Raw genomic sequence first — 119,733 nt, 5'->3', positions numbered from 1 at the left:
ACTACCTGCTAGCCCGGAACCGAGTATTCAGATCGTCACAAATGCCAGATTATGTGGCCACGGACACTCGAGCAGGTTCTATGAGGGAAATTGTCGTCATTTTTCTGGGACATTTTATGGCATTTCAGAAATGCACCAATGTTTGGCATAGTGGTTTTTCCCAGAAATAGTAAGCAGACGAGTTTCCAAAACAATTTTAACCTGTCAATCGGATTTATTCCACAGAAATAAAAGTCACAGCCATTCAGCAAAGGTTCCTGATCACATGAAACGAAACACTCGGCATATTCCTCAGCCTTACAGCAAGAAGTCGTAATGAAGTTTACATCGACAGTCAAATGGCGAGAACTAAACCCTTCAATGAAAACAGCGCATCATCAACTGCGAAACGATTTCAAGGTGTTTCAGATATAACTATTTTTACTGCTCGTCATAAACAGTCCTGGATCTCGAGTAATTTTGGATTTGCTGACTGGAAAGCCATTCTTCATGTGTCCTACTATGCTCACTATAAAGTAATTCTCGTGTTTGTCATCCTCCAAATATTTTAAACGCGCTAGAAAAATGTTAACGAACAGCATATCGTTTGCTGCGTGGGATGTTTACTTTTCTGTTTTCTCTGGTCAATTTCGACCCCATGATGCTGTTTCAATGCTCATGCTTTTTTAAAGGCAAGTTAAGTTTGGAATATTTTTCTTTCGATTCTTTTGACATTTCTTCGTTTGAATTTGGCGCAGCATAACTGCCCTGACCGGAAGACGAGCCTTTCCACGTAAGACCTCGCTATCATTTCATGATGTCAAAGCAAAATGGCCACTCGCTGAAGGAAATGCGGTCCGAATCAATTATAGGAATTCTACACTGTAAATTCAAAAGATCCGTTTCAAACCCAAAAGGCCGATTCAGCTCTATGGCTCTAAAGCTGTTTTGACCCTTTGTGGGGCCATTTTGTCAAATGGGGCTATATCGACCCCAATAAAAACCATTTCAACCCCACCAAACACCAATTTAACAGATTACATGGATGAGGGTCTGAATGGGGTTTAGTGTTTAGTGTTATTTGTCCATATTTTTTAGTGTTTACTGTTAAATTGGCCGTTTTTTTAATGTTTACTGTTCTTGAAAAAATACTGTTTAGTGTTTGAAAGGAGACCCCAAAGTTTTTTTAAGGATTTTCAAATTTTATCTGCTCTTTTAAATTCTGCAAGAAAATCAAGGAAATGCACTCGCGAACAGTGAGCCAAAGCTGAAATGCTCTTGTCCTTAGAACCGTTAATGCGCCTTACTAGACCCTCAGTACTAGATGTACTTAAGGGGATACGTTTGGTAATCCACACAATAGTTCCTGAAAAGTATCGCTTCTGGAAATCCAACCAAAGTAGTGTTTGCAAAAGACCAATTGCAATTGAAATTGGGCCCCAAGGCAAAGTACTGGCGTTAGACCATGATTTCGACTCTCGATAGTCTCGTAGAACTGCTTTTACACCGACCAGTCGATGTAAATGTTCGGAGGGAGGTATTCAAGGATGCGCAGGACCTATGCTTTACTAATGGCGTAGTCTTCGTTGCAGAGAGAGGCTCATCAGCAATCCGTTTCATTGAATTGAAAGGCGAAGTACTTTTCAAACCCGGAAGCCTAAAATCGCGAGCTGATTTGCTCTCGCAGCTTATTCGTTTCAGATTGTCACTTGAGGGTACAGGCCCAGTTCTACAGAAGCGGTTGACAACACATCTGAGATCTTTAGCTGCACAAGTCGAGAACTGAATAAACAAATTGTCCAGATTAAGTCACCTTTAAATAAATCAACTTCCATCTGTGCGGCAAGTAAGGATATCCTCTTGTGTGCAGATGATGAGCAGAGAAGCATAATGCAGCTGGAGTTAGAGTACAATGGAGTGGCTATCATCGGTAGTAGGCTGAGACAGATAAACTACTCCAATGACGTGACAAGTGTTGAATCTCTCTATGTTCTGCGGCAATCAGCATACTTGGCTTGGCTCTCGAAAGAGGTATGGAACAGCTACGAGATAACGTTAAGAATGTAAACGAGGACTATCTTGGTGACATTGACCTGCGTACGCTGCTAACAACTCAGGTGGAGAACCTTCATGCAGTCTCCCACTTCAATAACGAGACTTTCACCGCTCTTCAGTATGCTCAAGACTTTGGAACAATTTCAAAGGAATCTTTAAAGAGAACAACGAAGTGGGGTGCGAAGTACTTCACACTTGAGAAGTCTTATTATCCAGTGCCTAAATCCAGTGTAGAGTTATGGGACGTAGATTTGATGAAACCTCCTCTAGCTGATAACGTTGACCCCAACATTGAGGCAGCCATGAAGGAATTGGTTGACAGGTATCGACCTGTCAAGGACGGTAAGAAGCGAATCAACAAAAGACAAAGCGGGAGCCCTGCCGCCAGCTGTATATTCCAGTGCGCCATCGTGTACTAGAGTAACATTCCAAGAGGATGTTTAAGATAATCCAGGGACAGACAATAAAGAACGAGTCGCCCAGGATACAAATATTCCACGAGCAACAAACGAAGTACCGAGAATCACCTTTGTTGACGAAAGCATGCTCGGAGTTGTCGTAGTTGGTGACATGACAGACCTCCCCGAGCAACAGGATGAATTCGACACCGACTCGGAGAGCGATGCGGATAATGATACAGACATAACGTTCAGCAGATTTGGTCGCACCATCCGCGCTCATTTCCCGCCTTGATCTCTAGAAACAGTTGAGACAATCGCGACTATTCAGATATGGAATATAATCAAATGTTTTTGGCCAGGATGGAGTGACATTTCTGTCATTTTTGTTGACCATTATACATTGTGAGCACTGTAGCCGATCTTATTGGTAAAAGAATATTCTGTTATTGCATTCATTACTAGTCAAATTTAAACACTCATATATGTTAACTCTCATTTTCATTGTAATTTTCGTATTTATCTCTTTTTGTTTACAGTGCAGATAAACCAACTGGGACCATCTCACAAAGCCAACCAATCATACCGAGGTATTCATACAACAGATGGCAATCCGTAAATTTGCTTAATTTTACTGTTTATTTCGATGTTCTATCCCATTGGCTGTTTGATTTGAATATAGTAATCTGATTTGTTACTAATATATTCTCTCTAAGTGGTCAAGGTTGGTGAATCCTCGTTGTAAAAGCGCTTTAAGAATAGAATTGTTATGAGTTATACAAGCCAAATCTGCGGTAGTCTTCAAATATCGTCGGTCATAAGTCTGTGCACATCTTTGGCAGTCTTAGTGGACATCTTCGGCAGTCTTTGGACATCTTCAGCAGTGTTCGGACATCTTCGGCAGCCTTCAGACATCTACGACAGCTTTCGGAAATCTTCGGCAGCTTTCGGATATCTTTCTCACTCTTCGGAAGTCTTGAAATAATCCCGAATTGTTGAAAAATGGCCAAAAAAACCTCTTTGAAACAATAAACATAGGCCCAACATAGATATTCCCCCTTTTAGGGTGTGGTTTGTTTGTTTATGGGAAAAAAAATAATGTTACAAAGAATTTTTTTATGGTTAAGAATATATGAAAGTCATATATTTGAAAGTCATATATATAGTCATATATTTAACGAATTTTTTTATGTTAGTGTTAAAATGGCTGAAAATTAACTGTTTAATGTTATACAGTCCAAAAAATAAGTTTTTAGTGTTATCGAAGTACCCCCATTCAGACCCTCATGGATATGTACCTTCAATTTACTGCCAGTGTCATCAAGCATGCGTGCTTTGCCAGCAAGGTACAAAACAAAAACGCTAATTGCAAATGATAGCGATTTGTTCATTAGGTAACTGGATGCCCTTTGGCAGACAAAAAAAGATAATGTAATGTCCATATAGGTATGCTGTCTGAAGGTCTCAAACACTGATTGATCAAGACACCTTTCCCAACAACCTTTGTTGTTCATAGTTAATCACGTTGCGGCCTTTCAGTGTAACAACTGTCCTCTTCTTTTGAGGCTTTGAGTGCTCAATTGAATGTCGTAAGGTGACTCATCTTTCACATTTTTCCTTTTCCACAGATAATAGCTGATTCATGATGTCTCTCTGTGAAGGCATGATTTTATGTAACAATCCATTCCAAAGCATTATAAACAGCAGTTTGGCTTTGTTCTAATTGTTCAACTTTTATTTAAAGCTCTTTCGGGAAGCCTTGAAAAAAAAGTGCGTGGTAAACCCGAATGAATTTTGGCTAGTTTCTAGGTCAACGATTTCAGGGAAATACAAGGAAGAATGACTGTAAGGACGAGGCATCGTCGTTTTGATGAATTTATTTTTTTAATTGACTTATTAAGGCTCATCGATTACTGGACACTCAGATTACCTTTCAAGAGTGTCGCATGCACTTTTGTCCTTTTTTCCGAACTTTCCTGCAAAAGCTTTATTTCCCAGAAATATGTAATAAAAACAGCAAAGCAATATTGTGTATAGGTAACTCGTGGACTAGGGTGTCACTGGGATGCAAACGCACGGGAATAAGAGGGGACCAACGACTGTCCCCTGACGAATGGAGAGCACTGACACTCAGAACGATATCCACTGAAAATTGATCACCCGGCTGAAAAGTTGCTGGTGAAGAAGATTACCATATTTCACTTCTTCGTTTTTGTGTTTTGACCGCGAGAGTCTAATATCAGATCAGATGGTAAACTTCACTCGGGGACTCCAGTTTTAATGATAAGCAAATTTCGTTTAAGAGGTGTGTTGTTTCTCGACGACTAGGCCATTAGCATCTGTGAATTTAAGGAACGAGTCCGCCGCATAAGATATGAGTTCATCGGAAAGGGAGTAAAAGTCGTGGATAAGAATGTGAAACTCGAGTGCATGCGTAGACGCCAACAAGTTTTGTTTGGGATTGCCGGTAGATTGATTATGGTTGTGAGTTTTGCCGTTGGTTTCTGTCACGTCTCTCCTCTTTCACTGGCTAGTGCTTCGTTTCTGTTTCGCCGTTCTACATTTAGAGTCATTTCTCGTGAAACTCGCGTTCCCCATTGCAGTTATTACAATTTCGATTTGACCGGGGAATTGTATTTCAAAGAATTGTTCTTGTTTAGAGCCTTTAGGGGTCAGAAGCTTGTGCCTTGTTGGTCAGCGGCATGACCGCGTTGACAACCTTGTTGATAAGTTGTGAAAATCATGAAAAACTTTAGGAGCTTAAAATTCACGCTTTATCTCTGCGTGGGTTCCCTTAATTCGATCGAGTTCATAGAATATGTATAATTGAGGGGTTGTTAGAAACCTGGCTGAAATTTTAACTGGCCATGAACGCGCCAAAGTGCGCGAGGCTACTTTGACATTCCAATACAAATACTTGTCCTTTTACGCCTTCTTATGCGAAGATGGGCAAATAATCAATTTGCTGAGTTGAGAACAGATTTTCCTCAGCAACCGATCGAACTATCGAAAAAGCCTCACACGGTATCAAGTTGCTGTCCGTCAACTGCTGATTGAAACTGTGCAGTTTCTTTGGCCATGTGTGAACAGTAAGAGAGGCGACTCAGTTCATTTAACATAGTTAGTTTTCGTTGAAGGGATAGCACCCGCTTATAATTAAACCAAGTATTTGAAATGATTAGTTCTTTACTTTGAAATTTTATAAGTTTTACGATGATATATAATTTTTAAGGGTTTAGTCGAAAGCGACGCGTAAGAGAACGGTTTTTACGGAATACACCCCTCAAAGTCCACAGAACTTTACAGACCTAATTTTTCTCGTATATCCAGGGAGTGCAAACGAAATTAGAGCCGCGGAGTGTTTTATCGAACGTAAAGACATGCACTCGCTTCCCAATTCCTCGCTGGAGTATATAAACTAATTCGAAAAATAAAGCGACTATGAATATACTATAGTTACACTGTTACTGTTAATACTGTGAGCTTTCGGTTCTATGAAGTGATACATATGAATCATTATAACGTCGCTCTCTCCGTCCCCTCTCAACACTTGTGGTAGCATCAGCATGTCCAAGTCGTGTACTTGTTAGGTTCTATGCAGTAAGTTTCAATCATGTTCCATTCATTATTTTACTTGACGGTACAGCTTGAGCTCAAATGAAGCGAGCCCGAATTCGGCAACCAAGTCATTGACCCCATGGAAATCTGCAATAATTTATTGGCGAAAACTTCCTGACTGAGTTTTTGTTTTCCCTGATCGCTTAGAGCTAAGATTTCTTTAGCTCTTTTTTCCTCTATATCATATGGAGGGAAAAGCAGAGGAGCTAAAAAATTAGCTAAATGAACAGTCACTTACAAGCGGGTGAGTTTTTTTTTTTAAAAGCTGGTTCAGATTTTTAATTTGAGAGTGCGACCCTTCCATTTCCGTACAAATTCTTATACAAGTCGCCCACTACGCAAATTTAAGGAGGCTCATTGTGCGAGTTTGTACTATCTGAGGCCTACCAGTCTGAAAATTCCTTGAGATTCAGAACTGATCGATATCGTGACAAGCTTCTGAAATAGACAGAGTTCTTAAAGACCTTTAAAACGTTGGACGCTTGAAATCGAGCTGCTTTTGGGACGGTTCTTGGTAAAAATTTATCATTTTGATGGTTGACAGTTAATTTTTAGGTCGTTTTACAACTGATGGTTGCACCCTATTGAGATCATCTTGCGACTGCGCAGTTCAGAATGGACTACCCAAATTGGTCTTATTGTCAGGTTTTAGATACAACTTAAATATAAATATTACGAGAGTTGTGGTTGGCAAAACCGACTAATGCATAAATGATTAGAGCAACTGAAGCAATTTCACGTAATGGTACACTTCGCGGAGGTGGAGGGTTGCAGTCAGAACCCCTCACCTATCGCCATCAAAAGTTGGGAGAAAGGAAAAAGAATTTGTTGTTTCAGAAAAAATGTACCCAAAAACTTTTTGATAAATTTTGTCTTCTACTTAAAACTTTTATTCCTACTCGGCTCCTCCATTCAATTTTATCAAGTTGCTTCTAAGATGACCGTAGGTTTTTGTTAAATTTTTCAAGTCGGCTAAGACGTGGCTGTTACCAAAATAACGACATTAAAAAGGTGGGGCACCGTACTCGTTTATAAGAAAATCACGATTTACATCATTAGCGAGCTCTCCGTCAAAGAATATTCCCCGTTTTGTTAAATCATTCGCGCTACTCACGCGTGAAAATCATGCGCGATAAAGATGTAGAATGTAATACAAAGGAATCATTTTGAGGTTTAATTCAAGGATCAGTCGGTTTTTCGCGAGTTTTGCGTTTTACTTGTTTTATAAAACGCAGAAAACCTTTTCAATCTCTATTACCTGATGTCTTACATCATTGAGAATTTACTCTGAAGTAAACTGCTACCTTCAGGCTCGGCAATCTTTTGCATCATCCATACCCATCGTTACGTACGTTTGAACTACAATAGATTCCTCCGCTGAGTTGTTTCTAGAAGCATTTTCTCTCTTGTCTCGTTATCCTTTTTAAAAGTGTTTTTTTTTTCGCTCTTTGCATTCTGGTAAGTAGTGATCGGTATTCGTCGATCTAAATTCTTAAGAGCTAATGTCAGCATGCATTAGACAAACAGTGGCAAGTCACCCAAAATTTTCTTTCACTCCTACTTTCATATTTTGTAGCCCAATATGTCCTAATAATTGTGGTGTACTTTGTTTGTGAAAATATATTTTACTCTTCGAGAAATGATTTTTTTCGTTCGACCGCTCAAATATGCAAATTTTCACCGTGAATATTACCCGAGTTGTGTGACCTCATGTAACGAATATACTTGACCTCCGGTATTTCTGTCAACATAGTCCTTTGTTTTGTCTTCTAAAATTAATCCCCTGTCATTATTGAAGCTGGCAAAGAAATATTTATTTTTTTGGTGAATATTTTTGTCCGACATACTTTTTCTTTGTCGAATAGTCAAAACAAAGACAATTTTAACAATGACCGATATGACAGAATCTACTGAGCTTCAGGCTTTTGTGTATTTGTGTTGTTCTGTCTTGAGACGAACTGAAAGTCCAGCAAAATTTACTTGCTAGCGACTATGAAATCTACATGATGTGCCTACTTGTCGCCGCCGTTTACTTGCATAAACCACTACAATTCTTACCTTGTTTATTTATGATTTGACTAGCTGTTTCGATAATCACGTTATGTTCTACCTTATTCTAGCCAGATTTGAGTTCCAGTTTATATGTCTTCTCAGTCCATCTTACTATATCAGTTGCGTTACCAGAGTGACACATATAAATTAAAAAACGAATCAAACTTCGATATACCATGAAATGGGTTTTTATTCCTCTTTGCATGATATCTAGAAAAACCTTTCAGGAATTACTGCATTCAGAAAATTAAAATGTCCAGATCCATCAAGGATTCTCTTGCCGATGTTAGTTAAAGAAAATTTACAAAGTCAATATGATTGACAAGCTACATACTGATTTAGCTAATTGATCTGTGGGATAAGCGTCTCATCCTACATGCTAACATGAAGATTTGCTGTTCATTTAAATCTTTCGCTGGTGGAACTTGTGGCTTTAGTTATCGAGAAGACCGAAGTTGCATATATCAAGTCGTTCCCTTGCATAGGTGTAAAAAAGACATTTCAAGTTTTGCGGAGTTGCAAATTTTCAGATCCAGAAAATGAAGTTGATCTTATTTTGTTGCGTGCCGGCATCTTCGAGACGCTAAAAGATATCGATGATTTTACAATTTGCCCCACTCATAGATGTTGGGTGGAGTCGTGGTTCCAATAGTAGATGTGGAGTGCCTAAAGTAGTGTCCGGCCATTGTAAAGGTAGAGTTAAGTCGATTCCAAAAGCCGATAGTGAAATTGGCAAGCGTGTACCACAAATAGTACTCAAGATGTCTGGAAAATGCATACAGCCTGGCTCCGGTAAGTAGGCTACTTACCACCGTGAGCAAAATTACGCGTCCCCTAGAAGGTACGACAAGCACCCTCACCCATTTCCGATGGCCTTCTTCCCCCCCCCCCCCCCCCCCCCCGGTCAGCACCTAAAAACAAAGATTTACCCCCTAGTGAAAAAAATAATAATAATAATTTGCCCCAGTCGCCCCCGCCTCAAAAATCTAATGGTCCGTCCCTAAGGTACCTTTTACATAATTCCAAGAGTTTCGTTCCGGAACGAAATGAATTTTATACCGCGTTTATATGCAAGATAATTTAGCTTGTGAAACAAGTATTCATGTCATTTTCTGTAGGCGACTTGGGCAACTTGCCAGAATACTTCAAATTTGTGCAATGGATACTGACATCCTTTCTTAACAGCTCCGAATCTTTCATTTTCGCCACTTTGATTGGTTTCCTTGTTATTGCATCAGTGAAAGATTGTACCAATTACAAAAGTAGCAATAAACCGAATATTCGAGGTGTTTAATGGGACGATAAGTTGACAAACGAATAAAGGGGGTAAGTTCCCACAGAAACTATGGTGCTGCGTCGGTGGGAGAGTATAACAGGCTAATTTAGTACAATTAACTGAGTTGATAACGTAGATCGGCCACCGTAAAAAGTTTAAGCGTTGGCGTTTCGAGTGTTAGCCCTTCGATTGACCAAAAAGGCTAACACTCGAAACGTCAGCTTTTAATCTCTTTACGGTGGCCGATCTACGTTATCAACTCGGTTGATAATGCTTGAGTATCCTGATAAGATGACAAGCCTGTTGTATTACATTACTTTGTTGTTCTCCTTTGGAATCTGTTTGAAATAATTTATGGAGAATTTAATCTAAAATTAAATTCATTCTATTCATGATCACTGAATGTAAGTTTATATATTATGTTCTTTTCTAGAAATACAAATGAACAGCCCTACTTACAGTCTAAAGCGAGCATCTTCAAGGCCTATAAAATCTCCTTCTGATATTTCCTCTAATTGGTTGTAGGAAAAATCCCTACAACCATCAAATCATCAAAATAAAGCGTTAGTATAGAGCTGTTTGGTGATGCTGGGCAGAATATTATTTTTTCTTTATTAGTTCGCCATGACGCCATTTTGCTATATGAAGACAGCGAAGCGCAAAAAAGATGAGACGGTATTTCACTGCAGACCAGGGGAGGTACGCACAGATAACGGAGCAACAAAATGGCTGAGCAAAGCGATCCAAAATTTGATTATTTTTCCATTTTCTTAGGCTTCCCCTTTTGACTCCATTAACTCCCATGATTGACCGGAACAGAATTTCTCCTTACAATTTGAATACATTATGTAGCAGTCAAAAGCTGAGAATAAAGAAAAATATTAATTAGGGGATTATTAGTTGATCGGATACCAAATCCTCCAAACTAACATCATAAGAATTGTGTAGAAGTCAGCAAGGAGAATTAATAATGAGATGTTGGGGGTTAAGAAACGAATTTTTAAGTGCACCAGAATATTTTGTAGGTCACGAATAACACCTTAATGATGTCATTACAAGTGACGGAGCCAGGAGAGGTATGCTAATCAAACAAAAAATAAGTAGTTCCTTCACTAGCGATTCCACCGCTCGTTTACCGGCCTTACGGCCTACTCTGCAAACAAATACTAAAGCCATCATCTTGACCAAATCCTTTCTCATGCCCGCCTTCATCTATGGAAATATTTATTTTTCAATTAGATGCTCTACGAGCGTAAAGTAAGGTAACTTGCATCCTCGGAGACCTGGGGGCTGTGAGTCGATTTCAAGTCAGGGCGGAAGAGCCCCTGGGGACATTGTCTTACAAGACTAGTTCCAAACGGTCGAAGTCGTTCTTGCATCTGATTGGTGCCGGAAAATCTTTGTGTTTTTCTGCCCGATCAGAGTGAAGTATGCTTTAGAGTCCTTTCGTGTGTTTTAACACGGAGATGTACAAGAAGCTCAGTTGCTCGCCTTGGTTGTTTAGGCCGTGCGACGTAGGTATCACAGGAGAACGTATTTAAAAGTTTGCGAGGTTCGTACAAAACAATGGTTGCAGGCGTTAATATGTCACTTTAAACGTTAGACGAGATGTAAGCTTAAATCGTTCTAGATTTCTCTTGTAATTTGCTGTGAGTGAAACTTTGCCAATCCCGTGAAGTTATTTCGTCGCACGGGCCACGCAGGTATGTCAAGCAACTGGCGCTTACGCTTGCGTACTTTCTGTGCGCGTCAAAATCAAATCTCCTTCGACTAGTTGTTTAGGGAAGGTTCAGGGTTTTTTTACGATGAGTGTGAATAATCCGAGTGAAAATGTTTCAGACCGTTTTCGAGTATGCTCTTTCGTTTTTATCAAAATTAAGAGAAAAAGAAACCTTAAAGGCGAGTTTATGAAAATATTTAAGGAAGTTTTCAATCAAAAAGTTCTACCAGACGATGGCCATCCGCGTGCAATTTTCGACACTTGTCGCTATAGAATTGAAACATCATGGAAACGTAATTGTAACTGGGAGGTGACAGACTTCAAAAAAAAAAAAACGGTATGCCTTTGTCATGGCAGCAGCTGAAAAGATTACGCTTTTTCCAAACACCGTCGGTAATTGTCCGAAGACATCTCTCCTTCCCACAATGTTCCCGATAGTAAGTTTTTGTTCAGATTTTAATTCGCTATCTGGAAACACAGCTAAGCTCTCTCTAAGCGCTTGCTGGAGGTCGTCCGCGAACTTAACGTTTTCTGCAATCTTGGCCATAGTATTGTGAAAGACTTTACTATTGTGTAGGGGTTAGATTTTGGCGCGCACAGAAAGCTACGTAAGCCTAAGCGCCAATTGCTTGACATACCTGCGTGGCCCGTGCGACAAAATAACTTCACGGGATTGGCAAAGTTTCACTCACAGCAAATTATACGAGAAATCTCAAACGATTAGAGCTTACATCTCGTCTAACGTTTAAAGCGATATATTAACGCCTGCCACCATTATGTTTTATACGAACCTCGCAAACTTTAAATACGTTCTCTTGTGATACCTGCAAAAGTATTCAGTATAATTTCTGGTAAGATTTTCGCGGACAATCTGATCGATTTCTCTTACATTGTGTGCTGAGACTGAAACTTTTCACCTCGAGCAAAGCATCGTCGCACGGCCTAAACAAACAAGGCGAGCAACTGAGCTTCTTGTACATCTCCGTGTTAAACACATGAAAGAACTCCAAAGCATACTTTCATTCTGATTGGGCAGAAAAACACAAAGATTTTCTGGCACCAATCAGATGCCAGAACAACTGCAACCGTTTGGAACTTGTCTTGTAAGACAATGTCCCCAGGGGCTCTTCTGCCCTTACTTGAAATCGACTCACAGCCCCTTAGTCTCCATGGATGGTTAACTTGTAGAAATCTTGCAAAAGAAAGAAGGAAACTTTGGCTTTTTGAGGCAATTGGCACTCAGGAAGATAATGAAGATAATGACGAGTGTAATAATTTGAACGATTTAACGAATGACGAGTAGTTAATGTCATAAATAACAATAGACTACGTTTGTGTGATGGTTCGCTCTGTCAAAAACTAGGCGAGTTTTTTTGAAACACACACCTCAGGCCGTTCCGTAAAACAATGCCAGCCAAGTGGCATTGGTGTACAGTGCATATCTTATCGAGAAACTAAAATGTTAATAAAACCATCTCGAATTTAAACCACAAATACTCTAAGTTGCATCAACTTTCCAATACTTGGTGACCTCTCGTGAGTGGATTTCATCTTAAGTTTGTAAACTGTAGACTTCATGTGAGATTCGGTCTTTGTGAGAACTTTTATCTGTTAACCAACACAATACTTCACATGAACGTACAGTAGTAAGCCCATTTTCAAGAGTTCGACTTAGTCTCAACATTGCCCTCGATGTCAGTTTCCCACGCCGTGCGCTATGATTTTTCTTCAAAACACTTAAAAACATGAAAAGCACACTTACTTAATTAAAGGCAAATGTTTTCATCGGAGAGACCACCAGATATGACTCGTCCTTTTATCATAAGCAAGTTGTTCTCATAAGAGTCTCATGAGAAATTTCATGCCAACTCTTTGGAGAAGTTGTTAGTTGTCAAGCAAACAAAAAAGTTGAACCCTTAAGTTTTTCACCAATAATGAATATTGTTACATACCACTGTTTAGGGTCACCATAATTTAAACCAAACATTTCTTATATGTATAAATTACGATCCACTAATTAGGTTTTTCATGAAGAAAAGTATTTTAGTGACCGTTTATAATTGATAATACTGGATTTGACCACTGTTATTCCGCTTTAGAAAGTGAGATTAACAGGATTCTGTACCAAAATTACAATCTCTGGGGTTGTAATGAGCCTGGTTTCACGCGAGATTTTATTTCTAAAACTTTGTTGAAATTCTGAAATGCTCCAAAAAATACTTAAAAGGCTATCCTAGATGCGAGTACTTATACACTGTCTAGAAAATTACGTCGCATACTCGTATTTAAAAAGCTCTGTCCTTTGGGGATAGCCCTCTGACATACTTCTGTGCGCTACAAAATGTTCTTGAACTTTTCAACCTGCAGCTTAACATGGTGGCGAAATTCCATTGAGTGTTAATTGGTGCCTCCTAAACGACGTCCCAAATGGTGACAGAAACGACAACGCAAATAACTACTTCAGGAAATCATTTGATTGAAATAAATTGCGATCACTGCGCAAAGACCGATGAAATTAACTTTATAGCTGGTTTGAAGGCTTGGAGACATTCTGTATGTGCGTCAAACTAAGTATACCGCAGGAGAGAGATTATGGTGAACTCGCCCCATTGCAAGTTGGCCCCTTATTACCCTTTTTGAGTTCGCCGCCCAACGTAAAACAAGTTCACACCCACCTCTATCAGTTCGCTCCCAAATCTTTTGATTTGTTTCCCTACCACAAAACCGTATTTTTTTCATGTCCAAGTCGTTGTATTTTTTGCGACCAAGATGATTTTTTCACATGCAAATCCAAGCCGTGTTAAAAACGCACGACTTGTGTATGAGTAATGCAAACCCGCTGCGTTACTCCAGTCTTAATCTAACGAGTTTCACATAATTTTCTCCTTTTTTGCGCGGCAAAATTTAAGGAGTAGTTATCTTGCCTTACCTTCGAACTTCTCACTAGCCCAAAAACTTCAACAGCATTACAAACGAGTTTAATGAGTTGGGGCGAACCGGTAAAGGTGGGGACGACCTCGTTTTACATTAGGGTGAAAAACCTCACTAAAAGATAAAGGAAACGTTTCTCCCTTAATAATTGATTCCATTTTAATAAGTTCGTACACTTAACTCGACGATAGCACTGTTAGATACTGTTACATTGCAACTGCAGTGGTTGATCTTCGTTTAATTGCTCTCTTAGAGCCTCATTACAAAAACAGTGGCCTCAGTCTCCCAACTATTACGTCCATGTAAATGCACACTTTCTTCAAACCAATGATCTCGTCATCAAATTTTTCGGCGATTGCTCGGCCTTTTGTTTTAGCCAGGAAAGATCCGAGGACAGCAAGTCCGTTTTCCATTTTCTTGATCCTTTTAGATAAACGTCAAAGTTTTTTTTTACACATGCCCTGTCCCTAATGAGCGCCCTGTTTCAAAAAAGCACTGCACTTCATATCCTTCTCCTGCATGAACTACTCCAACTTGCTTCAGTGTTCCGCATCAACTGTGCCACGAATAACAATATCATAGGCGCTTTCACTTCACACTAGGATTCTTGGTAAAGAAGGTCATCAAATGTCACGATCTCACTTACGAAGTGAGAGACGACAAGTGAAGGCAGCGATAACGACCACGCAGGAGAACGAAGTTCGTTCGCACTTCATTCTTGTTTTGTGACCAGGTGCTGAGTGCTAAAATGCTGATGCAAAGGCGTGAGTAAGCTTTCCTGAACATATGCACCTCCAATAAGTCGATCGGGCTTTGCAAACGCACAGTTCTCCGGACTTCTTCACGGCCGGTCGCCACAATGAGAGTCACTGAGTCAAATGGCTATCTACAGGACGCATGACAATTGGCAATATCGAAAAATATTCTTTCTAGACAATTAGCAAGTTTATCTCCATACCTGAATTGAAGCCGAGCACAATTTCGCAAATCCTCTTTCAAGACTTTTACTTCCCTCCACCGGTCTCATTCCTGGGTTGTGGGAATTACGGGTAGTAGATTGCGGGTGTCAAAGGCTTTTGAACATTGAGTGAGTGCAGTTTTTCCATCTCCCCCACGACTAAAAGTTCCTCTGAACAAGGCAAAGTAATGACTACTCTGAGCCAATCTTCTCCAATCGAATGCTTGAAGAGGAGGACTTCATAATAGATTTCCCATATCAAAAATGAAATTACTTTAAAAGAACACTTGTCTTGCCATAGTTTCCAATTCTCCGCGAATTCTCCTTTTCACATCTTGAAAACCACGGAGGCATAATGTAGTGAAAAATCGTGGGCAGCGAAACCTCTGACGAAGGTTTATTTGAATTTGAACCGGAGCTTTCAACGCTATAAGACATTTGTACTCAGTTTTTTTTAAAAATAGATTTTGAACTATTCCACCAAGAGATACAACTAGGCAACATTACGTCAAAGAGGGTAAACCACACAAAGAAGTTCACCGATCAAGGTTTTAGTTTCATTGCCGGATTTGATACCGAAAAAAGAAAAAATGCATCACACTGGTCACCTACATAGGTAATAAAAGCTAAATAAAGTCGAGCACATGACAGCTTAAAGTTGATTCAGTTATTTTGTGTCCGTTTGAATGTTTGGTACAAAGCGCTAGAAGAAAACGGTGCATGATGAAAGATTCTCGAGTTCTATTTAACCTTGAAAAATAACTTTGAACTGGCTAATACTTACCATTTTGAGTTTGTGTAAATTAGAAAGTTTTTACTGATACACCGGCTATCTTTGGATTATATTTTTTTCATAATGAAGGTCTAATTTCGACCTCCCACTAAAAGATCGCCTATTTATTCCTCAATAAATCTCCATAGATGTTAAGGCTTTAATAGCGCCTGGTTAGATTGACATTAGATTTACATTCTTCCAAGAAATAACTAGGCAAATTAAACTCCTGTTGAGTCTCTCTTGGCTCGTTCCAATTCCAGTTGATGCTCATTACTGGTTTCAAAAGATAATTGGCTGATATTTTCCCTGTGTCCGTTAGTCAGTCAGCTCAGAGGTAATTCCTCCGCCCCGCCCCCTCACCACCGCGAGGTAAGACTCTTCGGTTAAGCGCTTGCATGATCAATTACGTCTCCATTCCGTCACCGAGAGCGACAATCTTACTGTCTAAGAGGCTATTTATCTTGAGTATCCCGTCATGATGCTCGACTAAAGGCGTTCACGAAGTCATATCATTTCTCTCAGTGACGCCGTACTTTCCACAAACTAGAGTGCCTGGTGCATGTTATGGAAATCATTGAGGAACAAAAGTTGGGGTCACATGATGAGCCGCAATTGCCATGAGAAAGTTAAATTATGGTTAAAAAAACATCTGAAAAAATGTGCAATTTTGCTAAAGGAAACACTAGAATCAAGAGTATGATACCAAGCTGGTGTGAACTTTCAAGATCTGAGCGAAATAGTCAAATCTGCTGTTACTTTAAATGAAAAGGCCCTGTATTATGATAGACGGATCAAAATAAACCAAAAGAGACTAATGAACTGTTAAAAATTTGGAAATCAAACGATATATAACACGGAACTGACCAATTAAAGGACCAAACTTGTTCAAATAACACGTGACCATGCATGTGCTTCATTTCGTTTGATGACTTACGCCCACGTTTATAAAACGTTTATCTTAGAAGACGACGTTATTTCTTTCGACAATCTCATTTACCGGCGCATCACGCTCAATGACGGGTAAATTTTCACACTGACCTCACCTTTACCGTATGCACGATGAAAGAGAGGCTAGTATTTTGTTTTCTTTTGCTTTGTTTTTCCTATGACAGAAAGAAATGATGGTTTCCAATTTCGCGGGCTTAGATCTACGTCGCTTAATGGTTTTCACTAGGCATGCACGGCCTCCTCGCTGTCATTCCTGTAGGCAACACCTCATGGGTTGGGGAGGAGTCAGCTCAGCATCGATGCACCCTTTCTTCCTCCCATTTCATCCAGACACTTACCTGGGTAAGGTGTAGACCTTGATCTACTTTTGGTCTCATCAAACAATTATAAAATCAAAGTGTAACAGTCTTACTTACAGCGTCAGATGATAATCGCGGGGGAGGTAAATTCCGCTAAAAACTTCTGAAGATAGATTCTTTAATTGGTTGTGAGACAAGTCCCTATAATCAACAATAACGACAACAAAATGTAAGCTACGAACCATGGGATAACGTTCCACATAATGAATAAAAGTGTTTGACTACATCTTGATTTGATTCGACTAGTTAGGGCTATTTTTATATCATGGAATATATCTTCATTGCATACAATTTAACTTGGCTTTAATCGCATTGAAGCTGTGTATTGATGCAAATTTATCCTAGGGCTGAATAATATTGTTTAGCTGGTATTTTCTGAAGGAGGTAACATCTACTAATCTAACTAAAAGTAACAATTTCAAAATCACGAGACGGACGATTTTTAATTAATTGGGTGGAGTTGAAATGAAATTTTAAATTTAGGGAAGTATTAAAAAGAATGTTAGATTAACTGCATGTGTGTGCTATCCTTTAACCTCTGAACGGTCCTTAATTTAAACATTTTACGCAGTAGAAAAAATCCTTCATTTCAAAATTATATCCAACTGCACAAAGTAGAGTACAAATATGGCGTGAATAGAGCACAAGTGAATCACAAATATCCTGCGATATTGTACAGTTTGTTATTTTGTACTAGAAAAATGACCTGTCTAACCGGTCTGCTGCACGCGTTTCGCTTCTCTAACCGCTTTACTTTTCCTGCATTAGGAAAAATGAGCAGAAACACTTGGCAGAAAAAAAAGTTAGATAATAAATAATTTATTGGACATTTTGGTGTGTAGTATTGTTAAGTATTTTTACTCGTTGCGCATGTTTTATACATTTGTAATAATGTGCTTGATACTGGTGCTGCATGAAAAGATTTATGTACCTCCCATCTACTACCGGACGGGCGATTTCACGGGCGAATTAAACACAATAAACGGTAAGGTAAAAGTTTAACCTTCTACCTGAAAAACTGACCTTCTACCTGATTGATTTATCACAACGTAACAACAGTTTTGGGAAGACAGTGGAAACACGCATGACCGGTCCAAAGGTCAATCACAATGTCGCAACGCAACGATAACTAAGTAGTGTCACGAATCAGCTTTTGAATGATACGCCCCGCCTGTATTATCTGCATGCCTCACATGCGAACGCGTGGTTCTAAATACTCCTATCGTACAACGCAAATGAAGATATTCACGCTCCCCGTTCAGACACCCATAGCCTGATTATCACTGAGTGCGAAGTTGTCCGCCCAGTTCTCTCCTCTACCCGTCCAAAATACTTCGCACGAATTCGTGTTCAGGGTGTGTTACTCGGGATGTGATTGGATAAGTCAATTGTGCGAAATTATACTTATTGCAACAACATAGAATTTCGACACGAGATGAGGACGAATCTTGTTCATACTCATTGCTTTTCCTTGGTTTTTTAATGAGCCTGGTTATTTGATAACGCTGCGTTAAGAGTATCGGATGTCTATCACTGAATGGTAAGGCAGAATTTTCTAGCCACCCACCAACTCTTACCGTTCCTTGTTCATCGATCGATCATCGATCGTTGATCATCGGATCCAACCTTGATAAGGAACTTTTACTTTTGATTTTAGCGTTCCATTCCTTACGGCTGAGACTTAATTCCTGAATTTTATCTGTTGTTATTCTTGTAAGACACGCTTTTCCGTTTCTCGTAGTTCCGCTCCTGGGGCGATGACTATTTTCAACTTGTTCTCCATGAAAGTCCTTCTCATATAATTTATCAATCTGACTGCCCTTTCTCAGTCGGAGAACTTTTACACGCCGTCGCTGCGGCTAAAATTCTTTCTGACTGCAGTCGTGCGCACGATAGCCTTAACTTGAGGTTCTCCTACCTGAATATCGAGACTTTCTCCGCCTACAAATGGAAATTTCTCTCCCATAGGAATACAGGCCATCTGAGACAATTAGATTTGATTAGTTCCTCGTCATTTCCTCGGCACCTCCCTGAGCCGTGATCGGCTGGAGTATTCTTGGCGTTATTGTTTCGAGAATGTGGAAGCTATATTCCTAAAACTTGTGAGTTTGACTGAAGAGCAGCGTGAGGCTGGAGAGTAAAATGTTCACCGAAGCACAAATTAATACTGCGAAATCAAATTTGTTGGTTCTTTTTTTGATAACTTTGGAAACGGCTGAGTAATCCCAGAGGCAAAGAAGTATGTGTGAACGCTCACCGAACCACAGTTTAAGACTGCGAAATAAATTTTTGTCTTTTTGTCTTTTTTTATCTTATTAGTAGAAACGGGTACTAATCACAATGGCAAAGGAGCATGTGTGTATGCAACATATAGAGAAAGATCAGTTTGCGCAGTGGCGTGTACGTAGTCGTCGTTATATCGCCGGCTCAAGCTGCCTCTGTTTCAGTTCTATTCGCTCTGTGCAGTTGTTTAAATCGCTCCCTATTTTGTCAGGATAATTTTACTTCCTGTGTATTTCGTGTTCTAAACATTTACGAATGCCAAAAATCTCGGATGGAGTAGATATCCATCGCACAAGCTATCAGTCGGCGTTTAGGGTCCAAAATAGACTTTTTCCAATCCCGCCATCCCGCCGCTATTGATCATTCCATCCCACCATCCCACCACTATTGTTCATTCCATCCCACCATCCCACCGCTATTGTTCATTCCATCCCACCATGGCCATCCCACCGCTATTGTTCATTCCATCCCACAGCTATTGTTCATTCCATCCCGCCGCTATTGTTCATCCCATCCCACCATTCCACCGCAATGAACATTTCATCCCGATCCTGCCTGGTTAAACGCAAGTTGCTCGAGTTCACCGCCGATGGACAAATTAAAGCCTTTACAGCATTGATAATATACTCACATTATGCTGAAAAGAAAAGATTTTAAAAACACTCGGTGTGATGAAGTGGGACAAAAACTCCATCCACGGAAGAACCAACAGAAAAGCTACCGTGTTACATAGACAAAATTCTTCAGCCAACAACAGAAGTCATATCTCAAAGATACAACAGATTTCATCGACTTAATAGAAAAGACAAAACTTCCGAAAGAATTGATACTCGTTTCAATGGAAGTTACGGGTTTATACACAAAAGAACGCCCCAACATCCACCCCCATTCCAAAGTGCTTACTAGAGAGTTAATTTAGAGAAAGCGCTAAGGTTGATTTTGCAGGAAGACTCATCTCGTGCAAACGCACGGAGCCGCCATGGGCCCCAAAATGGCAGGAGCTTTTGCAACTATGTTCATGGATAAAACAAAAACAGATATGTCATCAATCAGTTCTTTGAACAAGCAAATAAACCCCACCAATAATCAAATTAACAACCGAAATATTTGTTTCAGAGGCTTCTTTCTGTAAGGGTGAAAGATTCAACAGGGAGTCAGTTCTCGACATGAGAACCCACTTCAAACAAAGAGATACATCCCAGTACACATTCTATACAACGTGTCACCCACTGGGAGCAAAGAAAGGCTTCGTTAAAGGCGGAACGTTACGACTCCCTTGGACTCCTTTTTCAAAAATAAATTTGAAGAGAACGTTAAACAGTTCAAAGTATACCTGGCTGAGAGAGACTACCCGAAAAAGGTTTTTGACAACCCACTCTCAGAAGAGAAATTTAAACTGGACGTAAACGGGCCCTCCTCCAACAGGGAAAAACAAGTAATAAAATCTTACCCTTTATAATAACACAATACTATTCAACAGTTCCACACCTTAAAGAAATCATCCCAACAAGTGGTAGTTAGTACAGCAACAATCGTTGCTAAGAGAAATCCTCAAATAACCGCCGTTACTACCATACAGAACGGGGCGTTCACTCAGAAATACTCATGAGAACAAAAATATAACCATTGAGATTCGTATAAACACTAGTGCAGAGAAAACTGGACGTACTACGGAATCATTCAGGCCTGTCAACCTCAATTTACACGGAAGCATTAATCAAGCACATTTCTAAAGTAAATAAATATTTTTATGATCCCGCCTATACGCGTCCTATCCTCTATTCCGCCTTCGAAAAGGATCGTATCCTGGTATTGCCTTCCTATTTTGATCCCGCATCACGCATTTACAGATCTCGGTTCCCACATCCTGCCTCGATTTTAAGCCTTATCCCACATCCCGCAAAACCTGTGTTGACCTTGAGCGTTGAGTTCAACCCACCATCTTGGAATCTTATCTTCTAAAAGAAGGCATAGCGACTTTGTTCGTCGGAGATCTTACACACCATACTCCACTTTCAACCTCACTCGCCTTCGTTCAGCAGCTAGTGGCGACATTAGTTCGAGTCACGACTTAAACAACAAATAGTTGTACTTTGAAGATGGAACCATGGCAGCCATTCCAATCTTGCTCAGATTAAGTGCGTATCCAGTCTTCATCAGACAACAACAACAGCTACTCATCTGACTGTGTGCACGCTGAATGCTCGCTCTATTGCCACCAAATCTGCATTATTTGTTGATTCCGTCTATTAATGTAATGCTGACTTATTTGTAGTCACTGAAACCTTGTTATCGGATAACGATTCTGTAATTTGCAATGCGATGACTTCACCTGCCTTCAAGCTATTTATAGTTGCCCCGAAAGGGCCCGTGAAATCATGGGTACTCTTCTTCCTTTTATTTATTTTAACAGCTTTATTGGGTATGACTCATTCAATAATAATAAAATAATACAATGTACGATAACAAATGAAAATACAGGATACAGCAAGAACAATGAAGGAGAGAGCAAAGCAGACAAAAACAGTCGCGGACCTATTAGGCCTGATGTGAACGGGACACAAAGAGCCGTGTGAATGAAATAAAAGAAGGAAAAAAAATCATGAACATTGTGATCGGTAGCACCATTCAGACATTTGAACAAGAAAACGAGGAAATTTGACATTTAAAAGAAATAAAACGAGATTAAAAAAATAAGCTGCTTTTTGGTCGGTTTTTCGCGAACTCTAATTTCGTCTAAGAACGTCTTTTGAATTTTCCGACTATTTCGTCTCTACCAAATCATTACGACTTAGACTTTTCATAATAAATCGTCGACCGTCCTTTAAGAACCAATCCTGTGACTATTATCGATTTTGTTGAAGAATTTTCAGACTTCTTGGAACGTATCATTTTATCTCTTGATCCTCTTTTCTTAAGTTTCGATATCTGGGTTGATGATCACAATAACACGGCGGCTTGTCATTTCTTTGATTTATTGGAGTCGATATCATTAACTCAACGTGTTTCGGAATCAACTCATGAACTGGGCCACGTACTGGACCTGATAATTACGCGGAACTCGGATAACTTTATCAGGGGTCAACGTACGCTTATTTTCGGATAATCTGACACTGCTCTTCAAACTGAAAGCAACTCGACCACCATTAAAGTTAACCATGTTTCACTTAGGAAGTTGCGATAAATTGATATGGACGCATTTCTTACGATGAAAAGTATCGAACACTAGGTAAGGGACATCCGTTCATGGATGTTGAACGATAATCTTAAACTGAACGACAACAAGACCGAGTTCCTCATTATTGGAACACCACAATAGGGGAGAATTGGATAACTGTCGGTGCTCGTGTTGGTGACTCGAACATCAAATCTGTGCCCATCGCTAGCGGTAAAATCTCTGTGTCTGGTTTGACTCCAGGCTGTCTATGCCATCACACGTCACAAATATACGCAGCTTTTCATTTGACGTCTACGATATTCACCTCATTAGGAAATATCTCTCACAACAATCAACTGAGGCCTTCATGAGTGCGTTCATTACAACCCGAATAGTCTACTGCAACAGCCTTCTGTATGTATCACCGGTTTGTTTTAATACCTAAACTGCAGCGGATAAAGAATGCTTGGGCTAGACTGATTTTTAGAGAACAAAAATTTTGCCATCTAACATCGTTTATTTTTTAATTACGTTGGCTACCGATAAGAAACAGATATGAGTTTGAAATGGTTCTAACTACTTTTATGGCTCGTAAAATTAAAAAATTTTGGGCTCCTTCTTACCTAGCTATGATCTCAGAATTTCTAATAGCAGATTCCTTGTTATTAGAGTCTGAAGCTAGCCTGTAGGTTCAAAATTTTTACCATTCTGTTTAAATTCTTGAATGCACCTCCTCTGAATAAAGGGGGTGCAAATACAATCGAAATCGCACTTTTTTAGATGGGCACTTTTAATCAGAGCGTTTTATTGTAATTAAAATTTTTCTGTCAGTTATAATGATGTCTTTGTGGTAACCTTTGCTTGATATTCCCTTCTCTTCATAGCTTTATTTGATTGTAATATTTTAACTCTTAAACTGTGATGCGCAATTGAAAATGTTATGGAATTTGCGCATCTAGATTCATCATCATTATCATTATCATTATTATTATCCTTATCATCGTTAAAAACGCCCCAGTATTATCATTGCCATGGTGTAGCTTTGTTAATCAGATATTCCAGGAGTAAGTGTTGCCACGCTCATGTCTGAATGCTATCCAAAGGAGGAGCAATACTCCCAGACAAAATCGCTTCCTGCCATCTTGGAATCGAGTAGTAGTACAAGTTAAAGACGATTATTGACTTTTTTCTTGATATGATGTCAAATCCGCTGGACTGAATAAACTGTGTTGCCTTTGTGTAAACTCCACTCGCTACCCAGCGCCCTAGAGTGTCTTTCCAATTCGGGATGGAACGTCTGTTTTGGGTGAAAAACTTACATATCATTTAATCCAGCGCGACGGTACCACAGCTCAAATAATCAACGCAACTAAAGAAGTTTCTTGTGTTTACAATCAAGCCGCACTTTCGCATTACCGGAAAGGGGTTTAAAGGGCCAGAGCAGGATAAACTTCGACACCGTAAGCAATGCAGAAAGAAGAAAACATTTTCGCTATCTATTTCTGTTAAGAGAACCAAGCCAAAATAAAAGATGGGGAAATACTCAAACATACCCTTCAAATATTCTTATGAACAAACTAGAGTTGAGCTATCGATGGAACAGTGGCTGACACTGTAAAAAGATGCTTTCGTGCTTCGTTTCAAAATCTATATATTACAACAGCTGATTCGGACGGTTTCTCTTTTTGAAAATTCTGATAAAAAGCTCCACCACAGACATGTTCTATCGACTGGAATCGTTCGTACGCGGCATTTTGCAAAAGCGTTCTATCGGTTTGAAAGAAACCTCGATACAACGTGCTTATTTATTCACGTATTTTGCAAAAAGAGCAAGTCTTCGAAGCGACCGAAAGAAAAGAAAAGCAAGAAAGGGGAAGAAAACCAATCTACTAAAAGAAAAACCGAAAGTTGCCTATTCAGTGGCTTTGATGTTAGCATTTCTCTCGGCTGAGAATGAAAATCGACAACTGGAAGATTTGCCACTGGCCGATTTTGGCTGTTTACCTGAAAGACTTCTTCTGTCTGTAAGGACAAAGTCAATAAATCAGAATTTTGTAAATCGAAAATTACGACTATCGTCGTTTTTGTAATCATGATTCAACGCATTTTTCCATCTTAAGAGTCAGCGCCAACGTACTCTACGATTGTTATTCAAGGATTGTCGATTCATTTATTTTCATTCATTAATGAAGTGGGCTTTTCTTCCCAGTAAAGGGCTGTTGTGTTTATGTGATAAACAAAATAATACATGATTGCCTGTAGATATGGAGTTTCTCTTCTCTTGTTCAACTCGACATCTCACTCATTCGTTGCGCTCACTCGTGAACTATCGAGTTAAATATTCGAAGAGAAATTCCATATCTACGCGCGCCCATGTATTATTCTCTATTAACCCAAGGCCGAATAGCATTGTTTATTCGCATTTTCTGAGGTTGATACTATCTGCACATCCAAGTCGAGGTAATGATTTCAAAACCATGAGACACAATTTTTCGATTACTTGGCTGGAATGAAAATGAAATCTAAAATTTGAAGAAGTAATAAACAGATTGTTAAAATAAACTTTATGTGCTATCATTTGACCCCTGCATGGTCCGTCATTCAAACATCTGAAGCTGTTTACCGATTTGAAATGTCTCATAAGGATAATCGTCGCTCGTGATTACAATCGATTCATTGTTTATTCAGCTTCATTTATTGAATTGAATTGATAATCTTAACGAAATACTTAAAATCATCATAAAAAGATATATCCTTTCAACTCCTCTAGACACACATTTTAACACTTACTTTGAGGAACCCCTAAGGACAATCATTTTTTCTGATTAAACAGTAACAACACGGCGAAAAAACTATTTCGTTACCGTCAGCTATAATACAAACTTTATGAAACAAGAGACTTTATGTGATCTTATTAAGCAGTTATAGGCGGTCAGAAAACGGTGGCTCGAGCTATTGGATGTTTGGCTCCATAGTTAACCACATTTAATTTCAGTTTATTGATTTCTGATTTTTTGCTTTGCTTTTCATTGACGTTGATTTGTAGTATAGGAGTCTTACTTACAGCGTCAACGTCCCCAAGTAGGAAACCCTAATGCCAGCGAACACTCCTGGTGGTAAATCCTGTAACTGGTTGTTGGACAAGTCCCTGGAATAAATAAGTCATTTTAACAAAGTGTGAACTCTGCTGTATACGACATGTGTGTTTTCCTACATCTTGAAAGCTCCCAACACTTGTTCAAAATATTAACATTAACGTTTGTATTTGCCTCACATTAGTGGATAATTAGATCAAGTTACTCTACCCTTAGATTCTAATGCAAAACAACATTGTTCGATTAATCTGCCAACATTTCACACCATCTGGTTTTCTGAGCAGTGGTACAAATTTTAAAGATGGCGAATACTTTGATCAGATTAATTGCTAGTCGATAATTAAAACTCACAAATTGAAAGAAATGGGGGAACACATTTTAAACCACCTGTTGTCATATTCCTTTCATCTCGCTGGTGATAATAAGTTTATTGAAACGCCAAGTGACCAGAGAGAATCTTTCAGTCAAAACGATGAAGAGTAACGCTGATATTAGCACATGCCTGTGATGTGAAATTCTTTCGGAAATCTCAACAAAGATTTATTATCACACTTAATATTAACTGAATTTTCATTTGAGCCACGAGCACTAATTTTTTACTGAGTGCCATCCATACAAGAATAGCGGTTGCACTGGGCGTTTTTAGTGCCGGTTGTCTAGTTATGGTCCTGAGCAGTAGTGTAGACACTAAATGACTGTAAATATATGAAAATCATATATGTGAACTGCGAATAAACAAATGAATACGGAAGCGATCCTCGCATTAATGAACACTACTCAAGCGGTAGTGAAATTAAGGTTCAAGTACCGTACAGGCCTGAATTTTTTTGAGGCCTTTTTTATTCAATTACATAGATGAGTTTACTTTATATTAAATTGATGAGCAAACACTATGGAGTTCTGTTAAGTCTTCCATCGATAGAATTTTACAACAATAGTGGATGGGCGACGCTCATTCAAATTCTGAAACATATGCTCAAAACTTTTGAATCTTGATGATCACGTTTATCATCCTTCATGCCAACGAATGTTTCAGGAGCTGACTCCTCACTTAGACTCTGTTTGTTTGTAAAGCGTCTTAATGTAGTTCTGCTTCATATGATCATTAGTCTGAACGTGTTTGTACAATATCCCTCTGCCTTCCTTTTTTTAAGTTTATGTTGCCGGAATTTTAACTCAAGATTTCACTGGTTGCCAATGGACCGCATGCAACGCGCATTTTGTTGTTGTCGTTGTTTTTTTTTTTTCTTTTTTAATTTTGCAATAATTTTATAACGTACTTGATACTCGTGCTGCGTGAAAGCTTTATGCATCTCCCATCTATTACGGGCGATTTTACAGGCGAATTGAACAAGAAAAACGGTTAAGCAAAAATAAAACCTTCGACCTAGTTTATTTAACAAAACGTAGCAATAGTTTGAGAAGACAGTAAAAATACGCATGATCGGTCTAAAAGTCAATCACGATATCGTAACGCAATAGTGACTAACGCAGAAGCGTTACGCGAAAGTGTCGCAAATCAGCTCCGAGCCAGACAACACCTTTGCTGGTCGCAGCTGGTTATTAGCAGGTTTGCAGCCATTGGCAAAGTGCTTCATTCTTCTTCGAATGAAACCCTCTGGCCGTATTCTCTGCATGCCTCACAAGTGGACGCGTGAATTCTAAAAACTGCTGTCCTGCAATTAACGCAAATGAAGACATTCGCGCGCCCAGTTCAAACACCCATTGACTGATTCTCACTGAGTGTGTAGTTGTCCGCCGAGCTCTCTCCTCTCCCCGTCCATAGTACCTCGCACGAAATGGTGTTCAGGGCGCCACTACCCTATGTGATTAGATAAGTCAGTTGTGCGAAAACATATATTCATTACAACAACGTAGATTTTCGACACGATATGAGAGTGAAACTCGTTCATGCTTATTGCTTTTCCTTGGTTTTTAATAAGATGTTAATTGAAATCGCTCCGTCAAGACTTCCGAATGTCTAATACTGAATGGTAAGGCGGAATTTCAAGCCTCCCACCGACTCTCACCGTTCTTTGATCATCGATCGATCATTGCTTTTGATCATCGGATCCAACCTAGATAGGGAACTTTTACTTTTATTTTTAGTGGTCCATTCCTTACGGCGTATACTTAATTCTTGAATGTTGTCTGTAGGTTACTCTTTATAAAAAGATTAGCTTTTCAGTTTCTCGTATTTCGGCTGCTGTGGTGGTGACTATTTTCAACTTGTTCTCAATGAAAGTTCCTGTCATATAATTTATCAGTCTGACTGCCCTTTCTCAGTCGGAGAACCTTGACACGCCGTCGATGTGGCTAAACTTCTTGACTGTAGTCGTTCGCACAATAGCCTGGTAGTTACTCTACTCTTCAGAGATTCTCATGCAAAATAACATCGTTCAATTAATTTGCCAACATTTCATGACACACTATCTGGTTTTCTAAGCAGTGGTACAAATGTTAAAAGATGGCGAAAACTTTGATCAGATTAATTGCTTGTCGATGATTAAAACTCGCAAATTGAAAGAAATGGAGGACTCTTTTTAAATCACCTCTGTTGTTATATTCCTTTAATCTCGCTGATGATTAGACCGAATAGTTTATTGAAACCAGAAGTGACCAGAGAGAATCTTTCAGTCGAAACAATGAAGAGTAACGTTGATATTAACGCATGAATGTAATGTGAAATTCTTTCAGAACTCTCAGCAAAGATTTATTAACACACTAAATATTAACTGAATTTTCATTTGAGCCACGAGCACTAATTTTCTATTGAGTGACATCCATTCAAGAATAGCGGTTGTACTGGGCGTTTTTAACGCTGGTTGTCTGTATGTGGTCTTGAGTAATATTGTAGAGACTAAATGACTGTAGGTTTATGAAAATCACATATGTGCACAGCGGATAAAGAAATTAATATGGAAGCGATCCTCCTGGTAATGTTTACCATTTACGCAGTAGTGAAAATAGGGCCTGAAAAAAATTCAGCAGTGGTAAAAATAAGGTTCAAATCCCGTACAGGCTTGAATTTTTTCAGGCCCTATTTTCACTTCTGCTTAAGAAGTATTCCTTACTGCGAGAATCGCTTTCCTATTCATTTCCTTATCCGCAGTTCACCTATATGATTTTCATATAATTTACGGTCATTTATTCATGACTTCACGGGTTTATTTGCAATTGGAACCAACATAATGACCAGCTCCCGGTTAACCTCTTAGCTCAGTTGGTAGAGCGCTGCACCGATATCGCAGAGGTCACGGGCTAAAATCCCATAAAGGTCTAATTTTTTTTCAAGCAAATTCCAAGCTTTGGAATTCACTTTTATACCATACGCTAACTAGCTTTCGGAGATGAAGCGTTCATTACACTGTAGCTATGAAGCAACTGAAATAATAACAAAGAAAATGCAAATTTGCCCTTAGTTCTTCCTCAGAAAGTTTTCGTGAACACAAACAAAACAGAACAAAAAAAAAAGGGAAACTTAGCTTTCTTTAAATTCTCTTCGCTATTCTAGAGATGTCAATTTTAGGGCAACACGAGACCATTCCTGACTTGCTTTGCGTCTTAAGAGAAGCAAACAACGTTCGCGCTCTGAATTTGGCCTTACCATTCAAGACTTTCACACTGCGACCAACCTGCATAGTACACCGTTTGAAGGGAATGCCATTCTTGCACCCCAAGGTCAGTTATGTTACTGAGTGAAATTGGTTCAAGAAAGACTCTCAAACAGGGATCAAATGTTATTATTTGTGGAGCATACAATGAGTTATTGAGAACTTTTTCCTTCTGAAAAATGTTCTTGTTCGTCAAACGAGTCCAATTTAACTTTAGCAGACTCGCTTAAATAATTTATATGACAGCTATCGTACTCTTCACACTTTGTGTTTTGTTCGTTTACGGAATTTACAACCTATGCAATCACTATAATATTAACAAACGGTTCATATTTTCAAATTTTAAACAAAGCCGAAGGCTATTTTAGCAGACCAAGTTCAAAATGGTCGTCTGAACAACGAAATTCTAGTTCTACCGTCTCTAAATATGCTGCCGAATTGGAGTGAAATTTTCCCGAAATTACCTTAGGACTATTATATCTACCCCACATGTAACACAGATATCATATTTTTCATCAATTTATCGTGCTGTGGTTCTTCCTACTTGACAGCAAATTGGTACACAAATTTATTCTTGGGTCATAATAACAAAAACAATAAATAATAACTAAACAAGCGAACGCCAATCGAAAACGAGAAAAAACAACAACAACAACGTGCATGTTAATAACAAGGTCTTTCTTTTTCTTTTCTTCTTTATATTATTTTGTGGTATTTAAATTCAATTTTGTTTTTAACCTTCACAAAGAATTCTTATTCGGAGCTGAGGACAGCTCCTTCTGAGGAGGGAAAATATGTTAAAAGACAAAATTGGCTTTTAGCAAGAATTTTCATCATAGGTGTTTTTTGACTTATTTGAACGTTGAAAATGAATGGAAATAATATATTAGCATAAACCATTCAGTAAACATTGTAAAAGGCCAGTTGATCATTTCTTATTGCTTTTGGAGGTCCTATGTTACACGTAGACTTTAGTTGCCTTTTCCTTATCGTGATCGTGAATTTGACACGGACACAGATGTTTTTGCGTAAACTAACTTATACGACTGGCACGTAGCTCTTTTAGGGGCGGTACCTTGGGTACGCCCTTTCTTCTCCGAATTTTATGTTTATTCTACTGTTATGCAGCAGCCTTCAAGAACTATTTTCTCTTAAGATATCTCTTCAAGTATGATTTTAATTCTGTTAGTAAGTTTATTATAATTTTTATATTGTCAATCTTGTTTTCGTTTTGCCTGAACTTGACCGTAAGACCAAGAAATTTAAGTTAGAAAGACATTTTGTAAAGCATAAACATCGCGAAGGTATCTATTTTGTATGCGAACTCCGTTCTGGGTAGTTTAGCGTGATTCGCTAGTTAAGTGTAAAAGCATGACGAAGGTTAGAGACTGACAGCTCAGTAAGTGTCACCTTTATAAGCGGTGACCCACACTTTCCTAGAAAGATCAGAGCTAGTCCCCGTTGTATTAACTTGCGTAATAAAAGAGAGAATAAAAGAAATAGTCAACTGAACGACGAGTGTTGGGAAATTACTTCTAACAACTTTGTCGATTTGAAACACAATAAATTTGAAAAACACGAAGGAATTTCTTAGATCGCTTTCGATATCGCTGGTCTTCGATTAATAGTATCCCTCACAATTTGATGTGACATATTTTTGCAAATTATGGAAACTCTCCGCAACAGGACACATGATTGTGATATCTTTTTCTCCGAGCAGTAAACACGCACTCTAATTTCTGTTCTACTTCAGTTCTCATTTTGTCAAAACACCGACATTTACCTCTCACTAGTGAGGCTCTATATTCCTTCGACTACATAGTTTTCCTTTCCGGTTGCGGTTACCCATTTCTATGGTCTTTCTTCGTAGAAAAGTTTAAAACCTTTCTCAAGTACGACTTATGCCAAAGAATACAATTTCCGAGTCTAATCTTTCCGCCATAAATTTGATCGTGGATGGTGGTACATGTTTGCCCGTCTTGCAAATTCTTCTATTATGTGTTTGGTTGTGCCCTACACACGGCAGGAAATGTCGTCATAATACCTCTTCCAAACAAGAGGTTTAGTTGTGCTCTGATTGATAATACTTTTTTTCTATTTTTGTCATGAAGAATATATTGGCAAAAGCTACGGTCACTGCCGCTCCGTGGGTTTGTGAGAAACAGTGTTGTGTTCTCGGATAATAGGGAGTTTAAGAAAATCACGACGGAAACGGCAATGGCAATGTCACTCAACGAAAGGTTTAATGAGCAGAAAAATGGCTGTGCACGTCCGCTATAAACCTTTGTAAGTTTCTTTTCGTCCTCTGCAAAACAACAACGTAAAATATCCAAACTTTGCGTAGTCTGGAGAACTTTAACGACAACGGCTTATTTTTTAAATTTCCATTACTAATTTAGCGCTGTGTTCCATATTCAGTTTCGAGATAGTTTTGACAACAAGAAACAAACTAAATTATTTTAGAGTATTGCGAAATTCGTAGGTAAAATGTGAGTTCATTTTTTTAACTGACGTTACAAAATTCACGTGTCAAAGGTGAGGAGCGATTGGAAAAACTAAAGTAAATCCTGAAGTGTTTTCTGTCTCATTTCGCGAGATTGCTCCGAAATCACTAAATATACAAGAGCATAGTTCTGTTACTCGTTTTCTTGTTACTCCATTACTCCTTGCCCCGTTACTCTGTTTAGTAACACCCCCATCACAGAGGGAAGCTTAGGGAAGCTGTTCTTTTTTAAAGAAGGCAAGTACTTTAATCAGACTCATTGCCTGACGAAAATTAAAACGCTCGAATTTAAAGAAATAAAGCAGATATTTTTAGATATCCCTTTGTTAGAATCCTTTTAAACTCGCTGGTCGTATGTTCAAAACGCAAACTGGCCAATGTTAAAGTCGAATATGAATAAATTCATTTTTGAACGGCTTCCTCTGAGTTGCCGTCCTGACCGCTTAAAGTACTACTGCTTATTGCTCGTTTTCCTTAAGGACCATTCAATCGCAAGGTCGAAAATGCACCTGTAGGTGACCACGTCAGGCGATATTGTTTCTGTGCAACAAATTTTGCCCAAGTTTAGGATCCTTGGGTATTTACGCGATAAGAGATTGGAAGACAAAAACAACGTGGTATGGGGATAGAGAGAGGTGATTAATTGTCACTGGAAAAGCGTCGCGCTGTTTTTAAAGTTTAAGATGTTAAGATCACTTTCTTTATCGTCTACTTTAACTTGTTCATTTTATGACTGAATATTTCCAAAAAAAATAAACATATTAACACAGCTCTTTGGCAGCAGAAGTAGTTTTATGGCTGGTATGGGAGCAAAAAAAAATTATAATCTCTTGTACGGGAGCACATAAGCGCAAAAAGTGTGGTATTCAAAAAGACAAGAAATGAGTCGTAAAATTTTTGGCTTGCCCAGTTTTTGAACTTCGAATGTTGATAATGTTAAAGAGGGTTTCTTATATAGCTTGCGCAACGTCAGTGCATGAAAGTGTCATTTTAAAAAGGACGCGAAATAGATTGAAACATTATTTTGGGTCGATCGGAAACGGTGCGGAAGTTTTTGTATATTAAATGTCGTTTATGAATTTATAAACAAAAACATGCAACTAGAGGGCGAATCAATTATCTTAATTACTTGCTCATGTGTGTACCTTCATGGAAACGACATCAGAGATCAAGGGACAAGAGTACTTTAATGAAAAACTATTTTCCTCCGATTCGATAACGTAAATTAGCGATTTGCTCTGACGAAGGGCTGACGCTTGAAACGTTAGCTTTGAAACTATATACGGTAACCAATTTACGTTATCAAATCAGTTGATTATACCAAATTACCTATTTATTTAATTTACTCCACTGGTAACCTAAATTGCCTAGCTTTCAAATATATAAGAGACTCGCACTGTCCGTATGGTGCTTGTTAATTTGAGCTTCACGTACAAATGAATCAGCTATGAGTTTTTCCTTTAACTTCAAACCATTTGCCGATCTAATGGCTGAAAAGATCTGATGAAATGTACATTCATCAGGATTATCCTTATGCCATTCATCTTTTCGATGAAGCAGTGACCATTTAAACAAGATAACTCTTATCAACTAATAGATCAGTAAACCTCCTCAAACAATTCGGTTTGAACGTTTTAACCAATTCCACATCCACGAGGAATATCCGTGGCGAACAATTGCTTAACAAGTTTTGACCAGTTTTTTTTTGGCTCAAACGATTACCATAGCAACACTTCAGTCTACTACAATGTCATGTAGTTTTAGCTTTCCGTGTATATCACCCAAAAACGAGTTCGGTGAACCCAAGATTTGATTATTAGTACCAGTCAGCATATCATGACTTAGCCCTTAGAAACTTTTAAAAAATATTAGTGGAATAAATTTGGACCCACCATAAATTATCGAAAAGCTATGATAGTGCTGAAACTACCTTACAAGCTTTTTTTGTTTTCAAAGACTTAAACAAACCTACCTCGTTATGTGCTAATTGCAGTTTAGCATGAAGAAAAGGTGTGATCAATAAACTCGCTTTTGAGTGACAAGCTCATACAGTTAAAATTAAGGTTGTTTTTAAAATACCGCATAGTTAAAATTGTGAATTTCTGCGGCACGGAAATAAAATGTCCCACCTCATTAAATCTTGGGTTTATAAAAAATGGGAAATTTTCTTAAAGCCTCCGATTTTCTTTCCCTTGGCCTCGATCAAAGGGAGCGTGTACACTTGAAATGATTAATTATATACTAAAGATAATTTTCGAAAATACCAGAGCTTAATTTGACCAACGCTTTTGCTGTTTACCAAAACCAGCAAATAAAAAATAAATAAATATGCAATGGTAATGATGCTCACGGGAACACCCCAAATGTTTTTTTGGCTATCTTGGAGGATAGTAAATACATGTAACATCAATTTTTCCTCCACAGCAAGGATCAGAAGCAAGTGTTTATATTCTTATAGTAATTTCAATGCTGCGCTCAGAAGTAATTCTGTCTCACTTTGTGTAACAGCTCTAAGTGACTTCTTTCCCATGAATATAGAGGTTAGCTCCGAAGGCTTAAACTGGGTCCGATCTACTACTTGGCTCTTAGCAATAAACTGATATGCTTCTCATGCAGAGCACTTTGTATAAAGCTGATCTAAGATATATCGACGATTCTCTGTTTAGTTCGAGTATTTTTACACTGCAATGGTAAGTGTTCTTTGAGTACGATATGAAATAATGAACTTAAGAAATTTACTGAAGTCCAAATTTTCAGCTGATCTCAATATCGTTTTCTTTTACTTATCTCGCCGTGTAACTTTCCAAGCTGCTTTATTTAAGGCATTAAGTTTTTTCTACCTAAAAGTTTTACAGAGCCGGAAGAGAGCTTTGAAAATATAGTAACGATGGACGAAATTTTTCCAAGCTTATCATGGATGATCTATTTCCCATGTGAGGGTCATTTCGCCCGTCAGTGTTTATGTTCTACGTTCGAATCGAGCAAAAGAATAAATACTCTGATATTGATGGTCCGACATAGATACCTTATCAAAGTTTACTCATCACTCAGAAATTACATATCACATGGAGGTTATCTCTGGAAATACTTTGGTTATGTCCAAGAGAAATGATAGATTGACACTGATTTCGTTACTAGATTCAACGGGTTTTCTTTGTCAGGTTGTAGTTGCTGGTGTTGTTGTTTTTGTTGTCCTTTCACCAACTTAACATTTGCAGGTGGGCTCTAAGGTCTAACTTAATATTTTCATGATCAAGCTCAATGTGTAGACCTTTACGTGGAATAGCGGACATAATAATTTTTAAAGTGAATTTTGCCAAATCAAAATGCATGAAATTAGCTAATTTGCGAAATTCATGCAATTTGATTTGCGAAACACACCCGAAGAACCTCACTGAATGAAACATTATTTTCCATCCGTTAATCTTCAATATATCAAAATACAAAATAAGTTGACAAAGTCAATATGACTTACAGTTTTATCAGATTAGAATTTCTGCTGAAAACTTCTTTCGGCAAATGCTTCAATTTGTTGTTTGAGAGCGTGCTGCAACAAAAAAGAAAGTCAGTTTTAACTCAAATTGTGAAAGGATAATCAGCAGCTAGCAGAAAAACCGTCATCTGTTTTTACCGAATGAGTGTTCAAAAAAAGAAAGCGGTAGAGAAAATCTTGATCGAAAGTAAAACAAAGTCAATATCTTAAACTCCTGCGTAAATCTGACTGAAATTAACATGTACAACATTTTCAAATACATTGAATATGCTTTCACTGGTTTTTTTTACATTCTAAGGTAAATCAGTTGGCTCTTCTTTCATTTCAACACTCTGAATGCAGATAGAAAGGGAAAATCACCCGACGCATCTGGTTAAACAGTTATGGAATGTAATTCTTGTTATTTCTTATGAAATTTCTTATAAAATTACAAACGACCATAAAATTATTTTGTCTTTAGTATAACCTTCTCGTACTTTAGGCAATCATTGTGCCACTTCCAAATTCGAACAAAGGCCAAATTTCAGGCTTAATCGTTTACATGAAAAAATTACGCATGTCTGATTGGCTGAAAACGATTGCATTTTTTTATATAAATTCTTATTGGCGCTGCCAAAATTTCGTCCTTCTTAACGTACTTCTGTGGTGAGTTTTTCATATGTAAGCATTAACAAGACTAACCAGTAACGACATGATTTCGAATCCAATTTGGTGTAAATAAGCGCAATTGTAAATCTGTCAAAGACGGACTCGTGCAATTTTGTTGTTTTTGAAAATTTTTAGTATTTATTAGCATCAAATTGCACTCGAAATCATGTCGTTACCTAAACTTATATGATGTATTAAGAACTTACAGTTTTCCTGTAGCTCGGGGAATTTTCTCTGGAATTGACTTAAGCTGTTTCGTTCCACAGTCGGCCGATACTAAGTTCTTCATGTTACCTTTAAGGACTTTGCATTGGCACTGTTGAGGGCACTCTGACAAAAAAAAAGGCTTCCATGAAAAATTGATATTTGAATCATATCTGTTTGTTCGAATCAAATTGATGATGGCACGTTACAAAGTATACCATCCGTTTAGCTAAGCATTGTTCAAAATGATCCAAAACTAAAATGCTCTCTCGTCGAAATGGGAGACATCTTTCACATCACATTTTTAATTTCTATTCAACCGTTGGTGAAAAACAGCTCTTTATAGTCACGAAGATGATTTTTATCTGCCATGTATAAAAATGATCTATAATACTTAATTATTGGGATTTGTTGTTCTTTGGTATTTTCCGTTTGATCTGTTCGAAGATAAGGAGAGTAGCAAAGTCAGTCCAGTGTAAATTTTGTTAAATTTTTTCATGTTTACGACTTAGATTCAAATAGACCGAACCTACTACGGCCACGGTCGCATTAGAGCTTTTTGTTTGTTTAAGCGAAAAATCTTTCAACAAGTAGCGTAAAATAAGTGCTACCCCCAATTTTAAAACCTTGCCAACTTTTTGCGGATCGCCAAAATTTCGCCAATCTTCAAAGAAGCCGATGTCCTGCCTTGCAGGCTTCCAATTTTTAGCTCACCGAACAATCTTGTTTTTTAACCATTAAGCTGTCATTGTACGCAAGACATGTCTAGATAAAATTTAAGCGGGAAATATACACTGGTCCGCTGGTGTAGTCTGGCGCGCGCGATGGCAGGACATTTGACCCTCAGTTTTCGTTTGAAGGAAGCGAGGAAATTGAGCGACGTTTTTATTTGAATGTCTGACTCGTACCCAGGGCCCGGTCACTGGCGGCAATCTGGAGAACAATCGGCTTTAATTCCCCTTTCCAATGGAATCATCGAAGCCAACACAAGTGGTGCAAGCTGCAACCAAAAAGATCGGCAGGAAAAAAGAAAGCGAAATACGATACATGGTCCCAATCTCGAACCATGACTCCACCGTACGCGGAGACCTCGACTAAGGACGGTTTTGGAAGCGAGCTCTATTTAATAGAAGTCTTCGTCTTCTACGTCTAAGAGCTGATACTAGCCGCATAGAAGCCCGCTGATTATGTACCACCAAGATAAAAAACGCAACGTTGTTTTGCAGAGAAAGAAAGCTACGAAGATAATCATTCGATGACGATCCATTCTTGCCCAGTAATTCGAGCGAGAATTTTTCTTTATGCTTTCCTAGAGGGAGATGGGTTCGTGATTAACGAATGTGTCAATCAATGAAGTTTTGATCAAAGGATACTAGTTTGATGCGACCGCCTCCAAAAATTGAAAATTGCAAAAATTTTTGCCAATGTTTGGTTGGCAAAAAATTGGCAAATAGTTGAATTTGCTCTTGTTCGACCCGGCCCTTTAATTCTTAATTTCAAATAGATTCAAATAGACCGACCTACTAATCCTCTATTTCCTTATGTGACGTATACGGCAAACGACTTAAAGATGGCTATCCTAACCGAAAAACAGCTCTTACTTTTCTATACACTGATTTTATTGCGTGCATTGCCTCTCGCGTGGTCGAAGTAATGGAAAATGCCTTTAGGTTAGCAATGGTACCGTCAACTAATCACTTTTCAAATGAAAATTGACAGCAGGTGTTTGCATCACTTTCTGGTCGCTACAATTGAGCTCAGGGGAAAACCGCACTGACGTCACTTGCGACTATTGCTAGTTGTTTATTTATCCATTCTGAACGATTTTGCGATTATTCAATAGTTTGAACAGCACAGTTTTTGATGGCATCACAGCAAAAGTTGTTAAATGCAGATCGATTGCAGACAGTATTATTTTCAACACGCTTTGTCACGTGAGAAAGGGAAAATCAGTTCGCCATTTTTGATGTTATTTGGATTAGTTTCTCAGCATGATCAACTGATGATAAAAGATTTATATACAACATTTCAATTTTTTTCCTTTTTTAAATTGATATAAATCAATTAATAATGGTCAGAAATCGATGAAAACCAAACAGTAACAAAATATGAGGAATACATCATTTGACACCTGGTTTGATTCTCTCTCTAACGTGGAGAAAGATTAAGACATGATATATTTCTTTAACAAAACCGCACTACGGAGTTCTTCCTAATTGGTTTACCAGTCCCCCTCATAATGGTAACAGATTGCATATCTGACTTCCAGTACAATTTCAAACACGAGGCTCTTTCTATTCTTTCTTTGGCTGCTAAGTTAGATGTAACGGCTGCTACATCTTCGTTTCCCAAGACTTCTTTCACAATGTTTATGAGTAAAACACTGCACCAGAATGTATTCAATAAATAATCTGCCTAGAGCAAGGCGAGCGTAATCTATTTGTGACAAGATGGTACCTTAGACAAGAAAATCCATGTTGTTTGTTGAAAGACAAAACAGTGGCTATTAAAAAGACGCAATTCTTGTAAACAAGTCGTCTCTTTGTTATGGTACATTGAATGAACGCCACTCTCTTAGATGCAGCGCTTTTCAATATCCTTGCTCTTTTAGGTGGCGCTTTTTCTTGGGCAGCGGTCCATCGAGTCAGTTAACAATTTTTTTAAAGCAAAAGCATGAAAACTAACCTTTTAATAATTTGAAAAATAGATGCTTAGTTATTTTGCGTTTCACTTCATAAATATGACTTTCAGGTTACCCTTGAATAACATTGTAGAAGTTTTATTCTAAAACCAAAAATCCTAAAATTGACTCAAGACAAACAGTAAGGTTTACCTAAAGCACACACAACAACTGAGATCCCCTTGAAGTAAAGAAGTAACTTGAGACTTACTCTCGACAACAAGACTGATGTTTTTCCTCTTCAACTGGCCATGGTCGTTCACTTCGCAACTGTAATTTGTATTTCTTTCTTCTTCGGTGGCATTAATTTGAAGTCGCACACTAGTGCTGTTTTGCACAACAGCGTCATTCTTTCTCCAAACAATGTGAGGAGCTGGTCCACCTTTCGCCGGGCACCACAGAGATGACAAATGGTTGAGCAGGACAAACTGAGTCTTAGCAACGTTTTCTAGGTCGGTGGGAACTAAGCACAAACATGAATATATGTTATTCGCCAGCCGGGAGGTTCGTATTGGGATAAACTGTGCCCGAGGTCTGGAGTACCGCCTGAGACAATAGGCCAAGGGCGGTACTCACCTTAGGCTAGTGAATAATATTTTTATCTTTTTCCGAAAACTTAACGAAGTTCTTTCCAAAAGAACCCCAATGATATAGGGTTTTATTTACAGCAAGATCTTCATAAACTGAACAATTTTGGAGCGAGTAAATGGTAGTTAAAATAGAGGTGATACAAATTAAAGAGAGAAGCTTCACGTAACATTTTCATTTGCGTAATGATAAAGGTCATTTAAAAGGCTTCCAACAAACTTTGAAACGTTATTTTTACAAGCATCTGTCACAATCTGACTCCCGTCAATTAGAGAGCGCGTAAGTAAAAAAAGCGCATATGCACCTTTGAAACACCAACCGAACTAGTTTGGCAAGGACTGTCACGACAATGTTTTCTTCAAAAACTGTCAATGATCTTACGGAAAGTATTTTTCACTCTTATCGACGATTAATTACTGTACAAAGATTTATCTCTGTTCAGTAAGTAAATGGCAAGGAGAGTAATTGTGAGTAAATTTAAATTTTTTATTCTGAAGTTGTGAGAGTTTGCCTGTTTGTTTGCTGCAATTGCTGCTGTGGCGTGTGTAAATCTGGTCTTTTCTTCATAAAAACTTAATTCGAATAAGACACTTCAACTAGACACAAGGGGGTTTAATGCAGCTTTTTCTCGTTGAATTACTTCAGTTTCTGTTGTGCGATATACGGTACAAATATCCAAATTGAATGGACTTGGAAAGACTCACCAAGAGCGTATTTGTTATAGAATTGAAAATTTCGCTCGCCCTTTCACTACGAACAAATTGTTTGAGAGAATTCAGATATTAAATGAATAAAAGTTCCATCGATTAATTCAATCGAAACCAAATACCTCACGTTTTAACTTTCTGGGTTCTTTTTGTGAAGGATTAAAATTAATTAAAGACGGTTTTTAGGCCGCTTATCAACCAATTTAATGACACTCTTGCATATACAAATTCATTTCGAAACCAATTTTTTTTGTCAACCAAAGTGATTTGAGAGAATGAAAAGTGATGATTAATGAGTTATTCATCGGCTTGAGGTAGTAACCGACGTCTTTGCGTAAAAATTCCTCTCAGCCGGAAAAACGAGATAAATTTATGAATAATGGCAGCGAAGGTGGGGATGTACTCAGCGACTGACGAAAGCGTTACCGTGCCCGTGGGCAGAGGTAGGAAAATACGGACAGCGTTAAGTACCAATTAGATTGCAGGATTCGTTACCGTGCCCACTTAAAAAAAATAATAAGACACATCATCCAGAATAAATTATACCGATAAGAAAATCAAAACATTTGAACCTAAAAATACTCACCTGTTGCATTTAGTACTTTTCCCTCATAACTGCTCCATTGCCAGTGTCTACGGTGAGGTGAAAATCTTAACCACACGTTATGTCCACTGGATCGTACAGTAACGTCACGAATGTATCTTCTACAAAATACACCCAAAAGATTTCCAGACTGATTATACCCATCACGGATCTCAAGATATTCCTCATCAGCACAAGGTGCTCCAGGTAAGTCAGAGTCCATAAATAGCTCCAATTCTATTTCCACATATTGCCCTTTTTCTACTTGAAGACGCTGGGTTGTGTGAAAGTCTGGGATATCTCGGGAGTATACTTCCGCGATTATTGCAACTGTAACAAAGAACATAATTTCACAGGGGAATAACTATACATACTTTGCACAGTTAGTTCATTAATGACTGTCTACCTCATTTTTTTAAGCCTCCGTTATCGTGTGATTAAACGACAATGTAAACTCATTAATAAATATGATAAACTTTGAGGTTAGCTTCATAAGAAAATTTTCCCTGTACTTTTCTGGCACACTTGAAATATGAAGAGGATTTATTATTCATAAATCAGTGAGCATATCAACCCTTCAAGTTAGTAATTTAAGAACTGATTCATGCTGTGCCACTTGAGTCAAATGTCACTGGTCATCTATGTGGTAAGCATGGATTTCACACATAATCTTCGCAAAAAACAGTGTTCTTGCTTAGGACTGTTATGAATGGCCCTTGGTTATGCTTGGATAGCTTACGTTCGAATAGTAGACTGCAATACTCGTCGTAAAATTGCATAGTTTACTTGAAAATTTACCAAAACTCTTCGGAAAGTACGTATTTTCATAAATATGGATGGTAACCTTCGCCTTTATAACTAATTCAGGGGCATATAAATTCCTCAAACCTAACACAATATCATTATTTTGCTCAGTCGTAATAATCAAAATAGATAAGCAGCTAAAAGGCATTAACACCGTAAAAAAAAATGAGAAATTATCAAGGTATACAATATAAGTTTTGTATTTAGAGCCAATGAATTTCACTGAACCTTCCTACAACTGTTCTGCGTATAAATAATGTTACTGATTTCCCTTAGTTCTGCCCGTATTTTTCAGTGAACTTTCTGACAGAATACTCGCCTCCAACAGTACTAATTTTTAACCCATTCTGCCAGTAGAATTGATCTAACCTTAATCGCGGCAAAACAGAATAATCTTTGCCTTAAAACTTCCTCATAAATTTTCTCACAACCAAAACTACTGTAGTGTGTCTCATGCTCGCTCGTGAAAACTACATGTCTTACACAAGCGCAACCGACTTACCCAAAACAAAAATGAAAGTCCACATGTTAGACATCTTTCCTAGGAAGAAAAGCAAATGAGTGTTAAAATAAATTCAAAGCTATTTTATATGTAAGCCTCTACTTGGCACCTCAGCATATCTATACGTTGTATACGTTGCGATTCAGTATCATCATCGGCTTCGACCTTATTTTTTTTGTCTCGTAATTGAACCACAATATTTATGCCTTAACGACTAAGCGTTGCCACGGCCGCTGTGGCTATATCAAACGCAGAATGTTTACTCTATTTTACTATTTTACTTAACTTAAAATTGAACGTGCAGGTTAGTTAATATTCCTGCAATAAAAATTGTTTCGTTCAAATTTTTAACGCTGTTTCCGAACATTTCTTATAATTAAGAGACTTATAGCAACATCCGGCATATTTCCATTGACTGCTATTTTATCATTGTGTCACACCTACCCCAATTCTAGTAATATTCCATACAGCGTTATTTATGAAAAAGTTGCGTCGGTAAATGAAATAAAAATTCGTCGTCATCACAATTTTATCAAGAAGTCAGTTACTCATATAACGACACAAAACGTTATGTTCTCTTATCCTCATTTTCTTTTCCTTTTATTTTTCTCCGGCAGTGTAGCATAAGACTCTACTTAAATTACTTTCATTAATCGCTTACACAAAAAAGCGACAAGATTACCTGAATAGTGTTTGTTTCATTTCTCCGCTGGAGTGTTTTATGTTGTAGTCGCATTTACCAACACAAACATTTTATTCACGTATACATCAATAAAACCCTAACAGATGTTTCAAGCTGGTGGGGTTATACGTAAGTTGCTAAAGTGGAGGCTCGACATATATTTATCTCAGGTAGCCTCTGAAGAAGACTTTCTCAATGTGCTTAACAAATCTGGACTGGAAAAAAAAGATAAAAACAAAAACAGTGTTCGCACTAGTTGTGGCAAAATAATAACGTAAGTCACTTTTTTTAAGGAGAAAATCTTTCACAAAATGAAGTCAGCCTCTGGTCCCTCCTGTCATTTCCTCTTTGTTTAACAATTAGCATTTCAAATGTCTCATTCTTATTTTGGAAAGGAAGTTTTAACACCCGCCAATACTTCATAGTACTCGTGAATCAAAACATTTATACCTTCAACTTTGCAAACTGAAAATCGATTGCAAGACTCGATGTCTTAAGCTAAGCACTGTTCTCATGCAAGACTAACGTGTAATATAATTGTAAGTTATCTTAAAGAAACAGTAATATTATATTAAAAACAGTCTCGGTAAACAAACTTGTCGTCCTCTTTCCAAAAACTAACATCATGAAAAATAGTTTTAGTTATAGTGGCGCAACCCTTTGGAATAGTTTACCCTGTAACATTACAGAGTCTAGTTTATTAAACCAATTTAAACGCCTTCTCTATCATAATTTTCAAACACAGCATTCATGGAAATCAGGTTTGTAAGTGGCACATTGTTGTAAGTTAATATAATGTTAGGATTAGGATTTTAAGGTTCTTAGGACATTAGTCATTGTAATGGAATTTTTTGTACCGTGTATAAATAATGATAAAATAAATAAATGAAGATGACGAGAAAAAAAAAGGGAACGAACTAAGTGACCTTAATGACTACAAAAAACGTTTTAACCTCAACGAGAGCGAATTCAAAGATAACACAGTGAAAAAACATGTTTACAATGTTACATATCATTCTTTTGTGCATCTGTGTATTCACGCGCTCGTCTGTATTTTAACCCCTGTTTATTAGTCCTTTTGTCCCTGTAAATTTGCTGAAAATTATTATTAGGCTACCTTATCTAAATCTATATTGAGGAAAATAAGCACCCGAGCAGCATTTGTTACAATTGAAGATCTGAACCTAAGAACCCGCGCGGAATCTAAACCCGCGCAATTTAATTATTTCCCTATAGAAAATTAAAATCACAGAAAAAAGTGATCATTTTAATAACAACAAAATTTAAGTCGTTGAAAATTGACTTGTCAATAAAAAAATTCATTTAAGTGTACGCATGCGCCTCTGTTTGTGTTCAGCTAAATGCAAGGAAAAAAATGAGAAACTTTAGAGGGAATTGTTTGTCTCAGCTGGTTATTTTGCTCCAAGTTTGACTGGTGTGAAGGCTCTCCGAGTTGTTCTTTACTCCTTACTCATTAGAAATAGTATTAAATTGTGAATCTTTCCCAAAATGCCACAGTGCTATCTGCAAAACGGGACCATCTCAATTATGAGAGGACGCGCGGACAAACCGCAAAGACACAAAGAAAGTGAGAGAAGCTCTGCCATAAGCAGCCGAGACTTGAGAATTTTAATCAGAACTTTTCGAGGGAAAATTGGACTCTAAAAAACCGTGAATTGTTTGGCTGAATAGCTATCACTTTATTTGATAGAGGGTGGGGGGGGACGGGGGAGGGGGGAGGGGGGAGGGGGAGAGGGCCAAAGAATACTTGGAAATAACAGTTGACGAGAGTAGGGGTCTAAAGGTATAGTCAAGAGGTTCTCTTAAAGGATCTTTCCCTGTTAACAACCAATTTCATGTCAAGTGACCGGTTTATTTCTGAAAATGCTGAAGTCAACCTAAGTCAAAACAATATAAATATACAATTGCAAAACGAAAATTCCTTTGTTATTTAGATAAAAGAAAAAGAACCTGATTAGTCCACCTTATATCATAAAAGTGGACTTCTGTTTGCTGCTAAAAATATCATGCGATTGTCTCCCGGCCTACTATTGAGGGATGCATGCTTATATAACGTCGCCAAATTTGCCAACGCAAAAATCATTCTATTCTCAAATCAGTTGATAAAAAAGCCCACACAGATGTTTAAAGCTGCGCAAGTAATAAACGTAGAGGTTGTCTCATTTTAAATTCACTTTAGGTAATTTATACATCCCTAACGCTTTTTTAAATTTACTTATTTGGGCTAAATAGTTAAGTCTATAAGACCAGGATTAAAATAGTCAGATACCTACATAATGCCATACAAAATAATTTTAAGAAAGTCGAACATGTGAACATTTCAAAGAACTCAAAATAAAATTCAACCCAGTCATCAGTTTGTAGCCACGGTAAATAATTACTGTGGCTGTGATATATATTGCACATTTCCATTCCGCATCATCTTAATTAAAACTCAGATATATAACTATTTTTCATTTTTCATGATTTAACAGTTCAGTTTGTTGTTAACTAATCCTCCAAGTTCGTTAATACTATCAGGCGGCCGTTATCCTTGGAATTAAATATTCAAAACTGTAGTAAACAAAATTAAACAATCATCTTTTACTTCCATATGTTTAGTTAGAATTTGAATAACAAAGGTACTTTTCCATTATAATCTTATCTTTGGGAGAAACCATTGAACGATGTCAACGAAGCCGATGTTATTTTACTTTTCTGTTGATTTACTTATTGCAAAAAAAGTTGAATGGTTTATTCCATTAAATTTCCAAGACTAAAGAAACAAAAACTGAAGCTGGTATTCCTGCACAGTAAACAAGCAATACTTATAAAGTAGATTATTAAAAAATGGACAGTTGCTGTATCATTGTTATTCTAATTTTTATGTGTAAGGAAGATAAAATTCAGCTACTTCAATATATGTAAACAAAGTGTCTTCAAGATAATTTATTGTGTGGGAGTTTGGTTGTTTTGTGAAAAAATTAATTGCAACTTCACTTCAAAAAAAAGGAAGTAAAGTAAGTGAGAGGATGTGCTCATACCATCAGACATATCCCTCTCCCCTGAAAATTACACTCAGTTAAATTTAGTATGAGCCAGAAGACCCATGCAACCAGAATTCTACTGGTCTCCGAGGCCTGATACAACTTAAAGCGCAGTGGAACCTCGATTTAACGAACTTCGATATAACGAAGTCCTCGATATAACGAACGATAGTCTTCAGCCCGACCAAAGTTACAGTAAAATGTATAGGAAAGAACCTCGATACAAGGAAATCCTTGTAGAACGAAAACAATCCAGAAGCCCAAACGTATAATATACCCCGATATAATTTACAAATGTCAACACGTGACAAAAGACAAATGCAAAACAGACCAACAAGAATCAAAATCCTCTAATTCTATAACAATAGGACGTCACAGTTAACAGCTCATTACAAATGCCGACGGCGGTAAGGTAACGGCGCAGTTCGTAATTTCGTTCGTATACAGATACGAGAATTTCTTGAAGCCACTAAGTATGTCGGATGGTATATATTATTACTTAATGGCCGTTACGTACATTTGCGTCAGTATAATAGAAAATTCTAAGATAGCCAGTAACGCAATGACAAAACAACGAGATTTGTGATTATCATAAATCCCGCGAATGCCGACACTGACACTATTGACACATCTACAGATCCGCTTTATCCTCTCTGTCTCTTATTAGTTACAATAAGGCTTCTTGTAGTTAAACTTGTAAGAGGCAGGAATTACCTCTTTAATACTCTTGTTTCTCTGTTTGCCAGTGACTTCCACCGAAATTTGTCCTCCGTGCTTTTAAAAGAAGGTGCTGTAGCTATGTAAAGACCTGTACAGCGTACTGTAGCTTCATGTAGATATTAACGCACAAATGTTAATTACAGTAATCGTTCCGATCCCGAAATGCCCGACTTCACACCACCGAAAAAAAAATTTAACCATACCTCGATTTAACGAACATTTTGGTTGTTTTTCCGCAAATTCGTCAAATCGAGATTTTCGATATAACAAACCCTAATCTGCGTGTAGCCGTACCCCCCAAAAAAAACAAACAAACAAACAAAAACAAAAAACAAAAAGAAAGTGATAAGGAAGTTAAGGAACCGTCGCACTAGGCATCTTGTTTTCGGCGGGAAATTGGAACCGGTAAGGACTTTCTGGTAACATTACTAGAAACCACTGTTCAACCGACCGCGGTATTTGCAACGGCCGCCAAGGTATGCATAGCTATTCTCGATCGGCTGCATTTCTATAGCATGACGTAAATACTACATTCAGAACGAGGGATGATTTGAAGGTGTGATTTGAATCCAAATGGCTGAGATGGATTTCTTAGTTGAGATCCTGTTAAGAAACGGTGTAAGAAACTGGATAACGGTTGGGAGGCAGCGCACACCGCGCACCTACAACGAAATATTAGAACAATTGGAGGCGAAATAAGTCAGAGGATATTGGAAGATGACATGTTATTTAAAAACACTTTGACTTTGTTGACGAACACTGATTGATTGATTCCGAAAGACACACTAAGAAAGACTAAAACTCACAGACTCACTCAACCTACTTACACGTGTCTATTCCATAACAAAAACCACCACAAACTAGCTTCCTGTGCCATAGTTCGCTAATTTATTGTTCAAATCGCATGCCACACATAAACAATAGCGAGTTTAAGAAACGACGACGGCGATGCCGTGGACAACGTCGGTTAAAAAGTGAACCTTTATTTTACCTACGAATCTCGCGTTACTCTAAAGTCGTTTAGTTTGTTTTTCACTGTCAAATCTATCCGAAACTAAATAAGGAACAGGGCGTTAAATTAGAAATAGAAAATTAAAAAATTAGCCGTCGTCGGTCACGTTCTCCAAAAAACGCAGAGTTTGCTGATTTCACGTTGTAGTTTTGCAGAGGACGCAGAGAAATTTAGAAAAATTTATAACGCACCTACAAAGCCATTGTTCTATTCATTAAACCTTATGTTTAGTAATGTTCCCGTTGCCGTTGCAGTTGTGGTTTTTGCAGGCCCAGCCGATCACGTGGAGCAGTCAGAGCCTCAAGAGCGCGCTGCCTGCCAGGCTTCTTCTTTAACTGAAAGGCGAGGTCAGCACTCTGCAGTCCTCCGTGTTATAAAACGAAACTGGAACGTTCAAAGGGCCATTTAAGTCAGTTTTCCAGGCGACTCTCTTCAATGGACACGTGAAGAAAGATGGCATGTTAACTTTACACAAGCCGCCTCGGACACAACAGCTTGAATCCATCTTCTAAGTTTTTACGAGTACTGAGTCCGCTTTTATGGGATAAAAATGACGTACATGTAAGATATGAGATAAAGGTCTGATTATTTATTTCTACAGCTGACTATACTCTTTCTTCCCCATTTTAGTGAGAGTTATTCAAGGTCTGATGCTCATGACCATTTCAGGAATTTCCACAATTTTAAAAGGAATAATCAAAGATATAATCTTTTTCTCTGAGTTGTTAAACCTACTTCAAACCTCTACAGCTGGTTCCAAATACATGTCAGTAATCTATTTCTCACCAACTGACATTGTGTCAGTTGCTATAAAGAAAGCCGCAATTACATGAGAGAAATGATCTCAGTTTATATCCCTATTAGCAAATGGAGACATTAACTAGTTGTTCAGTTATTTCAGAAGTCATAATTTCGAAAGGAATAAATTTCAGATGAAATTCAAGCAGAGAAATGATCCTCACAGGTAGACTGTAATTTATTGTTAATAAGAAACTGCAGAAAAAAAACTTGAAAAAATTCAGGCTTTGAAATGATTTGAACCCGCAGAGCCTTCAAGATACTAGTTGGCTACTCCTAGCAACTGAGGTACAGAGACACTCATTGAGAGGCAAGTTTTAAGGCGTTCTCCTTTCCCATTAACAATTCTAATCATAATTTTTTTTAAATTAATTTAATTTGAGCTGCAGATGAAAATTAGGCAAAGAAATGGTCGTTGCAGGTGGACTGTAATTTAAGCAATTGCAGAAAAGAAGCCAGCAACACCTCCTACATACTAGTTGAGTGCAGTAGCACTAATTGAGCTATGAGGCCAAAATTCAAAACAAAAACTATGGAAATCTCATTTGTCTTCAAATGCTAAAAAGAAAAGATTTGGACAGGGGTTATAAATAGTGGTGCCCAGCATCACTACTGAAAGCTTGATCTGGTAATGATCAAATTACATAAAACAACTGTGTACTCTATGATACGTGGTTTCCATTACAACAACACAAGAGAAATGTACTTGTAACAGTAAGAAACAACAGTAATAAGAGTTTCCTTCAATAAGACAACCACCAACACTGACATGTAAATGGTATGGGTAACATCCACTATTAGTTTTATCAAATGAGTTAACAAAACCAAAGCATAGTTGTTTTTTTAGAAACTAAACTCCCTTATCCTGTAGATCAACAGCATAGTGTGCCAACCTGTGGGACCTTGTATCTGTGACAATTCAGTGATGATACACAGGAAACAATAGCTTATGGATGATCAATCAAAAGTGTGACCTACCTTGCTTTGGTAAGTAATATTTCCTACAGTAAGTTTGCAGAATGCACTTGTGGTGCCACAGGCAGCATTTGTTACCTAAAAAAATTATAATTTACATTAAAACTTAACAACAGTGACCTTTCACACTTTGTGTGGTCTTGCAGTGTATTTTGAGAAGCAGAGATTTTGCATTCTTATTTTCTTTTCTATCAAATAAAGAAGAGACCACATCACACACTTACTCTAGGGAAGATTCTTGGCTGAGTCCAGTTTAACAAAAAGAGCTGCTGTCACTAACATTTCCTCACCAATAATGGCTTGGTCAGGCTGTACACAAAAAACAAAACTAATAAACAAGCAAATAATACACAGTCAAGATCTTTGCCTCTTGGTCTGCCTAAACAAATGGTCGGTCCTGCTTACATATGTAAAGGACCAAGGTGCAGTTCTTGCTAAACTGGTCCTGTTTTTTTGAGCATGGCCAGTCAGTAAAAAAATAAGTTCTCCCACTGACTACTGTACTTCCAAAGTGTTCCAAAGTTGTTAGACGTGCTGAACATTACAGACAGAAAATGGTGAAAAGTTGTTTCTGAGCCTTGAAAACACACAGAAGGAACCAACTCACACACCCATTCTCAAAAGTACAGGTCCACAACTTCTGCTTTCCATTTACTGTTCTTTGACTGCACCGCACTGATTTGGTTTTTCTATTCAACTTGTCCTCATAAATGAAAACAACCCTTTTGTTTGGCTGACTGTGAACTTACCAGTGAGAGATCCTCTGGTTTGGCAGTCAGTGTGAACCATGTGCATCTCAAGTTGATCTGGCCACTCTTCACATTCTCTAGTGGAAGCCACTGTATTCAAAACTTACATAATTACAGGTTAGAATAAACTGAGTGAATTTAACCCTTTAACTCTCAAGATCTGATCATCAATTCTCCCCTCTGGCTACTACACATTTCCTTGTAAATTGATTATGAGAATTAGGTTTCAATCAAGGTAATACTGTAAATTGTACCTGATGAGTTTGAGTGTTCTCATTACCTGTTTGCTGTATAATGTATGGATACTATAGAGAGAAGTTACATGGTAATCACTTCTATGAGTTTTAATCTGAGTGTTTAAACCAATAATTCATCACAATGGCCAATCAGGACAGGGAGAATTATTAAAATGAACCTGTGAATGTAAAGTCAGTTAAAAGAAAAAAACAAGTGAAGTATCCAAAGTAGAGGAAAGTGTCACTGATCAAATCACTATAAGTTTTATCTCTTTGCATGTGTTTGGCTCAGAGGGGAGCACATGTTTTCAAGACCAATCACAGACCATAAGAACAAGTATTAACCCAGTGCAATCCTGGGTTGCTTTAATTCAACAATCAATTAAAAATTGCTCTAGATGCTATATCAAATCACACGGTGTTAAAAAAGGTTCCTAACACTGGTTATTGAATATGACATACAACTCTTTAATAAGTGAAAGATTTGCAACTTACCAATTCAACATTGCATTTTTGGACAACTGTACCAATGTCAGCCTCAACACTAAGGAGATAAAACATCATTTGTCAACATCAAAACAGTCACATACATGTAAAAACTGGAGATATGAGTTGCTTTCTACTAATTCATACTTGGATGATTACTTACTGTATGTTCCAAGAGATTCATCATCACATACTTAAAGTCTTCATCAAAGACACCAATTTATATTTTCTGACCATGTGAGTTTTCTGCAAAGGCCTTCACATAAACAATCAGAAACAAAACAATCAGAATTGAAATATTCCATATATTCATTCCATATCCGATTCACTGTGTTGTCCTTTGTCTTTGTGTGGAATGTCTTGGCTCCCACTGGCAACAGAAAGAAATATCATCATGAGCTATGGTGCACATACAGTAAGATACTCATTGGTGTTCTAAAACAATGATCTTATCCCAATGAATTCATCTCCTCATGGGGGCAAAGAAAATAAGAAATCCAAAAAAATGACTTAATAATTAATAAATTTATGCCTCACTGATTGCTGATTCTATTTAATTGAGATTAAACCATCAAAAAAGTTTACACAGGAGTAGAATTTTCAGAGGAGTTCAGACTTTAAGTATGATTCACCTTCCATGAAACTGGGGTAAAAAAATTTCCAGCGACACAAGCACCAAAAGACACTTGGATAAATATTACCGCTGGTCATTAAGGGCTCTTTCATGTCTTTAGCTCATACAGTAATCTCCATAAGCTTTGACACATACCTCTAAGAATAACATTTGAATCTCAGTAGAACCTTTAGATATGATAACAATGTCTTTCTTGATTAAGTCTATTTAGCTTCCAGGACTTCAATGCAAAGGACACCCTGGAGTGACAAGAGAAAGCAAAATCAATTGTCAAAAACCTTTAAAAACTTCACTTATGTGTACACTTGGTGTAGTCAGTGCAACTGAGTTATTTAAATTTAAATAATCATTTTAAACATGTCTTGTGGCACAATAAAAGACAATTTGCAGAAAGAAAATTTTATTGATAAGCACAAGTCACTCACATCAGGCAAGGGGTATTTCAGTTCATATGGATCAATGTTAGTCAAAGGAACTGTGATCCTGTTTGGGAGAACCACAAATCCCACCACAACATCATATAATACTTGATGGATCATGTCACTGAAAAAAAAGGGATAGGGAAGTTACGGAACCTCACATCACTCTAATCCAGATCAGTTTAATTTATAAATCATGTCTACTTTACTACAACTAATGATTCATCATATATTAAGTACATCTACTGTTGCCCATGCAAGTTTTCTGAAGGGTGAAGCATACCTCAGACTAGGAATATCAAGAATATTTTCCATGTTTGTTAAGTCAAAGTCTATGTCCTGTAAAGAATAAAACAAATTAAAACAAAATTTACAATAAGCTGAATCATACACCCAATTTGATTGGATCTTACTTTCAAACAAACAGGAGGATAATAAATGAGAATTCCAGTTTCAAACAACTCATGCAGGTAAAAAATGTTCTGTTTGTAATAAATACAATATACCTGAAGATCTTCAATGCTAACACTGATACCCTTGACAGATAACGCAAAGTCTCAGTCCCCAGCATAACTAAAAGCAATGACAATAAATAAAACAAAAATTAGAAAATTTTGAAAAAAAAAATTTCTATCTTTTCTAAATTCTGAGATCTAAATATAAATTTTCACTCTTTGTGCTATATATTTCATATCAATTTTGCACTGAGAATTTGGTAAAACCAGAAAATATAATGTTAAAAATAAGGCAATCTAAAATCATGGACAAAAATTTAATGCAACAGAGCTAAATATAAACTAAGCATCTGTCTAAGCATATTCATGCATAGTATACTGTTTTTGAGTCCTTATTCATTTTTCAATGCTGTTTAATGACTGTTTTTTTTTTTTTCAGATAACATTAGCATTAACGCAATGTACAATTTATAGTGTAAAATTAAACACAACAAAATTGATAAGGGAGGGGAGGGAGAAGAAGGTGGTTTCAAACCTCAGGCAATCATGTTTTAAAAAGTGAAGCCAGCATAATATTAAGCCTGTGAATGCACTTTCTCAAGACATTTTACCCACAATAATTATTTCTGGGCATTGACATCTGGTTTTCTAGTTTTGTGCAACTGAAAACCATGCATTGCCAAGTAACTTTGAGAGATTCACAGTTACAGTTAATATTAATTCACATTTTAATGACCCATCACAACACAATGTAACATCAGTACAGCTGTAAACACATACCACTCAGAAAAAATACTACACAATAAATTGACACATTTGATGCCTGTGCTTGTGCAACTTTGTAAGGGGTTTTAGGAGGGATTATAAATGGAGGGCTTATAAATGGAGGGTCATACAAACACAATGTATATCTAACAGAGTTTAAATTAACCAGAACAGGAAAAGCAAAGGCTATAGCAGCACTGATCAAAATATGTATTGCATTAATAAGTAATTTCAATACATTTTGAACAAAAAAACCTAACAACACAAACAAAACTAGAACATAACAAAAAGGGAGTTCAGACTTTGATTTCCTTGAAGCTTGTCTTTGCTTCTTCAATTAAAATAATAATGTCTAATTTACAACAGTGTGGCTTCCTGCTTATCACTAAAACAAGAAAAACTAGAGAGGTGCGTATATCCAAGAGGGGGAGGGGAGGCTTACAATCAAATGTATTTTTTGTTCACAGGTAGATAGGCCTATAACCAAGGGCCCAGCTAATAAGGGGCAGTTTACAGCATCCCCTTCCCCTCCTCCCACTAAAGAATTTTTGTTTTAACCTGCATGTCAAGCAGCTTCCTTAAAAAAGTTAAAAAACATCCCGCATGTTGTCCATTGCATCCAAACTTTTGCTGCTTTAGTCATCTCAGCAGTATTATGAATTCAATCTGCCATTAAAATATCAGCATTTACATGTAATAATATCTCATGCAATGTAAATGGATTAATTTGGCCACTGCTTACCCTGTCATATGATTATATATCTGGTTTTTATAGCCATTGGGCTGAGGGAAAACACAAACAAACTTAAGAAAAAAAATAAAATGAAAGCAGTTAAGGGAGAAAAAATGACAGGACTTAAATGTTGATTTTACATGAACATCCTGATTTGATTCTGGTTGGATGATGAATGCAGATTCTATCTGTAGCACTTGTGGCAACCAAAAATCTAATTCGTAAGATTTCAAGCGGTGTTGCTCCAAAATGCAGTTAAGGAGGTATTTGGGACTATTTTACAGATCGAGATTGAAATGTAACAAACCAAAGTTGACCATTAACACAAATCTTTTTAATCTTGCAAGCAATCCACAAACCACAAAGCACAATCAATCTCACAATCAGTCAATCAATCAATTGAATGATCATAAACTGAAACAATAATGCAACGAAGTTCTATCAATCGAACAAAATGTTGCAAAATATATAAACAGAAATTGAGTATAAAAAGCTGGGCCTTAATGCTGATATTAACAATATTAAAATGATAATAAACAATACAAATAAACCAATACAAACTACATTAAAGTACAAAAAGTTATAAGAATTTGGTAGCTGGTAACAGCCTATCATCCTTATCTAAATGGTGGCAGGTGCATTGGAAACAATTCTGGCCTTAAAAATCTCGAATCAATTGAATATATGTCATTCCAACAAAATATCTGTTTGAATACTTTCACCCAATGCTGGAAAACTAAATTAGAAAAAACAAAGTTACAAAGGTACTCGTACATCAGTCCCGCTTGTGCCAAAGGTTTAAAACAAAAAGATGAAAGTTCACTAAGTTCACTGAGCCCCCAAAAAAACCTTAATGCAGTTCAATCAATTTTTAATGTCCTGATTCAGAGTTCAAATGCATAAAAATATGTTAAGTAAATTAATGACTTTTAAAAGAAAGATACTGAATGCTCTTCTTTCCCTCAGTTTCATCTCTTTCACAGGAAATAAGTCATGCCAATTCATAAGTTCTCTTGGAATGAAGATGCAAAGGCGACTATAATCTTCAAGCAAAGTGTTTCTGTTTGAAAGGCTGTTATTTGTTCTAAATAATTGCAAATTCTTCATTTTAAAAGAAGTTTTACAAAGTAAAGTTCATTCAGTTTTATCAAATTCATTTCCTACACCATACAGTTTATAAATAACAAACATTCTTAAATGAGAAATTGGTCTAGAGAACAGAAACATGCTTTGGGATTTTGAACTGATTATGATGAAATTTGTTGAAAAAGATACTGAGGTGAGATATTCCAAAAGCCAGAGAAATTAACATTTAAGCCTTTTAATTTAAAATTTGAGGGGAGAACGTTTAATGCCTGCAGAACACAGCTAAAAATAACTTTAAAGAACACAATCAGAAATTTGAATTTTGTAAAAGGGATTAACGTTCTATTAATTTTAAGATCTTATTTTAATGCTCAACAACCAGTGATAAGCAATCATTGTTGAAATAAATCACTATGATAAAATACTAAACTCGTTAAGAAAAAGAAAATTAATAAAAAATAGAAAAAAGGGTTTGCCCTTCTTGACCATAAATATGTTTAAATGAAGCTTTAAATGGCTGTGCAAGTCCTATAAATACATTTTGTATCTGCGTCAATCTATATTAACACTAGAGGATATTTAATATTATCGATTTCTCGCCTTACTTCGTGATCGATATTGAAGAATGTAACATTACATGGACCAGTCGCTATATTTCGAAGGAAGGATTTTGAATTTCTAAAGTAATCACCTAAATTTCGTGCTGTTCGTTGTGACTGACGAAAACAAAACGAAAAAACATCGAAGGGTTGGTGTAATTGCTAGCCTAGGGTAGTTCATTTGAGTTGTCCAACGGGGTTTAGTCCATGGACTGAAGGACATTGTTCTGTCCATCACCCCAGTCCTCGGTGATCGGTGCTTTCAAATATGTTAAAAAATTAGTACGTAATGCTCCTTTGTAGTAAGATACATTTCATCGACACTGAATCGGTTGAAAGTTCTTTGAAGATCTCTCACCTGTCGAGCGGTTCCTGGTAAACATTAGAATTTCATCTTGGTAGAAAGACGTTACTAAACACATCCAATGTACAAAGTGAAGATGAGACGAATTTTTTAGAACAGGTCATCATCAGACGTTATCAAATGTAACTCAACTGTCGAAATAACCCGACTATTCTGAGCGACATCGATTCTTCCAGTTCTAAATTCACGGCAGCTCACGCGCCATTTTGAGTGTAGCTTTTAAGAAACTGGGTCGAGATCTAGTCTAGACCAATCAGAAAGAAGACCACTGTTTTTGTATAATAAGGTTTGAAGTAAGTGATTAAGCAATTAAAGGAAGATGAACCACCTTCGATCTGAATGTGCAGGTACACTAACAGTACTATCGCTGAAACAGAATAGTGCCGCTAATTGGTATAGGGGCGCTTATTGTAATGAGGGTGTTTCACACTCGACAGGGGTGATTATAAGAACAGCGGCGCTCATTAACAAAAACGAGTTCGAGGGAGGCGCTTATTGGAGGGGGTGCTTACAGACATACATACATCTTTATTTAACAATGCAGGTTATGAAAATTGGCAAGAACGAAGTCCTGATGTGGACCTACCTAACTACAGCTAATTAAATATTGTCACATTAGGTAAGAATAAAAATATAAGTGAACGAGATATAAATTTCTTCTTAAATACAATAATGATTAGATAAATTTAGATGTAATCATTATAAATAATAGATAAATATCTAAAAATATAGGAAATCATCATTTTTCATTGAAACAAAGAAGAAAACTCTGGCAAAATTTATGCTATATAGTAGATGTTTCTTCGCATTCAGCTTAATCTTAAAATATCTTAAAATTGCACAGTCTTTGACATGATGCAGAAGAAGGTTCCATGCCAACGCAGCCCTGTGTTTACAAGAAGACCTGCCAATTTCAGATCTTGGTCTTGGCTCTTCTATATTTAAAGAATTCCTTAAACTGTAATTGGGTTTTGCCTTAGAGAGGAGAATATTCAGTTCCTCTGTATTTGAACCATGATAGGATTGGTAGGTCACAACCAGCAGCCTCTTTACATAATATGGAGGGAGGTGCTTATTAGAGAGGGTACTTATTAGGAAGGGTGCTTACTAGAGGGGGTACTTATTAGAGGGGGTGCTTATTAGAGGGGGTGATTATTAGAGGGGGTGATTATTAGAGGGGGTGATTATCAGAGGGGATGCTTATTAGAAAGGGGGTGCTTTAACCCTTTCACTCCCAAGATCTAATTAGTAATTCTCCTTACTATCTGCCATACAATTCTTATGATGTTAGTTCAGAGAATTTGGTATTGGATCAACTAATAATCCCATGATTGATATTCTCCTCTATTCTCATCACCTGCCTGCTTGATATTGTATTGACACTGTAAGGAGAAATTCTGTCTTGGTCACTTGTGGGAGTGAAAGGGTTAATGGCATGAGGGCATCAAATCAAATCATTATGGTGCTGATCAGTGGTACCTGTTTAAACAGTAAGAAAAGCTATTGATTTTAACAGTTGACTCAAAAGTTCATGCTTAAGTATTACTCACTTGTTTAGGTGTAGCATCCTTTGTAATAATTCTTTGAAACATTGTCATTTCATCAGTCATCCACTTTGTTCCTACATTTCTTAATGGCCATTTCTTGCTCTTCCTGTTTCTGCAACACGTCCTGAGCTGATTTATACATGTCCTAAAGGGAATCCAACTGTTTTTCATCTTCTGTGAAAGTATCATAAGGGCAATTCTGTCTGTTGTGGTTCTTCAAGCTCACAGTGTTAATCAATCAACTTTCCAGAATAGTGAGTGATTCCAATGGTACTTATTTACTATGCTCTGTAACTTGTCTGTAGAACCTCAGTAATTTGTGAAATATTAAACAAAAAAAAACCAGTCACCACAGAGCTAGCAATGTTTACCAGTGATGCCCTTGGTTATCTGAAGTGAGAATCCTTATCCACAACTTGTGATGTTTTGGACACAGGCATTAGCCAGTTGGCTTTTTACAAAGCGCAAGCTAGGAGTTAAACTAAGGGCAACCAAAAACAAATCCAGTGAACAACAGAGTAAAGAGTTGAACCCAGGAATGCAAGAGTACAAGTCCAGCGCCCTAACCTCTCCAACACAATGTCTCCAATAATGCTGGCAAAATTCATGTGAATGTCACATGTACAATAATATTAAACATATTTCAAGATACAAGATGTAGTAAAATTAATGTCCAAGGAGAACAATAAAGATCATTGAAACTATTTAGCAACTGGGCTTGAACTGAGTCTAATTGAGCACTAGAATTAAAACACCTATCATTCAAAATGAGACCGTCCATGTGTCAGAAAAGTCAAGTTACATGCATTATATTTTACTCTTACTACCTTTTCTTATTGCTGGGTTCTTCTCCTAGTTTTACATTAATTGAAAAAAGAATTGTATCTACTTGTCATTCTCAACAGTGATTTTCCTTTACTTAATAGTCACAGACAGATCGTGTCACCAAAAATTTTAGAACAGATTACCCAAGAATTTTTATTTTTGCCTTTATGAAGTAGCTTCCTTAGAAAAAGTTCAAACAAATCGAGCATGTTGTCCATTGCACCCAAACTTTTGCTGCTTAAGTCATCACAGCATCATTATCGTTATCACTTCAATCTGCCTTTAAAAACATCAGCATTTAATTATCTCATGCCATGAAAAAAAATTCACTCAAATGACTGGATTAATTTGGCCACTGCTTACCCTAATTAATAAAATTAACTAACCCCCATTTTTCTTGCCTTGATGAGCCCAGAAGAAAACTACACGCAGTTCAACCAATTCTTAGTGTCTTGATTTAGAGTAAAAATGCATAAAAAACATTAAGGTGATTCCTAAGTTTATCAACGCATATCCTGTGATGTGCATTAAAATCATGTAATCAGGGGAAAGAGCACATGTGCATTCTGAGAACATGGTACTGTTTTTCAATCCATGGACCAGGTTAAAGAGGTATGAAGGTCTTTAGCTCTTATACGAGCATGGTGACCTATATTTTTTATTGCATAATTTTGGTGTACCATTTATTCCCTTTAAATTGGGGATTTTAAACAAAATGCTTCGAAGGGGAAAAAAGATAAGGCTAAAAGCATGCACATAGCTCTTTATTTGAGCATGCAAATTATGATCTTGAAAGGAACAACTCATTTAAATTTGCCTCATTTTCCCATAAATTATTTATCAAATTGTTCCATATGCTCCAAACTTTCTACCTATTGTATCAAGTTGTTTTCAAGGGTTACTTAAAAAACCCTAGCTTCCACCTGCAGCATAATGTACCGTGAACTGATTAAATGACACACATCGTTACTGCCAGTACAGGTATAAATGGGGTATGTTTGGCCACTTATATCTCCTAAACAAGCACAGCGACTTATCTTTTCCAAAATTTATGTATCATTTCAAACAGACATTTGCAAGGAACTTTTAAGGAAAGTTTAAGGAAAATTGTTCAATAAATTGTTTTTCAGAGGAATCACCTAAACTAACTTAATGTCTTTTAAAAGAAAGATACTGAATGCTCTTCTTTTTTCCAGTTTCAATTTGTTCATATGAAATAAATCAAGCCAGTTCCGAAGTTCTCTTGCAAAGCAAAGCAAAGGTGACTACAATCTTCAAGCAAAGTGCTTCTGTTATAGTTTAAAAGGCACTCAATGACAGAGACAATCTGTTACTTGTTCTAATTTATTACAAATTCTTCATTTTAAAAGAAGTTTAACAAATTAAAGTTCATTTAGTTTCTTTTCAAATTCATTTTCTACACCACACAGTTTATAATAGCACTTATTCTTAAGTTTCCTTGTCTACAACAAAGTGTTCCAAAAGACAATGAAACATGCTTTGGGATAACTGATTATGATGAGACTTGCAAAAGATACTTTGTTGAGGTATTATGAAAGCAAAAGAAATTACAATTTCTGCCTTTTAATTTAACAATCCCAGGGAAGACTGCTTGATGCCTGCAGAGCACAACTGAAACTTAGGTTTCTCAATGTCTAACTTAGCTAAATTAAAAATCCAATGAGACAAATGGGCCAATTTACATTTAAATGCTATTGGAGTCAACTTTGAAGAACCCAATCAAAAGTTTGAATTTTGTAAAATGGATTCACAGTCTATTATTTTTAGCTCTTATATTAAGAACCTGTGATAAGCAGTCATTCTCGAATTAAATCACCATGATAGAATCTTAAATTTATTTAGCATAGAAATTATCAGAAAAAGCGAAAAGAAAAAAGGTGTTGCTCTTCTAGACCATAAATATGTTTACAATGCGGCTTAAAATGGGTGTGCAAAACCTTTAAAAATAATCTCCTTCCAAACATAGCCATGCCAACTGATTTACATGGAAAATATATTTTGTATCTGCGTCAATTTATATTCTGAAGGACATTTAAAATTATCGATTTCTCTCCTTACTTCGTGACCGATATTGAAGAATGTGACATGACTTGGATCACGCTATATTTCGAGGAGAGGATTTTGAATGTTAAAATAATCGCCTAAATTTCGTGGTGTTTGTTGTGACTCACGAAAAAAAAACAAAAAAAAATCGAAGGGTTGGTTCATGTTAGGGTAGTTCATTTGAGTTGTTCAACGGGGTTAAGTCCATGCATTTTTTTGTCCATCACCCTATTCCTTGGTGATCTGTGCAACATTTGTTAGAAGATGAGTAAGTAACGTTCCTCTGTAATAAGGTAAATTTCATTGACACTGAATCGGTTAAAAGTTCTTTGAAGATCTCTCACCTTTCGAAGGGTTCCTAGTAAACATTAGAATTTCATCATGGTAGAAAGACGTTACTTAACACATCCGATGTACAAGGTGAAGATCAGACGAGTTTTTAGAACAGGTCTTCATCATTCGTCATCATCCGTCATCAAATGTACCACAATATTGTCGAAACAAACCGACTCTTCAGTGCGACATTGATTCAGTTCTAAATTCACGGCAACTCGTCCGCCATTTTCAACGTGGCTGCTAAGAAACTGGGTCTAAAGCAAGTCTAGGCCAATCAGAAAGAAGACGCCGTGTTCAAAGACTGTCCGGGTGCTTAACTGTTGCGAATCTGGATTTTGATTTTGAAATCGGGAATTCGGAATTTTCGGTAAAACATGAAATCCAAAAACGATTTTCAACGTTGAGAAATCCATTCTCAAAGTGGATCTCAATTAAGAGATCCAGCTCCGGGAAATCCAAAAAGGATCTCCTCTAAGAGGGGTCTCACTGAGGTTAACTGTTGGCTATAAAAAGAAAAAAAGGACAGATATTTCAGCGTCGAAATCCGTTTTCGCTCTTCCTTTCTTACAAAAAAATCCGTTATCTCTATTTCAAAATTTAATCCGGATTTACCAATCGAAAGCACCCAGAACTTTAGAGCAGTTTTCCCAATATTCCACAAGTTTACGCGCTTATTTTGGAATCTTCTGAATAGAAATAAGATTATTTTTATAAGGCCAACAGCTTTTAGGCTTTTCGATCATCTTATTAAGGCCATCCTCGGCAGTAAGTTTCTTCAAAATTGGTTAATCCACGCCCAGCCTACGTGTAGTCGTACTTGGCGAGGGTAGGGTACGGCTACACATAGGCTACTCCATGTCTCCACTTTCTGGGAAATTTTCTCACTGACAATAACACTTGAAATAGTCAAGAGAAAATAATGGCCTTTATTCTCTCTTGAAACATTTAAATTATTCTTATGATTCACTTTCAACAAAATGCATTTGAGTCGACCACGAGATCATGAAGTAATAATGTTTTTTTTATAACTCAAAATCTTTTTTTTTTTAATTCTGACAATAGGTCAAGAGCCTCAGTTGAGAACAATAGCTGAGTAAGTCCATGAAGAAGTTCCTTAAATATGGCTCAAATGAGTTTGTGAATGAGCAGTCTTTCAAACTTCTTCTTTGCCATTGCTAAATTGACCACGACGTTTTCCCAGAAACCATCTATATGCCCTGGAAAAAAAATTAATTTTATTAGCAAGTTTCGTAGCCAACTGGCATGTACATTGACAGGAGCCCACTGACAGTGACATGTACCTCCTTTTTTACTGTATTAATGCGCGTTGATAAAACAGGATTGCAGTTTTATTTCTTCCTTTTCCCCTTTTTTAACAGCAAACATTTTTTCCCAACAATTTTTACGACAGTGTTGCAGACAGACAGCAAAAAAAAAAAAAAGAAAAAGAAAAAAAGTTTCGTTAGCAAATTTTCTATTTTTATTTTTTATTCATTAATTTTTTTTCGGGTGTACAGGATAGTGGGATTTTGGTCTTGTCGTTTTGAATTGCTGTTATAGACCGAGACAAAAACTTCGAAACTGAGGAATTGAGCTCATGTTCAGTCATCTTGACCTCGCACTTTCTCAACAAAGTATATCTACAAATCCTGGTCATTAAAGTTTTCTAATTTTTTCGTCAATATTTCGGAAACAAGTTTTGTCTTTCCCTCCCCTATGGTATGTTTTTGGTATTCACGTGAGACGTGGGTGATCTGATCAATTAACCAATCGCGTTTTTTAGAGACCTTGAACTTGACAATGGGGGATTAACATAGACACCCTTTCGAAGTTCAGTTGAGTTTTTGGAAGCATGAACGTGTGTCATGTTACTTGTCATCAATCTAGAACCTGTTGGCCCATTACTTACCTAATACACAGTCTGATTACGTGCCCGATTGTCGATATAGTTTGTGAAGAGTTTCCTGTTGGAATTAACTTTGAATAAAGCGACAGGTAGGGGAGTGGTGTGGACAGGGACCTGCCTCTTCCCCACCCCCCACCCCCCTTGTGCTGTTTTTCTTTCCGCTATACTCTTTCCCTAATCCTCGACTTAAGAGCCTGAAAAGTCAGAAGCCATTGTCGCTTTAGCAATTGTTATAGCTTTTCTTCGTCGTGGGAAAAAAAATCAAGTATGAAAAAAGCTCTGCGATATTGATTTTTCTTGTACATAACGTAATGATTCGATTTAGTGCCCTGGGCGCTTATTTACTCTTGATACCTAAAGGATGGCGCTTTTTCGAAACGGGGCGCTATTATGGAACACGGCACTTATTTAATTTTTTGAGAACCGGCAAATTGTTCCAAACAAATCTTTGATGTTTATTTGAAAAGGACCAAGAAGACTGTTGAACGGAAATGCTGTCCCTGGATCTTTCCTGGCCAGAACGAATAGCCAAGAAATCGTCGTCGCAAAATTTGAAGGCGTGATCATTCGTTTGAAGGAACTGTACACACATCAGAATTACTTATAATAATATCTACATGCATGCGCATCTCTACGAAATATCAACTGCAGCTTTTAAAATTTTATGAGTTTCTTTTGAAAAGGTGTTAAAGTCCGGGCAGGATTTCACCGAAGCCGGGAGGGAGTTAAAACGCTTAGCGGCACAGCCTTGAAATGTGCCTGACTCCAGTGGTATTTTAAGGTTAATAGTTCGCTGGAAAGTAACGTGTTGTACAGTTTCAAGCCTCAGATTCCTGGGCCAATGTTCATCATACAGGGCTTTGTGCGCTGCTTTAAGTAAATGCCAGTCCCGATGCTCACTCATTGGTAACCAGCCTAATTTAAATAGAGTATTCACAGAGTTCACATAGTGACCTGTGACAAAGCTGGCAGCGGAAAACTGAATATGCTGAAGCTTTTTAAGCAGATTTTCACTGAGCGAGTAAAATAAAATAAGTCACTAAAGTCTAAGCGTGATAGAACTAACGATTCGGCAAGGTGCTTTCTTAACTTATAATTAGTAAAGTTCTTGACTTTTTTAAGCGTGGCTAAGGTACCATAACATGAAGCAGCTAAATGTTTGATACGGTCGTCCTATTTGAGGTTACTGTGGATGTTAACCCCGAGCAACGTTGTAGATTCGACTCGCTTAAGAGAGTTGTCTCCGACAGTGAGATTAAGTGCGCAATCTGCTGATTTGTGATGGGATGACATTTGCTGGGTGGAGAGAACCATGAATTTGGTCTTATTAGGGTTCAAGGCAAGGTTGGAGCCCTTAGACCATGATCCAAGTTTGGTAAGGGATTCGTTTAAATCGCACGTCGTTGATTCCAATTCCCTTACTGCACAGTGGGTGCAGAGGGATGTGTCATCAGCGTATTAACATCAAGATGTGGATAGATCGAGGTTGTCTCAGAGGTCTGATACATACAAATTGAAGATCATCGGCCCGAGGATCGATCCTTGAGGTATACCGAACTGTGACAATTTGTGGTGTGATTTAGTGTCATCAATTTGTACGAATTGTGTTCGACCAGATGAATAACTGATGGGTCATTTTAAATAATTTTTGGAGAACCTGAGGTTGTAGAATTTCTTTAGCGTCGTCTTGAAACAGGCCGTATCAAAAGCCTTAGAAAAATCTGCACGAACCATCAAGGTGACCTCTTTCCTTTTCATAGCGCGCTTTATATCATCTCTTATTCCAAGAAGGGCGGTAGTGGTAGAGTGCCCTTCACGGAAACTGGAAATGTTATCATGAAGAAGAGAGTCGCTATTTGCGAACTCCGACATCTGCCAGCCGACCAATCTTTGGAACACCTTAGACAACACCGGTAATATCGAGATTGGTCTTAGTTTGTCATTGGTCGTTGGGTTGTCTACCTTGGGTATGAGCGACACTCTAGCGATCTTCCAAAGCTTTGGGAAGTACGCTTCAGTTATACAACCGTTTATGATCCTGGCAAGGGGGCCTGCCAAGTGGTCAGCCACCAGCTTTATAAATGTAGTTGGAATCTGATCAGGTCCCGTGGAACAATCGGTTTGAAGTAAGCAATTAAAGCAAGATGAACCACCTTCGAATGTGCAGGTGCCTATTAGAGGGGGCGCTTATTAGAGGGGGTGCTTATTATATTAGAGAAGGTGCTTATTAGAGAGGGTACTTATTAGAAAGGGGGTGCCTATCACAGAGGGGGCACTTTTAGCACGAGGGCGCCAAATCGAATCATTACGGTACTGATCACTTGGTACCTGTTTTTAAAAACAGTAAGAAAAGCTATTGATTTTGAAAGTTAACTCATAAGTTCATGCTAACCTATTACTTACTTGTTTAGCCGTAGCATCCTCCGTAGTAATTCTTTGAAACATTTTCATTTCATCAGTCATACAGTCCACTAATTGTTCCTACATTTCTTAATGGCCATTTCTTGCTCTTCCCGTTTCCGCAACACGTCTTGAGTTCAAGAGGGAATCCAACTGTTTTACATCTTCTGCGAAAATATCATCAATAATTAATTCTTTTATGATGAACAGTCATAGGGGACACTCTGTCTGTTTTGGTTCTTCAAGCTCACAGTGTTAATCAATCAACTTTTCAGAAAAGTGAGTGATTCCATCGGTTCTTCTTTACTACGCTCTGTAATTTGTCTGTAGAACCTAAGTAACTTGTGAAATCTTGAAATTTAAGATGCAAAGGGAAAAAAACAGTCACCACAGAGGTAGCAATGTTTACCAGCGATGCCCTCATTATCTGAAGTGAGAATACTTATTGAAAACTTGTGATATTTTGGACACAGGCAAGCCAGGTGGCTTTTTACAAAGCGCAGCCTAAGAGTTAAACTAGGGGCAACTAAAAACAAATCCAGTTAGCAACAGGGTGAAGAGCTGAACTCAGGACCACAAGAGTACAAGTCAAGCACCCCAACCACTCAGCCACAATGTCTCCAATAATGCTGACAAAATTCATGTGAATGTCACATTTACAATAATATTTCACAATCCATATATTTTAAGATACAAGGTGAAGTAAAATGAAGGCTCAAGGAGATCTACAAAGATCATTTGCAGACTATTTTAGAAACTATTTAACAACTTGGCTTGAACTGAGCCAATTGAGCACTAGGATTAAAAAACCTGTCATTCAAAATGAGACCATCAATGTGTCAGAAAAGTTATGATGCATGTATTATATTTTACTCTATCTTTTCTCATTGCTTGGTTCTTCTCCTAGTTTCACATTTATTAAAAAAAAAAAAAAAGAATAGTATCCACTTGTCATTCTCAACAGTGATTTTGCTTTATTTAATCACAGACAGATCACATTACTAAAATATTTATGGCAGATTACCCAAGAATTTTTATTTTTGCCTACATGAAGTAGTTTCCTTTAAAAAGTTCAAACTAATCTAGCACGTTGTCCATTGCACCCAAACTTTTGCTGCTTAGGTCATCTCAGCATTATTATCATTATCACTTCAATCTGCCTTCAAAAACATCAGCATTTAATTATCTCATACCATGAAAAAAAAAAAAATTCACCCAAATGACTGGATTAATTTGGCCACTGCTTACCTGGTATATAATTATATACCTGGTTTTCATAGCTAATTGGGCCAAGGGAAAAAAACAACCAAACTTAAGAAAAAATATAAAATGGAAACAGTTAAGAAGAAAAAAAAAAGGACTTAAATGTTGATTTAACATAAAATCCTGATTTGATTCTGGTTGGATGATGAATGGCGATTTTATCACCTTTACACTTTCCTCAACTGTTGAAAATTTTCAAAAAGGTTTTTTTCCTGCTCTGCATCAGTTATATTGACCAACATCCCTTCAACCCTTTGAACAAAAACTTGTTGAAGGACTAAAACTTAAAAGAACAACAAGAAATGAAGAAAGTGAATTTCTGTCAAGAGGCTTTTGCATACATGTTAATGTCAGTTTTACGTGAAGGAAGCTGTGTTACCAATTCCTTAGAGCAACTTCAAGCTCTTCACCCTGTTACTTAAAGGATTTGTTCGCAGTTGCTGTGAGTTCAACTACACTAGCTACAATTTGGACATTGTCAACAACATGCCTACCTGGAAATTAACTAACCCCATTTTTCTTGCCTTGATGAGCCCAGAAGAAAACTCCATGCAACTCAACCAATTGTTAGTGTCTTGATTCAGAGTTAAAATGCATGAAAATGTTAGGGTGATTCCTCACTTTATCACCGCGTATCCTGTATTGCACACAAAAATCATGTAATCTGGGAAATGAGCACACACAAGTTCCGAGAACATGGTAATGTTTTTAAATCCATGGACCAGGTAAAGAGGCACGACCATCTTTAGCTCTATGAGTAAGCACAGTGACCTATACTTTTTATTGCATAAATTTCATGTACCATTTATCCCCTTTAAATTGGGGATTTAAAAAAAAAATCTCCAAAGGGTAAAAAAGATAAACCTTAAAGCATGTACAAATTAGCCCTTTACTTGAGGATTCAAATTATGATCTTGAAAGGAACGACTCAAGGAACATTTTGAGTCTATGTCATTTAAATTTACTTGATTTTCCTACTATTTATATACGAAATTGTTCCATATGCTCCAAACTTTCTATGTACCGTATCAAGTTGTTTTCAAGGGTTACTTTAAAAACCTTAGCTTCCACCTGCAGCAAAATGTACTGTGAACTGATGAAATGACACTCGTTGATTTAAGTGCCACTGTACAGGCATAAATGGGGTATGTTTGGCCCGTTATTTAATCTCCTAAACAAGCACATTGACTTATCTTTTTTTTAAATTAATGTATTTTTCTAAAGAGACATTTGTAAGGAACATTTAAGGAAAGTTTAAGGAAAATTATTCAACAATTTTTTTCAGAGAAAACTAAATTTATGTCTTTTAAAAGAAAGGTACTTAATGCTCTTCTGTTTTCCAGTTTTAACTCATTCATGAAAAAGAAAAGCAAAGGTGACTACAATCTTCAATCAAAGTGCTTCTGTTATAGTTTAAAAGGCACTCAGTAACAGAGTAAATCTGTTACCTGTTCTAATTTACCCTGGTGAAAAACCTCACAGGATCTTTGAGGATCTTCAAGGATTGACAAAGACCTGCCAAAGATCCTTAAGGACAAGGATCTTTAAAAGATCTTTAAAGGATCTGTAAAAGATCCTCAAAGATCTTTGTAAGCAAAAACGCTTGTTAAGATCCTCAAGGATTTGATAAAGATCCTCAAAGGATATTACAAAGATCCTCATAAGGATCCTCGCAAAGTTCTTTTCAAGGATCCTTCAAGATCCTCAAGGATTTATCAAGGATCTTTCAAAGACCCTCAAAAGATCCTTTCAAGGATCCTTTCAAGATCTTTGTAAGGATCCTGAAGGATTTAATCAGGATCTTGCAAGGATCCTAGTCAAGATCTTTGCAGGATCTTTTTGAGGATCTTTCAAGATCCTCAAGGATTTAATGAGGATCTTTTAAAGATCTTCCAAAGATCCTTTCAAGGATCCTATTAAGATCTTTGCAAGGATCCTTAAGGATTTGATCAGGATCTTACAAGGATCCTACTCAAGATCTTTGCAAGATCTTTTCAAGGATCCTTCAAGATCCTCAAGGATTTAATGAGGATCTTTTAAAGACCTACAAAAGATCCTTTCAAGGATCCTGTAAAGATCTTTGCCAGGATCCTTAGGAATTTGATCAGGATCTTACAAGGATCCTTAAGTCAAGATCTTGGCAGGATCTTTTCAAGGATCCTTCAGGATCCTCAAGGATTTAATGAGGATCTTTTAAAGACCTTCAAAAGAACCTTTCAGGGATCCTGCTAAGATCTTTGCTAAGATCCTTAAGAATTTGATCAGGAGTTACAAGGATCCTAGTCAAGATCTTTGCACGATCTGTTCTACAATCCTTCAAGATCCTCAAGGAATTGAAAAGGATCTTCCAAATATCTTTAAAAGATTCATTTCATGATTTTGTACAGCTCTTTGCAAGGATCCTTTTTGAATTTGATGTGGATAATTTAAACACAACAAGGAATTTTCGCAGAAAATTATTGTGCAATAAGTGTAATGATTAGGTTACCGCATAGCAACGCCATGGTTGAGGCTTTAGGGAAACTTTGTGATAACTTACATGACAGTAAATAGAGTTTTGCATTATGGGATAGGAATTTATACGCGCCGAGATTTTTAACGGTCGCATAAAAACATAAGAAGCTCGTTGTTACGGCAAATATCATCGACAGTGGTCGGAACTAAGGGGAAAATGTACACAGAAATAAAAGTAAAGGAAAGGCGTTTTCTGGAGTTCAGAAACAAGCGAAAAGAGAGACAGAAACAACCGCAATCGTCAATCAAACTCCAAGCAGGTCTCGCGATTGCTCTGACTCTGAGGCTGAATGAAAAGAATTCATTGGTACTTCTGGAAAGAAAATGAAGATGCCATCCTCGCCTATTGATTCTTGCTCTGAGCTCTTGGAGAGTGAGGATGCAAATGATGTGTTACAGGGACAAGGATAAAGGCTTATCGATCTAGAGAGATTCTCCTCGACGCTCACTGAAGGACATGTTTCTGAAGAAGGTGTGAATTTACTTGGTTCTGTGTAACCAACGTAAAAAGCTCTTTTAGAGGTTGTCATATGAATTCCCGAAAACACTTATTTTGTACCTCAGGATGTATTAGTTCAATTAATCTAAAGTTTTCAGAGCTGTATCCTCTTACTGAGTTGAGTTGGATAAGCTGACAGTTTCTCCATAAGCTGAATTTTAAGAATGGCTGCCTGTCAGGATCGAGAATTGTCCGTCAACGACCATTTTGGTGAATTGCTCATATTTTGCTCAAAGATACCCTTTGATAAACTATTTTCAAAAATCATGTTTTTAAGTTTCAGCGATTATTAAATTTTCATAAATTTGCGAAAATCTGAAAACGCGGTTTTCAGGCTTCCGGAGCTCAGGCTCCGCATGACGCACAGTCAAAAATTAACTGCAAAAACCAAGCCCCGTTTAAGGATGAAAATGGAATCAATCAACACCAAACTCCACACGATATTAGGACAGCTATTCTCATTCAATTCTAGTGAGTGATTTTTTTTGGGCACATCGATTTTGGGATTACTTAAGCTTTTGAAAGAACATCCTCACAGACCGCGTAAACTGGCAGCGAAAAACGGGTGATATTTCACGCGAAAAAAATGTACCTGGTACCACATATTTTAGATTTTCAACAACATATTCGTGAAATATTGCTATTTTCCATTCATTGTGGAAAGTGTGATGCTCGGAATCGCATTGCTTCCCTTCGAAAATGGCAGAAGTGTTTGTGACTTGAGCGAGCAAAATGATGCAAAGTGTGTAAACAAACAACAAGGTAATTTAATCATATCGAGTTGCTAAATCTCCCAATTAAATCCGGCCTCTGCTGTGTCGGTTTGTAGCTCGGAAAATGTAAAGTGACAAGTAAATTATTCCGTAAGATATTCGAAAAGGTACTACAAAATATTTTTTGGCTAAAAATCTACAAGTGAAGTACATATTACATTAGCACCAACTCACATTCAAGTAATGCAAAAGATACATTCGAGAGAAGCTACTTAGTAGATTAGTACTTGATTCCACGCTGATAAATCAGATTTTTTTTTATCTTTTACTTTGAGAACTCATTTTCTGTAGGTTTAAATACATGGAAAGGCGACTTTTGACCTTCAAAGTAATTAAATTCAAGGCGACAGTTCTTGTTATCCTTGTGATTATCAATGTCACGCAACGTAACGCCATTGGAAACGTGTCGGGGGTGCTGAAACATACCCGCGTAGAAACCGCAAATGAAATAATTATGTCGTTAAATTATAGAAAGAAATCCCGCACTTCAAAATGAGCGGAAAGAAATGTAGGTTGAATACTCTCACGTATGTCAGTTTGCATGTGTCAGCTACCAGATGAGTAAACTTCATTACCAATGTGAAGACCAGAAAAGGAAAGTGAGGGTCAATATTGGCATGATTAAAAGAAAAACAGAACAAAACGAAAGAACTTCTAATTACTCTACGAGCTTTAAAAATGAGATAACTAGTAACTGACGATTAGGAACGAGTCACCGTTAATTCGTTTCTTCCTCACTTTTCTATTCTGTTAAACTAAAGAGAAAGTCAGCATCACGATGACTTTTGGCAAGTACATTTGCTGACAATCTCTTTCAGTAGAGCCAAGTACGGGGCCTTTTTACGCATGGGCTTTGATGGTATATCGAGGCCAAGGTCTTCACACATGTGCTGCAGCATGGGTAGCTTCAGGATCTTCAAAGAGTCATTTAGCGCCATTTCACAAAGATCGTACTGATCGTAGATCAGGGGATGGTCAAGTTTTATTGACGCGACTGTCTCCTTTGCTTCGCTAAAATTACTCTCCTCTTGAGCTGCTCGGATATCAGCCTCATCAGGATCTCTCTGGCGTACTAAGGCACTCTGTCGTGAGAAGAAGGAGGTGATCTGGGTGGTTGTGAGGAATTCTGATGACTGGAATAGTCGTGCACCATCGGTGCCCCGGGCACGCCGCATTTCTCGAGCAACTACCTCTGCGTCAAGCTTGTGGCCTGTCGTCTGCCCTATTCGAAATTTAGATTAAAGGTACGACTTTTGCTTTTCACCGAACCTGTAAGCCTTCCTTACTACTCTAAGAGCCCATCCTTCTTTCAGAGAAACACGAGAATCTTCCTGTCGTACAGGGGCTTGAAGCGATGGCAGCTTTCCCACACCTTCCTCCAAATACGATTTGTAGCCAATTTTTGCCAAGTCCATTAAAGAATTTTTTTCTGGTACCCTGGTACATTTTTCAAGTGACAAGTGCTTTTCTAAGGCTGAAAGCCTTTGAAAAACACGAGTGCAGCCGTCTTGAGGACATGAATACACCCCTGCTACCTGGCCACGTTCTATGGAAGCTGTCTCTTCAGCCACATTTTCTTCCCCTGACGATTTGTGGGTGATACTTTTATAGGAACGGAAATCTCCTGCAGAAAATGATGGCTGCAGAATCCCTTGTCCAGGACCTTCAAAAGATATAAGAGAAATATAAATATGACAGCCACACAGCTAAGAAATAATTATCTTGCATCAACGCGTAGCCCTAAAAGGCAGCCCACGACAGAATACCGTGTTAGAGGGGTTTAAAATACTCACCCCTTTTTCTTGTGTTTTGCTTGTTTGAGCAGCGTTTTGTAAACATTTAATCTCTTATGGAAAGTCTTTTATGATGCATTGCGGATAAAATTTTTCCCTTATTAAAAGAAACCTTACAGAACAGACTGTCATAAACTAGCAGAAAGGCCTGGGCTCATTCAAGAACCATTAACTCACCAGAAGAGGATTTTTCAATTTTGATCACTTTCCCTTGGCCGACGGAATATGCGCGCCAACAGGAAATAGAGCCCACTGAACTAAACTCAAAGTTGTTCAACTTGGTGATTCCTGTAATGGTTTGCACATCGTCTGGTGTTTCTTCGATGGTATCCAGAGAAACCACTCGTACACCTTCCAAACTGCCATGGGATAGCAGAGCTTCCTTCAGGTCGCTGGCGGTGCAGACATCATGGCCTTCATTAATAAATGCCCTAATGTGGCTTTTACAGCTCGCAGCTAGTCGATCTGCAGCCCCTTTCCCGCCTTGCGGGTCGCTGAAATCAACGCGGACTATCTTCACTCCGGTGTTCGCTGAAATTTCTTGGCACTTCGTTAACGTGCGGAAGGAGTGGTAGCAGCCGGCGTTATCTTGCCTGAAGTAGGCCTTGTTGATTTCAGGATACTCTTGCTTCAATGTGGCTAGAACATGTTGCATAATCGCGGTAACAGCAGAACTTCCTTGGGTACAGGACTGAATCACATGGATAAAGGCTTGCCACTGTAGCACACCCTCTATTCGTCTGTATACCACAGATATGTGCCAAGAAATACCCCGCTTACCAAACCAGTCTGTCTGTGACTCGCGGTATCTCTGAGGCAAGAACTTCATGGCCCAGTCATTTACAATGAATACTGTTCCAGAATTAAGGGCATCGATGACGTCCAAACGAGCCTGATCTTGATGGGTCGACCTCAGCAAATGGCACTTCCATGACTGGATGGCAAGCGTAGCAGAGCTAACGAGAAACAAAGCTTCGTCTTTGTCTTCTTCTGTGGTAAAAGATGCTTCATCGACCGCAGTAGATATGTCGTTCAGGGTCGAATGCAAGCTTTCACATTGGTCACAGAGCTCGTCATGGTTGTGTTTGCATTGCTGCCGCAGGTCAGAATCTTCGGTGTCACTCAGAGCAAATACACTGCAATGACTTGCAATGGGAGAAGAAGAGCTCACGTGAACCTGAGTGAAAATAGGAAACACAGCTTGACACAAAGCATGGATTACCATGTTACTGCAAAATTAACGACAAAAAATATTTGCAACATGTATGCTTCATGTTATCTAAATCGAATAACCTCAATAATCTGAGAAGATAAAATCTATTACAAGCATAATTTATACTGATAAAAAGCGAATACCAAGAGCAAAAACCGACGTATATTTCCCAGTCAGGGTGGACCTGTCATCAGAATGGTTTTTTCGTGCCATACTTCCATCCATTTGTGAAATAAGATCACCCTGCTTGAAAAACATAATCCAATTTTCTTGGAACTCTTGACACTTTCGGTTGCTTACCTTGAAATCACCCTTCAGGTAGAATTTGGCCACCTTTAATGATTTCACGTATCGCACTTGCCACTCCTTTCCACGACCAAGCTCCCCCAATTGAAGAACCAAGCCTTCTAGTTCATCGAACGCACGTGCCCCGTCTGCTGCAAAATAGTCAAGGCCTTGGAGAGACTTTCTGGTCGAGGCCTTGCATTCATTTAGAACACGCAGCATCGTCCGCTCGCTGAATGCCTCAAATCCAGTCTCTTTGCAGTACTGGGTATACTGACGCACTATCCTTTGCGGTATCATGGTGCGAATAACATTGGGTACTTCAACCAGTTGTCCAGAGGAGAGCTTCAGTGTTTTTTGTCCAAATGGCAGATCTTGCACCAAATGGGGGCTTGTTATATAAGATAAAAAGTGATCCAGTTGTCTTGGATCGACTCTTATCTTTGATGAAGGCTGGGGGGTCACTGAAGCGCCGCTTCCGTGCTGAAGACGATGCAGATTAGCTATGGTAAAACGATATCTACTTAAGCCAGGTATGAATCTCGAGATATCATTATAATTGGAAACACCACTCATCATCGAAAGAATTTGCCGTCTTGTGTCCCACCCATAGGCTTTGTCATATGCCTCAGCTAAGACCTGGAGGTAGCATTTGGAAGTTTCGGAGAGTTCGTCCAGCCCGAGTGCTTCGTTCATGGCAGGATAAGAGACGACTGCTTGCCAAAGAGAACCTGCACAACTGGGTGTTAGGTCGTGGAGCACAGAAGAAAAAATCTCCGCGGTTCGTCTAGTATACCGAAGCTTAGTGCTGTCACTGGCCTTTTCCCACTCAACCCAAGGTTGAGAGACAGGTTCAATGTTTTTGGACACCAGATACTCGTTCAACTTTTCACGGGAATTTGGCTTTGAGGTGATGCTCTCTTCACTCGTTGAGGAGACGAGGCTTGCAGTATCGGGACTGAGAAACGTCTCGTCATCCTTCAACCCCTGGGATGATATTTCCAGAAACATCAAGTCCGTCTCTAGACCATCAGAAGATGACTCACTGCCAGCACTTGATTCCTCTCCTGGACGGTCTGTTTCCATCTCATGAACCTACGAAAAGTTTTGCTCTATAAGCATCAAATCTCTAAAACCGATTTCTTTGTATATGTTTGTAGGGAATCAGTTTCGGGTAATAAAAAATCTCAGCAGCACCAGGTACTGTTTCGGGACATCCAGAAAACAAACAAATGTGGGACAGGAATTAGCCTACCAAAGTGCGGCATAGCACCGCTCCCCTTCCCCAACCCTCATATAAAAAAAGTGACCGAAAAGCAGTGAGTTTTACTGGTCAACGAAGGAGCCTTGTCCCAGATTTACTACTGTGTTTGTCACGCTGTGTTTGTGTTTGTCACGTGTTTTTTCTTCCTCGATTTTTTTCCCAATTTCTATGCTCTTCTAAAAATGACTCTTTTCCTTTTAAAAAACAAGATTGAGATCATCAATTCATATTTGAAGCTTACCATTGTCTGTTGTTCAGGTATCTGCACCACTCGAGGCTCTTTAGGGGTAGACACAGTACTTGCTCCAGCGCCCTCCGCCGGCGTCTGTTCATCTGCAACTTGCCTGCAGATAAACTCGTCGCATCGCCTACAAATTGCTTTTATTAAAAATAAGCAAAGTAAATAACTCATATCAATTACTATTTCTAGGTATAAAGTAATCAATCTGTCATCAATCAATGGATTATCAGCTACTCAGACGAGAAAAAAACGTTAGCAATATAAATTGCAGTTTCCTCACAAATATAAAATTTGCTAGCTTGAGAAAGTTGAAACTTATAGTGCTTTTTTTTTTGTGTAAGGTATTAAAAATAAACGTGAGAAAAAGCAATTTCATGAGAACATTTATCAACAGAAGCAATTCAACTTACGCGACCCAACTGGAACTAAGGTGTTGGTGTTGCAAAAAATATACATCGATTTTCGGCTATCCACACGGTTGCTTCCTTTGGCACTTGAGGACTTATGTGTCGCTAGATCCTTGGGAATTGCACAAAGGGTTTTCCTAGTCCTCCAACGTATGCCAAAGTCTGCCCTATGGCGTGGGCAAATAGTCAGGGTAAGATGTTTTTGCTCAAATGAGAAAACACCTGTAAAAAATATAACACCAATTAAATCTGTTGCAACACTCATTCATAAGCACAATAAAGTTACCTGAAAACACACAAAATCAATATTTACCGGCTCTGGCTAATAGCAGCTTCATTTCAGTTCTAGAACCTTCATCTGCACTCAGTCCAAGAGTCGATAGATGTCCAGTTACATCTTTCGTGCAATCCTCGAGTGTAATGCATTCCACCTGACCAGGATAATCAGGAGATTATCCGCCGCAAGGGGTCACCTTACCAAATAGCGTTATATAGCTACAGAGAGCCATAAAATGACAAGAAATAATAACTTCTGATGAGAGCACGTATGAAAGCTGAAGACTCGTCCGTGAAATAACTTTCCTTAGATCTGTTACGAAATCTCAACCATTTGCGCAAGAGCTTCGTGGGCAGTGATGACGTGACAGGCTTTACCACGAGAGAAAATTGTGTTTGAATTACAGCATCTTGGTCAAGATGGTGTGAGATGTTGGAAGCTCGATGAAAATACATCTGAGATTGAAGTATAATAGTGTTATCGTGTAGTTATCAGACCTTGAGTAAAGTTTTTGTTTTCAGTCTTTGGTATATTTCATGATGACAGCCCATTTAGGGTCTCATGTGGTGCGGCCAGTGTTTGTTGGGACCGGATGTCGGTTAATTATGATAAATAGGAACAATTCGCGTTAATACACTGTACTGCTTGTAAAGAATGCTGTTCTCCTTCTGGATTCGCTGGAATTCTTGATTTATATATACATATATATCTAAAACAAACTAAAACAAAGCCCTTGCAGATGAAATGTTTAAAAGTCATTCAACAGACTGATAAATTGTCACAATTTTCGTAATCGTAATACTTGTAATGGTGATCGATGAAATGACTGTAAGAACATTTTCGACGGTGATTTTATTTTCTCTCAGCTCTCACACAACTCTGAATGTACGACTTCACTATAACTCAATATTTTGTGGAATACAAGTCAGACATTTCCAGAATTAAAGTTTATTTTAAAACCTCTTTCCACCAGGGAAGGAATGATAAGATTAGCGTTTGTTTACACAACACACATCATTTTGCTCGCTCTGGACACAAACATTTGTGGTATTTTCGAAGGGAAGCGGTCCGATTCAAAGCATCAAAGTTTACTCAGGAAATAAATAGTATCATTATATTACGAATATCAAGTTAAAAAATTGAAAAATGAGGTACCAGGTACACTTTTATCGCGTTAAATTTAACCTATTTTTTGCTCTCATATAAAGCGCTCTTTGAGGGTGTTGCTAAGAAGACTTAAAAATTCTCAGTATCAATGGGTACAGAAAAATTAACACAGTGAAAATGGATGGTAAGGCTTTTTCTTATATCGTGTGAAGTTTGGTGTCAATTGAATTAATTTTAAGCCTTCAACGGAGCTTGGTTTTTGCAGTGAATTTTGGACAATTTGATAGGCGGAAAACCGCACTTAAACCGCGTTTTCAAATTTTCGCCAATTTCTAAAAATTTAATAATCGTCGGAACTTTTAAACTTGATTTTTGAAAATAGTTTACCAAAGGGTATCATTGGGCAAAATATGAGAAATTCACCAAAATGGTCGTTGACGGACGATTCTCGATCCTAACAGGCAGCCATTCTTAAGTAAGATATTGTGGAATAACTCACCTAATAATCTCGGTGAACTTTGAACGGGCACTGTGCCCATAATATAAACGACTCCAAAAGTTCCTTAGCTCATCCAAAAGAACGACCCTATTACTTTGTTTTGACACTAAAAACACTGGATTTCATGCAATCTTTTTGCAGTTATCTTTTCTCAAGTATACCTAAGTTTTTCACACCATGTGGTGGACAAATTGATCTGATGTCAAATAACAAATTAGTTTAGGGCAACATATTAGTTATATTCAGTATGTGTGATTCCTAAGCTTTCCTTTGGTATATAGGTTAATATGGTTCAGAAATATAGTCATTGAAGTACTCTTGTTTGCCTTTTTTTCATGTTTACCCCCTTTGTAAGAGTAGTCTGAGTCTGGTCATAGTCTAGTCCTAGACAAGTTTAACACATATATTTTGGTCTTCTTATCTTTGAGCTGGACTGTTGCCTGATTTTTTGGAAAATGAAAACCTTAGTACTAACCTTAAGTCTGAACAGAAATAGTGTAGAAGTAGTTCTACTAGAAAAGGATGGGTTATTCTTGTTTAGCAATAAAAAAAAGTTTTATCTTAATTTTTTTATGTTTGGTTCAATTTTTCTTTTTAACTTAGTATGAGGATTTAAGTATGCTTATTTTCTTGTCAAAATTTCGAAGGTTCTATAACATTCTTGCTAAGATCTTCAACGATCTTCCATTTCCTTGCCAGGATCTTTAAGGATCACTGACATTCTTGTCAAGATCTTTTATTTTCTTTCCAAGATCTTTAAGGATCTTCAAAATTTTCAACAAGATCCTTGAAGATCTTGGCAAGAAAATGAGAGATCCTCAAAGATCTTTACAAGAATTTGGAAGGTCCTCAAAGAATTTTCAAAGATCTTTAAAGGATCTTCAAAGTTCATGTAAAGATCTTTGAAGATCCAGACAAGATCTTCAAGGATCTTGACAGGAAAATGAAAGATCCTTAAAGATCTTGGCAAGAAAGTCAAAGATCCTCGAAGATCTTGGCAAGAAAATCAAAGATCCTTGAAGATCTTGGCAGGAAAATCAAAGATCCTTGAAGATCTTGGCAAGAAAATCAAAGATCCTTGAAGATCTTGGCAAGAAAATCAAAGATCCTTGAAGATCTTGGCAAGAAAATCAAAGATCCTTGAAGATCTTGGCAAGAAAATCAAAGATCCTTGAAGATCTTGGCAAGAAAATCAAAGATCCTTGAAGATCTTGGCAAGAAAATGAAGGATCCTTGAAGATCTTAACAAGAATTTTGAAGATCCTCGTGAAGATCCTCAAGAGGATCCTCAAAGGTCTTCATGAAGATCTTGTAAGATCCTTAAAGATCCTTGAAAGATTTTCACCAGGGTATCCCAAATTCTTCATTTTAAAAGAAGTTTTACAAATTAAGATTCATTTAGTTTCTTTTAAAATTCATTTCCTACACCACACAGTTTATAAATAACAAACATTCTCAAGTCTCTTTGTCTACAAGCAAGTGTTCCAGAGGACAGAGCCACGCTAAGGGATAACTGATTACAATGAAACTTGTTGCAAAAGATACTTTGGTGAGAATTATTCTGAAAGCCACAGAAATTACAATTTCTGCCTTTCGCCTTAAAAATTCCAGGGGAGACCACTTGATGCCTGCAGAGTACAAATGAAACTTAGGTTCTACAATGTCTAACTAAGCTAAATTAAAAATCTGATGAGACACATTGGCTTTTGAGGTCCACTTTAAGGAACTCAATCAAAAATTTGAATTTTGTAAAAGGGATTAACCTTCTGTCACTTTTTTGCACTTATTTTAATACTAAAGAACCTGTGATAAGCAATCATTCTCGCAATAAATCACCATGATAGAATCTTAAATTCATTTAGTATAAAATCATTAAACAAAAAGAATGAAACGTGTTGCTCTTTTGATCATAAATATGTTTACAATGCGGCTAAAAATGGAAGTGCAAGTCCTCCAAAACATATGCAAGTCCTTCCAAACAAAGCCATGCCAACTGATGTACATGAAAAATACATTTTGCATCTGCGTCAATCTATATACTGAAGGTTAAGGACAATTAAAATTATCGATTTCTCGCCTCAGTTCGTGACCGATATTGAAGAATGTAACATGACTTGGATCACGCTACATTTCGAGGAGAGGATTTTGAATGTTTAAAATAATCGCCCAAATTTCGTGGAGTTTGTTGTGATTAACGAAAACAAAACAAAAGAAATCGAAGGGTTGGTGCATGTTAGGATAGTCCATTTGAGTTGTCCAACGGGCGTAACTAAGTCTGTGGACTGGAGATCATTGTTTTGTCCATCACCCCATTCCTTCGTGATCAGTGCAACATTTGTGAAGATGAGTAAGTAACGTTCCTATGTAATAACATACATTTCATTGTCAAAGTTCTTTGAAGATCTCTCACCTGTCGAGGGGTTCCTGGTAAACATTAGAATTTCAACATGGTAGAAAGACGTTACTGAACACATCCGATGTACAAAGTGAAGATTAGACGATTTTTAGGATTGGTCATCATCATCCGTCATCAAATGTAACACAATTTTCAGAATAAACTGACTATTCAGTGCGACATCGGTTCTTTCAGTCCTGAACTCGTGGCAGCTTGTCCGCCATTTTGAATGTGGCTGTTAAGAAACTGGGTTGAGAGCTAGTCTTGGCCAATCAGAAAGAAGACATTGCTTTAAGAAAAATCTGAGTTCTTAACTTCAACGAATCTGGATTTTGATTTTGAAATCGGGAATTCGGATTTTGTGGTAAAACACGTAATCTAAAAACGACTTTCAACGCTGAAAAATCCATCCTCATAGTGGATCTCAATTAAGAAATCTAACCCCAGATCTCATGGATTTCCATGTTTTGCGTTTTTCCGGGAAATCCAAAAAGGAAAACGAAAAAAAATATATATACATTAGCTCGGGATTTTTAATGGAAATCCACCTTGGGGACAGATTTTTCAGCGTCGAAATCCGTTTTTGCTTTTCATTTCTTACTGCAAATCTGTATTTCAAAATTTTAACCCGGATTTACCAATCGAAAGCACCCAGAACTTTAGAGCCGTTTTCCCAATACTCGCAGTTATTTTGGACTCTTCGGAATAGAAATATGATTATTTTTATATAGTCAACAACTTTAAGGCTTTTCGACTATCTATTAAGGCCATCCTCGACAGCAAGTTTCTTCAAAATTGGTTCATCTATGTCCAGCCTACGTGTAGCCGTACTTGGCGAGGGGAGGGGAGGGTACGGCTACACGTAGGCTAATCCATGTCTCCACTTTCTGGGAAATTTTCTCTCTGACAATAACAATTGAAACAGTCAAGAGAAACTAATGACCTTAATCTTCTCTTGAAACAATTAAATCATTCTCATGATTCACTTTCAACAAAATGCATTTGAGTGATGTACGAATATAAGCCGATAGACAAGGTTTAAAAAAACCGATCCAACTATTATGGAATAACCTCTTTGATGATCATTGGTTTGATGAAGGCAGTGGAAAGACAACAATATTGTCTAACCTTCTTAAGGGAACTGGAACCAAGTGATTTCTTTCTCTGCTCATAAAAGTGTATCTAAAAATTACATCTCGACTACCGTTTTTTCAGATTTCAAAGCCAAAAAAATTCAAAAGGTAAGAAGTTGACTATCGACGCTGCCATTTTCAAAGTCAAAATAGTAATCTGGCTGCAAGCTATCGACTCGCGAAAACCATATCGTGCGGTTCACAAACAGCTGCTACTCTGACCACAAAAAGGAAAAGATCATTATTCGCATCAAAAATATAAATTTTTTGTGGCATCTAATTGTTAAGGCAGATCATCATTGGGAGACAAAGCGTGGTCAATGTCATCAGTTCATAATGATATACTTCTCACTAGCTGAGATGAAAATGATATGGTTTTTAGAAATGGTAATGGAATTTCCATTCAGCTGCTATCCTTATGCTGGTAAGAGAAATCTGAAAATCACAAAGCGCAGTCAATGTCATCATCTTATAATAATGTACTTCTTACCACCTCAGACGAAAACTTCATGGAGAGAGAGGTGCTTATAAGAGGGGGGGTGCTTATAAGAGGGGGGCTGCTTATAAGAGTGGGAATGATTATAAGAGAGGGGGTGCTTATTAGAGAGGGGGTGCTTCTGAGAGAAGGGGTGCTTATCAGAGGGGGTGCTTTTGAGAGAGGGGGTGCTTACGAGAGAGAGGGTGCTTATAAGAGGGGGGAGCTTATTAGAGAGGGCTGCATCTTAGAGAGGGGGTGCTTATTAGAGAGGTGGTGCTTATTTGAGGGGGATGCTTAAAAAGGGGTGCTTATTAGAGAGGGGGTACTTATCAGAGAGGTGCTCTCTAGAGAGGGGTTGCTCATTAGAGAGGGGGTGCTTATAAGAGAGGTGCTTATGAGAGAAGGGGTGCTTATGAGAGAGGGGGCGCTTATTAGAGAGCAGGTGCTTATAAGAGAGGTGCTTATTAGAGAAGGGGTGCTTATCAGAGAGGGGTGCTTAGAAGAGAGGGGGTGCCTATCAGAAAGGGGGTGCTTATAAGAGGGGCGTGATTTCAAGAGAGGGGATGCTTATTAGAGAAGGGGTGCTCATTTGAGGGGGTGCTTATTATAGAGGGGGTGCTTATCAGAGAGGGGGTGCTTATTGGAGAGGGGATGCTTATTAGAGAGGGGGTGCTTATTAGAAAGGGGGTGCTTATTACAGATTAGGTGCTTATCAGAGGGATGCTTCTCAGAGAGGGGGTGCTTCTTAGAGAGGAGGTGCTTATTAGAGAGGGGTGCCTATCAGATAGGGGGGTGCTTATCAGAGAGGGGGTGCTTATTAGAGAGGGAGTGCTTATTACAGAGGAGGTGCTTATCTCCTTTCTAAAGAGGTAATTGTTCCACTGGAATAATGGTATTTGTAAGAGTCATCAATTTGGTGTCAATTCCACAATTTATTTGATCTAATCAACTACGCTCTGCACACTGCTTGAATACAATACCGTATGAGAAATCCTTACAAACAAGCAAGTGTCCAAGTCCATGACCTTAAAAATTCCAACAATATCCGTAATGATTCCGTAATGTTCTATTCCTTCAATGTAAGTCCAGTTAAAAGATCATCCAAAGAATAAAGGCAAAAATAACAAGCAACAAAAACACATGTGCACTGAGGTTTGACCTTAGTGTTGAATGACAAAACCTCGGCAGAGACAGGGCCTAGTGCACAGGAAACCTAACATTTACAGTATTAAAAGATTAAATTTGAACAGATAGTTCAGATTACATTTGATGATTGAGTATGAAAGACACTAAACAGCTAGTTGAAAATAATTACTAATTATGTTCAAGGGAAGTTTCTAGAAAGGTGATGAAACCTTTCCCATCCTTGCCTTGAACATAAAGACACCTGTTAATAACATCACCACATTTCACAAGCAAGAGACTTTTGCTTTCTTGAATGTATAAAATGTTGACAATTACATTTTGATGAACAATTTCCTTCAGGACTACATCCTGTGGTAAAGGAAGGTCTAGGCAAACAATCAATCCATTCAAGCCATACTCTGTGATCAATGCATAGGCAACATTCTAGAAGAGGAAGTAGCAGACCACTCTACTATAGCATTTCCTCCCATGTGCACAAAACTGGACAAGATAGCTGCACCAATTTCCATTTCTAGGATACATCATGCTGTGGAAGGTGACATGATCTTTTGTCATCCTATAGGAAACCAAGTATTCTGGGACAGGACCACTTCCAAATGCTGCAAAAAAGACATTTTGAAACTGTGTCAGCATCTCAAAGTGCACTGAGGTTCATGCAGCAGGATTCTCCCTTCTGTATACTAAACACTGGGCCTTTCACCAAGCAGATGTGAATTTGCATTTCTGTGGAACATGCACCTTGTAGGTTTGGCTTACTCCTAGTTTTTCCTAAACTCCTTGGACTTAATCAAAGGTGTCCCATCACTGCTAACTACAATTAAAAGTACTTTCTTTCCTCTGGCACAACAATCATACTAGATAAATTTTTGGTACACCCTACCATCCTGTATGTCTCTTATGCAGTATTCAGCTGGAAATTGTGCCATAACCATTCTAAGAAATTGTGCAAATTGCCAATGTTCTGAAAATAATTTATATTATGAGGGAACAGTTTTAACTCCCACCCTTTCCTTTCTAACTTTGTAAGAGAATAGTGAAAAAAACAATTATGATATTAGTAAGTGTGAAATAGAATGGGCTCTGTCATCAATAGAAGTAGTTCCAAGCGGATGTTTGCACAGAAGAGGGACACTTTTTTTAACAAAAAGAAACCCTTTTGCAGAGTAGAAGAACTCCCCAAGAAGCGAGACTCACCAAATAATGTCCCTTTTCTCTCTCTAAAGTTTGTGATCCTCTTGAGATACTTGCTTCCCTCACTCAGCTGCAACAAGACTGTATAAATAGAGACGACAAGAATATTAGTTCCTTTTCAGTTAACTGTTTTAAAGAAAAGTGATTCTAAATAATGGTAAATTTCTTGAAAATGTTTTGACAGCATTTTCATTATCATAAAGTTCAATTTCAATCATAATGATAGTTAATAATCACTGACCACTTCCCCAGTAGGGCTTCTCAGGGCCAATTCATACAAATTGTAAATAAACATTGCAAAAACAAAAATCCCAACTCACCAGAGGGCAGACCAGTAAGCTTTTTACAAGCACAGCTTGGGAGTTAAACTTAGGGCAACCAAGAACAAAACAGTGAGCAATGGGGTGAAGAGCTGAACCTGGGACCACAAGACTTAAGTCCAGTGCCCTAACCACTCAGCCACAATGCCTCCAATAATGCTCATAAAATTCACATGTATGTCGTAGCAGCAATAGTATTGCGTATGTATATACGAGTCCAAATAAGCGCTAGTATTTAAAAACCTTTCAATCAAAACAACACCGTCAATGTCAGTAAAGTCACATTATTATATTTTACTCTATCTCTCCTCATTGCTGAGTACTTCCCCTAGTTTTACATTTATTGAAAAAAAAGAATGGTGTCCACTTGTCATTCACAACAGTGATTTTGCTTTACTTAATCAAAGACAGATCACATAACCAACATTTTAGTACAACAGATAATACCCATTCAAGAATTTTCATTTTTACCTCCAGGACGTAGCTTCCTTAAAAAAAAGCTTTGACAAATCCAGCATGTTGTCCATTGCACCCAAACTTTTGCTGCTTAGGTCATCTCTTCATCATCACTTCAATCTGCCACTAAAAATAACAGCATTTAATTTTCTCATGCTATGTAAAAAAGTCACTCAATGACTGGATTAATTTGGCCATTGCTTTACCCTGTTATATATATACATGGTTTTAATAGCCAATTGGGCCAAGGGAAAACACAAACAAACTTCAGAAAAGATGGAAAATGAAAACTAGACCAGGAAAAAGTAACAGGAATTAAATGTTCATTTAACATAAAAATTGCAAATTCTTGATTTTGAAAGAAGTTTTACAAATTAAGGTTTATTTAGTTTCTTCTCAAATTCATTTTCTACACCACACAGTTTATAAATAACAAACCAATTAATTAAGTCTCTGTCTACATGAAAGTGTTCCAGAGGACACTGAAACATGCTAATAACTGATTCAACTTGTTGCAAAAGATACTTTGGTGAGGTATTGCAAAAGCAAGAGAAATTACAATTTCTGCCTTCTATTTTAAAATTTCTGGGGAGACCACTTGATGCTTGCAGAGCACAACTGAAACTTAGGTTTCTCAATGTCTAACTTAGCTAAATTAAAAATCTGATAAGACAAATTGGCCAATTTACATTTAAGTGCTTTTGAGGTCAACTTAGAAGAACACAATCAGAAATTTTAATTTCTGTAAAAAGGGATTAATCGTCTATTATCCTTTACCTCTTATTTTAATGCTTAAGAGCCTGTGATAAGCAGCCATTCTTGTAATAAATCACCGTGATATAATCTTAAATTCATTTAGAATAAGAAAATCAGTAAAGAAAAAAGGTGTTGCTCTTCTAGACCATAAATATGTTTACAATGCGACTTAAATTGGGTGTGCAAGTCCTTTAAATATAATCTTCTTCCAAACATAGCCATGCCATCTGATGTTCATGGAAGATACATTTTGTATCTGCGTCAATCTATACACTAAAGGACATTTAATATTATCGATTTCTCGCCGAAGAGAAGATTTTGAATGTTTAAAATAATCGCTTAAATTTCGTGATGTTTGTTGTGATTAACGAAAAGAAAACAAAAAACATCGAAGGGTTGGTGCATGTTAGGGTAGTTCATTTGAGTTGTCCAACAGGGTTAAGTCCATGGACTGGAGGTCATTGTTTTTTCCATCACCCCATTCCTTGGTGATTAGTGCAACATCTGATGAGTCAGTAACGTTCCTATGTAATAAGATACATTTCATTGTCAAAGTTCTTTGAAGATCTCTTACCTGTCGAGGGGTTCCTGGTAAACATTAGAATTGTATCACGGTAGAAAGGCGTTACTGAACACATCCGATGTACAAAGTGAAGACGAGACGAGTTTTTAGAACAGCTCATCATCATCCGTCGTCAACTGTAACACAACTGTCGAAATAAACTGACTATTTAGTGCGACATGGAATCTTGCAATTCTAAATTCACAGCAGCTCGTCCGCCATTTTGAATGTGGCTGACAAGAAACTGGGTCGAGAGCTAGTCTAGGCCAATCAGAAAGAAGACGCCGTGTTCAGAGAAATCTGCGTTTTTAACTTCGACGAATCTGGATTTTGATTTTGAAATCGGGAATTCGGATTTTGTGGTAAAACATGAAATCCAAACACGACTTTCAACGCTGAGAAATCCATCCCCAAAGGCGATCTCAATTAAGAAATCCAAAAGGATCTCTTAGGAGGAGTCTATTCTTCTTAAAGGAAGTTTGCTTACAACTTTGCTTACTACAGTGTAGCTAAAAATTATATCTCTACTCATGGATTTATACGTTTTGCGTTTTTCCGGGAAATCCAAAAGGATCTCTTCTAGGAGGGGTCTATTCTTCTTGAAAGAACTTTGCTTACAACTTTGCTCACAACAGTGTAGCTAAACATTATATCTCTACTACCGTGTTCTCAGATTTTAAAGCGAAAAAAATTCAAGAGGTAAGAAGTTGACTATCGACGCTGCCATTTTCAAAATCAACATAGTAGTCTGGCCGCAAGCTATCGACTCGCGAAAACCACATTGAGCGGTTCAAAAACAGCTGCTACTTTGACCATAAAAAGGAAAAGATCATTATTCGCATTAAAAACATATATTTTTTGTAGCATCTAATTGTTAAGGCAGATCAACATTGGGAGACAAAGCGTGGTCAATGTCATCATTTCATAATGGTGTACCTCTCACTAGCCAAGATGAAAATTACATGGTTTTTGGAACTGATAAAGAAATTTCCATTCAGCTGATATCCTTAAGCTGACGAGAGAAATCTGAAAATCACAAAGCGCAGATAATGCCATTATCTTATAATAATGTACTTCTTTCTACCACATAAAATTATATGGTTTTTTAAACTGAAGATGAAATTTCCATTCAGCTGATATCTTTAGGCTGGTTTAAGGAAATCTGAAATGAAAATTCCCTCACAACAAGGCTCCTCTTCATATATCTTCAAACACAAACAAACAATTTAGAAAGACAAGATGAAAGTAATGATTCTTTGGACAGTGCTGTCATGTAGTCTTAAACTGAGCAACGAACCAAACAAGCCGGAAAGATTTAATGAAGGAAGTTGTACACAAATGAATGAGGGTGCTACACATGAAACCAAAGTCGACCAACAGATCATGAAGTAATATTTATTTATTTTTAATTCAAAATCTGTTTATTTTTTTAACTCTGACAATAGGCAAAGGGCCTCAGTTGAGAACAATAGCTGTGTAGGTCCATGAAGAGGTTTCTCAAATATGGCTCAAATGAATTTGTGAATTAGCATTTTTCAAACTTCTTCTTTGCCTTTGCTAGATTGATCACAACGTTTTTCCAGCAACCATAGTTATGCCCTGGAAAAAAAATTAAATCTATTAGAGAGTTAGCAGCCCACTGGCATGTATATCTACATGCAACTCGTCTTTTACTGTATTAATTTACCTCTCCCTTTTTGCTGTTTTTCTTCCTGCTATACACTTTCCCTCATCCTCGACTTGAGAGCCTGAAAGGTCAGAAGCCATTGTCGCTTTGGCAAACTAAATCGCTTTTTACAATAAATGGTTTGAACCCGGGGGTAACATGTAATTGTGTAGTTTGATCGTTCGGGTGAATATAGTCCTGAGAAGGACTGTTGTCGGTGGTGGTGACTGACGTTTCGACAACCTGTGCGGAAGTCATCATCAGAGTCATTTGAATAGTTGTTGTCAGTCGAATGTACTTAGTCCGGTTTGCATAAACTGATTGGTCAGTTTTGCCGTGATGTTATTTATTTAAAAATGAAGAATTTTGATATGGATAGATAAGGTTAACTGCTTTTTAGCAACAGATGCTGCTTCAATTAATTATATTTGTTTATGTATATCAATAATTTTATGTTTTTAATAGTGGTGCCTACCTGAACAGTGTATTTTGAATTTTTTCCCCCTTTCTGGGATCTACGGTGGAATGCCTGGGATTGCCAGTGGTTTTTTTCTCCACCGGCTGGCAATTAAACTGCATTAACATGCCGTACTTTTCCAAAAACTGAGGTACATGGTATACAAATGCTAAAAAAAGAAAATAATATTAAATTTATTTATTTTTATACCACAAAGTTACTAATAAAAGCTTCCTGCTTATATAAGTACAATCACTTTCAGGCCTATAGATATCTGCTACGAATAAAAACTAGATGCATTGTGAAATTATCATTTAATATCATCATCATTACTTCCATCAAGGAAGATATTTGTTAAAAGTTAAATTTTGTTGACGTACTGTGAATGTAGGGAGTGATGTCGTCATCATAGAACATTTCCAGAAAGAGTTTTCCCCACTCCGGCACATGTGTCTTGAAGCTCTGAGGCTTGAGGTACTCTGGATCATTCTCTTGAACCTGTAGTGCCCGCATCAAAGTCTTAAAACCCTACAACAAGAAACAAATACAGATTAACAGCAAATATTAAATAATGTCAGCAGTTAATTAGGGGTTCCCACTTGACAGAAGAAAGCTACAACGAAATGTAAATAAACATTGTATTTGCAACTTACAGTCCACAGATCATCTATTCCCTCTGAATCATCATGTCCAACAGCTTCCATAATTTTCTTTATATTTAATTTCTCCAATACCTTTTGCAATTCTTTTCCTGTTAAACAAAGAACATAAAAATACTAAGTAAGATGTTAACAAAAACTACTACATTACTTGCAAAAAATTCTAACAGTAGGTTGTCTTATATTTTTGAACGGTTAATACTCGTACACTTTTTCTCATTTCAGACAAATTTTGGACAAAAGTTTTCCACACTTTGCTATAACTGTTACAATGCCAAAACAAATTTTCGGTCTACAGATAAAAAAAAAAACAAAAAAAAAACAAGGAATTAACCCAAATCCTGTCAAACACTTAGGTATCTCAATTTCATTAGTCATTATTTAGTGCCAGCATTCACTATTCCTGTCATCTCCAAGCCCTTCCTTATCACATCAGGTTGGTTTTGCCATACGAGCATCATTTTACTGTACCCTATCATCCAAAATTTTTGGCAGGTAATATGGTACCAATAAAAAGCAGGGCTTTACTAGCTGCACACAAGGCTCTCTTTGATACATAATGTTAAGTGGATCATAACTAATGATGTAAACTAACTTTGATTGTGCAGCAATGCTAGCTATAAAAACACATATAGACAATTATTTAATAACTTATTTAAGTACTATTGAGATTTGTCCATTTTGTTTCTGTTTTTTCAGCTAGTTTATTAAATTCTTCATAAAATTTGAATTCAACATTAATGGAATCCATTTCGTCTGTCAGGACATTGTGGCAATCATTGTTGACAACTACCTCAACAACCTATAAATATGAATATAATAAAGAACATAAAATTAATATTGAGTGTTTTGTTTTCTCATTTAGTATTTAAAAAGGGGTTTGCATATGGAAGTGGCATTTTTTTTATATGATACGTAATGTGGGCTCACCTGATGAAACAGCAGTCCCATGATTCTTAAAAAAAGGTGCAGGGTGTCCACAACCACAAACTCAAAAGGAATGTTAAGTAGTGGGGGCATTACACAGCCTTTTCTGCTAGCCGTTGTTGAGCGTTGGCACAACCTGGTGCATTCTGATAGATCTCGCTCAATAGGCCATTCATCAACTGAAAACAATAAACAGATTTACACATATAAATGCTGATAAAGACAAAATGTAAATGTGACTAAATTATTTGTGTGTGTTAAGAATATGACAGCTCTGTGATGACAAAGATTAATTACATATATAGAATACATGATTTTTAAAACAAATTTTCCCTACTTACTATCAAGGTTGTTAATTTGTTCCTTGCAACAATAGCACCAGATGCAGAAGAATTTGGAGCTGGCACCATTGACACCATACACAAGGGCTAAAAATTTCCAGTCTGAGCAACAAAACCTGTAAAAAGAAACAAATTGTTTCATATAAATTGAATATATTAAATTCATATATTTGAACTGTGGAATAACATTTTAAGCAAATGATAGGTCATTGCACTGTCATTGTACTCAACTTTTAAAAGCAGTTGAGAAAATAAAGCCTGAAAAAAGTTCAGGCTTGAATGGGGTTCAAATTTGCTTAAAAATTATTTTATGTAAAGAATTCAGCCATAAACATCCAGGCTTATGGAAAGATGATTATCACATCTTGTAACAAAATCAACACTCACTACCCAATATCAAAATGTTCCCCATCATTGTGATTCCTGTTGTCTTGAGTTGATCAATTTTTTCAAATGTTTGTCCAAGACAAGCTTTAGTCCTCTTTACCTGTGGAATGATGGAGATGGTCAATTGACTGTGACAAGGAGCTCAGACTCATAAACATATTAAGAATTTTTCTGATACTATTTACTCCTGGATAAATGTAAGCTCAATATTTTGCATACAAGCCCTTTAGGGGCTAAAGAACAAAGTTTTAAATGGGACCAAAATTTTGTGAATGCAAACCTTGAGATTTTAGGCCCTCTACTTTTGGGAGAGGTGAGATTTTGACCAGCAAAAAACATTGTTTTCTCAAATATCCCTGAGTAGGTTAAATAGTAAAGATGAACAATTTTCACAGTACTTGTTGGCCCATGTTAACGCAAATGTAACCCTTTTAGTTTTGATTTAAAATGGCAAGTTTAGCATGAAAAATTATGAAGAAAGGAGCTTTGGTGTTTTTCTGCCCTTTTATGCTGCGGAATACCAGTTAAAAAAAAAAGTCACAGTTATTTTAAGACTTCACACACTGCCCAAAAAGGATGCTCGGAGCTTTCCATCTTACTAATATGCACATGTAATATATCATTTTTCATTTTATTATAGTTTTATGAAAAACAAAACAGTGTTGACATTAAGATCTATGCACTTACCATTGTACAATGCCAGGGTATACTGGTATTCATACGTTACTTTGTTCTCACACAAGATGTTAAAAACTGCCATCACAGTGCCGATTCTTTTGCTGGTTCGCCTCCCATCCGCCGCAAATCGGAGCTTAATTTTAGAACCATCTTTCTTGATGGCCTCTTTGACTTTGGGTGTAGTGATTAAATATTCCAGAACATCGCAAACACTTCTACGGGCACCATCACCTTGCTTGGCCTGCATTAATTCAAAACCCCAAAAAAGTAATTAATAAGTATTTGACACAATCAGAAAAAATTGTTACAACATCATAAGAGACTAATCTCATACCCACCAAAGATTAAACATAGGCTTAGTTAAATATGGTTTAAAATTGTTTTCTCCGGCAAATGTGCTGACTGAATGTTTTTCACTTTCAGCAAAGCTTTTTGCCCTCACTGAAAGTCAATGCTTGTTGCCATAGCATCTTTGACACACACAAATGATCAAAATAAAAAATCTTGGATTGTTGTTGCTAAATCAGCGTGAATGCCAGGAACACAAACCCTTATGCATAAGAAATTATATGGCTTCCGCTTGTCATCCTGTTAAACTTACTGTGGGGAGCCACCTCCATCGTACTTTAAAAAGCTATAACTGCCTCGAGTGTAATATAAGTTTACCAACAAAATAATTTACCTCTGGAATTGGAATTACTTCGATTTCCTTATTTTGTGTCCTCCTTTCCTGCAATATTGTTGACAGTGGCGGGACGTGACTTCGGACACTTTCGGGGAGCGCCATCCTCAGTTCATGGTAGGCTTTATCGCTCACAAGCCCCTCATCCTTCGCCGCCAAAATCCTTTGGACAACCTCGTGAGAGTAACCCTCGTCTTCGTGGTCATGTTGGCCGTCGGAAAGTGGGATCACCAGTTCCCGGTCGCTTACGTCAAATTTAATCTGTGCGAAAAAAGAACAGAACATCTAAATGCGAAGCCTGTTTGTACAGACGTCTCTAATTTTTTTTGGTTCCTGGGTTGCAGGGTTGGAAGAAAACGGAGACGTCTTCGCGCTGGAATAAGTTTACGTTATTATAATCAACACAAAAATCACAAAATAAATGAAATTATTAAGTTTAAACAAGCAGTATCTTAGGTCCTTATGGGCGGCCGTCACCACCAAAAATACAAGGATGTCAAATAGATCAGCAAATACATAGATGGCTTAAGGATCAGTTGCAGGATAGCATAGCTAATAAAGGAATGGCATGGCCAAATTATAGACAGTCTAGTTTTCCTTAGTGAAACAGAACACCCTAAACATGAATAGTTTAGCCAAATGAGAAACGGTCTAGTAGCCCATGTTGAGTTGGAACATGAGATTGTGAAATGGACTAGCTCAATTACGAATAGCTTAGCACTCATTTGCAATACAGTACTCAAACGGTGTAGCGTTGCGTTAAACGGTTCAGGGTAACGTCGAGTAGTACAGCCTACACACAAACGGTGTAGCGTTGCGTCAAATGGCTCAGCGTAATGTAGAATGGTACAGCGTACACACATATGGTGTAGCGCTGCGGGAAATGGCTCAGCGTAATGTCGAATGGTACAGCGTACATAAAAACAGTGTAACGTTGTGTGAAATGGCTCAGGGTAATGTCGAATGGTACAGCGTACATACAAACAGTGTAGCGTTGCGTGAAATGGCTTAGCGTAATGTCGAATGGTGCAGCGTACATACAAACAGTGTAGCGTTGCGTGAAATGGCTTAGCGTAATGTCGAATGGTGCAGCGTACATACAAACAGTGTAGCGTTGCGTGAAGTGGCTTAGCATAATGTCGAATGGTACAGCGTACACACAAATGGTGTAGCGTTGCGTGAAATGGCTCAGCGTAATGTAGAATGGTACAGCGTAGACACAAATAGTGTAGCGTTAGGTCGAATAGCTTTGCAAAACATCAGACGCTCTATCTGAACATTAAATTGCTTAGTATTACTTGAAATATTTCGATGTTGTGGCGAATCGTCGTGGCGTGACGTGAAGGCTATGCCACTCCTTTATTAGCTATGCTATCCTGCAACTGATCCTTAAGCCATCTGTGTATTAGCTGATCTATACGACATCCTTGTATTTTTGGTGGTGACGGCCGCCAAGGCATCTCGCCGAAACCACCAAAAATACAAACCGCAAATGGAACAGCGATCTGCTGGGGGCATGACGTCATCGAATGCGAAGACTGGCGCGAAACCATTACATAGTGTGGTCACTCTGTGGAATAGTCTTCACTTCGCTTTGCCGTAAAGCAGAGCCAATTCGGTAAGTTTCTCTTCTTTTTTCCCCCGCCGATATTGCATTTATTCGTTTTCGTTCATGATAGTGTTAATTAAAATAGCGAGACTGGATTCTACCACGGTTTACCGGCCTCCCGGTTTACCACAGTTTGCACGTGTTGGTGAGCCTGAATTTTAATAGTATTAAGTAGTGTTATGATATGCATTACATGTCGATTGCCGAGCTCTCAATTCTCTTCTTTTCTGACTCGCGCTTACTTTTCAAAGGGAGTTTAACCTCAACGGCTCTTTGAACATTGCAGGAGTACGTGAGAAGTTGGATTTTGTGTGTGCCCTGGACGCCATGGTAAGGAAACTGATATCCTTCATCTGTTTTGACATTCTTCAATCAAACGTGTAGTGTGTGCCAAAGGAACCTTTTTTCCGAGTTGGTTTTGAGCACATACATACCCTCCATGATGAGGCAGGTCTGCCATAAAATTAGTAAGAAAACCTTCAGACATAAAAGAGGGTGGTATTTTTTACCATGAAAACATTTGATGGAATTGTAAAATTTAAAAAACGATCTCTGGCTAAAACTTTTAAAAATACGAGCTTTCGGCTGTTTGCGCTACAGCCTTCAACGGGTAAAATGATAAAAAGGTAAGAAATACTAGGTGTGAAGTACAAAGTAGGAAATTAAAAATGCTAATAACTAAGAATGTTTGTTAAAAATACTAGGTGTGAAGTACAAAGTAGGAAATTAAAAATGCTAATAACTAAGAATGTTTGTTAAAAAGAATGTTGTATTGTCCGGGCAAAGGACAGGAATTGTTGTCTGCATTGGGAGTTAACTTGAAATGCCACGCTTCTAGTGTTTTTCTTGTTCTAAAACTGCCTTTGTCAATAATAGATGCATTATCAAAGAGATGGAAGAGAGGCGAACGACTTGCGTGATTCGGACGCCTCGACCATCTTGAAAAATGTGCCAACAAGTTCCTCCGGGGACAACACTGTTGAGCGTCGGGTTTTTTTGGTCTGGATGTTTTTAATGAAAATCGATGGATAACCATTAGACTCAAGTGCTGAATAAACTCGATTTAGTTCTCGTTCTTTTCCTTCGGAGGAGTTGGGTAGCTTTAGGGCTCTGGTCATCGTAGCCGCTGTATGGAATAGTCTTCACTTCGCTTTGCCGTAAAGCAGAGCCAATACGGTAAGTTTCTCCTCTTTTTTTTCCCCGCCGATATTGCATTTATTCGTTTTTGTTCATGATAGTGTTAATTAAAATAGCGAGACTGGATTCTACCACGGTTTACCGGCCTCCCGGTTTACCACAGTTTGCACGTGTTGGTGGGCCTGAATATGTTTATAGTATTAAGAAGTGTTATGACGTGCATTAAATGTCAATTGTCGAACTCCCTTTTCTTTCTGTGACTCACGCTTACTTTTCAATGAGAGTCCAAATTCAACGGCTCTTTGAACACTGGAGGAGTACGTGAGAAGTTGAATATTGTGTGTGCCCTGGACGCCATGGTAAGTAAACTGATATCCTTGATCTGTTTTGACATTTTTCGATCAAAGTGATATCGGAATGCTTTAACTGGTGTGCCGGACGATAACAGTAAGCTCATAGAAGACTGTTTATATTTATTATTTTAAAGAGGTGTACATTATATTGCTTTGTTTATTAATTTTTTTCCTGGGTGCAGTGATAGTAAAAGTAAGTTCCATTTTTATTTTGTCGATCAAACGTAGATTACATGTCTGGACCGGAAACAGTTAAGGGGTTTTTTTCGCGTTCCAAAAATAGTGTTTGTCAGGGTAATATTTTTTCTGAGTTGGTTTTGCGCGCATACATACTTATCTTCCCAGTGCTCTTTCCCATTCCGTAGTCATCACGTATTAAGGAAGGCTAGTGCGGACATCGTAATGCACGTAGTTGTACGTAATTCTACAACTCTAGGTCGAGTTTTACCGTTCGATCTGTTACAGTCGCAACTTGCTGAATAAAAACTATTGCATAATTCAGACAATTGACAGGACATCTTGCTGTTTCGTCGTTTGTTTCGGTAGACATATTTATTTATATTTTTATTTATTTTTACATTTCTGTACCTCAACTATTAATTTTTGTGATTATTATTATTATTATTATTATTTTTATTATTATTGCTACAGACTGAGTTCAATACACACTAGATATATTGACTAGAGTTGCGTGACTTGTAACGTTTCTCTTCTTGCCTTTAGGGCTAAGCAAAGAAAACTTCCAGATGATGAAAAAGCAAAGAAGAAAAAAAAATTAGTGCTTGCTTTATAAGTGGCTCGTCACCATCTTATGAATTTTTTTTCTTCACAGGTATCTTTGTTTGTTGTCCTTCAGTACTGTTAAGAGTCATGGACTTTCGTCAGCATTTATCAGATTCCCTAAATGAAATAACTGAATATATACAAGAAGGCGGAAATCGTGGAGGTGATTCAGAGAATACTGTTTTAAGACTGGAGGTTCTTTACGAGGCAGCGTTGATCAATGGGGACATTCCTTTAGATGCGGTTGACTTAATCAATCAAGCTCGTACACACCTGAACGTAAACTTGCATCAACAAGAGCCTTTTCGTGGGTATGAAGCACCAGCAGTGAGTGAGGCAGGTCGCCGAGGAAGACCTAAGTTTGCGATTTCCGAGAAGCAGCTGCTATTTTTCAGAGGTAAGGAGGAAAAAGTGCTTTTACCATTTTGAGGTTGAAAATTTGAAATGAAAATAAGGTAGACACATTTGAAATTATCCATATATGCCCCATATGAAGTGGGTGCTTTTTTTTTCGAGTTGATAGGTTTCGCCAAACCACGTTTTTTGGTTATTCATAACATCTTTAGTGAGTTCACCTTTTGAAGGTTTCATTCAATTTTCAGTGTAAACTATCTACTCTCAAAGGACTGTGTTTTCTTTTATGAACACAAGTTATCTCTTTGTTAGAGAACAACTTCACGTATAAAGACATGGCTCTAATGCTTGGGGTTAGCAAGCGAACTATTGAAAACCGTATGGCCGAGTACGAGTTGACGAACAAGTCCCGCTACAGTGACATAGAGGACGATTTTCTGGATTCTTTAATCCAGCGTATCATGACAAATTTCCCTAGATCGGGTAAGTAAGTCTTCATAAAAATTTTGAGGCTGTGGCCGGTCATGTTAAGTCAAAAAATAAAGATTTTTTTGCCCTTAGCTTGGTAAAAATAGTTTGAGAACCAGTACATAATGACGCAACAATTTATTCCTCTGGAACTAGACATGATAAACATCTGAATTGGGAAAATTTCTCGTTTGCCTTTATTTCTTTCAGATTGCATAAATTAATTAAACCTTTTCGGCCGATACGCGTTATTGCTTGAACACCTCAAGAAACGTAGACATTATCACACTTGGCAAGCGCAAACATGCTTATTTTAGTATAGACGTACACTCGAGACCGTTTCTGAAAATCCCGTATGCTGTTCTCTTCCAGTATATTGATTCAAAACGTAATCAACTTACAGGCAAGAACTTTTAAGCCCGCCTTAGTGTTTACACAAAATTTTGCATATCAGAAACACACTTTGTATCCTCTAAACAGAGAATTCAAGAAAGCACGACAAGTGGCATTAACTTCACTACTGTGTCACAGGGTGCTTGAAATTAAAACCCTTATTTTTGTTGACAGGTTGCAAAACAATCGAGGGTTACCTTATTTCGCAAGGTGTACATGTGCAGAGGTGGAGACTAAGGAGTGCCATAAAGAGAGTCGATCCCATTGGCAGGAGGCTAAGGTCTATGAATGCCATCCGTAGACGAGTGTATAACGTACGTTCCCCACTGGCCCTCTGGCATATGGACGGGAATCACAAACTGATACGGTAGCTGTCACTTATCTCACTATTTTGATTACATAATTGTTGCTGTAATTCAGGTCTCAATAACTTTGCACCATTTGTTTTAGGAGTAACCTCCCCCCCCCCCCTCTTCATATACTTTCGGTTTACCACTCTATTCCTTCTCTTCTTAGATGGCGATTCGTGGTTCACGGCTGCATTGACGGTTACAGTCGCTCCGTCGTTTATCTTAAGTGCGATACGAATAACACGTCTGTCACAGTCTTGCGTCTCTTTGAGGGTGCGGTGTCTGAATGGGGATTGCCATCACGAGTCAGGGGCGACATGGGAGTTGAAAACAGAGACGTGGCACACTACATGTTGAACCATACAGCAAGAGGGCCCGGAAGAGGGAGTTACATCACCGGACGAAGCGTGCACAACTCGCGTATAGAAAGACTCTGGCGCGATGTGTACCAGTTAGTCCTATCCTCATTTTACGACCTTTTCCTTTCTCTCGAAGCATGCGGTCAGCTCGATCCGGACAACGAAGGGCATCTATTTTGCCTTCACTTCACTTATCTCCCAATAATCAACGAGGCTCTTTCAAAATTTGTGCTATCCTGGAATAACCACAAAATACGTACTGCAAGAAACAAAAGTCCTTTACAACTGTTCATACTAGGGATGCAGGAAATTGCGGAAGAAAGTGGTATTGTGGCATCAGAATACTTTCAAAACCTTAGTCAGGTAAACGCAATAATGCATATGACAGACACAGTTCCCCAAGCATTAAAGCCACACGGGTGAACAATCTCAAGTGGCCTCTACTAAATATTGAGTTTTAATTAACCACCCCTTCAATTTAAATATAGATCACGATCGAAACGATGCCAAGATTCCTTGCTTGCAAAGTTAATTGAAGGCAGTTATAACCAATGTTTTGCGGTATTTGAATCTCCTTTCAACTATATTTCAGAGGGACTTGGAGGGATACGGTGTGGATCCTACGGCTTACTTTCAAGACGGCACAGATGATGCACTACAGAATGAGGTTGTCGTCCCACCGACACGGTGTCCGTTAGATGTTGAGTCGTTTACGATTTTTGAGGCAAGCATGTCAGAAGTCCAAGGCGAAGATCCATGGGACATTACACCATATCTGCATGCACTGGAAACGATGAATCGTCTGAAAACCTAGGTTTTAACATTTTCTTTAATGCACCAGTGTACGCCACTTACGTTAAAGTATCTCCCCCCCCCCCCCCATCCTATCATCTTACTTTTCTATTTCGTTGGACAATGTGTTGTTTTTTGTTTATTTCGACTACACCGGGAAAATGAGTACACTTGGCATCACTCATAATGTATCCTATCGTAATCTGCGATGTCAGCTTGCGATAACCCCAACCTAAGCTGAGTGGAACTGGTGCTGAAATAGTGAGAGGTTGTAACGTCTGACTATGAATAGACAGCACACAGATAAAATAAATGATAACATTTTATTTCCAAAATGTATCGATTGGGACGTTTAAACAGTATAGTAAGTGAAAACGTAACGACTTTAAAAAATTGCGCAATAAACGTCCTTCGCTTTACTTTTGTTTGGATGAGTATTTGGTAACATTAACACATAAACTTTGTTCTTTTCAATGTATTTTCATTTCGTTCATCTCAGGCCCATTTCCACGCTATTGAAATCTTCATCATAATCAGAATCCAATAAAGGGCAAACACAAACATATACACAATATTGCTTGTATGAGTTGCACCAAATGACCCTTTGGTGTACAGCCTAAACTAGCGCTCTTTTTTTAACTAGACTTTTAAAGCTTGTGTAATGAATACGAATTTTCGCCTCAACAATGCTGCTGTAAACTAAATTCAACTTATAAATTAAAAAACACCTTGTCAAAGAGAATCAATCAGAAATCAGTAGTTTCACTCAGAGACGGCCAAAGTAATCATTTGCGAAAGCGTAGTCAAAGAAAGAGAACACTTCTTCCTTGGTCATTGATACATTCTCACCTATCGGCAAAGTCAGCCTGCTAATACAAGTGTTGCCAATAGGAAGGCAAGATGGCATATTCGTATCAAAACAAATAGAGGGCTTCATTTGGAAACCCAGAACAGGCTCGTTCTCGCATCCAGTGACGAACTTTAAAATGCTATGGAGAGATATATTGCCATCTACCCTCCTTCCAGCTGAAAAGAGAAAAACACAAAAATTAGCAGTGCACTCATGAAGCCCTGAATCCCAGTTCTTTTTTACGCGCTCTATGGAAAATTTCGATTGGCATAAAGCAAAGTTACAACTGTCTAGCCAGCGGTGATGTTTCTTAGACTAGAGAAAAGAGAACGACAGTTACCTGACACCTCTTTCAAGTAATTCAGGAAGAGTCTGTATGTTCGCTCTTCCCGCTGCCTTTGATTGCTGGCCTCGTCGGAAAACATGGGGTCCAGCAGTTTCACCAGTTTGGGGTATGTCATAGGCAGCACTGCTGTCTTTCGGAAGAGGAATGAAAGACTCGGTTTCCCATGAAGGAGCTAACAGATTAAGAGAAAAGCAAGATTCATTTCCTCGGAAAGTATTGAATCTATGTAAAATTGTTAGAGATCAAGGGAATACAAATCTCTTGTGTGAGTAAGAGAGGATCAAAGAGAAGAGAGGGCATCCTACATACAGTCCCTATTCTTCTTCAGCCATTTTCAGACCTGCTCCCAGACTACAGAGATCCTAAGGGGATTAAACAACTGCCTATCACCTGTAAAAGAAATGTGTGGGGTTTTTCGTTGGAAGCGCTTGAAGAGAAACTGTTCGTATTTGGCGAGAGTCGGTATTGTAAGGTTCCACTGTAGTCATAATTAAATTTGGTTTTCTTGCCTAAGTAAAGGGTGAAGACTAGACCATCAGTTACAACCGGTCACTGTGAAATCTTACCTCAACGAGTCCGAATCTCTCGAGTCCTACCCGAAATTGGGTTTCTGCTTCCCCCAGATTAGTCAAATCATCTTTTTTGAAGATTCGCTGAAGCTGGTCTTCAGCAAGGAAAGTAGGCAAAGGACCACCTTGCAACAAACTGAAACCTGCAATAAAAAGGTAAATTGAAATTCTTGTGTGCTCAAGTGAAAATGAGACAGGTCTCTCAGTAGGCTTTGCATATTTACCAAAAAAGAGGCCAGCTCCATAATAATGTTTCCTATCTAGTGCTTCTTTTTTCTCAAAAATGACGTAGCCTCCTCCTTCTTCCTTGAAGAGCTTGTCACGTATATCGCGCATCACCATGCCCAAAAATTCCCCCCTTGGACCACCATAGTCTTGAGCGCCCTCACCGGTGAAGATCACCTCTAAAGGTACACTGAAATCAATCGCTGGCGGATCATCCCTCAATATCTCTTCCATAGCATCATCGAAGAGGCGGTAACGAGAGACAAATATCTCCGTGGTCTTTCCCTCACACAGTTCAGAGTCGTTTCGAAGGTCAAGCATTCGCCCTCGCTGTAACCTTCGCTTGAACTCCCCTAAGACTGTAACAGGCTCGTCACAAGTAGCCCTGAAATAAATTTGAAATGATCAAAGAGGCGTAACGCCCGTGAAATTTGAATAATTCCCAAAAGTATGCCGGTAACTACTGCATTAAACCGGTCTACTAACGAGCAGTCGGCCCGATTGTATCTAGCTTCTTACACTAATAGTTGAGTGCCAAAGTCAAAGTAGTAAAATCAACTAACGGATCTCTGCACATAAAAGGTTGTGCTTCATTGGCGGCTGCTTCGTCATGACTTATTGAAGCCTGATCAGTACCACGAGGAGGCTGTTCTGGCAGTTCCAGTGAGTTCTGCTCAGTGCCACTTAGAGGCTGATTGGGCAGTTCTGCTGGGTTAACTCGTTCTTCCTCTCTGAAATATTGATTATATTGGTGTATAAAGACCACCTTCAGGCTAAGCACAATGCCCCATGTTAAATATTAATATAAAGTATAAAGTCACTTTTTTTTTTAAAGAAATTAAGGCTAAACAATGCGTACAAAAAGGAACTTCTAACTACGTGAAATACCGAAAACAACTTTTAGTACTTTCTAAAAGCGTGGAAACGATAACCACCATGCGAGTGCGGTGACCACTTCTACTTACCCCCTCTCTCCAAATGCTGGCGGCAGATCATCGTCGGATGTTTCTGTAGGCCTTGTTTCACCCTACAAAAAAATTATTCCAAAAAAAATTAAGTATTAGCAGAAGGCTCCATATTCTACCCAGAAATAGTCAAAAAAACGTCACCAGCAAAACACAAACCCGACACGTTTCCATATGGGCTCGCATCCCGCGCAATGGGATAGACTCCCTACAAAGCAGACACTCCTCCGCATGTTCATCATCATCCTCTATGTCGCCCAAAGTTATATCTACTTGTATGGGCCGAATATAAACTCGGCCCATGCCCAAACACCTAAGTTCGTCGGTATTGCAGGACCCATACTTTACCACTTGTAACCTAGTGCGCGAGTTGTCTGCGCACAACAGCATTTCGAATCCGCCACAACTTTGTAATGGACGGAAGGCCCTGGAAATATAAACAAAAGAAGTCGGTTTACAAACGGCTGGAGCTAAAAGACTAGGAAAAAAAGGAACTTGAGATCTTAAGCAAGCTAGTGGATTGAGAGTTATGTAACTCACTTGTACAAAACCTCCTTGACCTGCTCCTTTGTTGCATTCGTGGGGATCTGCAACTTTTTCTCTCCAAGGCCATTTTCTTTTAATAAAAGCTTCTCGCGGTTGGTTGGAACGGTGAGCTGGTCACGCCCAGCGAGACAAACAAAAGTTCTGGTAATGGTTTTTTCTGTTGAAAATTGTAGTGTTTTTTTAAATAAGTTGTAAACATTGCTTTTAATTAATATCCTGTTTTCATCCTCTAACAGATCAAAAAAGTCATCCTAATGGAGTTGAGCAGTCATTTTTCCCTCAGAGAGAAGGTCAATACTGCATACAGATTAACTTATGCATGATTTTAAAGATATTTGCAATGTTTGGGGTTACACTTAGTGGAAGGACTAGTGACAGACAAGTGCGCACCGAATTAAATATGCATTTTCTCTCAACAGTACTCCAATTAACCTATGAAACTACAGCCGCCGTAGGAAGATGTGAATGTTTACGCGAATTAGCTCGTGAGGAAGTTGATATTCCAATAACTTGGAGATGACAACAAATACTGTGAACGATAGAATGCACAAAGTCAGCCCCACTAAATGACAAAAAGGGGTGAGGAACATTTATCAATACTGCTTCATTTCTAAGACTTTTTAAAACCTCCTCAAAATGTTTTTAAACATAGGATGCTGTTGCTTTGTTCTTTTTCCGGCTGCAAGGAAAGTTCAAGTTAACAAGCTCAGAATACCTGGCTTGTAGGCCCTGGGACTAGTGTTCCAGAAGTCCTGATAACTTACGTAAAGCTATTTATTTTCTCACGCAGTCAATCTTTGGTGTTTATTAAAGCTTGAAAGTATAATACTTACTTGATTAAGAAGATGGGCTAGTTTATACGGGACTAAAATCTACAGCGCCACTTGAAAGAAAATGGACTCAAATAGTCGCTCTCGGAACCGATCTGTCTTCCGGGTTTTGAGAAACGCATCCGTGCCTACTACTTATTTTGAGAGAGCTAAGCTATAAATCGCAAGATTGTGCGTAAATTTCCGTGAAAATGACATTTATTGTTAGTTTCTTGGCCTCGTTGCTGTACTTTTACAAGAGATTCAATTTATCTTTCCAGACCGTGGCCAACACATCTCTTTCGGTATTGGGTCAATTACAAACTATCCAGGTCTTGCAAAAGGCCCTTCGTATGTAGAGGAAAATCTGTGATCATCAGTTACCTCTATTTTCTGGGACTCTCTGTGCTCTATGGGAGGAACTGGTTACGCGGTTCTGCCGCCTGCTCGCGTAAGGGTGGACCCTCTGTAAGTGGCAAAAATATTATTAGAGAAAATGCCTCTGTTAATGCCTTTCTTGCAGGACTCAATAAAAGCAGAGTACATTTCTGAATGTTATGAGAAGTTAATCGTATGGAATACATACTATCAAGTGAAAATGAAATGCATCGGCGCGGGTAAAGTTTCCGCAAATGAAAGAGAAAAGTCGCTCCTAACGGGCGAAGGACACTTTTGCATACGGGTGTGGAAAAAGAAAAATACGCAATAGCGTAGGAAAATTGATTCATAAGCCAGACAGGACGGTTTCTCTGAGAACGAGAAAGCTCGAAAGCCTTTAAGATTGATTTAATGTTTAAGCATGCCAAACAGAGTTACCTGTATGGTAGACGTTTTCATTTTTGTTTAAAATAATGTAAAAAAGGTCTACGGTCTAAAGAGCACAACAACTCGACGCCAGAGATCTCGTCCGTGCAGAGACATTTTTACTGACGTACATCGCTTGCCGCACGACCCTCTCGAAGCTACGCGTATGCTCAAGTGTGGTACAAAGTGTTAGCGATTGTGGTAGAAGCGTGGACGTAGCGCATTGCAGCGCATTGAACCTCTGATGGGAGAAATAAGAAGCCATGAATTACCGGTTGTCGATTGAACAACCTGCGGTGCTCGTCGACAACTGAGCTAGATGGGCCCGCCACCGGGATGTTCGTCGATGGGGTGCTGTGTGTATTCCCATCGCTTATCATCTGGGCTGCTCGCTGTAGCAACTCAGCAACAGTGGTGTTGACGTTCGAATTGTTCTGAAATTCGAGATAATTTTAAATGAGGTAAATCGGTAAAATTTGTCTCAAATATTTAAGCTTAACTTTAGAACTTAGCTTAACGTTCCTTTAAGGGGAGGGCTGAAATGAACACAATTTTTAGGGGTCTTGCCAGATAGCCTATTGATGCAGCGGTATCGGACACAGCCATGTAGACAAATGTCTTCCTCTAGGGGGAGGGGTATAGGCGTGCAGCAAAGGATTTCAAACACTGACCTATTCATACCCGGACAAGTTCAGATTCTGTTCAAAACAGAGAGGCCAGAGAACAATACCCTGTCCAGCGGCAAGTATACGCCACATAAGGGAGTAACCCCTCCCCCGGGCACTCTTCCAAGCGAAAATTTTTACTTTACCGCTAATTTCATCATCTAACAATTAATGCTTTTTGAAACCTTACGCGGATACAACTTTTAGGTTACAGCGTAAGTAAACAATCATATCAACTGGAAGAAAGCTCCTCCCGTAAGCTACCGCAAAGTTTGTGTCTTTTAAAATTCAAGCTCTTACTCGCTTTTTCAATCCTTTTAAGAATGTACATTTCAAATGGTTTTGTTAGTGCGGTAAAGGGCATTTTCATGACTCGTGATCAGCCTTTGTTTTCCCCGTGAAATATGAAACTTTTTGTCGTGAAGCGTGATTTTGTAAAATTATTTTCTGTGAAACGGCAAATTAATGTTTAATTTGCTGTAAATCCTGAGTTTAAGGTTACTTCCTACCTTCAGAGACCTAAAAAAATCGATTTTTATGTTATTTGACAAAACTGAATTCAAACATTCCATCAAATGAAAAGATAGAGGGGCCGCAGCCAGGATGAAACATACTAGGATAATGCATCTATTATTGACAAAGGCAGTTTTAGAACAAGAAAAACACTAGAAGCGTGGCATTTCAAGTTAACTCCCAATGCAGACAACAATTCCTGTCCTTTGCCCGGACAATACAACATTCTTTTTAACAAACATTCTTAGTTATTAGCATTTTTAATTTCCTACTTTGTACTTCACACCTAGTATTTTTAACAAACATTCTTAGTTATTAGCATTTTTAATTTCCTACTTTGTACTTCACACCTGGTATTTCTTACCTTTTTATCATTTTACCCGTTGAAGGCTGTAGCGCAAACAGCCGAAAGCTCGTATTTTTAAAAGTTTTAGCCAGAGATCGTTTTTTAAATTTTACAATTCCATCAAATGTTTTCATGGTAAAAAATACCACCCTCTTTTATGTCTGAAGGTTTTCTTACTAATTTTATGGCAGACCTGCCTCATCATGGAGGGTATGTATGTGCTCAAAACCAACTCGGAAAAAAGGTTCCTTTGGCACACACTACACGTTTGATTGAAGAATGTCAAAACAGATGAAGGATATCAGTTTCCTTACCATGGCGTCCAGGGCACACACAAAATCCAACTTCTCACGTACTCCTGCAATGTTCAAAGAGCCGTTGAGGTTAAACTCCCTTTGAAAAGTAAGCGCGAGTCAGAAAAGAAGAGAATTGAGAGCTCGGCAATCGACATGTAATGCATATCATAACACTACTTAATACTATTAAAATTCAGGCTCACCAACACGTGCAAACTGTGGTAAACCGGGAGGCCGGTAAACCGCGGTAGAATCCAGTCTCGCTATTTTAATTAACACTATCATGAACGAAAACGAATAAATGCAATATCGGCGGGGGAAAAAAGAAGAGAAACTTACCGAATTGGCTCTGCTTTACGGCAAAGCGAAGTGAAGACTATTCCACAGAGTGACCACACTATGTAATGGTTTCGCGCCAGTCTTCGCATTCGATGACGTCATGCCCCCAGCAGATCGCTGTTCCATTTGCGGTTTGTATTTTTGGTGGTTTCGGCGAGATGCCTTGGCGGCCGTCACCACCAAAAATACAAGGATGTCGTATAGATCAGCTAATACACAGATGGCTTAAGGATCAGTTGCAGGATAGCATAGCTAATAAAGGAGTGGCATAGCCTTCACGTCACGCCACGACGATTCGCCACAACATCGAAATATTTCAAGTAATACTAAGCAATTTAATGTTCAGATAGAGCGTCTGATGTTTTGCAAAGCTATTCGACCTAACGCTACACTATTTGTGTCTACGCTGTACCATTCTACATTACGCTGAGCCATTTCACGCAACGCTACACCATTTGTGTGTACGCTGTACCATTCGACATTATGCTAAGCCACTTCACGCAACGCTACACTGTTTGTATGTACGCTGCACCATTCGACATTACGCTAAGCCATTTCACGCAACGCTACACTGTTTGTATGTACGCTGCACCATTCGACATTACGCTAAGCCATTTCACGCAACGCTACACTGTTTGTATGTACGCTGTACCATTCGACATTACCCTGAGCCATTTCACACAACGTTACACTGTTTTTATGTACGCTGTACCATTCGACATTACGCTGAGCCATTTCCCGCAGCGCTACACCATATGTGTGTACGCTGTACCATTCTACATTACGCTGAGCCATTTGACGCAACGCTACACCGTTTGTGTGTAGGCTGTACTACTCGACGTTACCCTGAACCGTTTAACGCAACGCTACACCGTTTGAGTACTGTATTGCAAATGAGTGCTAAGCTATTCGTAATTGAGCTAGTCCATTTCACAATCTCATGTTCCAACTCAACATGGGCTACTAGACCGTTTCTCATTTGGCTAAACTATTCATGTTTAGGGTGTTCTGTTTCACTAAGGAAAACTAGACTGTCTATAATTTGGCCATGCCATTCCTTTATTAGCTATGCTATCCTGCAACTGATCCTTAAGCCATCTATGTATTTGCTGATCTATTTGACATCCTTGTATTTTTGGTGGTGACGGCCGCCCATAGGTCCTCAAGAAGAAGAAATAAGTGGTGGCGAGCAGGAATCCAAGTGTTTTTTCCGAAGTTTTTAACCATCCAGTTAGAAATATACAGCGCCGTTTTGTTGTTAATACATGTACCGACAAGGGACTAAATACAGAATGGCTCCGACCTGTAATTGGATGATAAAAATAGTAAAAGTTAATATATTATATCTTAACTCTTTGCCCGTGAGTATTGTTAACCGCGTGTCTCAAAGCGGAACAATGAAATATCAATGCGAGTGAAAACACCGATCTGTAAAAAAAGAAATGATTACTTACGTAGCGAAGGAAAGGCAGCCTTTCTTATTCAGCGAGGTCGTTCAGCGATATTCCAGCGGTGAAAAAGTCATCGGCTAACAAGCTCCGCTGTCAAAACTCATTTGGTCAGTTCAGGCGGACGACCAGAGACTGGAGCCATTCCTGTATTTCACCGCTGACAGGAATAGCTCCGACTCAAACGTTTATTAATTTTTTTCAATAACTTTTTAGTAATTTTTAAAAAAAAAATTTAAAAATTTAAAACTAAAATGGTGAGCAGTGCTGTACGAACAGTAGTTGTAAAACTTCTTTATTCTCTGACGCGTTTCGTCTAACTCTCGTAACTTCTTCGGGGAGTTTTACGAGGTAACACTAAACGCGTATAGTTATAAACCATTGTTAGCAGCTATGACCAGTGACCATAAGGGCTTACCTGGACCTACGAGCAGGAATAGGCAAAGTTGTGAAAATTTGAAAATTTCTTTTGAAAATTTATTAGGCAAGATGAGAAATATTTTTTGGGAGCCGCGGTTTTAGCTGAAAATTTTCAAATTTGAAAAATTGAAGAGGTTTTTTACAGATGATGCCTGGAAAGCAGTTGGCAAATTAGGTGAGGATGGCTCGTACAGAAAATGTAGTTTATGGTCCACTCATTCTTTCTTAAATTTAAGTGGTATAAATACCTTGTCTAAAACAGTAGTGTGATACGATAACTAATGAGATATACTCGTTCCAATACTATGTCATGTGATGAACAGCCTTCATTAATTCTGGAACATATTTTATAAAATCATTTTACTCTTTCTTGTTATAGCCAAAAGCTGTTCGAAGATTGGTTGTGCTATCACTACAAACAGTCAAGGTACTTCGATATGATTCAGTGCGAGGGCTACTGCCACTGGTTTAACTGGTAAGACAATTTTTTTGTTGTTTTTTTGTTTTTTTCCTTTTTTAGGTCTGGTGGAGTTGTTAGAAATTACCAAGCAAAATTAATCCGCGACTTTCTTCCTTTGGGTGTTGTGCAAAAATAGATCAAGAACCCGATGAATGGGTTTGTCCTTCATTTGAACAATTACCTAGAAAATCCGTTTCCACGAAAAAAATTCCCTCGATTGCGGGCAAGCCATACTCCTCCAGTAGAGCATACTGTAAATTAAAAACATCGGTGGCAGCGTCACGCAACCTTGCGTGATCTTTCAAACATGGTATGCAGTTGCTGCATTATTTTAAAACTTAGAAACTACATGGCCCTGTAGAAATAAAAGAGGGCTTCATTTGCAAGCACTGTAGACTTCAACATAAGAAGAACCTAATAAATAGCTCTTTCACTTTTTATCTGTATATAAATTATTTAGCCAGAACCAAAAAATTAATATACGCATGAGTTGGAGCCATTCCTGTCAGCGGTGAAATACAGGAATGGCTCCAGTCTCTGGTCGTCCGCCTAGACAGACTAAATTAGTTTTGTCAGCGGAAATTGGCAGCGGATGACTTTTTCATCGCCGGAATATCTCTGAACGACCTAGCTGAAGAAGATAGACTCTGCCTTATCTTCGTTATGTAAGTGGCCATTTCTTGTTTGACACGTCGGTGTTTTCGCATGGATATTTCATTGTTCCGCTTCGGTACACGCGGTTAACAATACTCACGTGCAAGGAGTTAAGATATAACTTATGAACTTTTACTATTTTTATCATCCAATCACAGGTTGGAGCCATTCCTGTATTTAGTCGCTTGTCATGTACCGAGATGCCGCCATGTTTTCAGCGGTTTCTTCTAAAAGTCATACCGTGGGCACACTACATACGTCACGTCCAAAAATTTTTTTGCGATGAGCAAAAAAAAAAATGAGCAATTCAAGGCTTGGATTACAGCTAAAATAAATTTTGCCTTAAAATAACCAGAAGTCGGTATCTATTTGCAGTAAGCCCTGGTAAGTCCCTTAAGGTACTTAGCACCTGCCTACACTATGCATGTTCAATGAAGAGTTTATATTTCAGAAAAATAAAAAGTAAATTTTTCGACTGGCTTATAATATTTCAGCGTTATCACACAGATTGCTTATGACACTGAATAAACATTGTTAATGAAAAGATTTATCATCCGTTCTCGCTGAGCCATTAGATGCATGAGGTCTTAATAAAAAGATTGACCAATGTGAAACTAGGGGTGACGAATGGTGAATGCAACGTTTTTCTCTTAGATCGAGACTGTTTTCAACCTTTGATTTGCGATTTTGTCCCCAGCATGATCATGTAAGCTTAAAGATATGAGACTGCGAGACGTTCAGAACCGCCGAAAAAAATACATTGCGAGAATTTGACCAAATTTTTGCGAGACCTTCAAAGACCATTCACCACCCCTAAAAACTTAGTGATAAAGAAAAATTCGTAATGATACGTACCTCAATCGGATTGAATTCCGCTGGTAAAATCTCTGTGGCATTTCGGAGGTACTCTCTGATTTTTTTCCTCTTCATAGACCGCGAAGACTTATCTACGTCCCAATAGTTTTTTCGGCTAACGTTAAACTTCACAGCGTTCTTTACAGGGTCCACTGCTAGGCGACTTTGGGCAAGCTCATTTCTTAGAAGCTGGAGTTCCTGGCGAAGCTGAAAAACTTCTGCCCTTCTTTCTGCCAAATCCGTCGCCTGGTCACTGACGATTTCGTGCAAATGGCGAATGCGTTGGTCGTACGCCTCAAGAAGGGGCAAAGAGAGGACAGACTGCTCTACCTCGAAATGCCTTGGGCCACGTTTGTAGAGGACGTTTGCTTGCGGCTTGTCTACTTTGAACTTCGAAAACATTTAAGACTTTAAACAACTTTAAACCGATCCGATGACTATTTTCAGATAACTCTTTTCCAATGACGAGAGCGAAATGATTGTTGTCAATTGCAAGTGGCACGCGCTGAAAAAACCCGTCATTAGCATAATAAGGGCATTCATGAAAACAAGAGAACAATTGATGTCAACTGAGCGCGAATTTCAAAGACGCCTTTAAAGATGTTTCGGGACGGAAACGAAGTTTGTTTAATTGTATACATAGGCAATTCGCACAGTGATTCCCACAACAATCTGAATAAAAGTCTATATTAGAACCTTTCAAGGCTGCCCAGCCGCTTTTTCAAGCAAGCGCGCTTCTTCACGGAAAGAAAAAAAGTCATCAATTAATGGTTTACACAATACTATGAAAGCGTTTAAAAATCTTTGAATACTTTCAAGGTCCTGATGCACTGAAAAGGGGTTTTATTATGACAATAAACCGCTCTAACAGTAGATATTTCAAATATAATTGGTTATGACGCTTTTTAACTCTTTGCTTGAGACAGACAGCTTTCTCGCAACTTGTTTGGCGCGCATTACAACAGGCCAGCAAAAATACTTAAAAATACTTGTACCTTCGCTTCAGTTTCGATTTCTTTTACGATAGTTGTGTGGCATATTCCATTCGTATTTTAAGATACAAACTGTCGTCCTTTCTCTACCTCGAAATTCTGCGTTTATTTGCGGGAAAAAGGAGAGAACTTTACACAGCCGACAGCCCGCTCTCCATGTAACAAATTTACCCTTCCGTCCCCCGGCAAGTTTGCCGTTGCTCAGACAACTTCTCCCTAAGCCCACCCGGAGAAAGAAAGATTTTGTCACATTCAGGTCATTAACGAAGTTTTTGAATCTCGCGCTCGGAAATCGGATACGCGTCGGTTCTTTCAAACCTTTGTTCTTATAACAAAAGAGCCTCAAAGCTGTCAACAATGACAATGCCCATAAAAGGATAAAAAAATCGTGCCATTGTTAGCAAAATCCCAACCCAAAGTTTGATATGGGTTGTAAGACTTAAGTGGCGTAGGTCGGTCGTGATTGGTCGGTCTCGATCCGTTAGTAAAGTTAGGTCGTTCTGTTCGATTCGTTTGTAATATTAATGTCGTGAGTGCGTCGTTTGTATGGTGCCGGAAGTGGTTGACACCTGTATAGGGGAGTCTGCTCTAAGTTAGTAAACCAGCTTTCCAGGGTCAGTCGTTGAAAGTAGTTGGTGCTGTAGGTTATGCATTAGGCATTGAGAAGAGTCCCAGTCAATAGTGTGGTTCGTAAGTCGGTGATGTTCAGCAATGTGATTGTTTACATCGCCTATCCTCGTCGCTCGTTTGTGTTCAGTCAGTCTAGTTGTGAGGTTTCTGCCAGTCTCACCGATGTAGGAGGCGTGGCAGTCGGAGCAATTGATCTAATACACTGCTCCCTGCCTGTTTCTCGATTCGTCTTTGTCTTTGACGTTAATCAGTAACTGACGTAGTGTGGTAATAGGTTTTTGAGCGATGCGGATATCGAATGGTTGTAGGATGCGCGAGATGTTCTCAGATATGCCCTTTATGTAGGGTATAGTTGCTGTGGTCGTAGGAGTTGCGTTGTCGTTAGCTTCGGTAGTAGTAGTAGGTCGGTGAGTGTTACGTTGGATGAAGTCTTCGTTGTAGTTTTTCTTTGAAAAAACACGGTCAAGGTACTTGTTCTCGTCGGATAAGCTGTCTGTCGTATTGCATACTAGTTGCGCTCGTCGCGTAAGAGTTCTGATAGTTGTGGCTTTGTGTAATGTCGGGTTGTAGGATGACTCGTCCAGTAATCTGCCGGTATGTGTCGGTTTCCTGTAAACTGTTGTCAGTAGTGAGTAGTCGTCACGGCTTACCAGGCAGTCTAGAAAAGGTAGTTACTATTTTCTTCGACCTCTCTAGTAAACTGTATGTCAGTGTTTTGTTTGTTAAGGTACAGCGATGAAAGTATCGTCAACGTAGCGTAACCAAAGCGGTATCGTTTGTCGGCAAGTCAAAGGGCGCTTTCCTCGATGTTCTGCGTCACTATTTCTGCTACAACAACAGAAACTGGAGACCATTGTTAAATTTACCACGACGTTTTCCCAGAAACTATCTTCATGTCCTGGAAAAAAAATTAAATCTATTAGAAAGTTAGTAGCCCACTGGCATGTATATCTACATACAACTCCTCTTTTACTGTATTAATTCCCCTCCCCCTTTTTGCTGTTTTTCTTCCCGTTATACTCTTTCCCTCATCCTCGACTTAAGAGCCTGAAAGGTCAGAAGCCATTGTCGCTTTGGAAAAACTTATAGCTTTTCTCCGTCAGTGAAAAAAAACTAAGTATGAAAAAAGCTCAGCGATGTTGAGTTTTCTTGTACATACCGTAATGATTCAATTAGCGCCCGAAACACTTATTAACTATCGATGCCTAGCGAGAGGGCGCTTATTAGAAACAGGGCGCTTTTAAGGGACACGGCACTATTTTATTCTCGGGAAACAGAAAATTGTGCGGAAAAAAGCTTTGACGTTTATTTGAAAAGGATCAAGAAGACTGGTGAACGGACATGATGTCCCTGGATCTTTCCTGGCAAGGAAGAGCAGCAAAGCAATTGTCGTCGCAAAATTAGAAGGTGAGATCATTCGTTTGAAGGAATTGTGCACACAAGTGGACATTATAGCTGAGAGACTGAGACGAAGACCACTGTTTCGTATAATAAGGTTTGAAGTAAGCAATTAAGCAATTAAAGGAAGATGAACCACCTTCGATCTGAATGTGCAGGTACACTAACAGTTTTATCACTAAAAACAGAACAGTGCCGCTAATTGGTAAAGGGGCGCTTATTGCAATGAGGGTGTTTCAGACTCGATAGGGGGAGATTATAACTACAGCAGCGCTTATTAACAAAAACGAATTCGAGGGAAGTGCTTATTAAAGGGGTTGCTTATTAGAGAGGGGGTACTTAAACTTAAACTAGGGGCAACCGAAAGCAAAACCAGTGAGCAACAGGGTGAAGAGCTGAGCCCAGGACCACAGGTGTACAAGTCCAGCGCCCTAACCACTCACCACAGTGTCTCTGATGTGGTTCAATTTTATCCTTGATTCAAATTTTGTTTTCTTTTGTTTTTGGGTATTGTAATGTATGATTATGAGTTTGAAACAAAGGAAAATTAAATTTGAACCATGGATAAAATTGAACCACAACATCTCCAAATAATGCTGGAAAAATAATATTCCATATATATCAAGGTACAAGCTGTTAGTGAAGGCTTAAGGAGAACTACAAAGATCATTGGCAGACTACTTTAGAAACTATTTGACAACTAGGCTTGAACTGAGTCCCACTGAGCAAAGATTTGAAAACTATCTCTTAAACCGTCAATGTGTCTGAAAGTCATGTTACATGTACTATATTTCATTCTATCTTTTCTCATTGTTAGCTACTTCTCCTAGTTTTACATTTATTGAAAAAAAAAAGAATGTTATTGTATGAAAATGTTGAGGTGATTCCTCGGTTTATGCAACCTGTAATACGCATTAAAATCATGTAATCAGGCGAAAGAGCGTGTGTGCATTCTGAGAACATGGTATTGTTTTTCAATCCATGGACCAAGTAAAGAGATATGACGGTGAATCGGTTGAAAGTTCTTTTAAGATCTCTCACCTGGCGAAGGGTTCCTGGTAAAATTTCATCTTAGTAGAAAGACGTTACTTAACACATCCGATCTACAAGGTGAAGATGAGACGAGTTTTTAGAACAGCTCATCATCCGTCATCAAATGTGACACAACTGTCGAAATAAACCAACTATTCAGTGCGACATCGGTGCTTTCAGCTCTAAATTCACGGCAGCTCCTCCGCCATTTTAAATGAAGCTGCTAAGGAAACTGGGTCGAGAGCTAGTCTAGGCCAATTAGAAAGAAGACACCGCGTTCATAGAAATCTAAGTAATCCGGGTTTTGATTTTTAAATCTGGAATTCGGATTTTGCGGTAAAACATAAAATCTAAAAATGGATTTTGACGCTAAGAAATACACCCTCAAGGTGAATTTTAATCAAGAAATCCAACTCCAGATCTTCTGAATTTCTGAGTTTTGCGTTTTTTGGCAAATCTAAATAGGATTTGTAGAACTACAGCTGCTCTAGGAAGGCTCTCAATGGGTTAACCGTTAAATATAGAAAATGCGAAAAAAAAAATCTAGATTTATTAATGGGAATCGACCTTGAGGACAGATTTTTCAGCATCGAAATTAGATTTTGCTTTTCAATTTTTACTGCAAAATCCGAAATCTGTATTTCAAAATTTAAATTCAAATTTGCAAATCGAAAGCACCCAGAACCTTGGAACACTCTGCTCACCTCCAAGGAGGAAGAGGCTAGAAAAGGTGCCCTACAAATAGTCCGTTTAATCACGCCCTTGCCAACATACCGCGGTTGGCGGGAATCCCCTACTGCTGTAGATAGTTCAAAATTGGGAAGCCCTTGCAGTTGACCCTCCCACCTGGCACAGTGCAGTATCATCTGATGCTCATTTAGCCGAAAAAAAGCGATTCAGGAGTTCAAAAACAAAAGAGCCATTCGCGAGGTGCGAGCAGCGTCTGCAGCCAGTACAGTACCAACCTTTCCCTGTCCAACATGTGGACGCCTCTTCAAGTCAAGGGCAGGCCTCTCAAGGCATCTTCCTACGCACAGACCTTGACGTTTCTGTTGCAATATTCGAAGTCTCATGGTCATTGTCGAATACGACAGACGAACAACTACCTTTCATAAAAATTAAAAGGTTTTTGAAACTGGTACTGAAATTTCCACTCAGCTTGTATCTTTAAGTTGGTTAGAGGAAATCTGAAAAAAAGTTTCCTCACAACAGAGCTCCTCTTCACAAATCTTTAAACACAAACAAACAATTTAGAAAGACAATGTGACAGCAATGATTCTTTGGACAGTGCTATCATGTAGTCTTATATTAAGCAACAAACCAAACAAGCCAGAAAGATGTAGTGATGGAAGTTGTATGCAAATGAATGAGGGCGCTGCGCATGAAGCCAAAGTCTACCAAGAGATCATGAAGTAATGATATTGATTTATTTATAAATAAAAATCGGTTTATTTTGTTGAAACTCTGACAATAGATCCAGGGCCTCAGTTGAGAACGATAGCTGTGTAATTCCATGAAGAAGTTTCTCAAACATGGCTCAAATGAACTTATGAACCAGCAGTCTTTCAAACTTCTTCTTTGCCGTTGCTAAATTGACCACGAAGTTTTCCCAGAAACCATTTTTATTCCCCGGAAAAAACAAAATTCATTGCAAAATTTAGTAGCACACTGACATGTACATTAACATGTACCTCCTTTTGAACTGTAACAATGCGCTTTGATAGGTCAGGATTGTAGTTTTATTTCTTCCTTTTCCCCTTTTTTTATCAGCGAATTTTTTTCCTGAAAGTTTTTACGACAGTGTTACAGACAGCAAAAAAGAGAAAGAGTTTCCTCAGTGAATTTTTCATTCTTATTTTTTTAATTAATTCATCTTTTTTTCGGCTATATACTCTTTCCCTCATCCTCGACTTAAGAGCCTGAAGAGTCAGAAGCCATTTTCGGTTGGCAAACGTTATAACGTTTCTTCGTTACGGAAAAAAAGTCAAGTATGAAACAAAAAACTCAGCGATATTGAGTTTTCTTGTCATACTGTAATGATTCGATTTAGCGCCCGGGGCGCTTATTTACTCTTGATATCTAAAGGCTTATTCGAAACGGGGCGCTCTTAAGGAACACGGCGATTACTTAATTTTCAAGAAACAGAAAATTTTGCGCAAAAAGCTTTGATATTCAGACATTGATGATTGATATTCAGGCTTTGATGAACAGACATGCTGTCCTTGGACCTTTCCTGGTCGGAAAGAACAGCCACGAAATCGTCGTAGCAAAATTTGAAGGCGTGATCATTCGTTTAAAGGAACTGTGCACACGCATGGACATTATAGTTGAGAGACTGAGACGAAGACCACTGTTTTTGTGTAATAAGGTTTGAAGTAGGCAATCAGTTAAGCAATTAAAGGAAGATGAACCACCTTCGATCTGAATGTGCAGGTACACTAACAGTACTATCACTGAAACAGAATAGTGCCGCTAATTGGTATAGGGGCGCTTATAGCAATGAGGATGCTTCATACTCGATAGGGGCAATTATAAGAATGGCGGCCCTTATTATCCAAAAAGAATTTGAAGAAGGTGCTTATTAGAGGGGGTGCTCATTAGAAGGGGGCGCTTATTATAGGGCGTCAAATCAAATCATTACGGTACTGATCAGTGGTACCTGTTTAAACAGTAAGAAAAGCTATTGAATTTAACAGTTGACTCATTGGTTCAAGCTAATCTATCACTCACTTGTTTAAGCATACCATCCTCTGCAGTAATTTTTTTGTAACGTTTTCATTTCTTCAGTCATACAGTCTACTTTGTTCCTACATTTCTTAGTGGCCATTTCCTGCTCTGCCTGTTTTTGCAACACGTCTTGAGTTGATTTATACATGTCCAAGTGGGAATCCAACTGTTTTTCATCTTCTGTGAAAGTATTATCAATAATTTACGATAAACAGTCATAAGGGCAATTCTGTCTGTTTTGGTTCCTCAAGCTCAAAGTGTTAATTGTCGACTTTCCAGAATAATGAGTAAGTCCAAGGGTACTGCTTTACTACGCTCTGTAATATATCTGTAGAACATATTTAACTTGTGAAACCTTAAAATTTAAGGTGCAATGGAAAAAAACAGTTACCACAGAGCTACCAAAGTTTACCAGCGATGCCCACAGTTATCTGAAGTGAGAATCATCATCGACAACCTCTGATATTCTGGTTAGTTCTAGTTGGCTGTAACTCTATTTCTGAGTTTACCAAACTCATTTGAAATAAAAATTTAATATCAAAACGTTGAAACCTCTACAAAGCAGAGTCTATTTTCATATTTCTCCAAAATGAGCGTGAAATGTAAGGGGCTCTGTTATCAATGAAAGTAGTTTTAAGCAGATGTTCGCAAAAAAGAGGGGCGATTTTTTTCACAAATGGAAGACCCTTTACAGAGCAGGAGAAATCCTCCAGAAGCGAGACTCACCTAATGACGTCCTTTCTTGCTCTCTGAAGTTTGTCATCCTCTTCGGATATTTGCTTCCCTCACTCAACTGCAACAAGACCGCATAAGTAGAAGGTACTAGAATATTAGTTCCTGGTCAGTTAACTGTTTTAAAGACAAGTGATTCTAAATAATGGTAAATTTCTTGAAAACGTTCTGACAGCGTTTCCGTTATCATAAAGTTCGATAAGTAATTAAAATAATAACAATAATGATGATGATAATAATAATAATTGACCACTCCCCCAGCAGGACTTCTCAGGGCCAATTCATACAAATTGTAAATAAACATTGTAAAAACAAAAAATCCCAACTGGCCACAGGCAAAGCGCAGCCTAGGAGTTAAACTTGGGACATCCGAAAACAAAAAAGTGAGCAACGGGATGAAGAGCTGAATCCGGGACCACAAGAGTACAGGTCCAGCGCCCTAACCACTTGGCCAAAATGCTCCAGTAATGCTGGAAAAATTCACGTGAATATCACATTTGTAATAATATTCCATATGTATCAAGATACGAGCTGTTATTAGTAAAATGAAGGCTCAAGGAGAACTACAAAGATCATTGGTAAACTATTTTAGAAACTATTTAACAACTGGGATTGAACTGAGCCCAATTGAGCAAAGATTTGAAAACTATCATTCAAATTGTCAATGTGTCAAAAAAGTCATGTTATTATATTTAACTATGTCTTTCCTCATTGCTGGGTACCTCTCTTAGTTTTACATTTATTGAAAAAAAGAACGGTATCCAATAGTCATTCTCAACAGTGATTTTGCTTTACTTAATCAAAGACGGATCGCGTTACCAAAATTTTTATACAGGTTACTCATTGATGCTTCCTTCAAATAAACTGTATTTAGAGCGCGAGAAGAGGATAAGGCGGCATATTGTTGCATGGCCTTATAACCTTTAAGAAAATTCATATTACCTTAAAATTTTCCTTCTTTCTGAAGCGAGAGGCCCTTTTAAACTTCTCTCCAATCTTTCCCTGAAGGCTACCATCGATGTTCTTGGTGCTGACTGGATCGCTGTTTTTGTCTCGCAAAAGAGCGTTCTTTTCTTGCCATAAGGCAAGACGAAAATCTCTCTCGGCTTTTCTTTGTTACCTTTTATGACCGAACGGAATTGTTTCGGTGAACTTTTTGGTCTCTGTGCTATCGCTTCCTGAATGAACATTTCCTCTTCTTTCACAGTTGTTTGGAGCGACATGTGAACCATCCCTCCATCTTTTCTCATTTGCAATGACTCTTTTGTTCAGAGATGATAAAAACTCAACAGATTCCGGAAGGTACCAGCTTGGAAAAAAATATTTCAAATCCGTTTCCTGACTGACGAACTTTTTTCCTTGTTACATTTTCGCTTTCCTCTGGGCCATTTGTTTTCAACTTATTCATTTTTTCTGCAGCGCCGATCCCTTTAAAAAGATTACTAATCCAGTGTTCAGCGTCGACCGTTTTTTCCTTAACAAATTCTGTTCCATAGCCATTTCTTCCCTCGATGTTTTGCTTGTCACTTTCATCGTCTTGCTCGTATGTGCGATGAAGAAGCTCTACACGAGTGTGTTGTTCTAGCACAAATCGTTTCTTTTTTGTCATTCTTGAACCTTTTTCAACCACTGGATATGAAACTGACGTTTCCACTTCTTCATGAATTTGAGGCACATTGGAAATGTTTTCTCTTTCAATTTCGTTCACAAACTTCTCTTTGTTAAGCTTAGGCAGTGTTCACACTTGGTGCCCGGGCACTAGTACCCGGGCACCGGCACAAAATGGTGCTGTGTTCAGACACACGGTACCCAGTCTGAAGATATGTTCACATTCAATAAACAGAGCACACGCTCACTGTTGAAATCTCGAGTGGGACAAGGAATTGTGGGTACGAAAACAAGTGGTTTGTGGGTAAAGTGCCAGGGCACCAACGAAAAATGTGTTCACACAAGGACTCAGTGCCCAGTTTAGTGCCCGAGTACAAGGTCGAGACCTTGTACTCGGGCACCGGCACCGTGCCCGAATTCTGGCGTGGGTACCAGGAAAAAAGGTGTGTTCACATTGGTGCCCGGCGTAGAATAGAACCCGGGCACGGTGCCCGGGCACCAAGTGTGAACACTGCCTTAATCTCTGCACTTATAGAGTCGATAAGACCATTGTTATTGCCAACCATAACTTTACTCTCCCGCAGTTTAAGCGTCAAAACCTTTTCTAAAGTACTTGAATGTTCCCTTTTTAAGTCAACAAGGCTTCTGGTTTTGGCATCTAAGTTAACTAGTAAACGCTCAATATCTTTCTCAACAGTGTTAAATTCATCCGAAAGTGGTGTAATCTCGTAGAGACCAGTCAAAAACCCAAGTGAGTCGTTTAATTCTATTTCATCCGCCAAAAGAGTGTCAGCACGACTTTTACACGTGAGCCTATGGCGCGTATATATAGGGCAACCTTATTTCAAACTATGACATTAATGAAATGATTGAGCGCTATGAGAATGAAGTGTCTTGCCATTAAAGAAGAAAAACTATTCCGACTAGGGCCGAGACTAGGGACCTTTCGCAAAACACGACGGCGACAGCAACGAGGACGTGGCAAAACAAAAGATCTAATGAGCAGAACAATAGCTCAGCACGTGCGTTTAGCCGTCCCCTGTAAAATGACAACTTGAAATCATCAACGTTTGCGTGGTCTCAAAAAGGGAACCGGACGGCAAATCATTTAAGTTTTCATTTAGTACTCTACGCCTCTCTTATTCGTTATGTTGAGATTAGGTTGAGGTGCCGTCCAGTAGTTCGCGAGATTCCAACCAAAAATATATATTTGTTTTTATATCGACGTCGTCCTTGGCGTTGCTGTCCTAATTGCTAAAGGTCCCTACCGAGACCTCAAGAGGGCGCTCACGAAAGACAAGCCTTTCACTATTGAACTTGTTCATTAAAATTTAGCGTAATTTTTGTTACGATCGTCTTATGTAGAGGTTCTATTTTTATCTTTTCAAGTCTTACCATTTCGTGCTCAGCAACTTCGTTCACATGAGAAACCTCTGAAAGAGTCTTACGATCCTGCAAAGTATAATCGAATACAACTGCTTTAAGAGTTTTACTGCTTTACCTCAAACAAAAATTTTAGAAACAATATTTTTTTCACCTGGGGCGTAAGGTACATTTAGTATTCTATGGGGCACTTATCAGACAAACGAAACAATTGTTATAGCCCCACTCACCAACGAGTTCTCTTTAACTCAGTAGGTAGACCATTTTAGCCATCACCCCCGGGAGATGGTGAGTTGACAGTTTAATATAGGGTGATCGCTTAATACAGGTTCCACAGATAAGGAGTATTATAGAAAAACGATAAACAAGGCCACCTTACGTCATAA

The 119,733-nt window shown here is 38.2% G+C and overlaps 8 protein-coding genes, 1 long non-coding RNA gene and 2 pseudogenes across 37 annotated transcripts; 2 read left to right on the top strand and 9 right to left on the bottom strand.

The window, feature by feature from the left end:
* The first annotated feature begins 1,869 nt into the window (after positions 1 to 1,869).
* LOC113682371 (uncharacterized) lies at positions 1,870 to 2,453 on the top strand. Its single transcript, XM_089193209.1, has 2 exons — positions 1,870 to 1,886; positions 1,985 to 2,453. Exons 1-2 carry the CDS (start codon positions 1,870 to 1,872, stop codon positions 2,451 to 2,453), a joined length of 486 nt encoding a protein of 161 aa, XP_089049335.1.
* A 14,423-nt stretch (positions 2,454 to 16,876) lies between these two features.
* Positions 16,877 to 43,018, bottom strand: LOC149050778 (uncharacterized). Its single transcript, XM_089198307.1, has 8 exons — positions 42,613 to 43,018; positions 41,931 to 41,969; positions 40,628 to 40,954; positions 38,958 to 39,209; positions 36,069 to 36,192; positions 35,197 to 35,268; positions 25,574 to 25,657; positions 16,877 to 17,210 (listed from the first exon to the last, which is right to left on the bottom strand). Exons 2-8 carry the CDS (start codon positions 41,962 to 41,964, stop codon positions 17,123 to 17,125), a joined length of 981 nt encoding a protein of 326 aa, XP_089054433.1. The 5' UTR covers positions 41,965 to 41,969; positions 42,613 to 43,018; the 3' UTR covers positions 16,877 to 17,122.
* A 2,976-nt stretch (positions 43,019 to 45,994) lies between these two features.
* On the bottom strand, positions 45,995 to 79,515 carry LOC113683861 (uncharacterized). 17 transcript variants are annotated; one of them, XR_016184390.1, is made up of 13 exons: positions 60,471 to 60,726; positions 57,241 to 57,718; positions 52,195 to 52,261; positions 51,972 to 52,027; positions 51,695 to 51,812; positions 51,405 to 51,508; positions 50,645 to 51,005; positions 50,168 to 50,218; positions 49,914 to 50,003; positions 49,168 to 49,242; positions 48,127 to 48,198; positions 47,583 to 47,925; positions 45,995 to 47,041 (listed from the first exon to the last, which is right to left on the bottom strand). XR_016184390.1 is itself a non-coding variant. In XM_089198332.1 (12 exons), exons 7-11 carry the CDS (start codon positions 50,711 to 50,713, stop codon positions 48,136 to 48,138), a joined length of 348 nt encoding a protein of 115 aa, XP_089054458.1. In that variant the 5' UTR covers positions 50,714 to 51,005; positions 51,405 to 51,508; positions 51,695 to 51,812; positions 51,972 to 52,027; positions 52,195 to 52,261; positions 57,241 to 57,545; positions 79,314 to 79,515; the 3' UTR covers positions 47,088 to 47,925; positions 48,127 to 48,135. The 17 variants fall into 17 exon arrangements, 9 of the variants coding, with proteins under 9 accessions (XP_089054458.1, XP_089054456.1, XP_089054457.1 ...); XM_089198332.1 differs by lacking the exons at positions 45,995 to 47,041; positions 60,471 to 60,726 and adding an exon at positions 79,314 to 79,515 and having other exon boundaries at positions 47,088 to 47,925; positions 57,241 to 57,545; XM_089198330.1 differs by lacking the exon at positions 45,995 to 47,041 and having other exon boundaries at positions 47,088 to 47,925.
* LOC149050777 (uncharacterized) lies at positions 69,614 to 75,463 on the bottom strand (annotated as a pseudogene). The gene is made up of 6 exons (XR_016183711.1): positions 75,334 to 75,463; positions 75,024 to 75,242; positions 74,614 to 74,750; positions 73,124 to 74,203; positions 71,788 to 72,787; positions 69,614 to 71,480 (listed from the first exon to the last, which is right to left on the bottom strand). The product of XR_016183711.1 is annotated as an uncharacterized LOC149050777 (transcript).
* A 2,311-nt stretch (positions 79,516 to 81,826) lies between the features above and the next one.
* LOC149050776 (uncharacterized) lies at positions 81,827 to 85,576 on the bottom strand. Its single transcript, XR_016184424.1, has 3 exons — positions 85,353 to 85,576; positions 83,250 to 84,148; positions 81,827 to 82,654 (listed from the first exon to the last, which is right to left on the bottom strand). It is a non-coding gene; the product is annotated as an uncharacterized LOC149050776 (long non-coding RNA).
* Positions 85,577 to 86,932: 1,356 nt separating this feature from the next.
* On the bottom strand, positions 86,933 to 88,582 carry LOC113686508 (uncharacterized). The gene is made up of 4 exons (XM_089197785.1): positions 88,117 to 88,582; positions 87,844 to 87,991; positions 87,482 to 87,632; positions 86,933 to 86,939 (listed from the first exon to the last, which is right to left on the bottom strand). Exons 1-4 carry the CDS (start codon positions 88,165 to 88,167, stop codon positions 86,933 to 86,935), a joined length of 357 nt encoding a protein of 118 aa, XP_089053911.1. The 5' UTR covers positions 88,168 to 88,582.
* A 217-nt stretch (positions 88,583 to 88,799) lies between these two features.
* LOC149050772 (uncharacterized) lies at positions 88,800 to 109,247 on the bottom strand. 2 transcript variants are annotated; one of them, XR_016184384.1, is made up of 6 exons: positions 108,846 to 109,247; positions 91,138 to 91,398; positions 90,465 to 90,696; positions 89,778 to 89,877; positions 89,391 to 89,506; positions 89,049 to 89,228 (listed from the first exon to the last, which is right to left on the bottom strand). XR_016184384.1 is itself a non-coding variant. In XM_089198308.1 (4 exons), the coding sequence occupies exons 1-4, from the start codon at positions 109,245 to 109,247 to the stop codon at positions 88,917 to 88,919; spliced, it is 903 nt and encodes a 300-aa protein (XP_089054434.1). In that variant the 3' UTR covers positions 88,800 to 88,916. The 2 variants fall into 2 exon arrangements, 1 of the variants encoding a protein (XP_089054434.1); XM_089198308.1 differs by lacking the exons at positions 89,049 to 89,228; positions 89,391 to 89,506; positions 89,778 to 89,877 and adding an exon at positions 88,800 to 88,924.
* LOC149050775 (uncharacterized) lies at positions 91,601 to 98,154 on the top strand. 11 transcript variants are annotated; one of them, XM_089198301.1, is made up of 8 exons: positions 91,601 to 92,755; positions 93,033 to 93,076; positions 93,839 to 93,922; positions 95,093 to 95,416; positions 95,686 to 95,856; positions 96,409 to 96,601; positions 96,751 to 97,306; positions 97,536 to 98,154. In XM_089198301.1, the coding sequence occupies exons 4-8, from the start codon at positions 95,107 to 95,109 to the stop codon at positions 97,755 to 97,757; spliced, it is 1,452 nt and encodes a 483-aa protein (XP_089054427.1). In that variant the 5' UTR covers positions 91,601 to 92,755; positions 93,033 to 93,076; positions 93,839 to 93,922; positions 95,093 to 95,106; the 3' UTR covers positions 97,758 to 98,154. The 11 variants fall into 11 exon arrangements, with proteins under 11 accessions (XP_089054427.1, XP_089054423.1, XP_089054424.1 ...); XM_089198297.1 differs by having other exon boundaries at positions 95,069 to 95,416; XM_089198298.1 differs by having other exon boundaries at positions 93,839 to 94,242; positions 95,069 to 95,416.
* On the bottom strand, positions 98,040 to 100,198 carry LOC149050774 (G2/M phase-specific E3 ubiquitin-protein ligase-like). Its single transcript, XM_089198309.1, has 4 exons — positions 99,725 to 100,198; positions 99,498 to 99,643; positions 98,926 to 99,103; positions 98,040 to 98,761 (listed from the first exon to the last, which is right to left on the bottom strand). Exons 1-4 carry the CDS (start codon positions 100,044 to 100,046, stop codon positions 98,502 to 98,504), a joined length of 906 nt encoding a protein of 301 aa, XP_089054435.1. The 5' UTR covers positions 100,047 to 100,198; the 3' UTR covers positions 98,040 to 98,501.
* LOC149050773 (uncharacterized) lies at positions 100,246 to 106,163 on the bottom strand. Its single transcript, XM_089197784.1, has 8 exons — positions 105,009 to 106,163; positions 104,688 to 104,766; positions 103,141 to 103,283; positions 102,430 to 102,511; positions 101,231 to 101,393; positions 100,850 to 101,117; positions 100,691 to 100,752; positions 100,246 to 100,456 (listed from the first exon to the last, which is right to left on the bottom strand). The coding sequence occupies exons 6-8, from the start codon at positions 101,078 to 101,080 to the stop codon at positions 100,246 to 100,248; spliced, it is 504 nt and encodes a 167-aa protein (XP_089053910.1). The 5' UTR covers positions 101,081 to 101,117; positions 101,231 to 101,393; positions 102,430 to 102,511; positions 103,141 to 103,283; positions 104,688 to 104,766; positions 105,009 to 106,163.
* A 1,080-nt stretch (positions 109,248 to 110,327) lies between the features above and the next one.
* LOC149050771 (uncharacterized) lies at positions 110,328 to 111,317 on the bottom strand (annotated as a pseudogene).
* Positions 111,318 to 119,733: the final 8,416 nt, after the last annotated feature.

The sequence above is a fragment of the Pocillopora damicornis genome, chromosome 2 (genome assembly GCF_964200805.1).
Source record: "Pocillopora damicornis chromosome 2, jaPocDami1.2, whole genome shotgun sequence".
NCBI classification, from domain to species: domain Eukaryota; kingdom Metazoa; phylum Cnidaria; class Anthozoa; order Scleractinia; family Pocilloporidae; genus Pocillopora; species Pocillopora damicornis.
This window is presented reverse-complemented; position numbering and strand designations above follow the sequence as displayed.

Coding starts and splice junctions, on each gene's coding strand:
- LOC113686508 (XM_089197785.1), bottom strand. CDS start 88,167: ATGGAAGCTGTTGGACATGATGATTCAGAGGGAATAGATGATCTGTGG. Junction 87,992..88,116: donor GAATAGATGATCTGTGGACT/GTAAGTTGCAAA, acceptor TTCTTGTTGTAG/GGTTTTAAGACTTTGATGCG. Junction 87,633..87,843: donor CATCACTCCCTACATTCACA/GTACGTCAACAA, acceptor TTCTTTTTTTAG/CATTTGTATACCATGTACCT.
- LOC149050772 (XM_089198308.1), bottom strand. CDS start 109,247: ATGTTTTCGAAGTTCAAAGTAGACAAGCCGCAAGCAAACGTCCTCTAC. Junction 91,399..108,845: donor CGGAATTCAATCCGATTGAG/GTACGTATCATT, acceptor TTTTTCGCACAG/ATTAAATTTGACGTAAGCGA. Junction 90,697..91,137: donor AAGTAATTCCAATTCCAGAG/GTAAATTATTTT, acceptor GAATTAATGCAG/GCCAAGCAAGGTGATGGTGC.
- LOC149050775 (XM_089198301.1), top strand. CDS start 95,107: ATGGACTTTCGTCAGCATTTATCAGATTCCCTAAATGAAATAACTGAA. Junction 95,857..96,408: donor GACAAATTTCCCTAGATCGG/GTAAGTAAGTCT, acceptor TTTTGTTGACAG/GTTGCAAAACAATCGAGGGT. Junction 97,307..97,535: donor ACTTTCAAAACCTTAGTCAG/GTAAACGCAATA, acceptor ACTATATTTCAG/AGGGACTTGGAGGGATACGG.
- LOC149050778 (XM_089198307.1), bottom strand. CDS start 41,964: ATGTCTAACATGTGGACTTTCATTTTTGTTTTGG. Junction 35,269..36,068: donor CCCCGAGCTACAGGAAAACT/GTAAGTTCTTAA, acceptor TTTTTGTTGCAG/CACGCTCTCAAACAACAAAT. Junction 17,211..25,573: donor TACTTGGGGACGTTGACGCT/GTAAGTAAGACT, acceptor TGTTGATTATAG/GGACTTGTCTCACAACCAAT.
- LOC113683861 (XM_089198332.1), bottom strand. CDS start 50,713: ATGATGTTTTATCTCCTTAGTGTTGAGGCTGACATTGGTACAGTTGTC. Junction 50,004..50,167: donor AGAACACTCAAACTCATCAG/GTACAATTTACA, acceptor TTTTGAATACAG/TGGCTTCCACTAGAGAATGT. Junction 48,199..49,167: donor ATATTACTTACCAAAGCAAG/GTAGGTCACACT, acceptor CTTTCTTTATAG/CAACTGACACAATGTCAGTT.
- LOC149050774 (XM_089198309.1), bottom strand. CDS start 100,046: ATGCTTGACCTTCGAAACGACTCTGAACTGTGTGAGGGAAAGACCACG. Junction 99,104..99,497: donor AGAGATTCGGACTCGTTGAG/GTAAGATTTCAC, acceptor TTAATCTGTTAG/CTCCTTCATGGGAAACCGAG. Junction 98,762..98,925: donor TTACTTGAAAGAGGTGTCAG/GTAACTGTCGTT, acceptor TTCTCTTTTCAG/CTGGAAGGAGGGTAGATGGC.
- LOC149050773 (XM_089197784.1), bottom strand. CDS start 101,080: ATGCTGTTGTGCGCAGACAACTCGCGCACTAGGTTACAAGTGGTAAAG. Junction 100,753..100,849: donor CCCATATGGAAACGTGTCGG/GTTTGTGTTTTG, acceptor ATTTTTTTGTAG/GGTGAAACAAGGCCTACAGA. Junction 100,457..100,690: donor CCAGCATTTGGAGAGAGGGG/GTAAGTAGAAGT, acceptor TCAATATTTCAG/AGAGGAAGAACGAGTTAACC.